General features: G+C 49.6%; 1 protein-coding gene and 1 long non-coding RNA gene across 6 annotated transcripts; one reads left to right on the top strand and one right to left on the bottom strand.

Moving 5' to 3' along the window:
* Nucleotides 1-79,453: 79,453 nt before the first annotated feature.
* LOC147345015 (uncharacterized) lies at nt 79,454-91,954 on the bottom strand. 4 transcript variants are annotated; one of them, XR_015154466.1, is made up of 4 exons: nt 91,655-91,954; nt 90,749-90,820; nt 90,216-90,306; nt 79,454-79,656 (listed from the first exon to the last, which is right to left on the bottom strand). It is a non-coding gene; the product is annotated as an uncharacterized LOC147345015 (long non-coding RNA). The 4 variants fall into 4 exon arrangements; XR_015154468.1 differs by having other exon boundaries at nt 91,271-91,910; XR_015154465.1 differs by lacking the exon at nt 79,454-79,656 and adding an exon at nt 83,839-85,525 and having other exon boundaries at nt 91,655-91,921.
* Nucleotides 91,955-92,003: 49 nt separating this feature from the next.
* CASTOR2 (cytosolic arginine sensor for mTORC1 subunit 2) lies at nt 92,004-143,056 on the top strand. 2 transcript variants are annotated; one of them, XM_086374648.1, is made up of 10 exons: nt 92,218-92,429; nt 92,714-92,791; nt 130,774-130,844; nt 134,901-135,094; nt 136,062-136,194; nt 136,725-136,848; nt 137,560-137,670; nt 138,122-138,204; nt 140,775-140,869; nt 140,949-143,056. In XM_086374648.1, the coding sequence occupies exons 2-10, from the start codon at nt 92,781-92,783 to the stop codon at nt 141,012-141,014; spliced, it is 888 nt and encodes a 295-aa protein (XP_086230774.1). In that variant the 5' UTR covers nt 92,218-92,429; nt 92,714-92,780; the 3' UTR covers nt 141,015-143,056. The 2 variants fall into 2 exon arrangements, with proteins under 2 accessions (XP_086230773.1, XP_086230774.1); XM_086374647.1 differs by lacking the exon at nt 92,714-92,791 and having other exon boundaries at nt 92,004-92,429.
* The last annotated feature ends 213 nt before the right edge of the window (nt 143,057-143,269 follow it).

Raw genomic sequence — 143,269 nt, 5'->3', positions numbered from 1 at the left:
AAAAAAATCCTGGGCCTCCCTGGTGGCTCCGTAGTAAAGAATCTGTCTACCAACGCAGGAGACACAAGTTTGATCCCTGATCAGGGAGGATCCCACATGCCGTGGGGCAACTAAAACCGTGGGCCACAAATATTGAGCCTGTGCTCTAGAGCCCGGGAGCTGCAACTGCAGAGCCTACGCGCTGCAACTACTGAAGCCCGTGTGCCCTGAAGCCTATGATCTGAAACGAGAGAAGCCACTGTAGTGAGAAGCCGGCGCACCGCAACTAGGGAGTAGCCCCCACTCAGCGAACTAGAGAAAAGCCCGAGCAACCGCAAAGACCCAGCACAGCCCCAAATAAATAGTCATTAAAAAAAAGAAGAAACAACCACCTCTTTGTCAACTGGTTCCAGGACACTCAGTAATGCCAAACGAAAAGGAGCTAAATTGATCTGATCTACACAGTGAAAAGCGGTGAGAAGGAAAAGGGACTGGGGTAGGGGCGGGGATACAAACACCAGGGCTGAGGAGAGAGCTTGGATCTGGCAGGTGCAGGTGCTGGAACCACCGTGGAAAATGAAAACAGGGGCAGGAATGGGAATTGAGAGTGTGTGACTAAAGATTGTATAAATTGGGACCATGCTGACTACCACCTAAGCAGCTGGATTCTACAAAGTCTGTAGCTCCTACCCAGTCACATGAACCCCTGCTGCCGCCTCCACCGGATGGTTGTTAGTGTCATCGACAGAGTCTCACACTGCAGCGAGTGGGCTCCAGCCCAACTGTAACCAAGCCTCAGCGGCTTCACCTCTGAGGGCGGCCAGGTCAGGATGGTGTGTCCCCATGACAGTTTAATGGCAGGGTTCACAACTTCCCTGACAACTTGTACATATCTACTGCAGCACAGGAAGCGCCGGGAAGACAAAACCGCCCGCTCCATCCATCTCTCCCAAAAGGAGCCTACGGACAGCTTGTTGGTTGTTGTTCTGTCGCTAAGTCAGATCTGATAGTGAAGGATAGGGAAGCCCGGCGTGCTGCAGTTCATGAGGTCGCAAAAAGTCGGACAGGGACTCCTTACTACTACTACTACTACTACTAAGTCACTTCAGTCGAGTCCGACTCTGTGCGACCCCAGAGACGGCAGCCCACCAGGCTCTGCCATCCCTGGGATTCTCCAGGCAAGAACACTGGAGTGGGTTGCCATTTCCTTCTCCAGTGCATGAAAGTGAAAAGTAAAAGTGAAGTCACTCAGTTGTGTCTGACTCTTCGCGACCCCATAGACTGAAGCCTACAGGCTCCTCCATCCCTGGGATTTTCCAGGCAAGAGTACTGGAGTGGGTTTCCTTAGGATTGTCAAATAAAAATGAATCCAGGGACTTCCCAGGTGGTCCAGTGGCTAAGACTCCACACTCCCAACTCAAGGGGCCTGGGTTCAATCCCTGGTCAGGGAATTAGATCCCACATGCCACCACCAAGACTCGGTGCAGCCAAATAAATAAATAAATATTAAAAAACAAACAAACAAATCCAGACCTTGTAAGCAAAGACTTATTCAAAAGGATTATTGGAGGGTGGGGTGCACAGTATTGCTTTAGAAGGAGAGGAATCTGTTACAAAAGGGAGAAAATTCTGACCATAAGGTCTTCCAGCATCTCTAGAGTTAGGCAAAAAGAATTTTCCTTTTACAGGAAAACTTAAGCAGGTGAAGCTTCAGACGGAGGGCAAAGAAGCAAATTATCCCCAAATCGCAACCAAGTAGGACCTCTGGGGAACTTTACATCATCCAGATCGGCCTTCAGGATTTGTGAGAAGAAGGACTCCCCGTAAAACCCTGAGGCCTTACTGTCCAGGTGAATTGTTTTTCTTCCCAAGTAAAGGAAAAACACTGGTTAGCTTAACAATTGGCATTAGCAAGAATGCACTGCATAAATCAATTACAGTCAATAATTTACTTTTGGTGGGAATGGATGTTAGGAACATAAAGCTTGGGAAAAACAGGGGTAGAGGGAGAACAGTGTCATTTATTGCTCAGAGGCCCTGGACAAGCCTCCACCCTGAGCCCTTAGGTTTTCTCACCAGTAAAACAGAAGTGCTTTTTTTTTTAAGTTATGCAATATACTTTTTAATTTAATTTATTGGCTGTTTGGGATTTCCCTGGTGGCTCAGATGGTAAAGCGTCTGTCTACAGTGCGGGAGACCCGGGTTTGATCCCTGGGTCGGGAAGATCCCCTGGAGAAGAAAATGGCAATCCACTCCAGTACTATTGCCTGGAAAATCCCATGGACAGAGGAGCCTGGTAGGCTATAGTCCATGGGGTCACAAAGAGTCGGACACAACTGAGCGACTTCACTTCACTTCACTGGGATCTTCGTTGTTGCTCTGGATCTTTGTTATTTTATTTATTGGCTGTTCTTCTAATTGGGGAGAGCGGAAGCTACTCTCTAGTTGCGTGTGTGGGCTTCTCATTGCTGTGGCTTCTCTGGTGCACACGCTCTAGGCACTAAGGCTTCAATAGTTGTGGCTCATGGGCTCAGGAGTTGTGATTCCCAGCTCTAGAGCACAGGCTCAGTAGCTGTGGGACACAGGCTTAGCTGCTCTGAGGCATGTAGGATCTTCCTGGATCAGAGATCAAACCTGTGTCTTCTGCATTGGCAGGCAGATTCTGTACCACTGAGTCACTAGGGAAGCCCCAAAACATAAGTATTATAGGGATTAGCACAAGGAATAATGAGGCCTTGATCCTTGTAATCTTCTACCATGAGCTTTAATGCCCGGAAGCTTCAATGCTTCTTTACATATAGGCTATCGATTCATTTTGGGAAGAGGTTTTGGGGGATCTATTTGAATCTTGATGGAAGCTGCATTATGAATTTCGCCAACATCTGTCAGAGATTTTGCCCATATAGAAGGCAGTAGCTGATTCAATAGGAATAGATGATCATTGTTTGCAGAATCAGCCCTAGCACAGTAGAGAGGGAGCAAATAAAAGATGTCGAAAGGTCATTAAACTAACCTGGTTGATTGCTTTGATGACTACTGTCAAATATTAAAATGATTTCCCCCTTTTGGAAGAAAGAAATTCTGACATAATATTTCTTTAAGAAGCCTCAGTCTAATAAGTGGATGGGGCAGCAGAATTAAGGAGAAAGGAATGTGCAACTCTCAGGGGGCCTAAATGGAAGGGAATAGGTTCAGAGAAAGAAACCCCTGGAGGTTCAGTAGAGATTCCCACTATCTGAACTGTTTTAACGCCCCAACACATGGGCTATTTTATTTTTTTAATATTTATTTATTTGGCTGTGCCAGGTCTTAGCTGAGGCACACTGGATCTTTAGCTGTGGTATGCAAATTCCTAGTTGCAGCATATGGGATCTAGTTCCCTGAACCTCAAAATATTTAGAAAACTGGGATCGCATTTCTCAGAGGCTTTTTTCTCTAAAGGAATAATTCTCAAACAGCCTAAACAGCTCAAATTGCTCAAATAGCCTGCAGCTCAAATAGCCTGAAGGCCTAATACCGGCCAGTTCTGAGGGAAAGGTCTGGCCCCAGAGTAGTCAGGCCCTAAGCTGCTCAACAGAGTTCCAATAGAATAGCCCCTATTCCAAATGAATTGGGCCAAGTTGAACCTGCACAGTTCCAATGAAACAGCCCCTGTTCCCAAGAAAGTGAAAGTGAAAAAGTGAAGTCGCTCAGTCGTGTCCGACTCTTTGCGACCCCATGGACTGCAGCCTACCAGGCTTCTCCATCCATGGGATTCTCCCGGCAAGAGTACTGGAGTGGGTTACCATTTCCTTCTCCAGGGGATCTTCCTGACCCAGGGATCGAACCCTGGTCACCCGCATTGGAGGCAGACGCTTTAACCTCTGAGCCACCAGGGAAGCCCCAGGGAATGGGCCAAAGGTTAGCCAGATCCACTTGGGACAGTCTGATTTCAAAATTAGGCCAAAACTTACATTCAAGAACAAGGCTATTTTGTTAAAGCTATTTTAAGAAACAGCTCCCCAATAAAACCTGGAGAGCTTCAAATTGCAAGGAGCATAGGGCTTCCCTGGTGTCTAGTGGTTGAGACTCTATGCTTCCAACATAGGCGGTACAGGTTTCATCCCCAGTTGGAGAACCAAGAACCCATATGCCGTGCAGCATGGCCAAAAAATATTTTTTTTCCTTTAATTAAAAAAAAAAAAATGCAAGGAGGGCAGAAGCTCAGACCCAAGAGAAAATCTTACCCTCAAATTCCAGGCAGTGAGAAAAGCAGTGAGCACCATCAGGCTCAATATGCGTCCTGCACCCGCTTGCTCCCTGGCCTCAGAGTTCTCAGGGGTCTTGTCTAGATACCTGTACGGGTCACCAAAATGTTGACCTTAAGCAGACTGCCAGCAACGGGAGGAAAAAAGAAAAAAGGCTTTATTTGGGACCAAGAAAAAGCTGTAATTCAGGCTCCACAACCATGGTGAGTCTCGTGCAAGTTCCCAGCAAAAAAACAGGAGAACTCTTTCACAGACAGGAAAGGGAAGTTGAGAGGGGACTACAGCAAGCATATGGCCATTTGTTGGCTGAGCTGTGACTGTCTTTCCATCAGCTGCACTCTTGCAAGCAAGAAAAGGGAGTCTTTCTCCTTCCTGTTGGGCTCTGCTATTGTCACAGGGTGTGAGAGCTCCCCTTCCGGTCCCCTGTCTCTATCTAATTAAGGTTTCTGTTCATTTCTTGGTTTCCCAGATGGCTCAGCAGGTAAAGAATCCGCCTGCAATGCAGGAGTCACAGGAGACTCAGATTTAGTCCCCGTGTCAGGAAGATCCCCTGGAGAGGAAATAGCAACCGACTTCAGTATTCTTGCCTGGAAAATACCATGAGTAGAGGAGCCTGGCGGGCTACAGTCCATACAGTTGCAAAGAGGCAGACACAGCTGAGCATACAGAGCAGAGCTGGCAGTTTAGATGGTAAAGAATCTGCCTGCGATGCAGGAGACCCGGATTTGACCCCTGTGTCAGGAAGATTCCCTGGAGAAGGGAACGGCTACCCACTTTTATACTTCTTGCCTTCTGCGTTTTGTTCTCTCCTTTTCATGACTCCTCAGAGAACCCTTAATAGCTCCCTCCAACCCATGGATGAGCCACTGGGCCATTATTGCAAAAGTCTTTCATGGAGAAAGACCTATTCTTGCTGTCAAAGTTTCCCCAAAGCACAATCACAAGGTAATGGTGTAAAGTTGGTAAGCTTGGGTACCGCCCTAGCGGCCCAGCAGCTAAGACACCACGCTCCCAGTGCAGGGGGCCCAAATGCGATCCCTAGTCAGGGAGCTAGATCCCACATACCACAACTCAGAGCTCACACGCCACAACTAAAGACTCTGCGTACCACAACCAGCATCAAAGATCTCACATGCCACAACCAAGATCTAGGGCAGCCAAATAAATAAGTATATTTTTTTAAATTTCACAGATGATAAATTTCATGTTTTAGTTGTAAATTTTATGTTTTTAGCTCTGTTTCTTCATTTTTTTTAATTACTGGTATTTCATCCCTGAAGAACAGCATGACGATACCAGAAAGCCAGAGACCCCAAAACTAGTTTAATGGTCATTCAAGACAGTCATGATGCTGCCTCGCAAAAGGAATGTCACTGCTATCTAGGGGCTCAGTGCCTCTTCTGGGCCCTGGGGTGCAGATCATTTCACCCTTGCCCCCAGTGTTCAAGTACTTTGGCCCACATGCCAGGACCCTACCAACCCACACAACATCCTTGTGCAAATTAGCTCAGCGCACTCCCTCTTCATAGAACCAGCACTCTCTACACATTGCCGGCTGGTAGAAGGAACATTTATGCAAAGAAAAAGCTATCTTCCTCTGGATAGAAGCAGGCCTGTGTCACAGTGCATGACGTGGCCAGCAAAATGTACACCAGAATTCACAAACCCCTCTACCTTCTGCCTCTGTTCAGTGCACAAACCTCATAACCACATTTGGCAGGCCTGTCCATGACTTCCTCCAACAGTTCGGTTCAGTTCAGTCACTCAGTTGTGTCTGACTCTGTGACCCCATGGACTGCAGCAAGCCAGGCCACCCTGTGCATCACCAACTCCCAGAGCTTACTCAAACTCATGTCCATTGAGTCGGTGATGCCATCCAACCATCTCATCCTCTGTTGTCCTCTTCTCCTCCTGACTTCAATCTTTCCCAGCTTCAGGGTCTTTTCCAATGAATCAGTTCTTCACATCACGTGGCCCAAAGTATTGGAGCTTCAGCTTCAGCATAGTCCTTCCAATGAATATTCAGGACTGACTTCCTTTGGGATGGACTGGTTGGATCTCCTTGCAGTCCAAGGGACTCTCAAGAGTCTTCTCCAACACCACAGTTCAAAAGCATCAACCAGCAGCCCCAGAGTCTGACTTGCCTCCATAGGACCTCTCCACCTAACAAGTTAATTGCTCATTTGGCCTTTCTGGGGTCTCTGCTGCCCCTCAGCTGGTCCTTACTCTATTTCTGGCATTTCCTCCTGCTAAATCCACTGACTCAAACTGCCAGGACCCCTGGGAGGTCCACACTGCTAATGCCACCACCATCATCACCATCCAAAATTCTTCCCCAGCTCATAGTGCATGAAAGAATTCACCCATGTGTTTACAGCCAAGTCTCATGTACAGAAGTTCAAATGCATTTCCTTTCAGATCCCTGGTTGGCTCTTCAGATCCACGCCTTCTTTGTCTTCAGAGCTTTTTTCCCTTGGGGAATACTTGGGAAGGGGTGGAATGACTGCCCTCTTAACAAGTGACCCTTCATCCACATGATCAGCCAGCTTTATTGGAAAATGCCTCATTCCCTGGGTCTTGTATATTACTTCTTATATTGTATAAAGTGTTCAGAGCAACAAAAATTGAGACCCAAATAGAGGAGAGTCATTTTAGCGGGAGTTATTGAACTGCTATGAAGTATCTATTCTGGCTGACCCCACCAGGGTCAGTCTCTTCCATCCATTTCTTATCTCAGTGGAAACATCATTTTCATGGAACGAAATAAACCCTCTCCCATTTCTTCTAAGAAAGGAAAGAGAGAAAGAAAATAAATAACTGCTGACATCCAACCTGTTAATGACTTTGTGGCTCCCCACGAAAGCTTCTTACAGAATTTTGCTTTTCCTCTCTGGCTCTTCAAGATTAAACTAAAATTAGTCTGATATGAAAGGCTGCAGCCTTGTCATTGCTTATGAAAAGGAAGCTATCTCCCTGCTCCAGTGCTCCTGGCCCTGTTCTTGCAGGAATAGGATCAATGTCACCGCCAAGGCTGGCATGTCATCGGTGTTGGCAGGTACCACCGTGAGTGCGGCAGAGAGGCGGGTGTCCCACTGACAGCATCAGCTGTTGTTTCGCGTGTTCCCAGTCGGGATGTCACATACAACAGAAGGAGACGGCAGGGAAGAGCCCCAACAAGCAACGGGTGTCACACAGAGAATTCTCTCAAGCCATCCCCCTGGCCTCTCCCTCCTGTTCACAACAGAGATGCCCAGACCCCCTTCCTTAGGTCCCCTGGCACACAAAAATGAACATCTAAATCTGCCTCGGACTCACATCATTCATTCATTAATTCGTTCACTATTTATTGAGCCCTTCTCTTATGGGCTGAATTTTGTCTCCCGCCAAATTCATACACTGGCGTCCTAACTCTCTTATGATTTAGAATGTGACTGTATTTGAAGATATAGGTCATTAAAGAGTGAGTAAGTTAAAAGGAGGCTCTTGGGATGTGCAACAAACCGCAAAGGTTTACCCTATAGTGCCGGGGTCCAGCCCCCGTGGATCCAGGGAGTTCGAAGCGGGGACGCGTCGGCGAGGATCAGGAAACAATTGCTTAATTAAACGTTAATTAAGGATATAAAGAGTAATAGAATAAGGATAGCTCAGTGAGGAAATTCAGTGGAGAAAAGAGGCTGAATAATTCAGCCTGAAGGTGAGAGAAAGAACGACATGGGGAGACCAAGTTTCGGTGAACAAGGCCCGCACTTTATTTTCCAAAGTAGTTTTTATACCTTAAGTTATGCATAGAGGATAATGGGGGAAGGGGTAGAGTCATGCAGCAAGCCAGGCTTTCTTCCTGCAAACTTATCATATGCAAAAGCTTAGGTGATTTGCGTCATCTTCTGGCCCGGAGGCCTGTTAACATTTTAAGACCCTTTCTTCAGAAAACTTATTTTTCTCTAAAGGTGATAAGTCAAGCTCCACCCTCGAAAAGCATTAGATAAAGTTGCATTCCTACAGAGCAAAGGTGTGGTGGGCTATAACAAGAAAAAGAATTAACTCAAGGGTCCCAGGTTACAAACATTAAAGCTACTACTTACACCAATTATATTAATCAATACACTGCCAGGGACACAGCAGGTAAGGGATATGGAAACTTAGCAGCAAACATTGGCCCTAAAAGTGAAAATCCTTCACCAATACAATTTCTAATCAATCTTTTAACTGCTCAAAGGAATCTGTGTTTAGACAGTTTAGAACATCTCATGCCTCTCACAGTTGGGAGGCTCTGAGCAATCACATGTGGCTGGAAAAACCTATTCAGGCAGGCTAGAGGATTTCCAAAGGAGTTTGTAGGTTGAAACACTGTCACACCCAGGAATTATTAACTGGAGCTCTAAGCTAACTCTTTTTTCAGAGAGAGGTAGTGGGGGACAGCCCCCCGTAAAGTCAGAGGTGTAGGTGAAAGCACAAAGCAGAAAGTAGGCAGACTCTGGTTTTGGGGGTAGATTGCTTGAGAATTTCCAGGGAGACTCCTGAGGCTTGATCCCGCCTTTGCGTATGCCAAGCCTCCTTCCTCATGACCTTTGCCAGGGGCGGAGCTCGCTCCCCGCACTATAGCATAGTAAAATGTGAACTACAGTCAACGTCTTGTAATAACCTATGATGGAAAATAGTTTCAAAAATAATACATGTGTATAACTGAATCACCTTACTGTACACCTGAAACATTATAAGCCAACTATACTTCAATAAAACATACATATTTTTAAAAAGGAGGTTCTTGGGGTTGCTCCTAATCCAGTGTTAATTCTCACCTTGTTCAGCCTTCTGTTGTCTGTTACCCTACTAGGCAGTAATCTCCACAATGCAGGTACTTGGGCCGTCTGGTCCATCACTATATTCCTAGCACTTCAAACAGTGCTCGGCCCACAGGAGGCACCCAACAAATCTCTGCAGAATGGCTGAATCATATCTGCAAACTGACCATAATAAGGTGCTTAGAAAACTTAGAGATGATGGTGCTGATAATGATGATGATGTTGGTGGTGGTGGTTGTGGTGATGGCGTTGATGTTGGTGGTGGTGGTGGTGGTGGTGATGGTGGTGATGACAGTGATGGTGGTCGTGGTGATGGTTTTGATGTTGGTGGTGGTGGTGATGGTGTTGATGATGGTGATGGTGGTGGTGGTGATGGTGTTGATGACAGTGATGGTGGTGGTGGTGATGGTGTTGATGATGGTAATGGTGGTTGTGGTGATAGTGTTGATGATGGTGATGGTGGTGGTGGTGATGGTGGTGATGATGGTGATGGTGGCGATGATGGTGATGGTGGTGGTGGTGATGGTGTTGATGACGGTGATGGTGGTGGTGGTGATAATGTTGATGTGGTGATGGTGGTCATGGTGATGGTGTTGATGACGGTGATGGTGGTGGTGGTGATGGTGTTGATGATGGTGATGGTGGTGGTGGTGATGGTGGTGATAATGTTGATGACAGTGATGGTGGTGGTGGTGATGGTGGTGATGACGGTGGTGGTGGTGGTGGTGATAATGTTGATGATGGTGATGGTGGTCGTGGTGATGGTGTTGATGACGGTGATGGTGGTGGTGGTGATGGTGTTGATGACAATGATGGTGGTCGTGGTGATGGTGTTGATGACAATGATGGTGGTCGTGGTGATGGTGTTGATGACAATGATGGTGGTCGTGGTGATGGTGTTGATGACAATGATGGTGGTCGTGGTGATGGTGTTGATGACGGTGATGGTGGTGGTGGTGATGGTGTTGATGATGGTGATGGTGGCCCTGGTGATAGTGTTGATGATGGTGGTGGTGGTGGTGGTGATGGTGTTGATGACGGTGATGGTGGTCGTGGTGATGGTGTTGATGATGGTGATGGTGGTGGTGGTGATGGTGTTGATGATGGTGATGGTGGTGGTGGTGATGGTGTTGATGACGGTGATGGTGGTGGTGGTGATGGTGTTGATGATGGTGATGGTGGTCGTGGTGATGGTGTTGATGATGGTGGTGATAATTATGGTGTTGATGACAGTGATGGTGACGGTGATGATGATCAAAATTCAATGAAAATTAAAGAAACTGACCATCCCCAAATGACAGTGCTTTCCCTGCAGGTGGGTAAGGAGGAGATCTTTAAATCCCTCTCCTTGAACTAGCCCAAATGAGGCTCAAAGGAATCATTCCAAAGTCTTCCAGTTTTAGGACTTAAGAACAACATCTGGGGATGAATTGAATCCTGGGAGGTAAAACCAACAGAGAATACTGGGCTTGGCTAAATCTTAGGGTGATAAATCATGAAGCTGGAACCATGTGGGGACACCCTAGCCAATCCTTTCTCCCCCAGAATTGGGCCTCCACCAGCCACTACTTCTGGTCCAGGGGCCACTTTCACCCTCCTTCTGCTAAGTGTCCTGGCACAAGCACTGAAGTCCTCTCAAGCACCAGCCATACACACACTGGGTCATGTTTCTTTCTTGTTTTGACCACAAGGACCCTTAGGGCCAATTAGCAGCGCCCACCCCTTGGCTCCAGCCTTAGTAAAACTATCCAACTTTTTAGCCTATATTCCTACATATTATGATTTCATTCTGGCCTGTCTTCCTCTCCTACTTTTATTCTCCCCTTATCCTGATTCATTCTTCTCTGTATTTTCTATTTTAATGTGTCGTTTTTGTTTTCTAAACTGCCTCAGGTATCTTCAGAATCGTTGCATTCTCACGCAGTTGCCTTTGACTCTTTGTGACCTTATGGAGACTGAACCTGGGTCTTCAGCATTGCAGGCAGATTCTTTACCATCTGAGTCACCAAGGACGCCCCATACATTGCCAGCCAAAGCCTCAAAGTTGGCACAGCAGGCTCTGGACAGGGATGGGGGCTACTGAGAAAGAGCCAGAACCCCGGCTCTCTGCACTTCCTGAGTGGGAGCCAGGAGATCATATTCCACTTATCTCAGACACACAAAAGCCCCTAAATCCCTGAGAAAAGGTCAATTGCCTCCCAAGTGTCTGATTTCAAGGACCAAGCTCTGTATTTCCCACAGAGCCTGCTTCCCTTCCATTTAAACTCGTGGAGCCCCTTAGGGATTGGTTGCAAGTAATAGAACCTGCCTGGAGAGAGTCAAGGGAGACATACTGAGTTTGCAGGTGCCCCCAGCCCCTGCCCTCCCAGAAGGCCCACCCCTCCTCCATCTCCCATGCACATACGCCTGTGCATGTGTATGCACACACATAGACACATACACACATGGCCACACACGCCATGCCCCCCACACGCATGCATACACACACCATCCACATACATTTTCCCCTTCAACTCTCCCAGGAGCTGACGCATCAGTCCACAAAGACCCTGGGAAGTCCAAGATACTAATTGGTCTGCCCAGATTCACATGAGGAGCTCAGGCCAAATGGAAACCCGATAGAACTCTGGAAGACATGCACAGAAAATACAAGTAGATAAGTACATTTACCAGTACCAGAAACAACTCTCACTGGCACATGGAATCTTTAGCTGGAAATAGATCAGAAAATAAATGGCACTGGTGGGAGAGGGCTCCAGATAGGCTCAGATTCCTTCTGGCTGGTGTGCAGAAGTAAGTAGCCAATAGAAAAGTGGGGTTCATTTCCTCCAGCATGGACTGTGATTCTGGATCAGGAAGGCACAGGGCGTGAATCCAAGGGAGGAGGGCTTCTGCTGTTTTCCAGACCAACTGGCTTCCTTTACAGATGAGGAAACTGAGGCTCAGAGGCCCATCGTCTGCTATATGCAGTTTGGCAGGTTATTGTCTCCTAGAAGTCCAGCCCGCCCGGAGCCTGCCCCACACTCAGAATGCCATACCTCTGCCAACTCCCACAAGCTTCTTTCAGTCTGAGGGACCCTAGGTTCCCTCCTTACCCTCCCCCTGCTTCCAAGTATGTCCGAGCACAAAGCCAGACATAGGGCAGAGGAGCAGGGAAGAGGCGTAACTCAAGAGAGAAGGGTCCTGACCTGGGCAATTTACACCCACCTCTGGGGCTTGGTGTCTCATCTGTAAAATGGGAGGATAATAAGTTCCCTCCCAGCTTGGCTGCTCCCTGATCTGATACCACGCCAGAGAGCCAGTAGAAGTGGCATGTTAACGAACTTTGCCCTTTGCTTGCCCTTACAGGCCCCCCTTTCCAGGATGGGCTTCTCCCTTCTGCTACCGCCCCAAAAGAAAAGCTCACAGTTCTCGTACTAGCCCAGCTTCTTGGGTCATGGAGAAAGGATCATTAGGAAGAATAACTTACAATGAATGACCAAAAAAGAATAAAATAAAAAACAGATCCTGGAGGACTTCCTTAGTGGTACAGTGGATAAGAATCCACCTGCCAATGTAGGGGACACAGGTTCGATCCCTGGTCCGGGAGGATTCCACATGCCGTAAAGCAACTAAGCCTGTGCACCACAGCTACTGAAGCATTTGCAGCCTAGAGCCCTCACTCCACAAGAGAAGTCACTGCAATGAGAAGCCACGCAGCACAATGAAGAGTACCCCCTGCTGTAACTAGAGAAAGCCCACGAGCAACAGTGAAGACTTAGCACAAAACAAAAACAATAACAACAACAAAACAGATCCTGAAGAGGGCAGTGCCAAACCCAACAGACTAGCAGGAAAGCTGAGCCCAAGCCTAAAATGGGGTCATCCAAGCCCCAGCTCAGTACCCTCCCGGGGCATGCCAAGGTGTTAGCTGCCTCTTGGGCCTGTCATCTCAAGGCCGGGATGACCCCACACACAGCTTGTCCTGCCTGGGTCTCAGAGTCCTGGGACCGTGTCTCTGGCACACACGCGTGGTCCTGAACGAAGATGAGATGTCTCGGGTGGGAGACACCCGCTGTGCACAGAATCTTTGCCAAGCTCCGGTGCCATTCCTGCCCCGGCAGCCACCCTCCCGCGGGGCCCCATCCACTGTGTCTCTGCTCACGTCACTGCCCTCCTCTCGCCTCCTCACCAGGGCTGCCCTCTTGCTAGCCTGAGATTCTTGACAAGCAGACCTTCTCCAGGCTAACACGTGTGCCACCTGGAAGGAGGGGTGATGAGAGGCCCCACCTCGCCCACAGCTTTCCAGGGAAAGAGCAGAATCACAGAGCCCTTCGCAACCCGGGGCCCTGGTCACCTCTTCAGGGCATCTCCCCATGTTCCCTCTGGTGATCAACGCCCCCACTGTCCTGAATCACTGCCCCCATCACCAGGCCTTTGCCCAGGAGAGGAATGCCCTCCCCTTGCATCTAGAAAGCACCCTCCATCCCCACTACAAATCATCTGCTCTTTCTCCTCAGCCCCCAGAGCACTCAGCATGCACTGTCTCAGCAGATTGTTGGCAACCCCTGGCTTCTCTGGGTCCCTGCAGGACTATAAGACCCTCTTCTGGGCTAAGTAAGACCCCCTGCCCCAGGCTCCACAGCAGTCTGGGATGCTGTCCATGCCAGACCTGTCCTCGTCACTTCACTTCTCAGTTCCGCCCACAGCCCCCAACTCTGAGACCCCTGAGGACGGGGACCCTCTACTCCATGCCCAGCTCAGAGCCTGACCACACGCTCCCAATAGATCACATTCATTATTTCGATTAGGGTCATTGTTGTCTCATCTCAAGAAAAGGAGAACTCAGCATTTCCTCCAGCAGAACAAAGAGAAGGTGATAGTCATTCAGTCATGTCCGACTCTTTGAGACCCCATGGACAGTCACCCACTAGGCTCCTCTGGCCATGGAATTCTCCAGGCAAGAATGAGTTCTGCTCATTTTTTTTCCTGTCCATCTCGAGGCTGAGGGAAAGCAAAGCATTCCCCAGGGATAAAAAAAAGGGAGGTTCTAACCTCAGAAAGAAAGTCATCCAAGTCAAATGTTGCATAGTAGAGAGAATGGCGACTGACGTTATCACCCAAACAGGGACAGAGCTGGAAGGGAAGGGATCACTGTGAATGACCAGCCTCGCAGGGACAGCAGCTGTGCCCAGGGACTGCCCTGAGCACACCTGCCCATGTGCGCCAACCTCAAAACCAGCTGAGGGGGCCGGTCCCCGCTGTGGACGAGCAGGTCACCCAGAGCTGACCTGGCCACCAGGGCCATTGTCTCTGTGGAAAGGACACGGATTGGAGGCCCAGCCCTGTTTTCCCAGCATCTCCACACTACAGCTCAAAAGGGACAGGTCCCACCCTCAGAGCTGTTTTCTAGAGAGAAAAGAGGCTGTCCTGGGGCATTGAGGTTTCCCAGTGGGAGGCAAAGGATGTCGGAGGCCAGCTGTCTCCCCCAGACGACGCTCAGAAGTCCTGCAGGGGTGAGCCCACCTGGTTCTCTACAGGCAGGGATCTCAGCCCCGGAAACCTGCCAGTGGGGAGCCCCAGTGTCCTCAGGCTGGAATGGTGGCCCTGCAGGGTCCCACCAGGAACATCTGTTCACGCACGGTGTGAGGCCTATGACCACGAGACCCTTGTCAGCATCAACAGTGTAGAAGGCACGTGCCTTCACCATCTGAAATACACTGGGCCATTTATCTGTCTACAGGTTTCACCGCACCTCTCTTCTCAGCCACAAACTCCCTGGAGCTGATCCTGTATCTTGTTTACCGCTGGGTTCCTAAGGTCTAGGTCCATGCCTGGCACACAGTAGGCCCTCAGTGAACAAGGGCCGAATACACAGACAGACACAGTGCCGCCGGGCTGTTCTGTCCAGCATAGCAGGGCAGGCAGATAGGGAGTCTTTCTAGCAGAGAAAGGAACCTCCCTGTCTGCCCTTTAAGCTGATCTTTTGGGGGTGGGGGAGGACACACAAGGGGAAATGGGAAGGGCCTGGATCTCCGACATCCTTCCCACTGGCTCCTTGAGACCTGGAATCCCGACCTGGGAGCTGAGCCTTCTTGATGATGGCAGGCATGGGGAGGGCTCTGGAGGGCCCACGCCAGCCCCATCCAAGAGGATATAGATCCAGAAACCACTGACCCTCCCTCTGCCCCCTGCACAGCAACGCCCCATAGAGTTGGTCACTTATCCTTTCAAATGTGAATGCACCAGAAAGACCTGTGCTCGCCAAGACTCCCTTTCCCAGCCAAGGCCGGACGTGTCCTGTCACTCTGGTCCCCTCTGCCTTAGGACCCCAAATGCTCACTGTTCCCCCAACCACCACGACCTGAGCCTTGACATGTGCCCGCCCCAGGCTCTGGAGTCTGCACGTGCCACCCTCCTTAATCCTCTTCACATTTTGGGCAATGAGCCAAGAGACGCAGTGCCAGCTGCCCAGATTACCAGCCAAAATGGGGCCAAGCAGGAAGCACCGACCCGACAGCGGCTGCCTTGCTCAGAGTCCCTGGTGGCAGCAGGGGGTGGTCCGCAAGGCCTGGTTGCCCAGCTAAACGGAGAGCAGAGCCCTCATTCTCACCCCACCATCGAGGCGCCAAAGAGTCCGGATTGGGGGTCTCTCCCGGCCGCAGACAGGCCTGAGCCCAGGGAGCTGCAAACGTCTTCCACGAGTCAACAGAGACACCTGGTGGCTGTCACAGGCTCTCCCACTCAGGCCACCAGTGCCTAGACTCCCAGGTCCGCCACCCGGCCCAGCTACCCTGGCCAGTGCACCCAGCTGATGGGCCCAGCTTCCCCCTGAGGCCAGTGGTCCTCCCAGAGGACTCCAGGGGTCCTGCCATGCAGGGGGATCCCTGCTCTGGTTCCCTGCCCCTGTGTACTCCTGGAGTCCTCCAGCTGAAAGGGTGATCCTGCCCCCGGGAGGAACTATCACTAGTCAAATAAGATATGACGTGTACTTAGTCGCTCAGTCGTGTCCAGCTCTTTGCGACCCCATGGACTATAGCCAGCCAGTCTCCTCCGTCCAGGGGATTCTCCAGGCAAGAATACTGGAGGGGGTTGCCATGCCCTCCTCCAGGGGATCTTCCCAACCCAGGGATTGAACCCAGGTCTCCCGTATTGCAGGTGGATTCTTTACCATCTGAGCCACCAGGGTCAAGTAAGATAAATAAACGTCTAACTACCAGGGGAAGGATGAGGGCAAGGGATAGTTAGGGAGTTTGGGGTGGACATGTACACACTGCTATTGATACACTTTAAATGGCTAATCAGCAAGGTCCTCCTGTAGAGCACAGGGAACTCTGCTCAATCTTACGTGGCAGCCTGGGTGGGAGGGGAGCTGGAGGAGGATGGACACATGTACATGTATGACTAAGCCCCTTTCCTGTCCACCCGAAACCATCACAACCTGTTACCTGTTAACCTTGTTAACAAAATAAAAAGTTTTATAAAATCACCTCTTCTTAGCAGAATTTCCTCCGTAAGGACCCCTCAGAAGCCCAGCTCAAGGCCCAGGAGGCCTCACATACCCCTCTGTCCAGCTTTCCACCACCTGCTCTGCAAGCTACAGCTGGAGGGCCACCACCTCCGAAGCCTTCCAAGGTCCACCCCCCAAGAAATCCGTCTCCCCACAGGGACCACATCTTCCAACTGAATCTAAGGGCTACATGTCCCTAAGGCACGTGGTTCTTCAGCTTTGACTGGACTGGAACTTTCTCAGTTTTCTCTCAGCATCATCCAAAATTGTACTTTTTTTTTTTCAGTGAATGGTTTTAACTCATGGATGTGAATGGTAGGTTCTGCACAGGCAGTTTTATATAGATACAGGGGATTTTTAAAATTGCGGTAAAATATACATAAAATTTACCATCTTAACCATTCCTTAGTGTTGTTGTTCCAGAGAAAGCGATGGCACCCCACTCCAGTACTCTTGCCTGAAAAATCCCATGGTGGAGGAGCCTGGTAGGCTGTAGTCCATGGGGTCACGAAGAGTCGGACACGACTGAGCGACTTCACTTTCACTTTCATGCATTGGAGAAGGAAATGGCAACCCACTCCAGTGTTCTTGCCTGGAGAATCCCAGGGACAGGGGAGTCTGGTGGGCTGCCATCTATGGGGTCACACAGAGTCGGACACGACTGACGTGACTTAGCAGCAGCAGCTATGTTATTGTTCAGTCACTAAGTCGTGTCTGACTCTTTGCAACCCCAGGGACTGCAGCACACCAGGCTTCCCTATCCTTCACCATCTCCAGGAGTTTGCTCAAACTCATGTCCACTGAGTCAGCGATGCCATCCAACCATCTCATTCCCTGCCACCTTCTCCTCCTGCCCTCAATCTTTCCCAACATCAGGGTCTTTTCCAATGAGTTGGTGGCTTAAATCAACACAAAACTGTTCTCAGTTCTGGAGGCCAGAAATCCGAAAATGAAGATCTCAACAGGGTTGCTTCCCTCTGGAGGTTCTAGAAGAAAGCCCACTTCCTAGGCTTTGTCAGCTTCTTGAGGCCACCTGCATTCCTGGGCTCCTGGCCCCCTCTTCCATCTTCAAAATCAGCAGCAAAGCATCTTCAAATCTCTCTTTCTCTCTCTGACCCTGGTCCTATCATCACACCTCTTTGTCTCCTATTTTGCTGCCTCCTTTCCTTTATAAGAACCCTATGACCATATCAAGCCCATGTGTATAATTCAAGGTCATCTATCCATCTCGAGGTCCTTTATAATCACATCTGCAAAGCCCCTTGTGCCACACAAGCTACAGGTTCTAGGGATCAGGACAAGGACATCTCTGAGGCCATCATTCCTCCTCCTCCACTAGGCAGTGGGGCAGAGTTAGACACCTCCTTTTTCAGAGGAGAAGGAAACTCTTCGGAACGGCCTTCTGTGCCCCCGTGATGCCATGGTGGGGGCCTCCTGTTTGTTGTTCATTCTGCCGTTTTTTAAGTTTCTGATCCTAGCTGCAGAGCCACCTCTCATCCTCCCAGTGACTCTGGGAGGTAAGCTGTACAATGGTCAGCACCCCCAGCTTTCAGGTGGGTGCACGGGAGGCCCGCAGCTCACATCAAGGGTGCCCTTAGCCCTGTGCCTGGCGGATGGCAAGACCTCAGCAGATGGCAGTGGCGATGGCGATGTGGCGGCAAGGTTGGTCACCTGCTGTAGGGGCACCCCACCTTCCATACATGGGCCCCACAGACAGCAATGGGATGTAATCATGTTATCCACCATCCCTGCTCCGACCACGCTCCCACCCCCACCCCAGCCCACCTCTGAGCCTCCAGCCTCTCGATCTCCCAGACCAGAGGTTCTCCAGTGTGCTCCCCAGCCCAGCAGCACCAGCTGCAGCTGTAAACGTACTAGAAATGCAATTCATTCCTGGCACCCGACCCTAGACCTGCTGAATCAGAAACTCTGGGATGGGACCAGCATTCCTGGTTTTAATGAACTCTCTGGGTGAATCTGATGAGGCTCAGATGTTAGGCTTCCTCTCTGAGCCCTCCTCTCACCCTCCCAACCCAGAGCTTAGCTGGGCTCCTTCAGGGCCAACCTTGTATTTCTATACGTGTGTGTGGGCTAAGCCATTTCAGTCGTGTCTGACTCTTTGCGACCCAATAGACTGTAGCTCACCAGGCTCCTCTGTCCATGGGTTTCTCCCAGCAAGAATACTGGAGTGGGTTGCCAAGCCTCCTCCAGGGGATCGTCCCAATCCAGGGATCAAACCCGAGTCTCTTAAATCTCCGGCATTAGCAGGCGGATTCTTTACCACTAGTGCCACCTGGAAAGCCCTGAACAGGCCAGAATAAAGCCCAACTCTGATGGCCATGAAGAAGAGGGACACAGAGCGTAGTAGGTAAAAATCTATAGGATTTGGTAATGGCATGGAGGGAGGCCCCTGTGTTGCTCTGCTTGATCACAATCAGGATTCTGCCTCTGCCCAGCAGGAAGCCGTCACCACTCACCCCACCCTGAGGACTCGGTGCAGGCCTCGTGCGGAGCAGGTGGGGTCTTCCCAGGGCCACGCTGGCCCCGGAGCAGGACCTGGCCGCCAGCCTGGCTGTGCATACATCCTAGACCCCACTCTGGTATATTTCTATGTGTGTGTGTGTGTGCGTGTGTGTGTGCAAGTTTCTCTACCCTCCCCGCCCCAAACTCTAAATTCCTCGGGCAGGGGCTGAGTCTTAGCAGAAAATCCAAGACACAGAGAGAAAGCAGATGTTAGTCATCCAGATGTTAAGTGCAGGCAACTCAATCCATGTGACTCGGATGGCACTGAATCACGAATGACAGGACTCCAGCATCAGCTCCAGGGAGGGGAGCCTTGACCTCGGGCGCAGCCATTCTGACACCTTCCTCTGTGGCTTTGGCGGACACAGCACAGCTGCTGGATGGAAAGAGAGGCTGGCTGCATGCGTCCTCAGCGCTTGGATCTTTGAGACCATTGGGCACCATCCAATGCAGGAGCCCTGGTGCTGCCTGGGTGTGAGCTGCCCGGACAACGAGCGAGTGGAGTTTCTGCACTGGTTTTCAGACAGTGCTCCACACGGTCCGAGAGTGCCCGCAGAGAAGCCTTGGGCCACAGCGTGCAATGCAAGGAGGGGGCTGCAGATGGGGGAGGGGGCTCCACAGCCCCACCCCACCCTGGCCCTGCTTCCTCCAGAGCATCTCCAGGTGTCCTGGGAGCCTAAGAAATAAAGGAGTGCCCTAGGGGCTTCCCTGTGGTCCAGTGGTTAAGACTTGGCCTTCCCGTGCAGGGGGTTCAGGTTTGATCCCTGGTTGGGAAGCTAAGATCCCACGTGCCTTGCAGCCAAAAAGCCAAAACAAAAAAACAGAAGCAATGTTGTGACAGAGTCAATAAAAGACTTTAAAAAGGGTCCACATCCAAAAAAAAATCTTTTAAAAAAGGAAATGCTCCATCGGGAGGGGACAACAACCGTAGAACAGCCTCTTTTGTCTCCAACCGTCACTCTGGCCACACTCCAAGGAATAATCTCCTGTTCCTGCCCTTCAAGGACTTCCTGGGGGATCGCAGAGTGTTCCAGGCACTTTCGGTTCCTAGAAACCCAGTTCAGTCCAAAGGTCAGTCTGCAGTTAGCGTCTGTTTTTTGTTTCCTCACATGCAGAATGGGCTTCCTCCCAACGGTCTTGAAGTGAGGAGAGAGGGTGGTCTCCTGGGCCCTGGGACTCTGGCCCCTCTGCTGTGTTGGGGGCAGGGAGGAGAGACAGTGAGAGGAAGAAAGTGCGTTGTCATGGAAACGGGCTGCCTGATTGGTGGGGCCTTCTCGTCTCTGCTCTTGGGTCCACCCTGGGGGGCGGGGGGGTGGGGGGGTGGTCCTTGCACAGATGAAGGGGGCGTCAGTCAGGATAAGGAGTGACAACAGCTGCAGGAGGCCAGTCCCACCAGGTAAAGCTGCACCCGGCAAGAAGCACCTCCCTTCACATCACAGGCCTGGGACCATCCTTCTCTGATGAGCTGCTGTCCTGTCTGGATGTTGCTCCAGCAGAAGAGAGGGGACCAGTGCAGGCACCCTAGTCTTCGCTGTCTTGGCCCAGAAGTGGCCGTCACTCAACCAGAACTAGTCAACACCCCAACTAACCTTGCAGGGAACCAGCTTGGAGACTGTTGAATAAACACTAACTGCATTTGCCCTGTGAAATGAAAATATCTCTTGCCATATTAATAAACAAGAAATGTCACCGCCATCAGCGCTTCCAGGCCTCCAAACGTGAACGAAGGCTCCCAAAACTGCGATCCAGGGGATGCTGCCACCCACCACGGTGACTGCTGAGGAGATGGGAGAGCGCAAGAAGCAAAGCGAACAAGAAAACACAATTGGCCCCAGTGAGCCGAGGTGAACAGGAAAGGAATGAATTCAGTGAGCCCTCGCTTGCATCTTCCCATACACAGAATGCCAAATTCCTTGATGTGTGTTAGTGTGTGAGTCGCTCAATCCTATCAGACTCTTTGTGACCCCATGGATTGGGGCCCGCCAGGCTCCTCTGTCCATGGAATTCTCCAGGCAAGAATACTGGAGTGGGTTGCCATGCCCTCCTCCAGGGGATCTTCCCGACCCAGGGATGGAACCCAGGTCTCCAGGCAGGTAGATTCTTTACCGACTGAGCCACTGGGGAAGCCCTCCCCCAAGAAGCTGCAGAAACCCTGTGGTCTTTTCCCAAAGCTGCAGAGACCTGGCGGGTGGGACATGGGGCTAGAGGAGAAAGGAGAGGGAGTGTCTCCAGTGAGGTTGGAATTCTCCAGACCGCAAACTGACCACAGTCATGCTGAGCTCTCCCAACAAGCCTGCAGGCCCCTTGCACGCCAGTCTGATGGCAAGACCCCAGCACAAATGCTGACTTAATGCCCTAGCAAGGGCAGGGGCAGGGTGTAAACCGGAAAAACTCCCAACTTCCTCCAGAGGTTCCTTCTTGCTCTCTCACTTGCTTTGGGGGCAGAGGAAGGAAATGCTATGGGGAGATGCTAGAAGAAAACCATTTATTTCGAATTCGCCTCCATCCTTGCCATTACCAGATGCCTGAGACTGGGGGGTGGGGGGTGGGGGCGGGCAGGGAGAGCAAATACTGTTTGGCTCCAAGGGGCAGAGTGGTCCCAGGGTTTACAGCTCTCTGTGCCAAGCGGGCTATCAACAGCTTCTTGCCCCCAGTCAAAGCCTTCCATATAAGATCTCATCAGAATGAAAATGTTCTGAAATTCGATAATGGTGATGGTTTCACAGCCTTATGAATATACGAAAAACCACTGAGTTGTACACTTTTGAATGTTAACAGTACGTGACTTCTATCTCAATTTTTTAAGGGGGAAGAGGGGAGATATCATCACAAGAAAGGAGTCCAGGGCTGAAAAGGTCATAAAACCAGTGGGCTGGCTGAAGTCCACGTGTTTGCCGCCTGCGCAGCCTGTACTGGGGGTCAGTGTCCCAAGCTGCTGGGGTTCTCTGGGTTTTTAATGGGGGAACACTGCCACCTAGTGTTCATCTAGTGGAATAAACAGCAAGAAAAAAAAAAGATAAGGCCCACGATGGAGAAGCCACATGGGGAGGAAGGCGGGCTGGAGGGGGTCCAAGAGACACCCTTTGCTTAGCTGTTGCTGTTTGGTCGCTAAGTTGCGTCGACTCTGCAACCCCATGGACTGTAGCCCGCCAGACTCCTCTGTCCATGGGGTATCTCAGGCAAGAATACTAGAGTGGGTTACCATTTCCTTCTCCACGGAATCTTCCCCATCCAGCGATCGAACCCGGGTCTCCTGCATTGCAGGCAGATTCTTCACCACTGAGCTACCAGGGAAGCTCTGGAGAGGGGCCAAGACACCCCTTGCTACTTAGGGACATTCGCACTCCCCTCTCTGCCCCCAGCCCCCACCAGAATTACATACCAGTATTGGAAAAGACCCTGATGCTGGGAAAGACTGAAGGCAGGAGAAGGGGACGACAGAGGATGAGATGGTTGAATGACATCACCGACTCGATGGACATGAGTTTGAGCAAGCTCCAGGAGTTGGTGAAGGACAGGGAAGCCTGGCGTGCTGCAGTCCATGGGTTCGCAAAGAGTCAGACACGAGTGACTGAACTGAACTGAACTGAGGGTGCAATTGCTCAAAAAGAGCCAGTGCCCCATTCATGTGTTAATAAAGCTTGATAAGCAAAATTTGAACCTACTCCCTTGTTATTACACTAACAAAATAGGGGTTGCTGAAGGCCCAGAGGGCCCCTGGACCAACTGTGAGCCCAGGGGTCACTCACTGGCCCTCCATCTACCTCTATAGTTGAACCATTGGGAATTATACACAGTGCCTGGCCAGCTGGGCGCACCAAGATGAAGAGGACAGGCCAAGTGAGGGGCTGGCACCCTAGTGCTTCTGCCCCATCTCGGGCACCCACCAGAGCAGCTTTGGTGGGATCCCAGGCCCAGGGCCCATGCGTGTGTGCTAAGTCACTTCACTTGGTGACTTAGTAATGCCTGACTCTTTGCAACCCCAAGGACCGTAGCCCACCAGCCTCCTCTGTCCATGGGGATTCTCCAGGCAAGAGCACTGGAGTGGGTAGCCAGGCCCTCCTCCAGGGGACCTTCCTGACCCAGGGATCGAGCCCACATCTCATCACGTCTCCTGCATTGCCCGCAGGTTCTTTACCACTAGCACCACCGGGAAGCCCAGCCATCTGTCCATGAGAGGATCCAGAAACGGAGACAATATCTTAGCTCTCTCGGGCTTTTATCTGCAACTGGTGCCTCTTTTTTTTTTTTTCAAAGACAAGGAGCAGAAGACACAATATCACTCATGAATTACTCCTGCCAGAATGCAATAACCTATTTGGAAAACATCAGACTGCTCCAAATTAAGGGATATTCTACAAAACAACGCGTTTGTGTGTCTCAAAAATATCAAGATAAAGAAAGCCAAAGACTGTGACTGTTCCAGATGAAAGAAAAGTAAAGAGAGAGGACAGCTAAATGCAGTGCATGGTCTTGGGTTGGACACTACCTGCAGTGGAGGAAAAAAGACTGCCAGTCTTTTTTGGAACAATTGGTAAAATTTTATATATTTGTATGGACTTCCCTGGTGGTTCAGACAGTAAAGGATCCATCTGCAATGCGGGACACATGGGTTCAATCCCTGGGTTGGAGGAGGGCATGGCAGCCCACTCCAGTATTCTTGCCTGGAAAATTCCCATGGGCAGAGGAGCTTGGCGGGCTATAGTCCGTGGGATTGCAAAGAGTCAGACACGACTGAGCATCTATATTAGATAATAGGATTGTATCAGAGTTGAATTGGATAACAGCACTTTGGTAGGGAATGTCTGAAATACTTAGAATAGGGGTAAAAGGTATTATGTCTACAACTGACTCTCAGTTGGTTAAGGGGGAAAACTGTATGTACACATTGAAGGCAAAGTGTGGTAGAATGTTAATAGTTGGCTTTTATACTATGGTTGCAACTCTTGGTCTTTGTACAATTGTGCATCATGCTACTATTGTTACACTATTATTTATACAATTGCTGCAACAATAAATTGGAAATTATTTCAACCGTTTTCAGACAGCAAGAGCTAACAGGACCACTGGTTTCCACCCTCAGGGTTGGGTGCCTCCCAGGGGCTTACAAGTCTGATCCAGTGTGGAGGGGCTGGGCTGGCAAAGCTGGGGTGCAGGGAAAACCCCAGACTTCATCTCAGCTCACCCTTCTCTCTGCTCATCACTGTCCTGTCTCCTCTCTCAAGGGTTGGGGGTTTGGAGGGGGTAGGGGGGCAGCCTCCTCCTGTCCTTCCCTGATTCACTGGCAGGTCCAGGGTAGGGGCCAGCAGCGGAGTCAGGGACAGTCCCAGATCAGGATCAGGTGTGACTCTGATTGCATCTCTGTCCCCCCAGTGCCTCCAAGTCACCGGAGGACCATGAGTGAGCTCTGGTTAGCTTAGTGATAAGATGCAGCAGTTATGACAACATGGTGTCCGGGGATGAGGAGCATGGGGATGGGATGGGGGTGGCTGGGCAGGCAGGACCTCGGAGGAGCCAGTGGCCAGGAGCTAATGTGGACAGCAAGGTGAACTGGAGAAGAGCACTCTGGTCGCCTCGGCAGGGCGTGCTGGCTCAGAAAATAATATTGATTAAGCAACTCCCCACTCCTTCCCCAGGCCGTCTCCTCAGTATCTGCATGCTGTAGTCGCCCAAACTCTCCTTTGCTTTCAAGACCCCAAAATCTATGGTCCCTGATACCCGTCTAACACACTGATGTTTGCATGCAAAGAAGCTATGCACAGCATTTCTGCTTGGCTTCCACTGTACACCTTAACTCATGGACCATATGGAAGACAAGACTGAAAAAATAATAATAAAAGGATAATTTTAAATTTTAAATTAAAATGATTTATTAATTTTTCCTTTTCCCAGAGACAAACAGAGGCTGATTCAAAACCTCAGTGCAGGGCCACCCTGGGTGCTGCCTGAGGGGAACAGCGTGGGCTGGGGCCTGGGGGCCACTTCAGGAGGGCTCTCATGTCTGACTCTTGTCCACCCCCAGCTGGGCTTCCTTAGTTCAGAACACCAGCCTAGGGGCTTTGGCGCCCTGTTGTGATGGGTAGGGAGGCTGCCAGATGGAGGCCAGGGGCCCGGAGCAGCATACAAGCCTGTGTCAGTTTTCCCTTCTCTGCAGCATGTATTGTTTGCGGCCACTAACCCTGGATCTGTGCTGTCTCTGACCAGTAGAGCTCTTCCCAGGCACTGGGACTTGGGTAGGGGGGCACCAGGGACTCTGACGGGCCTCTCCAGACAGGAAGGACAAGGCCCTACCTCCCTCTCATCATAACAGCTCCAAGGCCAACCTACAAAGAAATGTTTGACTCAGATTGCCCCCATAGACCTGTATTTCAGTGCTCAGAGATTCCAGAGACAAATGGACAGACAGACATAGGCACACGCACACAACTCCTACACAGCAAACATCTGTCCTAGGCAGGAGGTTCGATTTACTCCCATCTTACAGATGAGACAAGTGGGGGCACAGAGGGGTTGGATAACCAGCCTGAAGTCACACAGGTAGAAGTAGAAGGGCCAGCTCAACAAGCCTGCTTATCAGCTCCCAACTGATTCCCCTCCTTCGGCAGGTAGGATAGCACTGACCCCTGCCACCTGCTCCCTTACTTGGTCAAAGATCCAGGCAATCCTACTTTCCCGGGGTGGAGGCAACAGCATGGGATGGTCCCCAAAGATCTCAAAGGTATTGCTTTCGAGAGTAGTACAGAATTTTTTAATTGGAGTATATTTGCTTTACAATGTTGAGTTGGCTTCTGCTGTACAACAAAGTGAACCAGTTATGTGTGTGTGTGTGTGTGTGTGTGTGTGAGAAAGTGAAAGTCGCTCAGTCGTGTCCAACTCTCTATGACCACATGGACTATACAGTCCATGGAATTGAATTCTCCAGGCCAGATTCTGGAGTGGATAGCCTTTCCCTTCTCCAGGGGATCTTCCCAACCCAGGGATCGAACCCAGGTCTCTTGCATCACAGGCCTATTCCTTACCAGCTGAGCCACCAGGGAAGCCCAGTAATACTAGAATGGATAGCCTATCCCTTCTCCAGGGACTCTTCCTGACCCAAGAATTAAACTGGAGTCTCCTGCATTGCAAACGGATTCTTTACCAGCTGAGCTACCAGAGAAGCCATATATATATATATATATATATATATATTTATCCCCTCCTTCTGGGGTCTCCCTCCCACCTTCTCCATCCCACCCCTCTAGGTCATCACGGAGCACTGAGCTGAGCTCCCTACGATACACAGCCCAGTGGTGGGGGATGAATTGGGAGATCGGGATTGACATATCACACTACCATATGTAAAACAGTTGTCTGGGGAGGCCTTACAAATAGCTGAGAAAAGAGGAGAAGCAAAAGGCAAAGGAGAAAAGGAAAGATATACCCATCTGAATGCAGAGTTCCAAAGAATAGCAAGGGGAGATAAGAAAGCCTTCCTCAGTGATCAATACAAAGAAATAGAGGAAAACAATAGAATAGGAAAGACTAGAGATTTCTTCAAGAAAATTAGAGATACCAAGGGAACATTTCATACAAAGATGGGCACAATAAAGGACAGAAATGGTATGGACCTAACAGAAGCAGAAGATATTAAGAGGTGGCAAGAATACACAGAAGAATTATACAAAAAATATCTTCGTGACCCAGATAACCACGATGGTGTGATCCCTCACTTAGAGCCAGACATCCTGGAGTCTGAAGTCAAGTGAGCCTTAGGAAGCATCACTACAAACAAAACTAGTGGAGGTGATGGAATTCCAGTGGAGCTATTTCAAATCCTAAAAGATGATGCAGTGAGAGTGCTGCACTCAATATGCCAGCAAAGTTGGAAAACTCAGCAGTGGCCACAGGGCTGGAAAAGGTCAGTTTTCATTCCAAACCCAAAGAAAGGCAATGCCAAAGAATGCTCAAACTACCACACAATTGCACTCATCTCACACACCAGCAAAGTAATGCTCCAAATTCTCCAAGCCAGGCTTCAACCGTACGTGAACCGTGAACTTCCAGATGATCAAGCTGGTTTTAGAAAAGGCAGAGGAACCAGAGATCAAATTGCCAACATCCATTGGATCATTGAAAAAGCAAGAGAGTTCCAGAAAATGTCTACTTCTGCTTTATTGACTATGCCAAAGCCTTTGACTTTACTAGACCCCCTGACCTGCCTCCTGAGAAATCTGTATGCAGGTCAAGAAGCATCAGTTAGAACTGGCCATGGAACAACAGACTGGTTCCAAATCGGGAAAAGAGTACATCAAGGCTGTATATTGTCACCCTGCTTATTTAACTTATATGCAGAGTACATCATGAGAAACGCTGGGCTGGATGAAGCACAAGCTGGAAACAAGGTTGCCAGGAGAAATATCAATAACCTCAGATATGCAGATGACACCACCCTTATGGCAGAAGGTGAAGAAGAACTAAAGAGCCTCTTGATGAAAGTGAAAGAGAGTGAAAAAGTTGGCTTAAAATTCAACATTCAGAAAACGAAAATCATGGCATCCAGTCCCATCACTTCATGGCAAATAGATGGGGAAACAGTGGAAATAGTGTCAGACTTTATTTTTCTGGGCTCCAAAATCACTGCAGATGGTGACTGCAGCCACAAAATTAAAAGATGCTTACTCCTTGGAAGGAAAGCTCTGACCAACCTAGACAGCATATTAAAAAGCAGAGACATTACTTTGCCAACAAAGGTCAAACCTATAGTTTTTCCAGTAGTCATGTATGAATGTGAGTTGGACTATAAAGAAAGCTGAGGGCCGAAGAACTGATGCTTTTGAACTGTGGTGTTGGGGAAGACTCTTGAGAGTCCCTTGGACTGCAAGGAGATCCAACCAGTCAATCTTAAAGGAAATCAGTTCTGAATATTCACTGGAAGGACTGATGCTAAAGCTGAAACTCCAGTACTTTGGCCACCTCATGCGAAGAGTTGACTCACTGGAAAAGACTCTGATGTTGGGAGGGATTGGGGGCAGGAGGAGAAGGGGACGACAGAGGATGAGATGGTTGGATGGCATCACCGATTGGATAGATGTGAGATTGAGTAAGCTCCAGGAGTTGGTGATGGACAGGGAAGCCTGGCGTGCTGCAGTCCATGGGGTTGCAAAGAGTCAGACACAATTGAGCAGCTGAACTGAACTGATGTGTAAAACTAGTGGGACTCTCACAAGGTATTTTATGGCCAGATGAGACTGTACCACCTTACCTGGACACAGTGTTTAAACCTGAAACTTAAGCCTTGATTTCTGGAGTTCAGCAGGAAAACATCTCCCAGTCCAGCCCAGAACTCAATCCAAACCCAGAAGTCATCGCTGCCCACAAAAGAGATCACAACAGCACAGCCAGCACCAGCCAAGGCCCACTCCCTGCCCAACCCAGCCTAAAACCGGATCAGGAGGCCAGCTCATCCACAGATGCACAGGACCAGTCCACCCGGTCCTGCCAGACCAGAGCCATCATCCAGCCTCACCCACATGAAGCTCAGAGCTTAGCCTGGCCCGTCACCCAGCCCAGCCCAACAGCTAAAGACGTTTGGTGCAGAGCCTTCCAGAGCCCAGCCCGGTGCTTAGCACAGTCCAAGGAAGGGTTCAGCCAAGAATCAGAGCCCAAGGCCAGGCCACCAGACATAGAACCTGAGCTCAGTGCTTGATCCTAGCCCCAGAAGACAGCACGCTCACCCCAGCCAGAGGCCACCACCTCCTCCCAGGACCCCAGGCAGCTCAAAGCCTCACCAAGGCCCCTGCCATGCAGCCCAGGCCAGAGGCTCCCACCCGGGCAACCTAACAAAATCCCCCAGCAGAACCCAGCTCCCCTCCAACCAGCCAGGCCGGCTGACAGAGCACAGGAAGCTTCCTCGGGAGAAAGGGGGAGGCCTGGGCTCTGGAGGGAGAACTAGCTGAGCAAAGCTCCCCCAAGCTTCTGCCATGGCCCCCAGGAGGCTGCACTGGGTTGACTCCACACTCCCACCAAAGAAGAGAGGGTGTCCCCACTTCCTCCCCAAGTTTGCACAGGTTCCCAGGAAGCTACCAAGAATGTCAGAGACATCCGAAAGACCAGATCTTAGACTCTGGACATCGAGGTTTTCTGAGTAAGGACTGAGTGTCCAGCAATTTCTCTGCATGGGGAACAACCGGTGGGGCTGCGAGTGGGAGCGGTGTCCAGCATCTCAGAAACGTAACAAGATCCTGTCTCTAGACACTTTGCTCATCCCTGCTGTAACTAATGCTCAGTTCAGTTTAATCACTCAATCGTGTCCAACTCTTAGCGACCCCATGAATCGCAGCACGCCAGGCCTCCCTGTCCATCACCAACTCCCAGAGTTCACTCAGACTCATGTCCATCAAGTCAGTGATGCCATCCAGCCATCTCATCCTCTGGCGTCCCCTTCTCCTCCTGCTGCCAATCCCTCCCAGCATCACAGTCTTTTCCAATGAGTCAACTCTTCCCATGACGTGGCCAAAGTACTGGAGTTTCAGCTTTAGCATCCTTCCTTCCAAAGAAATCCCAGGGCTGATCTCCTTCAGAATGGACTGGTTGGATCTCCTTGCAGTCCAAGGGACTCTCAAGAGTCTTCTCCAACACCACAGTTCAAAAGCATCAGTTTTTCAGCGCTCAGCCTTCTTCACAGTCCAACTCTCACATCCATACATGACCACAGGAAAAACCATAGCCTTGACTAGACGAAACTTTGTTGGCAAAGTAATGTCTCTGCTTTTCAATATGCTGTCTAGGTTGGACATAACTTTCCTTCCAAGGAGTAAGCGTCTTTTAATTTTGTGGCTGCAGTCACCATCTGCAGTGATTTTGGAGCCCAAAAAATAAAGTCTGACACTGTTTCCACTGTTTCCCCATCTATTTCCCATGAAGTGATGGGACTGGATGCCATGATCTTCGTTTTCTGAATGTTGAGCTTTAAGCCAACTTTTTCACTTTCCACTTTCACTTTCATCAAGAGGCTTTTCAGTTCCTCTTCACTTTCTGCCATAAGGGTGGTGTCATCTGCATATCTGAGGTTATTGATATTTCTCCCGGCAATCTTGATTCCAGCTTGTGCTTCTTCCAGCCCAGCGTTTCTCATGATGTACTCTGCATATAAGTTAAATAAGCGGGGTGACAATATACAGCCTTGACGAACTCCTTTTCCTATTTGAAACCAGTCTGTTGTTTCATATCCAGTTCTGACTGTTGCTTCCTGACCTGCATACAGATTTCTCAAGAGGCAGATCAGGTAGTCTGGTATTCCCATCTCTTGAAGAATTTTCCACGGTTTATTGTGATCCACACAGTCAAAGGCTTTGGCATAGTCAATAAAGCAGAAATAGATGTTTTTCTGGAACTCTCTTGCTTTTTCCATGATCCAGCGGATGTTGGCAATTTGATCTCTGGTTCCTCTGCCTTTTCTAAAACCAGCTTGAACATCAGGAAGTTCACAGTTCACATATTGCTGAAGCCCAGCTTGGAGAATTTTGAGCATTACTTTACTAGTGTGTGAGATGAGTGCAATTGTGTGGTCATTTGAGCATTCTTTGGCATTGACTTTCTTTGGGTTTGGAACGAAAACTGACCTTTTCCAGTCCTGTGGCCACTGCTGAGTTTTCCAACTTTGCTGGCATATTGAGTGCAGCACTCTCACTGCATCATCTTTCAGGATTTGAAATAGCTCCACTGGAATTCCATCACCTCCACTAGCTTTGTTCATAATGATGCTTTCTAAGGCCCACTGGACTTCACATTCAAGGATGTCTGGCTCTAGGTCAGTGATCACACCATCGTGATTATCTGGGTCGTGAAGATCTTTTTTGTACAGTTCTTCTGTGTATTCTTGCCATCTCTTCTTAATATCTTCTGCTTCTGTTAGGTCCATACCATTTCTGTCCTTTATCAAGCCCATCTTTGCATTAAATGTTCCCTTGGTATCTTTGATTTTCTTGAAGAGATCCCTAGTCTTTCCCATTCTGTTGTTTTCCTCTATTTCTTTGCATTGATCACTGAAGAAGGCTTTCTTATCTCTCCTTGCTATTCTTTGGAACTCTGCATTCAGATGTTTATATCTTTCCTTTTCTCCTTTGCTTTTTGCTTCTCTTCTTTTCACAGCTATGTGTAAGGCCTCCCCAGACAGCCATTTTGCTTTTTTGCATTTTTTTTCCATGGGGATGGTCTTGATCCCTGTCTCCTGTACAGTGTCAAGAACCTCCTTCCATAGTTCATCAGGCACTCTCTCTATCAGATCTAGGCCCTTAAATCTATTTCTCACTTCCACTGTATAATCATAAGGGATTTGATTTAGGTCATACCTGAATGGTCTAGTGGTTTTCCGTACTTTCTTCAATTTAAGTCTGAATTTGGCAATAAGGAATTCATGGTCTGAGCCACAGTCAACTCCTGGTCTTGTTTTTGCTGACGGTATAGAGCTTCTCCATCTTTGGCTGCAAAGAATATAATCAATCTGATTTCGGTGTTGACCATCTGAGATCCCAATTCCAGAACAACACAGAGTGGTCGAAAGCCCAACCAAGTGGCTTCAAGAAACATCACCAGGGCTTCCCTGGTGGCGCAGTATAAAGAATCTGCCTTCCAATGCAGGAGACACGGGCTCGAATCCTGGTCTGGGAAGATCCCACATGCCTCGGAGCAAAAAGAGAAGCCACCTCCATGAGAAGCCTGCGCAACGCAAGGAAGAGTAGCTCCGGCTCACCACAACTAGGGAAAAGCCCTCACAGAAACGAAGACCCAGCACAGCCAAAAATAAATAAATAGAATTATCAGCATGAAAGAAACGCCACCAGGGACCACGATATTGAGGTCCTCTTCCTGAGTCTGGGGAGTTGGCTCCTGAGTCCTGGTTAACAGGACTGCCTCTGGAGCCAGATTGCCGCAATGTGAATCCTATGTGACCTTAGATCAGCGTCCCAACCTCTGTGGGCTCTCATTCTCTACGCTGTCAGATGGGAGGAAACAGCACCTCTCTCCAAAGGAGACATCCTTCCGCCTGTAGGGACAGAAGCAATGGAGGCAGCAGGACCACTGCTTGGAGCCCAGTTGGTGGAACAGAAACACTGGGGTTAGAAAAGCTCTGGGTCCCCTGGGCTGGAGGACACCCAGGCTGGAGGCTGGGCAGCATTACAGTGTTAGCATTATGGACTGAACTGCGTCACCCCCCAAAACTCTTATGTTGAAGTCTTGACCCCCAGGACTCCAGAATGTGAATGTATTTGGAGCTAAATTCTCTAAAGAGATAAAATGAGGTTATCAACATGGGCCTAGGTCACTATGACTGGTGCCCTTAGAAGAAAGGAAATTTGGACATAGAGACACACAGCAGGATGGACGTGTGAAGCCACAGGGCCATACGCAAGCCAGAGAGGGAGAGTCCAAAAGAAAGCAAGCCTGGAACTTCCTTGGTGATCCAGTGGTTGGGCATCTACCTTCCAGCGCAGGGGACATGGGTTCAATCCCTGGTCCAGAAACTAAGATCCCACACGCCCAGGGGCAACTGAGCCCATGCAGCACAACTACTGAGCCCACGGGCTCTAAAACCCATGCTCCGCAACAAGTGAAAGCCACCGCAACGAGAAGCCCGTTGACTGCAACGAGGCAGGAGCCTCCGCTCGCCACCACTACAGAAAGCCGCCGCGCAGCAATGAAGGCCCAGCTGATGCAGCCAAAAATAAATAAAGAAAAAAGAAAAAAAGAAACCAACCCTGCCCACAGCTTGATGTCAGACTTCCAGCCTCCAGAACTGGAAGACAATAAAAATCCCGTGGTTTAAGTCCCCCAGTCTGCAGTATTTTGTGAAGGCAGGCCTAGCAGACTAAACCAGCGAGGATGGCTCAGGGTCAAAGATGATTGATTATACTCCTCGTGTCCCCGGAGAGGCCCGTAGGCTGGCATAGTCTGAGGAACAAGGCACATATTTTAACAGGCTTGTCTGGAACGACGATGTCCCTAAACAAATATGCCTCCCACATGTCAGGATTGTCATGGGGGCCAAGAGCAATGGAGAAACAAGGAGAAGGCTGGTATTTTGGGGGGGTGTGTGCTTGATACAGTTTAATTTGCACTCAGCATCCACTTGAATTCCTCTTATATTTGTACATTCCCCAATGCAAAGGTATTTTTTGTTACAGAGTGTAAATATGTACCTAATAGCTTTCCAAAGTGCTAATAAGCTCTTCAATGCTATAAATTATGTGGTCCTTTTCTCATTATTTGTGAGGTCTGTTTTAGCATACATATATTCTACTAACTCCTGGTGGTTCAGATGGTAAAGAATCCAATGCAGGAGATCCAAGGGTTCAATCCTTAGGTCAGGAAGATCCCCTGGAGAAGGGAATGACTACTCATTCCAGTATTCTTGCCTGCAAAATCCCATGGACAGAGGAGCCTGGTAAGCAACAGTCCATGGAGTCGCAAAGAGTCTAACATGGCTGAAACTAACACTTTGACTTTTTTTTTAGTTTAACTATTAGTCTAATATGTTTAGCAGCTTCCAGTGCTCTTCTTTTCTTACACGGAAGGAAAATGAAAAGAAAGTCAGCACTGCTAAGAGAGCTCTCCAAAACGAAGCTAGGAAGCAACTGAGGAAGTTTGACATATAAATGTCTCAGCCTGGATGGATTATGACCTTCTGATCACTTATTATCCTAAGGAGGCCTCCAGAAGATCTTCCCAGAATTCAAGATTCTTATGAGATCCTTATCCTACTCATGATAGCCTATCTATTTATCAGACCCTAGTCCTAAAATAATCCTTGACTCTTTAAGGACAAATATTTCTTGCCTTGTGTCAGAAAGTGAAAGTCACTCAGTCATGACTGACTCTTGGTGACCCCATGGACTATATAGTCCATGGAATTTTCCAGGCCAGAATACTGGTGTGGGTAGCCTTTCTTCAGGGGATCTTCCCAAACCAGGGATTGAACCCAGGTTTCCCACATTGCAGGCAGATTCTTTACCAGCTGAGCCACAAGGGAAGCCCAACTTGTGTCAGAGTCAATCATAATTCCCACTGGGCAACCTAACAATCTGTTGACTTCTTATCTATAAGCCCTTGACTCTTTCTCTTCTCTGGAACACTCTGTTTCACCAGAAGCTGGGTCTTTTGAATTGCTTTTCTTAAGACCCCAAATAGAGAGTTTTCCGGTGGTGCAGTGGATAAGAATCCACCTGCCAATACAGGGGACACAGGTTCAGTCCCTGCTCTGGGAAGGTCCCACATGCCACGGACCAACTAAGCCCGGGTACCGCAACTACTGATGCCCCTGAGCCCTAGAGTCTGCGCTCCACAAGGAGAGAAGCCACGGCAATGAGAAGCCCACACACCACCACAAAGACCAAGCACAACCAAAAGTTCAAAAATAAACAAGTAAATGACTTTTAAGAGACTCCAAACAAAGTTCTTTGTTCCTTACAGGCTCACGATTGCTTATTGCTCATAAAATACTATGTCATAGTCTAGACTTTTTGTTCACGGCATTAGTCAGCTTTTGCTAAATGGTGCTACGGTAGCAAACGGGCCCCACATCTCAGCGGCTTACAATTGCAAAGGTCAGCTGTGACGGTTCCTGGGGTATTGCTCCATGAATCTTCTCAGTCCAGGACCCAGAATGAAGAAGCTTCCCCCATCGGGGACATGCTAGGCTCATAGCAGCAGGAAAAGAGCAAGAAGATATCAGGGACTCATAACGCCTTGTAAAGCTTCTGCTCACGTGCCATTGGCCAAAGCAAGTCACGTGACCAGACCCATTTTTGCTGGACACGGGATGTGTATTCCTCTGGCAAGACGGCTGACAAGCCACATGGCACTGGACAAGATGCATAGTTCTCCTACAGAAAGAGGGAACGCTTTGCTGGGAACAAAAATAAAATCTACCACGTTCCTCCAGGTGAACTGTAAAACATCTTTTTGACAAAAATCCACTAAAAATGCCCTAAGGACTTCTAATTTACATGATATTGGGAATGTAATGTACAGCTTGGTGGCTCTAGATAATAACACTGTATTGTCTATTTGAAAGTTGTTAAGAGAGTAGATCTCAGAAGTTTTCATCACAAGAAAAAATGTAACTGTGTGTTGTTGATGGCTGTTAATTAGAACTTACCGTGGTGATTATTTTGCAATATATATAAATATGGACCCGTGATGTTGTATACCTAAAATAATATCATGTTGTCAGGTATGTCAATTATTTGTTATTGTTCAGTCACCAAGTCGTGTCTGACTCTTTGTGACCCCGTGGACAGCAGCGTGCCAGGCCTCCCTGTCCCCCACCATCTCTTGGAGTTTGCCCAAGTTCATGTCCATTGAATTGGTGATGCCATCCAACCATCTCAGCCTTTGTCACCCCTGTTCCATATTTATATATGGAACCATTGTGTTGTATACCTAAAGCTAACATAATGTTGTCATGTATGTCTGTTATCTCTGTATTTTAAAAATGTATTTCAGTTCAGTTCAGTCGCTCAGTCATGTCCGACTCTTTGTGACCCCATGAATCGCAGCACGCCAGGCCTCCCTGTCCATCACCAACTCCCAGAGTTCACTCAGACTCACGTCCATCGAGTCAGTGATGCCATCCAGCCATCTCATCCTCTGTCGTCCCCTTCTCCTCCTGCCCCCAATCCCTCCCAACATCAGTCACTTTTCCAGTGAGTCAGCTCTTCGCATGAGGTGGCCAAAGTACTGGAGTTTCAGCTTTAGCATCAGTCCTTCCAAAGAACACCCAGGACTAATCTCCTTTAGAATGGACTGGTTGGATCTCCTTGCAGTCCAAGGAACTCTCAGGAGTCTTCTCCAACACCACAGTTCAAAAGCATCAATTCTTCAGTGCTCAGCTTTCTTCACAGTCCAACTCTCACATCCATACATGACCACTGGAAAAACCATAGCCTTGACTAGACGGACCTTTGTTGGCAAAGTAATGTCTCTGCTTTTGAATATTAATTTACATGACATTAAATATTTATACTAACTTGGAAACAATATGTTTCTTACAGTCTTTAATCTCATAACCAGAAACATGGCATTTCCCCCATGCATTCACAACCTGTGGTTTTTTCATAAATATCCTGCCTCTCTAACATTCCGTGTGTATATGTGTGTGTGAGAGAGAGAGAGAGTACCATGAATACTGTCATTTTCCCATGTAGATTAAAGAGCTAAACATTAAAATATCATATAATAGAGCTTAAAAAATAAAACTGCCTAATTATCACTTCTTTGATGGCATTATTACTTTCCAAGCTTTGAGGCAACAGAAGAAACCATAAATGAAAAGAACATCGGTTTAAAACACATAAAAGTCCTGAAAGTAGTACAATTAAAATTAAAAAGGAACTACTGGAGTACATAATTGCTTGAAATACGATCAACAAAATGTTAATTTCCAAGTCTTGGGTGTGTGTTTGTCGGTGGGCAGTGTACCAGCGAGAGGAATGTTCTTCAAAAGAGGAAACTCAATTCACAGAAAAGGAAATGCCTATGTTTAAATGGTTCAACCTCAAGGCAATCAAAGAAATGCAAATTAAACCACCATGATAAATCATGTATACATCGCAAGTGAAGGACAGGGAAACGCTGAAGGGCAGGTGCGCTGCCGTCCACGGGGTCACAAAGAGTCGGACACGACTCAGAGACTGAACAACAAATACATTGTAGGTGAACTTAGAACTCTTCACTGTATTATCCAGTGTTAGTGAGGATGCAATTTTAAAAAAAGCATGTTGCTGGAACAATGGACAGGAGAAATGCTCGAAACCCCTTTGCAAAATGCTTTGACAACGCACACATAGAACCTCAAAAACGCTCATACCCTTTGATCCAACAATCACACTGTCAGGAACTTGACCTTAGGAAATTATTCAAAAGAAGAGAAAGGGCTATTTTAAAGCATTCACTGCGGCTTTATTTGTAAAATCTGGGAAAAGCAACATAGTATTGTGGACAGAGTAAAGCATTTGGTTTCCAAAAACTGGACTCAAATTCTCTTTGTCCTCCTGCCTTAGTTTGGTACCTGTGGCTCCTTGAATCGAACTGGAAGGACTGAAGGCAATGTATGTGCCTCACTGTTTGGTAACTGAATATAAAAGGCAGTTTTATTATCTTTATCCTCAGAATAAAGACTTGGAAACAGCCCACCCTGGCAACCACGGGAATGTTAAGCGCACTAGGGTACATCCACCCTGTGAAGAATGGTGCAGCCATTAGAGACTGTAATTATGGAGATAATGGAGCAAACTGAAATTTTGCTGATTTTTTCAAGCAGAAAACAAAATGATGTTACAATAATATAAAAACTGTGCCTGTGAACAAGAACAAGGCAGAAAGATGGGAGGGTGGGCAGGACGGGTGGCGAGGAAGGTTTTTGAATTAGAGTGGTATATTATAGGCAGTCTCTTTTTCTATTTCTCTTATAATCATTGTGATTTGTTTGTGCAGAGAATACAGGCTAGGCATGGGGAGAACTGTCATTGAATTCTATCACATGTCTCCTCTCTTCTTCTGAAATAACCGTGTGGTTTGTTACCTTTCCTGTGGATGTGAGGGATTGTGGGAATATCTTTCTTCCCGTTACCCCAACCTCGGTCCCCTGGGTGAACATCTTCTAGATCATAGCGTATTCCATTTCATCAAATCAGAATACTTTTCCTGAGTAGCTACTTTATACCAAGTTCTACAACTAAGAAAGAGGGTAATGCGGCATGTGCCTTGGTAGGGGGTCAAATCTACACCGTTGCCAGGATCAGAGAACAGCCCTTGGGGTAAAGAGGGGAGCTGGGTCTTCATAGAAGGCAAGCAAATGGGAGGTCATGTGAGTGGACACTTAGCCGTGGGCATCAGAGTCCAGCGTGGGTTTGTTGTTGTTGTTGTTTTTGTTTTAGTTGCTCAGTCGTGTCCAGCTCTTTTGTGACCCCGTGGACTGTAGCCTGCCAGGCTCCTCTGTCCATGGGATGTCCCAGGCAAGAATACTGGAGTGGGGAGCCATTTCCTTCTTCAGGGGATCCTTCCAACCCAAGGATCTAATCCGTGTCTCCTGCATTGACAGGTGGATTCTTTACCACTGAGCCACCAGGGAAGCCCAGCATGGGTGGGCACTCGATACATATTTGTTGAGTTGAATTGAACTAAACTCTGGAATGGGGGCGGCTCATTCCCATCTCCACCCTCTCCCATTCCAGCCTCAGGTCAAGAATAAGTCCCAGGCCTCCTAGAGAGCCCTTCACCTTTCACTGAAATAAAATCTTCGAGCAATTTCAAATACTTCAAGTCACGTCATATCACAAGGCAAAGTCAGGGAGCAGCCAACTGGGAAGATGGACCACTGTGATCCCTCTCAAACCTGGTGGCCGCGAGCCTCATTCTTCGATTGCCAGTGCTTTACACGAGAGCCAAGTTCCTGACTTCCCTCCTCAAAAATGTGCCCCCGTGCGTTTACATCCAGGGGTAGACCTCTGGGAGTCATTGACGTGTAAGTCTGTGTCTTACTTATAATGCTTTATTCATTCGGGTATGCGTTTTTCAAAGCATTAGAATTCTGGGGCATGTTGCGGGTATGCAGAGTTGCGAGAGAAGATGTGAAATCGGGAAGACCGTTCAGAAGACTCGGTGTATACGGAGGTATGGAATATGGTGTCTTTGATTCCGTCTTGGGTACATGAGACACTTGGGGTCAAAAGGGCACCTGGAACTGAAGTCCGTCCGCCCATTTCCACATTAAGGGAGAGGCATCGGTTGGAAGAGTAAAATAAGATTCCATAGAACTGGGCCGTCCTTTGCTCTCTCCTGGGGTTTGAAATGATTCCACAGGGTGGAAACTCTTTTCTCTGTAAGACTGAAGCGGGGAGTCAGAAAGATACCCAGGAATGGAAATCAGAGAGAAACTGGCTTGTCAGGGCAGGTTTCAGCTAGCTACTGCTACATAACAAACCACCCCAAACTTAGTGGCTCAAGACAACATCTTTTTCCTAATGAGCCTGCAATTTGGGCAGAGCTTCGCAGGGTACCTCATCTCTGTATAAAGAGCTCGGTATAAAGAGCTGAGACCAGTACTGTTCAGATCTGGTTCCAGTCTCTTCCTGATTACCCAGTCAGTCTCTCTTCTGGTCTGCTTGGGTTCTGGAAGATACTTCCCTAATTTTAGAATAAATACCAGTTTTTCTGAGGGCAAAAGGGCTTTGCATTGTCCAGATTCAAAAACAAAACCTCTCACATAATGTTTCAATGTAAATGCTGTTCATGTATAATGCCAAACGAATAGCACTCCTGGAGCTGTGCAACAGGGATGTTCATAAGAGTCCCTAGAGATGGTTGGACCTCACATGTGGCTTGATCACCCCTCTGGACAAATAGCAGAAGCCGGTATGGTCAAGGGAAACAGATGCGGATTCCAGTGTCCCCAGTGATCTCGGGCATCACTGAGATCCCCTAGCTGGGATTCAGGATCCATCTGTGAAAACAGGAACTGCAAGGGATGGCCCATCAGTCCCATCCAGCCCCGATGCTCATAATCCTGGTGCCTGTTTTGAGAGCGTGTCCTGGTAACAGCACCGTGCACCCTTATCTCAGGAAAGTTCCCATTAAGATTACTAGTTAGAAAACCCATAGGCCTTCTCATGGACAGTTTATGCTGAAAGTTGCCTCTGCAGTGGGAGGCTGAGGCTCCCCTTCTACCCCCATTTTTTCCAATACCTCTGGGCTCGTTTGGCCTGGGGCCAACCATAACGGAATAGGGACATTTAACATCAACCTCCCCAGGCTCATTTCTCACTCCACACTTAGAGTTAGCCTTAAGGTTAGGGCTAACCCACTCTAGTACTTTTGCCTGGAAAATTTCATGGATGGAGGAACCTCGTAGGCTACAGTCCATGGGGTCACAAAGAGTCAGACACGACTGAGCGATTTCACTTTAAGGTTAGGGCTAGGGTTAGGGTTAAGGTTACTTTTAGGATTGAAGTTAGAGTTAAGTTTAGGGTTGAGGATAGGCCTAGGCTAGGGGTAGACTCGGAGAAGGCGATGACACCCCACTCCAGTGCTCTTGCCTGGAAAATCCCATGGATGGAGGAGCCTGGTAGGCTGCAGTCCATGGGGTCGCTAAGAGTCGGACACGACTGAGTGACTTCACTTTCACTTTTCACTTTCGTGCATTGGAGAAGGAAATGGCAACCCACTCCAGTGTTCTTGCCTGGAGAATTCCAGGGATGGGGGAGCCTGGTGGGCTGCCGTCTACAGGATTGCAAAGAATCAGACACCACTGAAGTGACTTAGCAGCAGCAGCAGCAGTTCTAGGTTTAGGATTACATACGGGTTTAATCTTAGGGTTATGCTGAGGCTCCATGACCTTGCCTTTACTTCTGCCTCTCTCACTTCTTTCCGAGTCTCCTTTGCATGTCTCTTCTTCTTCCTTGTCTTCTTTTTTTTTTTTTTTTTGGCTGCACCACACAGCATGCAGGATCTTAGCTCCCCAAACAGGGACCAAACCTGTGCCTTCTTCAGTGGAAGCATGGAGTCTTAAAACTAGACCACTAGGAAAGTCCCTTCTTCCCAGTCTTTAAATACTGGTGCTCCTGGAGCCTCTGTCCATGTTGGTGGCTTTTTTTAAGCCCTTAGACTGCATGTGCATTTACACAAATTTGAAATAGTGGCTATCATTCAATTGCCTTCACTTCCTTCCATCTTCCAGAAAAGTATCTTAGGCTACACTATGACACTCTTCGTGGGTCTTTTTTCTCTTTAAAAATTATTTATTTACAGCTAAATACAGCCAGGAAATTAAAAGATGCTTGCTCCTTGGAATAAAAGCTATGACAAACCTAGGCAGTGTATTTAAAAGCAGAGACAGCACTTTGCCAACAAAGGTCCGTCTAGTCAAAGCTATGTTTTTCCCAGGAGTCATGTTCAGATGTACAAGTTGGACCATAAAGAAGGCTGAGTGCTGAAGAATTATGCTTTCAAATTGTGGTGTTGGAGAAGACTTTGGAGAGTCCCTTGGCCTGCAAGGAGATCCAACCAGTCAACCCTAAAGGAAATCAAGCCTGAATATTCATTGGAAGGACTGATGCTGAAGCTGAAGCTCCAGCAAATTTGGCCACCTGATGTGAAGAGCAGACTCAGTGGAAAAGACCCTGATGCTGGGAAAGTGAAGGACAGGGGAGCCTGGCTACAGTCCATGGGGTCACAAAGTTGTCTGTATCACTTACCCAGAAGCAACCATTGATCTGATTTCTACCAGTATCTGTTGGCCTCACCTGTTCTAGAAATTTCATATAAATCAAACTATACATTGTATACTCTTTGGTATAAGGTTGTCTTCAAACAGCAACTGTTTTTCAGATGTACTCATATTGTTGTGTTATACTGACTTTTTCAGTACAAGACATATTTTGATATCTTAGCATGAAGCACTTTATCACTATCTGGCTAAGGCTTGTCACGGTAAATGTACAGATCTAGCCTGCCTACGCTGTTCGCTCTGACCTCAGTTCCCAGGCAAAGTGCTCTGCTGAACAATCTCAAGTCTTAGATGATGTCTGCCTTAAATTTCCTTTGACTGAATACAAGCGGGACTCATCATTTATTCCGACCGTGGTTTGTGAGAAGAGACCAGATGTCAGCTCCTTCTGCATCAGCCTGTCCAATTTACACCAAGAGAAATTGGAATGGAGTGTGACCGGGAATGTGAGAGCGTCCCAGGTGCTGCTGATGGTAAAGAACCCAACTGCTAATGCAGGAGACTTAAGAGACATGGGTTCGATCCCTGGATTGGAAAGATCTCCTGGAGGAGGAAATGGCAACCCACTCCAGTGTTCTTGCCTGGGGAATCCCATGGACAGAGGAACCTGGTGGGCTACAGTCCACGGGGTCACACAGAGTCGGACATGACCTAAGTGAGTTAGCACGCGTGCATGTGACAGGGAAGTGGGGGGAACTATTTGGCAGGAAATGGTGGGGTACAGTTTCTTTCTGGAAGCAGAGACTCTGATCAGAGGTGGCTTGGCATGGTGGCAAGACTGGCCAATATGGAGCTAGGAAAAAAAGGTTTTAGACCCAGCCTAGTCACTTGGCTTCACAATTTTAGGCTAATCTATTAACCTCATCTCATCCGTAAAATACGGAGAACACACTCGCCATAGTAATAACTGGGGTTTGGATACTGCCACAGAGAGCAAATGAGACTCTGGAAAACTGTAGGTACCCAGTAAAAGTTAAATGAATATAATCAGAGGGACTTCCCCTGCAGGCCAGTGGTTAAGACTCCACCTTCCACTGCAGGGGATGAGGGTTCAATCCCTGGTCGGGGAACTAGACAAGCTGCAGGGTGCAGTTAAAAAAAATTTTTTTAATTAAATAACCATTCAAAATGTTTTTTAAAATATACATACATAGTTTGAGATCAAATAGTTTGTAAACTTAAAAACAACAACAACAAAATGAACGTAATCAGAAGTATGCTGTCAGCTGTGAAACACTTGAAGGCTCTGCCCGCACCCGCAGGGACCAGACAGGTTGCACTGTCACTCCCCAGGAATCCTGCAAGTCGGCCCAGCGGAATGATTCACCCATGGACCTTCCTTGTCTGCACTGTCAGCCCAAGAATGCTTCCCAAACCCAGCCCTACGGTAGACCCACCCACTAGAATCTCCAGGCCCCACAGCCGACTGTTTTTAAGCATCTCAAGTGATTCCAGTGTCCCATCTTAGGACAGCACCATGGAGCCACTGCTCCACTGGGGAGGATGGGTTTTAGGGAGTCAGCAGGAGAGCCGCTCCCCAGAGACAGGTGCCCCGGGTCTGCTCATTGATCAGGGCAGCTCATTCCCTTCCACAGGTGGGCTGACTCCTGGAGGCCAGGGAGGTGCGGCTGGAGAGGGTCCCACCATTGCCAACAGGAACTGCTGTGACAGAGACATCACTGCTCCCCAAAACAGCCACGGGTGCCCCTGTGTGGCCAAGCCTTACTTCCAAACAGGGTCATTGTTACTGTTTAGTCATTAAGTCACGTCCGAATCTTTGTGACCCCAGGGACTGTAGCCCGCCAGGCTCCTCTGTCCATGGGATTTCCCAAGCAAGAATACTGCAGCAGTGTGCCATTTCCTTCATGGGATCTTCCCGACCCAGAGATCGAACCCACATATCCTGCATTGGCAGGCAGATTCTTCACCACTGAGCCACCAGGAAGTTCTCCAAATGGGTTGTACTGTGCTTAGTCGCTCAGTCATGTCCTACTCTTTGCAACCCCAACAGGATCCTCTGTTCATAGGGATTCTCCAGGCAAGAATACTGGAGTGGGTTGCCACGCCTTCCTCCTGGGGATCTTCCCAACCCAGGATTGAACCCAGGTCTCCTGCATTGCAGGTAGATTCTTTACCATCTGAGCCACCAAGGAAGCCCAAGAATTCTGGAGTGGGTAGCCTATCCTTTCTCCAGGGGAACTTCCTGATCCAGGAAATCAAACTGGGGTCTCCTGCATTGCAGGTGGATTATTTACCGCTGAGCCACCAAGGAAGCTCTCCAAATGAGATGGAAGCATGTCAATAGTTTCGACCAATGGGCTGTGGGTAAAAATGACATGTGTCACTTCCAAGTCAAGGCATCCAAAGCGAACATGCCTCATCCAGCCCTCCCTTCTCCTGCCACAGAGAGCTCAGGGATGACACGATCTCAAAGACTTCTCTTTAGAGCCTGGGTCCCTGAGTGCCTAATGGAGCACAGGCTCCTGTCAGCTCTCACTAGAGATGTAACAGGAGTGAGCAATAAACCTCTGTTGTCCAAGCCATGGAGTTCAAGATTCTCTCATGGCAGCAGTTAACAATAATCATCCTGACCAATGCAACTCCCTGTAGTGGCAAGCCGCACCCCCTATTCATGGGGAGATGTGCCAAGACCCCCCGTGGACCCTAAAACTGCAGGTAATTACATACCCTATGTATGTTTCTCCTACACGTGCATACCTATGATAACGTTTAGTTTATAAACGACACACAGTCAGAGAATATCCAAATCGTCAGCACCACTACTCTTGCTCTTTGGGACCATCATTAAGTAAAATAAGGGTCACTTGACCGCAAGCAGATGATCAGACAGCTGCTAAGTGACTAACGGGCAGGATACCCTGGACAAAAGGATGATTCACGTCCCAGGCAGGACGGAGCAGATGGCGCGAGATTTCCTCACGCTGCTCAGAATGGCATGCAAGGAAAAACTTATGAATTGTTTATTTCTGGAATTTTCCATTTAATATTTTCATGTTGCGGTTGGCTGCCGGTAACTGAAACCATGGACAACAAAACCATAGATGAGGAGGGGAAGACTGCACTTCCAAATATCTCTCAGAAACTGAAATGCTCTGCCTCAGAAAAAGTAAAAATAGAATTACCATGCAATCCAACACTTCCACTCCTGAGTCTTTATCCAAAGAGAATGACAACACTAATTCAAAAAGATACCTGCACCCTGATGTGTTCATAGAAGCATTATTTACAGTAGCCAAGATATGGAAACTATGTAAGTGTTCATTGACAAATGAATGGCTAAAGAAGATGTGTACATATACACAATGGAATACTACTCAGCCAGAAAAAAAGGATAAAATTCTGCCATTTGTAACAATGTAGATGGACCTGGAAGGTGTTATGCTAAGTGAAATAAGTCAGACAGAGAAAGACAAACATTGTATGTTATTACTTGTATGTGGAATCTAAAAATAAAACAATCTTCTGTATATAACAAAGCAGAAACAGACTCACCTATGTAGAGAGCAAACTAGTGATTACCAGTGGATAGAGGGAAGAGGGGAGGGGCAAGATAAGAGTAGGGGATTAAGCAATACAATCCACTATGTATAAAATATATAAGCTACAAGGATATCGCATACAGCAAAAGGAACATAGCCAATACTTTATAATAATTTTAAATGGAGTGTAATCTATAAAAATATTGAATCACTATGCTATACATCTGAAATTAATACGATGCTGTAAGACAACTACACTTCAATTTTAAAAACACAGCCAAAAAGAGAGAAAGAAGTTGAAATGCTCTGAATGTTTGCAGAAGAAACTGAGGGTATTCAGCAGCCTCGACAACCACGAGCAAGAATTCCCAAGTAAATAACCAAGCCTATCTTCTAAAAGCTTTGGAACAGCTCTGGAAAAAGTCCATCTGAATGCCCAATGTCAGCAATTTTTTAGTACACCTCCTAGCCTAGGACCACCCCTCCCCAAGATGTGAACCACAGCCCCAAACCAAGCAACTGGATACCCATTCAGTCCCCATAACTGCATCTAATAAACATTTTATGGACCTGTTCAATTGCAGAGCAATGCAGGCAATTAACTTCCATCGTGGTTTTACTGTGGAAAGATGTTGCAAGCCTGGGCCATGAGAGTGGAGCCATGCGTCAGTTCAGGAAGCACGGCTGCCAAAGCCCGGTGGGGTCCATCGTCAGAGCAGGTGCAGAGCTCAGATGGGCTGCTCGTGGCTAATGGGCCACTCCCGATATTGCCCCCAGTCAGCTGGCACTGAGCCTGAAGCTTCATTCTCCCAGTAAAGCTCCTGGAAAGGGCTGGACCGAACCAGCTCTCCCCATAATACGGGGTGATGTTGAATTCACCCCAGAGGGCTGCTTGGGTCATAAAAATCTGCTTTGTCAGTCTTGCTGGCTTAATCCTGTGCCTATTACAGGCTCACTTCCTATGAGTACTGATGCAGTGTCAGAGCAGACATCTGTGGGGAACCATCTATTTAAAGAATGGTGGAGAGAAAGAGAAAAACAGGACCGGGGCCATTGAGAGGCCGGGAAGAGGGGTAAGAAGAGGGCAGACTGACTGATGCCCCCTCCCAGTCCAGAGGAATTTGCATACAGCACTGTTTCCCTGGCAACAGCCTCCAATTGGTCCCCATCTGTCCACCAACTGACTTGGGTCCTGAGCAGTCTGTTCTCAGTGCCCCCAGCTGGGCAGAAACAGGCAGAAGAGGCTGGGAGATCCAGCTCAGGCTCCCCCTGGCCCCGTGAGTCCCCAGGACCAGATTTGATCTTTGGTTCTAAACCCTGAAAATGATGAGGCTCTATCCACCCCACAGTTCACAACAAAATGGTACTTTTCAGAATGACATGAACTTACAACCATGCAAGACTTAAAAGAGCTTTTCTTCTGATTTTCTGTGTGCCTGGTTCTGTGCTTTCCCACCCCACAGAGGAAGATTGGCCTAGGTGAGCTTCAGGGTGGACAATCCACTCACAAGAGACATACTGCCTCTCAAAGGTAGACAAGAACTTGGTCATGAGGATAGAATGAGAAACAGCCATTTCTTCACTGCTCCCGAGTCCACCTGACGCGAAGAGCCAACTGGTTGGAAAAGACCCTGATGCTGGGAAAGATTGAAGGCAGGAGGAGAAGGGGGCGACAGAGGATGAAATGGTTGGATGGCACCACTGACTCAATGGACATGAGTTTGAGCAAACTCTGGGAGATGATGAAGGACAGGGAAGATGCGTGCTTCAGTCCAAGCGGTCGCAGTCAGACATGACTGAGCAACTGAACAACAATCCAAGTTGGGCCTCACCGTGTTTCTTCATTCGGGGTGTGAAGTTCCCACGGTCTCTGATCCACTCAGACTCAAACGTGCACAGTGAGCTCGACGACCAGAAGTCCCTGGAGAAGGAGAGCGGGGGGCAAACACCGATGATCCAGATGCCTCCGTTAGTAAGCGTTAGCAATTATGAGAGTTTCGGGTGCCTAGTCACTAATCCACCCACCTGGGAGACAACCACCAAGAATATCCCCCCCATTCCTTGCATATTATGGAGTAGAGGGCTTCACGTGAGCTTCAAACGCGAGCAAGTGAACCCCAAGGGCCTGGTGCTCTAGAGCCCGGGAATCACAACTACTGGTGCCTGTGTGCCCTAGAGCCTGTGTTTCTTAACAAGAGAAGCCACCACAGTGAGAAGCCCAAGCACCGCAACCAGAGAGTAGCTCCCACTTGCTGCAACTAGGGAAAGCTTTCACAGCAACAAAGACCAGCACAGCCATAAATAAATAAACAAAATTACGTATAAGAACCATCAGAGTAGTTGTTGTCCTTGAGTCGCTCAGTTGTGTCCAATTCTTTGCAATCTCATGGCTAGAGAAGTAGGGGGAAGCTATTCCTGGGTGGTGACCATATGCCAAGAGAGAGGGGAGTTTCTAGAAGCACCGAATGGCCCTTGGGATGAAATGCTGCTGAAAGGTCTTAGACAGGAAAGCCTCAGGAGGTTCAGCAAAAAGGAGGGCTTTCCTGACATCCCTGGGAATGCTCTCAGGGCAGGGAGGGAGCAAATGTCAGACTGCAGTGGGCTGAGGAGGAGCCTGGAGGCATGTTCCGGGGCATGGGGGAGGGAGGGCTGCACAGGGACAACTCTCCCAAGTTCATGGTCAGGGCAGAAAGAAAAAGAGGGTAGCTCTAGGGAGACCTGGGAGAGAGGGAGATTTTATTCTTTAATACGAGATGCACTTTAAACTGTTTAAATGATGAAGAGAAAGGAGAATTGAGTATGAGAAGCTAACATAACAGTAGAGAAACTACATAGACTTCTAAAACCCACTCCAAGAAAATCTTGAAATATTCAGGAATCCACTCGATTATTTATCAGACTTTACTTTTCATAAATGTTGCCTTTGCCAAGGTACAGAGCAGGTCCTGGGGGCCGAGAAATATTGTTTGTGTGTCTTGTAAGGGCTTTCTGGCTTCCCACAGAGCAAGCCATTCCTCCCTGAGATTCTAGACGGGCGTACAAATACTCAATAGTATCAGCACAGAGGGTGTGTTCTATCAGGAGGCTGAGTAAACAGCTGCTAGGAATGCAGTGTTAGAGATGGAGGAGCAGCTTCCTGCTCTCCTCCAGCCAGAAAACTCTCAGGGCACCTGGAGCCCAGCTCTCAGCTCCCTTTTAATTATGTTTAAACAGCTTCATTGAGTATAATTTGTTGTTGTTCAGCCGCTCAGTCATGTTGGACTCTTTGCAACCCCATGGACTGCAGCACACCAGGCCTCCCTGTCCTTCACTATCTCCCCAGGCTTGCTCAAACTCATGTCCACTGAATTAGTGATGCCATCCAACCATCTCAGCCTCAGCCGCCTCCTTCTCCTCTTGCCCTCAATCTTTCCCAGCATCAGGGTCTTTTCCAATGAGTAGGGTCTATTCCAGTGAGTCAGCTCTTTGCATTAGGTGGCCAAAGTACTGGAGCTTCAGCTTCAGCTTCAGCATCAGTCCTTCCAATGAATATTCAGGGTTGATTTCCTTTAGGACTGGCTGGTTTGATTTTGCAGTCCAGGGGAGTCTCAAGAATCTTCTCCTGCACCACAATTTAATATACCATAAACTGCATGTACTTAAGGTATAGTACTTAGCTCATTTTTGACACAGGTACCCTTGAAACCATCCTCACAATCAAGATGGTGCATTTATCCATTGTCCCCAAAGGCTTCCTCAAATCCTTTGCAACCCTTCCTCTTGTCCCTCCCTGCCCTCCATCCCTGTCCCCTGACAAACACTGCTCTGCTTTCTGACACTGTAGATGAATTTACAATTTCTACAGTTTTATATAAAAGGACCTTTACTGTATTACTCTCCTCTGTGCAGCTTCTTTCACTCAGCATCATCATTTTAAGATTCATCCATGTTACTGCCCATATCACTGTGAAGTCACTCTGTCTTTGCAACCCCATGGACTGTAGCCCACCAGGCTCCTCCATCCATGGAATTTTCTAGGCAAGAGTACTGGAGTGGGTTGCCATTTCCTTCTCCAGGGCATCTTCCCGACCCGGGGATCGAACCCAGGTCTCCCACATTGTGGGCAGACACTTTACCATCTGAGCCACCAAGGAATCACTAGTTCGTTCCTTTTGGCCACTCCATATATCGATTCTGTAGCTGCTGGATATTCAGTAGCTGCTCAGTTGCTTCTGTGTGTGTGCTCAGTTGCTCAGTCGTATCTGACTCTTTGCGACCCCATGGACTGTAGCCCTCCAGGCTCCTCTGTCCATGGGATTTCCCAGGCAAGAATACTAGAAGAAATGAAGTGAAGAAGTGAAGTGAAGTCGCTCAGTCGTGTCCGACTCTTTGCAACCCCATGGACTGTAGCCTACAAGGCTCCTCTGTCCATGGAATTTTCCAGGCAAGAGTACTGGAGTGGGTTGCCATTTCCTTCTCCAGGGGATCTTCCCGACCCAGAGATTGAACCCACATCTCCTACACTGGCAGGCGGATTCTTTAGCACTGCACCAACTGGGAAGCCCTTGGGTGGTCTCTAGTTGCGAGCTATTACAAATAAAGCTGCTGTAAACACCTGCATATAGGTCTTCATGTGGACACGCGTTTCTCTTTCTCTTGGGTTCTCTTTCTCTTGGGTTTAATGCCTAGGAGTGAGATGGCTGGCTTCAGTGGCAGGGGTGTGTTTATATTTTGGACACTGCTACCCTGACTGCCAGAGTAGTTATACCTGTTCACATTCCCACCTGCAATTCTGGTTTCTCCATATCTTGACAACAGGCTTTTTATCCGTTATCTGTGGCAGCAAGATGCTTATCTATCTCTAAGAGAAATCTAGAAATACCATAGTGGTTTTTCACACGTGCTAAGGGTGAAGCCCCAGGGTAGAAAGGTTCTAGAAAGGTGTTTAGGATTTGGAGGATGGGGTTGGGGATGGCTATGTCACTAGGCTTTTAAAACCAGCACGACCCACCCCTCCTATCACGCACGCACGATCCAGCACAGCTGAGCCTCAGATACATAAGACAGTTCAGCCGAGACCCTCCCTTATCACTCCTTCTGCTTCAGCTCAGCCCATGTCCTCCCACAGTGAGGCTGACCTTTGTCCACAACCCTACTGTGCCCCGGCTGGGACTCTTTGAACTTGATCTCTGTAGGCTCCCAGTACTCCCAGGACTCCCCCTCTCCGCCCCTCTGATTTCGTTCTCACTGGGATCCTCACTGACCTGTGCTACCCAGAGAGGACAAGCTCTACTCCGGCCTTTCAGCACCCCAAGTGGACACTGGTCCTTGGTCAGTGCCAGCAGCTCCTGGGCTGCCTGCCCTGTGCCCCAAGGCAAAGCGGGGTAACAGAAGCCCACCTCCACCCAGCTCTGAGATGGGCCTAGAAAAAAAGCTCCTTTTCAAGCAGAGTGAACCCCTTGCCTCTTGAATAGTGAAAAGATTTGGGAAGTACATGCCCACCTAGGAGGTAGCAGCAGATTTGATCAACCTTCTCAACAGTGGGGAGACACGGTCAAGAGCAGCAGGGCTCCTCCAGGATCCGCAGCCTGGATCAAACCAAATCCTCTATTTAGTACAAAGTGAAGCCACTTAACCTCTATGTGCCTTAATTTTCTTATCTGTAAAAAGGGGGAAACAGTAGAATTTATTAATACCTGCCAAACTTGCCTCAGTGATCAAATGAGACATTTCTATAATGCATTGTACTTCAATCGAGACTTAATTAAATTTAATTAAATGGTCTATTTTAATAACAATGCCAGTTTCTCAGTTGTGTCCTACTCTGCAACTCTTTGGACTGTAGCTCGCCAGGCTCATCTGTCTGTGGAATTTTTCAGGGAAGAATACTAGAGTGGGTTGCCATTTCCTCCTCCAGGGGATCTTCCCAACCCAGAGACTGAACCTGCTTCTCCTGTGTCTCCTGCATTGCAGGCAGATTCTTTATTGCTGAGCCATCGAGGAAGCCCAACAATGCAAGTTACATAGTAGCAAGAGCTCAGCAAAAGTGAGTCATTATGAGGCAGAGACCTTGCTCAGCATTTCCACATTTCACTTCATTTAATCCTCATAATAATCCTATGAGAGGGTCACCATTATTATCTCCACTTGACAGAGAGAAAGCTGAAGCACAGGAAAGACATGTGCTTTGCCCAAAGTCACACAGCTAGCAGACAGAGGTGCAGGCTCTCAACCAGCTAACCTGACTTCAGACTACACATCTAACCCCTTGGTCATTCCATCTATCACCAAGCACCGGTCAAGATGAGAGATCCCTGAGCTGGTCCCTCGTCACACATGCAGAAGGCTGACACCTCTCCTCCAGGAGCCGTGATCCCCTGGACCGACAGATCTCATCAATTTACCAAGCATCAGAGCCTCTCAGAAACCACACGATTTAAAGGTTTTGAGGAAGGAGACATTTAGCTGGGTCTTCAAGGATGAGTCAGAGTTTTCTAATTAGACAAAGTAAGAAAATATTTCAAGCCTATTGAGTGCCATTTGCAAAAGTTTGGAGATGTGGAATCCATGAGAAAGAGTTGGCTGGGAAGTGCAGGAATCCCTTAAGCTTAAACAACAGGGACATAATTTAAGAAGTCTAGAGGTGGACTTCCCTACTGGCCCAGTGGTTAAGAATCACCTGCCAATGCAGGGGACGCAGGTTCGATCCCTGGGCCAGGAAGAGTCCACATGCCACAAGGCAAGTAAGACCATGTGCCACCACTACTGAGCCCGTGCTCTAGAGCCCAAGAGTTTTGCAGCTACTGAAGCCTGTGGGCCTAGAGCTCAGGTTCTGCAACAAGAGAAGCCACCACACTCCAACCAGAGAGTAGCCCCTGCTTGCCGCAAATAAAGAAAGCCTGAGCATAGCAACGAAGACCCAGCACAGCCAAAAATAAAATCAAGTTTTAAAAAAAGTCTAGAGGTGATTGCAAACTAGGAGGAGCCAATTGGGTAATGTTATCAATGATGCCCCAAGATCTTTCTGTCTGCTGTTTCGGCTTTGGATTTTTTGTCTTTCAACTCTCGGGCCTCATGATTCCAAGATGGCTGCCACAGCGCCAAACATCATGTCCTCATACAACTGTGTTAAAAGTAGGAAGCAGGAGGCTGCCAGAGCCTAACAGAGATCTATCTCCTTACATGACTTTCTTCTTTTATTAGGAAAGAAAATCTTTTTCCAGAAGCCCCAGCCAACTTTCCCTGACATTGGCCAGCACTGTATTAAAGTCCAACCTTAGACCAATCACTGGCAAAGAGAAATGAGATTGTCATGGCTGAATCAGGCTAACTACAAAATCTTAGGGCTGGAGGGGCCTCTCAAGTTGCTTGAGCACGCTGTGGCTCCTTGATTCTGGGGTTACCTGAGTAATAGGATGGTCAACCGAGCCGGGCAGAAGCGATGAACATTCAAACCACAGCCCTGAGCGGCCATGTAAACAGTCTGACTGCCCTGGGGCCACCGGGCCGCAAGGAAACCCACACTAACCCTGCGATGCGTCTACATGAAAAGGCAGCCCCAGACAGTCCCCAGCTACCCTATTCACCTCCTTCCTGCCTCTTCCACCCTTCCAACCCCTCCTGCCTGAAATAGCGTGAGAGATTTACCCTGCCCTGAACAGCCCAGCCAAGCATTTCCAGAATTCCTGACCCACACAAGTCATGACAGGCACGACGTTTGGGATGATCCATTTTATTCCACTCTGCTTTGGGGTGGTCGGTTTAAGCACCAATAGATGGCAGAACAAACCTCAAGGTCATACAAGTGCCAAGCTGTGATTTGAACCTGATGCCACACTGCCTCTCAGATTCACAAGGGGGAGAGGAGAAATCTCTCTTTGAAATGCCAAAAAGAATTTTTAAATCATCACAGATTGTCAGGTCATATGCCTCAGAGAGGGGAAAAAAAAAAAAAAGCCCCGTTAGGGAAAGAGAGGACGAGAGGGGGAAAAGTCAGCAGGAAGACAAAGAAGGTGGACAGAGGGTGTGCAGCGTGCTGTGGAAGACAGGTTACGCTGGGAAGGGCCGTGTAGCTTTGGAATAAAAAGTAGGTTAATAAAGCTGATAAATGCGAGCTAGGTCTGCATGTATTACCCCGTGAAGGATGCCTGCTTTAATGAGGAGCGAGGCAGGGAGAAGCCCCGTCGTCAGGCCCCCAGCTCTGGGCCAGAGTCCACGCTGCCGGAGGGAACCGCAGCAGGGTCATGGTCTTTGACCCGTGTGTTAATAATCTCTGTTTTCTGCTGCGAAGGTGGCGCATGCTGCCAGGTCAATGCGGGGGGCGGGGCGGGGCGTAGGTGGCAGGCCTCATTGGGAGGAGGGGGACAGGGCCAGGCTCACAGCCTGTGCTATGACAGAAGGCACATTGATCACTCTCCAATGACAAAGAGAAGTCCCCTGGGGCCTGATCTGCTGAAGGCTGAGGAGTGTCTGAGCTCTGCATGAAGCCAGCCCCATAAAGGGCAAGGGAGGGAGAGGGGAAGCTGAGCGGAGTGGGGAGGCGGGGAGCTTAGCACGCCAAAGCTGCCCCTCAAATCACCTCTAGCCTCGGGTGTTTCTCCCTTTTTAATTTGGGTCTCAGTCGGCTTTTCTCTTAAGGGCCAGGGGCCAGCCAGCTGGAATAATGTTGTCTGCAAGCCCAAGCAGGCTTAGTCAACTCTGACCAACTAAGTGACTATGGAATCCAGCCCAAACCTCAAGCCTTGGTCAAGCCTCAGTGCAGGGTGGGAGGAGGGCTCTTTCTGGTTGGTTTAGTGTCTGTATCAGTTTCTTGTTGCTGCTGTAACAAATCAGCACAACCTTCATGACCGAGTCCCTCTGAAGCCACCTCTCAACCGTTGTGTCAGAGTCTGGGCACAGACCTGGCATCTGAGTAGCTTCGTGAGCCCCCGTGAATCTGTCAGTCAAACACTGAGATAATCAGGCCTCAGTCCAAAGGCTGGACAGGTCAGGCAGAGTCTGCTGTGGCCCAGGACTCACCTCCCAAGCCAACTTGAGGACTGACTTGGGACAGCACCAACTAGATTCTAGCACAAGGACATCAGTGAATCGCAAACAGCATTCTCACCACCCTTTTGCCTCGAATAATTAAAAAGTCAACAATGGATAATTCATTGCACTTTATTAAAAGTTAGGTTGGGAACTTGGGGGTTTCTGTTTAGAGTCTAATTTAGACATGAAATGTTGCATGGTCTTTCATGCATGTACACTCAGTCATGTCCAATTCTTTGCAACACCAGGGACTGTCACCTGCCAGGCTCCTCTGTCCATGGGATTTCCCAAGCAAGCATACTGGAGTGGGTTGCCATTTCCTTCTCCAGTGTGGTCTTGGGCAAGTCCTTTTACTTCTCTTGCCTCTGTTTGCTCACCTCTAAAATGGGGACAATGTTGCTCGCCTCCCCCAATGTGGGCGACGATTAAATGAAACAATGAATGTGACAGACACACTCAAGACCCACCCCTTATGCAGTTGTTAACCCCCAAGAAGGGCAGTGACAAAGTCCCCAAGGCCCCGCGCAGCCTCGGTGGGGGCACCTTCCTGCCACCCCATCCCCCCACCTCCCTCCTACTTCTCTTTGTTTCAGCCTCATCAGACTTCTTTAGATGCTCTGAAGTCACCCAGTTCCTTTCTGCCTCAGAGCCTTTACACGACTTCTTCATATCGTCCAGGTCTCTGCTCTCACGTTCACCCACCAGCAGAACCTTCCCTGATTGCCACCATGGTCATCCTCCTGGCTAGGATCTGGGAGCCTGATCTAGTCTCAAGATGTCACCCTCATGTAACTAACCACGAAGAATTTCTGTGTACAACTTCATGCGGAAATCATCAGAGCCAAGGTCAAAGGGAGAGGTGAGGGAGGCTGGTACATACACAGAAGAGTTCGGCAAACTGTTCCTGCCAAAGGCAGACTAACAAATATTTAGGGCTTTCTGGCCATATGGTCCCTGTCACAACTACTCACCTCTGTTACCCAAGTGCAAAGACAGCCACAGGCAACACACAAGCAAATGAGCATGGCTGTGTCCCAGCAGAATCTCATTTACCAAAACAGACAGTGGGCTGGTCGTGGCCCATGGGCCACTGTTTTGCCAATCCTGATCTAGGAATCTAGCCGAGCAATTGCTGTTGCTGCTGCTGCTAAGTTGCTTCAGTCGTGTACGACTCTGTGCGACCCCATAGACAGCAGCCCACCAGGCTTCCCCGTCCCTGGGATTCTCCAGGCAAGAACACTGGAGTGGGTTGCCATTTCCTTTTCCAAGGCATGAAAGTGAAAAGTGAAAGTGAAGTCGCTCAGTCGTGTCCGAATCTTAGCGACCCCATGGACTGCAGCCCACCAGGCTCCTCCGTCCATGGGATTTTCCAGGCAAGAGTACTGGAGTGGGGTGCCATTGCCTTCTCCAAGTCGAGCAATTAGATCACCCCCAAGTACAGGATTCCCAAGATCCAGGCATGTGAAGAAACAACGGAAAAAGAGATAAGAAGAGAAGGGACAGAGGGAGTCAGAAAAGCTCTACGAAGACTTAAATGTGTTTTAAGGGACTTCTCTAGGGGTCCAGTGGCTAAGACTCCACATTCCCAATGCAGGGGGGCCTGGGGCTCGATCCCTGGTCAGGAAAGTAGATTCCACATGCTGCAAGTAAAGATCCTGCATGCTACAGCTAAGACAGAATCTCCTGGGTGCCACAGCTAGGATCAGGCCCAGCCAGATAAACAAATACGTTTACAGTAAATTTATTTTTAAAAAATATATATATAGTGAATCTCAGAGACAGTGGGGGAGACAAGAATAAGGCTATCAGAGGAAACAGAAAATTTTAGCCTAAAATTCATAAAGAATCTCAAGGATTCCAAATAGACAAAATGATCATGAAAAAAGAAGAACAAAGTTCGAGGTCTCAGACTTCCTGATTTCAAACTTACTGTAAATCTATAGTAATAAAAACAGTGGGAAAAAACTGGCATAAGGACAGACATATAGACAAATATGAAAGAATAGAAATATGAAATATGAAAGAATAGAAAGGCCAGAAATAAAACCTCACATAAGTGGTCAAACGGTTTTGATGAGGGTGCCAAGACCATTCAATGGGGGAAGAACAGGCTTTTCAACAAATGGTTCTAGGAAACTGGAGATCCACATGCAAAAGAATGAAGTTGGACCCACACCTCAGAACGTATATAAACATTAACTCAAGATGGATCAGAGACCTAAATGTAAGACCAAAAACTATAAAACTCTCAGAAAAAACATACAAGAAAAGCTTTGTAACATTGGGTTTGGCAATGATTTCTTGGACATGACATCCAAAGAACAGTCAACAAAAGGAAAAACAGACATGCTGGGCTACATCCACATTTAAAACTTCTGTGCATCAAAGGGCATGATAAACAGAGCAAAAAGGCAACTAACGGAATGGGAGGAGATATTTTCAAATCATATATCTGATAACAGAATACATAAATAATTTATACAACAACAAAAATGGATTTAAAAGGGATGAAGGACATGAATAGATATTTCTCCAAAGAAGATATACAAATGGCCAACAAGTGCATGGAAAGATGCTCAACATCACTCATCCTTCAGTTCAGATCAGTCGCTCAGTCGTGTCCGACTCTTTGCGACTCCATGAATCACAGCACGCCAGGCCTCCCTGTCCATCACCATTTCCCGGAGTGCACTCAGACTCACGTCCATCGAGTCAGTGATGCCATCCAGCCATCCCATCCTCTGGCGTCCCCTTCTCCTCCTGCCCCCAATCCCTCCCAGCATCAGAGTCTTTTCCAGTGAGTCAACTCTTCGCATGAGGTGGCCAAAGTACTGGAGTTTCAGCTTTAGCATCATTCCTTCCAAAGAAATCCCAGGGCTGATCTCCTTCAGAATGGACTGGGTGGATCTCCTTGCAGTCCAAGGGACTCTCAAGAGTCTTCTGCAACACCACAGTTCAAAAGCATCAATTCTTTGGTGCTCAGCTCTCTTCACAGTCCAACTCTCACATCCATACATGACCACTGGAAAAACCATAGCCTTGACTAGACGGACCTTTGTTGGCAAAGTAATGTCTCTGCTTTTCAATATGCTATCTAGGTTGGTCATAACTTTTCTTCCAAGGAGTAAGCGTCTTTTAATTTCATGGCTGAAATCACCATCTGCAGTGATTTTGGAGCCCAGAAAAATAGTCTGACACTGTTTCCACTAGTGATGGGACCAGATGCCATGATCTTCATTTTCTGAATGTTGAGCTTTAAGCCAACTTTTTCACTCTCCTCTTTCACCTTCATCAAGAGGCTTTTTAGTTCCTCTTCACTTTCTGCCACAAGGGTGGTGTCATCTGCATATCTGAGGTTATTGATATTTCTCCCCGCAATCTTGATTCCAGCTTGTGCTTCTTCCAGCCCAGCGTTTCTCATGATGTACTCTGCATATAAGTTAAATAAGCAGGGTGACAATATACAGCCTTGACGTACTCCTTTTCCTATTTGGAACCAGTCTGTTGTTCCATGTCCAGTTCTAACTGTTGCTTCCTGACCTACATATAAATTTCTCAAGAGAAGCGAATGTAAATCAAAACTACAATGAGATACCACCTCACACACATAGAGTGATTATGGTCAAAACAAAAACCAGAAAATAACTAGTGTTGACAAGTAGGTGAGAATTCAGAACCCCACGCACCATTGTCAGGAATGTAAAATGGGGCCATCAACTACGGTAAAGAGTATGGCAGTTCCTCAAAAACTTAGAATTAGAATTAGCGTATGTCCCGGCAATTCCACCTCTGGATATATACAGAAAACAGTCAAAAGCAGGGTCCTAAAGAGATAGTTTCACAAGCATATTCATAGTATCAATTGATAATAGCCAAGAAGTGAAAACAGTGGAACTTTCCATTGACAGATGATGGATCAACAATCGCAGTATATGCATACAATGGAATATCATTCAGCCTTCAAGAGGAAGGAAACTCTACAGTACAGGTGAGCCTGGAGGACATCATGCCAAGTGAAACAAGCCAGTCACAGAAGGACCGTGTGATTCCGCTTACATGAGGAACCTAAAGTAGTCAAATTCACAGACAGGGCTTCCCTGATGGCTCAGTGGTTAAGAATGTAGAAGACATGGGTTCGATCCCTCGTCTGGGAAGATCCCACATGTGGCAGGGCTACTAAGCCCGTGTGCCGCAACTATGGAGCCTGTGCTCCAGAGCCTGGCAGCCACAACTACAGAACCCACACGCTGCAGCTACTAAAGCCCTCACACCCTAGAGCCTGTGCTTTGCAACAAGAGAAGCCACCTGGATGAGAAGCCTGAGCACTGCAGCTAGAGAGTAACCCCTCCTCTCCACAACTAAAGCAAAGCCCATGCAGCAACTAAGACCCAGCACACCAAAAACAAGCAAGTAAAAAATTTTTTAATTCATAGAGACAGAAAGTTGATTTTGGTGGTTACGGGGGTAATGGGCAGGTAAGTTGTTAGTTAATGGGTATAGAGTATCTGTTCTGCAAGATGGAAAGACTTCTGGAGACTGGTTACACAACCAGTGAAAGTGAAGTGAAGCCGCTCAGTCGTGTCCGACTCTTAGCGACCCCATTGACTGCAGCCCACCAGGCTCCTCCGTCCATGGGATTTTCCAGGCAAGTGTACTGGAGTGGGGTGCCATTGCCTTCTCCAACACAACCAAGTAATACACAAAACATGAGTGATCTATACACATAAAATTGATAAACGTGGTAAATTTAACTTCATGTGTGAAGTGAAGTGAAGTGATAGCCGCTCAGTCTTGTCCGACTCTTTGCGATCCCATGGACTATACAGTCCATGGGATTCTCTAGGCCAGACTGCTGGAGTGGGTAGCCTTTCCTTTCTCCAGGGGATCTTCCCAACCCAGGGATCGAACCCAGGTCTCCCTCATTGCAGGCAGATTCTTTACCAACTGAGCCACATTTACCATAATTAATTTTTTTTTAATAACAAGTTTTTAAAAGTAAAGGGATGAAGAAAGTTATAGCATGCTAACATTAAGGAAAACAAAGTGGAGTGCTTCTATTAACTTCTTACCAAACAGATTTCAGAACAAGGAAAATCATCAGGGATAATGAGGAATATTATATAATGATAAAAAGGTCAGTTCTCCAAGAAAACATAATAGTCATTAATGTGTTTGAAAGTGAAAGAGGAGAGTGAAAAAGTTGGCTTAAAACTCAACATTCAGAAAACGAAGATCATGGCATCTGGTCCCATCACTTCATGACAAATAGATGGGGAAACAATGGAAATAGTGAGAGACTTTATTTTGGGGGCTCCAAAATCACTGCAGATGGGGACTGCAGCCATGTTGTTTCATGTCCACTTCTAACTGTTGCTTCCTGATCTGCATACAGCTTTCTTGAGAGGCAGGTCAGGTGGTCTGGTATTGTGAGCCATAAACACACAAATTTAAAAGATAGAAATCATACAAATTATGCCATGAGACATAAATGGAATTAAACTAAAAAATCAGCTATTGAAAAATAGTTAGCGGGACTTCTCTGGCAGTCCAGTGGTTAAGACTTCACCTTCCAATGTAGGGAGTGTGGGTTCGATTCCCCAGCCAGGGAGCTAAATCCGACATGCCCCATGATCAAAATTCCAAAACATAAAACAGAAGTAGTATTGTAACAAACTCAATAAAGACTTTAAAAATGGTCTGCATCAAAAACGTATACATATTTTTAAAAGCCTATTATTTTAAAAAGAAAATAAAAATAGAAACTTCCAAGTTGTGTGCTTAACACTTGGAGATTAAATGACATACTTCTAAGTAACATATGGGTCAAAGAAGTCTCAAAAAAATTTTTTTAATATTTTGAACCAAATGAAAATGAAAATGTAACTATCTGCCACACAGGAGAGGCCAGGTGGAGCAGCCAACAGCCAGGGAGCAAAAACCGGCAGCCACGTGAGTGCGCCGTCTCGGATGGCCAGCCCCGTAGTGCCTTCCGATGACTGCATTCCCAGCCAGCAGCAACCTCAACCAAGTGGAAGACCCCAAACAAGAGCTGCCCAGCCCAGCCCTTTCTCTATTTCTGATCTACCAAATAGTGACCAAAAGAAAATAGTTACTTTAAGCTGCTCCATTTAGGGGTAATTTGCCATGCAACTGTAATAACCAGGACGAGGAGAGAAGAGGAAAGTACAGTGGATGGGAAGGTGTGTCAAGGGAGGGAGTGCTGGCTACAAAAGTTTGGAGGACGTTGAAGAAGGAGGAGATGGGGGTGAAGATAAAGAAGACGAAGATGGTGGGGAATGAGAAAACAGAGAAGATGAATACAACACTGATGCAATCCAACTTTCCTTTTCCGATTAGCCTTTCTGATTTTCTCAGGACCTTGGCAGGGAGGGAATGGTCTGCTCTTTTCGCTTATGTTACATCCCCTGGTGTTCCTGAGGTCTCTCTTGGCCTCTTACACCTGATACACAGTTTTTTTGTTCCAACTCCCTCTTTATTCCTTCCTTTCTCAACAAAACCCTTACAGAAAGCATACACCACTGTGCTTGATGAGAAAAATGACAATGTGCACTCCTGTGAGCCCGGAGGCTGCCGGGCACCCGCGGGGAGGCAGGCAGAGCCCTGGTGTTCTTTTTTCTTTCCCTGCAACCATATCTATGTGAATATGAACATTCAATACCAGCCCTTAGATCTCTACTCTTTCTTTGTAAAACTAGAAAAGCAGGATTATAGAAAATCAGCAGAAGGTGGTTCTAGATGTTTGGGAGGGTGAAGCGGGCATGTTGACAAAACAGCTTCTTCCTGGGTTATGCTTAATGGATGTTCTCGCCATTGAAACTTTTGCTTCAAAAATAAAATCGTCTCCTAATGATGACTGGAGCCCTGCCACTTGATGGAGGAGATTCAGCAGAATGTAAGGGATCTTATTTGGAAATGACATTCCGTATTGTAATTTTTGTTCGGGTTTTATTTTTAAATTTTCTTAATATGACATGTCTATGGTGTGCTTTAAAATATTCCAACCGAGAAAAAGAGAGGATGGGGAGAAGGGATGAGGCCAGGTTGGCAATATGGTGATCATTACTTAAACTAGGTGATGGGTCCACAGGGATTCATTGTACTGCTTGCTCTACTTTGGAAAATGCTTCACATTTTTCCATGATAAAAAGTTTGTTGTTTTTCTTTTTGTTTCACTGGAAGGGAAAAAAACATGTTCTGTTTTAAATGTTAAAATGTGCACATTGCTTTGTGACAATAAAGCCAATGAGTACACAAAGATTTCCATGCCTCTCTCTCAGAACATATTATACTTTAGACTTCCCTTTCTGGTTCACTTAATAAATATATTGTCAAACTTAATGTCTCTAAAGCAAGCATAATTTTTGCCTGGGCACACTGCAGGGCCATATGGACTGATCCAATTCACCCTCTCAGTGGGTGTAATTCATCAACAGTTACGTCATCGATACAACCCTAGGGGACACTACATTGTTCAACATTTAGTCCTTGATTTTTATATCGAAGTTTCATCTCAAATTGGTTGTTTTTCAAAAGAGAGGATGGGGAGAAGGGGTGAGGCCAGGTTGGCAAAATGGTGATCATTACTTAAGCTAGGTGATGGGTCTGTTATATCCACTATATATACATTATAGCCATTATGTCCACTGAGATGCTAAGACCTGGATCCAGTAGATGGACCTAAGGTGCTCTATTGACCAGGGATAATCAGGCTGTTTGTTGGCAGGTCTTCCTCTGTAAACGGTATCCAAGGAGACAGAGACTCAAAAACACCATGAGCCAGTGTTGTTGGAAAAATGTTGGGAAGAAAGTACTTTTTCCCCCTTTGCTTAGGTGCCAGCTCTCAAGCACAAAATAAAGCCAAACGGAAGTCATTCCTGTGAGCTGGTTGAGGTGGCGGCCCTGCACAGGCGACCATGCCTACGTGAATCATTTCAAGAAAGATGCTACCAAGGGCATAAGCTTTGCGAGCTATACAGCCAAGTAGCTGAAGTTCAATGCCACGATGCTCTTAGAGATACGCTTTAACATAAGTTGGTTGAAGCCTGCTATGAGCTTAGTTGTATCTCCCCAAGGTTCATGTTGACGTCCTGACCCCCAGTACTTCAGACAATGACTGTATCTGGAGACAGTATCTTTAAGGTACTATGAACCCTCAGGGTGGGTCTTAGTCCAATATGATTGGTGTCCTTAGAAGAAGAGCACAAGGATAAGACAGCCACAAACCGAAGAAAGGGGCCTTCAGAGAAACCAGCTCTGCCCACGCCTTGACCTTGGATTTCCAGCCTCCAGAACTATCAGAAAATACATTTTTGTTGTTAAGTTTCCCAATCTGTAATTTTGTTATGGCAGCTCAAACACACTAATACAAAGGCAAGCCTTTTGATGTATGTTGTTGTTGTTTAAGTTGCTAAGTCATGTCCAACTCTTTGCAACCCCATGAACTTGTTCCTCTGTCCATGTGATTTTCCAGGTAAGAATACTGGAGCAGGTTGCCATTTCCTTCTCTAGGGCATCTCCCCAACCCAGGGATCAAACCTGCGTCTCCCATGTCTCATGCATTAGCCAGAGGATTGTTTACCACCAAGCCACCAGGGAAGCCCAATAATAAGAACAAATTATACCAAATGCTTTTACATTTCCAACAATCTTTGCTCTAGTAATCTGTTGGTATAATAAATTATGTTAATGAACTTCCTTTTTATCAGCATCTTCAATTATTTACTTTTTGAAAGGGACATTTTTTGTGGTTGTTTATTTTTATTGGAGGATCACTGCTTTACAAGGTTGCATTGGTTTCTGCTCTACAACAATGTGAATCAGCTATAAGTATACTTACATCCCCTCCTTCCTGAGCCTCCCTCCCACTCCCCATCCCACCCCTCCAGGCTATGACAGAGCACTGACCTGAGTTCCCTGTGCTAAACAGCTGTTTCCCATTAGCTATCTGATTAACTTCTTGAACCACATTTGCATTCCTGCAATAAATCCTACTTGCCATAATGAATTATTTCTGATAGATTAATAAATTCTATTTGCTACTCTTTAGAAAATTTGCATCTCTATGTATATGTGGAATTGGTATGTATTTTTCTTTTTTTATAGTATAAAATTTTGCTATTTAGTCACTATGACTTCAAATAATAAATTCAGGAGCTGTTCATCATTTTCTTTGTCTTGGAATAACTTAAGTAACAGAAATTATGTGTTATTTAAATCTTTACTGTCTGAGCCACCAGGGAAGCCCATTTAAAATTTTGAATAAAGCTTACTCATGAAGCCAATGATAATAATAATAAACAGGACTAGTCCATCAAGAGACAAAACAATATACTAAAATCTATTTAAACAATAGGATGGAATTTCTCTACATGGATCAGGAATTTTTGAAATATTGGACATTTTTTTAAATAAAAGAATGGGAATCATTTAATCCAATAAAGGATTTAAAAAAAAGACAGCAAGTACACTCTTGCTTTAGCACTTGAGGGCGCTCTGGAGTTGTCTACATCCCTTGTCATTGCCTGAACTGCTTATTTATTTATTTAACTTCTGTCACCATGACAGCAAGGCCCTCTCCTGTCTTGTCTACTGTTGAAATCTCAGCACCTAAACAGCAGCAAGTTGGCTCTCAATAAATATCTGTGTGATGAATGAACCAGGCCAGTGTTCCTACCAAAAGCTGTGCTGTCCCATTCAGCTCGTGCAGCTAGTCACGTGAAGCTATTTACATTTAAATTAATTTGAATTTAATTTTTTAAAAATGTTTTTTCACAGGCCACATTTCAAGAGGGCCTGCCAGCATATTGGACTGCTCAGACATAGACCATTTCCACAACTACAGAAAGTTCTACTGGGAGGCACTGCTCCCAGGGGTGCAAAGGTGGGGATCATGGCCGTAGCATCTCTCAGAGTCAGGTGGGAGGCAGAGAGATGGAGAAGGTCATTATCAACACCAGGAATGATCGTGGCCACTGTCCACGGAGCACTTGCTCTCTGCCAGGGACTTTGTTAGATGCATTAGAAACTATTTTTTAATTGAAGTACAGTTGATTTACAATGGGGTGTTAGTTTCTGCTTACAGCCAAGTTAATTAGCCACACAAAAACATATATCCCCTCTTCCTTGGATTTCCTTCTCATTTAGGTCACCACAGAGCACTGAGCAAAGTTTCCTGTGCTATACACTCGGCTCTCATTAGTTAGCTACTTTATACATGCAGTGTATGTATGCCGGGCTTCCCAGGCAGCACAGTGGTAAAGAACCCACCTGCCAAGGCAGGAGATGCAGGTGCAGCTCAATGCTTCAGGAAGATCCCCTGAAGCAGGAAATGGAAACCTGCTCCAGTATTCTTGCCTGAAACATTCCATGGACAGAGGGCTACAGTCCCTGGGGTTGCAAAGAGTCGGACACGACTGAGCATCTGAGCACACGTGCACGTATGTACGTCAATGCCCTTCTTCCAATGCATCCCACCCTCGGCTCTGAAACATATTCACTATCACTTCCAACAACTCTGCAGGGCAGGTGACATCACTCCTATTAATGACAAGGAAACTGAGTCTTCTAGTAAGGGACCCAGGGAGATAGTCCCCGGTTCAGGGGCTGGCAGGAGTTGGGAAGGGGTATCAGTCTAAGCAGCTAGGCTTCAGGAAGGAGCTCCAGGGGGCGCTAGAGCATGGGAGGGGAGAGTAAGGCAGGAGCTGTACCTGCCACCTGCCACTAGGGGGACTTAACAAGAGAAGGCAGCTCTCCTAAGGGGCCCACAGGGCTCTCAGAGGGCTCACCCGCCCACTGAGTGCCAGGCTTGAGACCATGAGACAATGTCAGCCCCAGCCACCGCAGGAGCTGAGGCACTATCCATGCTCTGCCCTGGCCAGGACTATGCCCAGAGCCTCCACCCCCATGGGTGGCAATAATAGAATGGCCAGAGTGACAGGGCTCCCTTGAGACCCCAGGGCAGCAATGCCTGGCCCATTCCTGGCCTGCTGCCATGCTTCACGGTTGGCTTGTAAAGTGCCTGGGGCAGGCAGCCTCCTGGAAGCAGAGTGGGGAGCAAGCCTAGATTCCATGGGCCTCAGTGTCTCCTCAGTGGAAGGCCTCCATCCGAGCATAGGGTCACCCTGCTCTAAACAGGAAGTGCTTGACCTCGGGGGTATGCTCTGAATGGTCACTCAAAGTAACCAGGGGTCTGCAGGGGCAAAGAATGAAACCACCAGCAAAGGACACATCGTCAGCCTTCCACAGCATTAGCAATCCATTACGGGGCCTCCAAGACAGAGAGAGAGCTGACTCCTGCTACCTCCCTCTTCCGGAGGGATGGGTGGTAGGGTCAGGCACCATGCTGCTCTCTGAGCAGCCCCCCCACCTTGGACTGACCTCTTCTCCTGGGCTCTGGGAAGCCAGGCAGAAAGGCAGACGCCCTTTATGTGCCAGACAAGACCGTTGTCAAGGGACTGCAAATCTGCTTGAGGTGTTACATGTCTGTTTTTAGAACAAGAATGTCACATCAGCAGGAACCAGTGGCCAGAGATGGGGGGGCGGGGGCAAAGCAAAAGAGATTACCTTCTGTCTCAGAGCTTTGGGTCTGCTGCCCACGTATCTAGGGCACATTTGCACAGCACAGAGAACTATTCGCCCTCCTCAGCCTTATCAGGTTGCTCTGTGCCCAGCAGTGCCGGGCACGGTCCATGTGTTAAGTTGCAGTGCTGACAGCAAGGGGACAGGCGAGTGGCATTGCCCTGGCTTTGCAGATGGTGGAACAGGAGCTCCAGCTTCGGGGTTAGGATAAGAGGGTACCCCAGGCCCCCCATTCTAGGGCCAGGATCCAGCATCTGCAACTCTTGGCTAAGGCTTTCTCCAGCATCTGAGTTTGCTCTGCCCAACCAGGACAGGAGCAAGTGTTGGGGAATGAAATGTCCCTCGGGCTGCCCTTCACCAACGACCGATGGGGGTTTGTGCCTATACCCCGGGACAACCTCACCCAGCAGGTGAGAAAACTCCGAGTTCCTGCATCTGTGCTGTCTCCTGGAGTTCCATGCCAGATTCGGCTCAGCTGCTCATCTCTGTCGAGACTAGCTTGCTAGAGTCCTTGCATTGGCTACCTTCCTTTTTCTATCCAGACACAACCCTACCTAGGTTTCTGGGACGACTTGAATCCCTGTCTAAAAGCCTGCTTCTGAAGGAACTCAAACTAAGCAGATAAGGAGGAGAAAGCTGAGAACCAGGAGGACAATTGTGACCACCTCATTGTAAAGCCTGGGTGGAGGTGGTCCAGGGACAGGACAGCCAGGCTGAAGGTGACGTCTAGGCTGGCCGCTGGGATGTGTGGTCCAGCAGCAGAGTCTCCAGGGAGAGAAGCTACCCAAATGGATGCTGGCACAGGATTCTATTCCAAGTAGCCTATTCAGATTAGAGCAGGACCTGAAGGTGTGTCACCAAGGTCTAACCCTGGGAAAGGGATCTGGCCAGGTCTGACCAGCTGGACCAGGGCTCGGGGTCAAGGTCTAACTGCAGTGTGCATCCCAGCAGAAGCAGAAGCCCAGAAGGATAATTTGACACACCCAGTGGGTCAGAGAAGAGGCTAGAGCTGGAAGGAGATAGGATTCCTGGGGCCCACAGGACACCTGACCCATTGAAGATCCAATCCCTGGGAGCCCGTCTAAAATGGCTCATGAAGAGCAGGTGAATTCTGTGCAGGAGGGTTCCACCTGGACAAGGATAAGCAAGATAAGGATTTGCACCCAAACCTCCATGTCTTCCCCTTGGCAGCTGGGCCCTGGGCTCCCCTCACCACCGCCAGCCTACTCCCATGCAGCCCATCACCATCCAGCTTGTGTTCTAAGTATCTAGTCCTTCATCCTCTCCCTCCATCCCCACTGCCAGCTGCTGGTCCCAGCTACCACCCATCTCTCACCCAGGCTGCAGGAGCCTCTAGACTGATCTCCCCACTCCTGCTCTTGCCCTTCGTCTGTCCTCTGCTCTACAAGGCAACCAGAAAGATGGGCCAGCGGATCAAGTCTTTTCCTGGCTTAAAGGCTTTCGGGGGCTTCCAATGGCCAACCTTCTCTTGCTCTTCATCTCATGAACTTTCTCATCTTGGGACCTTTACAAATCCTGCTCCCTCTGCCTGGAGGAATCTCCCCTATATCACTATTCTCTGATCCCACATGACATTCTTCCACCCCCATTGGATCTCAACTCAAACACCACATTCAGAGGGTGACCTTCGATAGATACCCATCCAGATGACCACTCTGTTACCAGCAGTGTCCTGACCCCCATGACAGCACCAAGAGTCAAAGGGGGAACAAGTATACAAAGGAGCAGTTAAGAGAACTGGAGGACAGATGGAGGGACTACAACATATATTTAATAGAAGTTCCAGAAAAAGAGGAAACTATGGAGAAGCAATATGTAATAAGGCAATCAGTGAGGATTTGCAAGAGTTAAAGATCAATATGAAACTGCAAATCAAAAATACAGCCCAAGAGGGGACTTCCCTGGCAGTTCAGTGGTTAAGACTCTGTGGTTCCAATGCGGGGGGCACAGGTTCAATCCCTAGTTGGGAAACTAAGATCCCACATGCTGCATGGTATGGTCAAAAAGTAAAAAAAAAATTTAAATACACCCCAAGAATATACAGCATAAATTAAGTCCATGTATAGCTCTATTATAATTAAACCACATAAAATCAAGGATAAAGAGGAAATCCTTTAAATTAAAAATTAAGAATAACCACCAAAGAGAAATAAAATCTCAATCATCCAAACCAGCAAAGTTTTTTTCATATGCTTTTCCATTAGCAAATCAGTAAATTCTTAAACTTCAAAATACATGTGTATGTATGTATGTTGTGTATACATACATAGCCCACCGGAGACAAAAAGGGAAAGAAAGATAAAGTAAGCAAAAAACGTATAATGGGGTGGTATAATAAGTCCAAATATATTCTTAATCACAGTATATGTCATCTGGACAACACAAATAAGAAGTTGAATCATATATAGGAGAGAGAGATTATCAGTTTAGTTCAGTTCAGTCACTCAGTCGTGTCCGACTCTTAGCAACCCCGTGAATCGAAGCACGCCAGGCCTCCCTGTCCATCACCAACTCCCAGAGTTCACTCAGACTCACGTCCATCGAGTCAGTGATGCCATCCAGCCATCTCATCCTCTGTCCTCCCCTTCTCCTCCTGCCCCCAATCCCTCCCAGCATCACAGTCTTTTCCAATGAGTCAACTCTTCGCATGACGTGGCCAAAGTACTGGAGTTTCAGCTTTAGCATCATTCCTTCCAAAGAAATCCCAGGGCTGATCTCCTTCAGAATGGACTGGTTGGATCTCCTTGCAGTCCAAGGAACTCTCAAGAGTCTTCTCCAACACCACAGTTCAAAAGCATCAACTCTTCGGCACTCAGCCTTCTTCACAGTCCAACTCTCACATCCATACATGACCACAGGAAAAACCATAGCCTTGACTAGACGAAACTTTGTTGGCAAAGTAATGTCTCTGCTTTTGAATATGCTATCTAGGTTGGTCATAACTTTCCTTCCAAGTAGTAAGCATCTTTTAATTTCATGGCTGCAGTCACCATCTGCAGTGATTTTGGAGCCCAAAAAAATAAAGTCTGACACTGTTTCTACTGTTTCCCCATCTATTTCCCATGAAATGATGGGACCGGATGCCATGATCTTTGTTTTCTGAATGTTGAGCTTTAAGCCAACTTTTTCACTCTCCTCTTTCACTTTCATCAAGAGGCTTTTTAGTTCCTCTTCACTTTCTGCCATAAAGGTGGTGTCATCTGCATATCTGAGGTTATTGATATTTCTCCCGGCAATCTTGATTCCAGCTTGTGCTTCTTCCAGTCCAGCGTTTCTCATGATGTACTCTGCATATAAGTTAAATAAACAGGGTGACAATATACAGCCTTGACGAACTCCTTTTCCTATTTGGAACCAGTCTGTTGTTCCATGTCCAGTTCTAACTGTTGCTTCCTGACCTGCATACAGATTTCTCAAGAGGCAGATCAGGTGGTCTGATATTCCCATCTCTTTCAGAATTTTCCACGGTTTACTGTAATCCACACAGTCAAAGGCTTTGGCATAGTCAATAAAGCAGAAATAGATGTTTTTCTGGAACTCTCTTGCTTTTTCCATGATCCAGTGGATGTTGGCAATTTGATCTCTGGTTCCTCTGCCTTTTCTAAAACCAGCTTGAACATCAGGAAGTTCACGGTTCACATATTGCTGAAGCCTGGCTTGGAGAATTTTGAGCATTACTTTACTAGCGTGTGAGATGAGTGCAATTGTGTGGTAGTTTGAGCATTCTTTGGCATTGCCTTTCTTTGGGATTGGAATGAAAACTGACCTTTTCCAGTCCTGTGGCCACTGCTGAGTTTTCCAGATTTGCTGGCATATTGAGTGCAGTACTTTCACAGCATCATCTTTCAGGATTTAAAATAGCTCCACTGGAATTCCAACACCTCCACTAGCTTTGTTCGTAGTGATGCTTTCTAAGGCCCACTTGACTTCACATTCCAGGATGTCTGGCTCTAGGTCAGTGATCACACCATCGTGATTATCTGGGTCGTGAAGATCTTTTTTGTATAGTTCTTCTGTGTATTCTTGCCACCTTTTCTTAATATCTTCTGCTTCTGTTAGGTCCATACCATTTCTGTCCTTTATCGAGCCCATCTTTGCATGAAATGTTCCCTTGGTATCTCTAATTTTCTTGAAGAGATCTCTAGGCTTTCCCATTCTGTTGTTTTCCTCTATTTCTTTGCATTGATTGCTAAGGAAGGCTTTCTTATCTCTTCTTGCTATTCTTTAGAACTCTGCATTCAGATGCTTATATCTTTCCTTTTCTCCTTTGCTTTTCACTTCTCTTCTTTTCACAGCTATTTGTAAGGCCTCCCCAGACAGCCATTTTGCTTTTTTGCATTTCTTTTGCATGGGGATGGTCTTGATCCCTGTCTCCTGTACAGTGTCAAGAACCTCCTTCCATAGTTCATCAGGCACTCTCTCTATCAGATCTAGGCCCTTAAATCTATTTCTCTCTTCCACTGTATAATCATAAGGGATTTGATTTAGGTCATACCTGAATGGTCTAGTGGTTTTCCCTACTTTCTTCAATATAAGTCTGAATTTGACAATAAGGAGTTCATGATCTGAGCCACAGTCAGCTCCTGGTTTTGAGAGAGATTATACCACCCAACAAATTGAAAATTTAAGAAATTGAGAATACACATAACTTTTAAATTTTTAAAATATTTTCTGGGCAATGGAGTCTTAACCACTAGACCTCTACAGAATTCCCAGAAAGGAATTTAAAAAAAAAAAACTTGTGGCATAAATTGCCCTTGCTCCCCACTTTCCACTCTTGTGTTCCTAACTGGTCACCCAGTAACCTTTGCAGCCAGATATAAAACATGGAAGCGGGCACAAGTGTCAGGTCATGTCTATAAAATGAAGGAGTGTGCTCTCCCTCCCCCCTTTTCTTTTCCAGCTGGCTGAGATGCAGGCAGGAAGGCAGGTCATGTTGAAGATGGTAGAGCAACAAGATAGAAAGAGCCTGGGCAACTGATGAACTCCATAAAAGTTGGGACTTTATGTGAGGTGCTGTGTTAGCTTGCTCAGGCTGCCATACTAACATATTACAGTCTGATGACTTAACAACAGAAATTTAGGAAGTCCAAGACCAAGGTGTTGGTAGGGTTGGTTTCTTCGGAGGCTTCTCTCCTTGGCTTATACATGACCCTCTTCTCTCCATATCCTCACATAATCTTTTCTCCAGGCACACTTATGCCTGGTGTCTCCGTATGTGTACAGATTTCCTCTTCTGTTTTGTTTTTATTTTTGGCTGTACCATGCAGTGTGGTATCTTAGTTCCCTGACCAGGGATCCAAACCCCCTGCATTGCAATCCTTAGTTTTAACCACTGGACCAGCAGAGAAGTCCTCCTCTTCTTATAAGGACACCAGTTAGATTGAATTTGGGCCCATCCATCATAAAGGCGCCTCATTTTAGTTTAATTACCTCTTTAAAGGTGGGAAATTACCACCTTAATTACCTCTCTAAACACAGTCACATTCAAAGGGTGCAACATGTGAATTTGCAGGGAGCTAGACGGTGGGATTGATTGAGGGCAGGAGGAAAAGGAGATGACAGAGGATGAGATGGTTGGATGGCATCACCAACTCAATGGACATGAGTCTGAGCAAACTCCGGGAGATGGTGAAGGACAGGGAAGCCTGGCGTGCTGCCTGCCATTCATGGGATCGCAAAGAGTCAAACTCAACTGAGGAACTCAACAACAAGACGGTGGGGTACACAATTGAGAACATAACTGGTAATAATGCATAATTTTTTAAAGTCATTAAAATTGTTTAAATTTCATTTATTTTAAATTCATTTTCATTGGAGGATATTTGCTTTATAATGTTGTGTTAGTTTCTACTGTACAGCAAAGGCAATCAGCTTTATGTATACATATATCCCCTCTTTTTGGGATTTAGGTTACCGCAGGGCATTGAGTAGGGTTCCCTGAGCGATAGGTTCTCATTAGCCATCTATTCTATACATAGTAGAGCATATGTGTCAATCCCAATCTCCCAATTCATCCCACCCGCTCCTCCTCCTTCCCCGAGTCCACACATTTGTTCTCGACATCTGTGTCTTTATTTAAGTCATTAATAATTTCAGGTTTCTGTTGTAGCAGTCAAATGTATATCCTATTCAAATACAAAATCAGAAGCTGGTTCTTTGCAGGGGAGGTGGGGAGTGATCAAATAAAGACGCTACTAGTTAGCCTGTGCAAGAAGACAGAGGACAAAGAGGTGTGAAGAGGAGGAAAAGGGTACAAATAATCAAAATAAGTAATGAAAAGGAAGATATTCATTCCAAGAGTAACTACATTAGTAAACATGTTTAATTCATCCAGAAGTTGACCTCCACCATCCCAAGCTTGAGCAAGCTTAGAGGCAAATTTTCTGAAAATTCTGAGGACCAGAAAATATATACTTCTTACAAAAATGTTTCAAAGGACAGGAAAAGAATGAAAGCTACTGATTTCATTTTATGAAGCCAGTATAACCTTAATGGCAAAACCAGACAAGGATAATTTTTTTAAAAGGCAATTATAGATCCATTATACACTTATGAACATGTATTTTGAAATCTTAAATAAAAATCAGCAAATTAAATTCAGCAGCTAATTTAATTTCAGTGAAATTAAATATATATATAAAATGGTTGCTGGCCAGGTGGGATTTATCTCATGAATAATAAGTAAATCTATTAATGTAATACACCACATTATAGGATTAAAAGGAAAGGAGAGCATATGATCATCTCAATACCTGCAGGAAAAGCATTTGACAAAATTCTGTACTCACTTATACCATTAAAAAGATTTTCAAAAGCAATCTCGAAATAGAATATAATGTCACTGATGGGATAAAGAGTAATTGTTCAAAACTCACTGCATATTTAAGGATAAAACTTTAAAGGCAACTCAATTAGACTCAAAGCAATAAAGGGGCTTCCCAAGTGGCACCAGTGATAAAGAATCTGCCTGCCAATGAAGGAGACGAAAGAGACATGGGTCAGGAAGATTCCCTGAAGGAGGGCATGGCAACCCACTCCAGTATTCTTGCCTGGAGAATCCCATGGACAGAGGAGCCTGGCGGGCTACAGTCCATTGGGTCACAGAGTTGACCATTACTGAAGCAGCTGAGCACGTATGCGGAGCAATAAAGGAAGTCCTCGGTCATTGCTTCCCTTTAGCATTACACTAAAGTACCCGGACAATTAAATAAGGCCAAGTAAAAGATATAAAAAGACATTAAGTATAAAGGGAAAGTATATCTAGAGAAAGTATAATTATCTACAGAGAAAATCCAAAAGAATCTATACACAAACATGTAATCAGCAAGATTGCTATACGTGAGACTGACATGTAAAAATCAATACCATTCCTATGTATCACAAATAACTAGAATATATTATTTTTAATTTCACTTACCAACCATAGCAAAAAAATAAAAAGCAATTAAAACTGTAAGGTGCCTAAAATAAATGCAGCAGAAAGTTGTGCGAGAACTATATGGTCCAAATTACAAAACATTATTGAAAGACTGAAAAGAATATCTGAGTAAGTAAAGAAATATATACCACATTCATGGACAGAAAAATTCAGTATCATAAAGATGCCGATTCTACCTAAATTTATGTATTAAACAGAATTTCAAAAATATCCAAAACTGTCTTTGGGAACTTGACAAGATGCTTCCGAAATCTATAGAGAAGAGCTAAGGGCCAAGAATAGCCCCAGACAGATTTATTAGATAGCAAGATTGATGACATAATTAAGATAGTGTCATAGACGCAAGGATAGACAACTATACCAATAAAATAGGGAGCCCATAAGTCTATATAAATCAGTGGGGAAAGGGTGGATTCTTAATAAATGGTGTAGGGTTATGCATAAAAAAATAAAATTAGAGCTCTGCTGCTGCTGCTGCTAAGTCACTTCAGTCGTGTCCGACTCCATGCGACCCCATAGACGGCAACCCATCAGGCTTCCCCATCCCTGGTATTCTCCAGGCAAGAATACTGGAGTGGGTTGCCATTTCCTTCTCCAATGCATGAAAGTGAAAAGGGAAAGTGAAGTCGCTCAGTCGTGTCTGACTCCTAGCGACCCCATGGACTGCAGCCTACCAGGCTCCGCTGTCCATGGGATTTTCCAGGCAAGAGTACTGGAGTGGGGTGCCATTGCCTTCTCTGAATTAGAGCTCTACAACACACAAAAACATCAATTCCAACTAAAGACATACATGTGAAAAGCAAAACTTTTTAAAGTTTACAGGAAAATATCTCTTATGACTTTGAGGTAAAAAAAATTTCTTAGAAAAGACACAAAAAGGATGAACAAAAAAAAAAAGACTAATAAATTTACAGATTTTAATCAACAAAAGATACTATCAAATTGTTTTTTTAAAAATTCCACAGACTGAGAAGATATCTACTACCCAGTAAGGGACCACAATCGGGAAGAGGTTGAGGGGGAAAAACAAAGAAACTATTTCAAGAAGAAAAAGATGTATAACACAGTAGGGAAAAACAAAAGTCAACGAAGAGGCAATTCACATAAGAAAAAAAACCAAATTGACCAAAAAACATATAAACCAACCTCCCTAGTGATCAGGGAAAATGCATAATAAGACAACAATTAGGTATCATTTTACATTTATCAGCTAAGCAGAAGTTAAAGCCTGATAATACAATTTCTGATGAAGATGTAGAGGAATGAAATTCTCATACACTGTTGGTACAGTCAGTTGGTACAAGCCCTTGGAGAGCAATGTGAAGATGCTCATAGTCTTTGCTGCTGCTGCTGCTGCTAAGTCGCTTCAGTCGTGTCCGACTCTGTGCGACCCCATAGAAGGCAGCCCACCAGGCTCCCCCATCCCTGGAATTCTCCAGGCAAGAACACTGGAGTGGGTTGCCATTTCCTTCTCCAATGCATGAAAGTGAAAAGTCAAAGTGAAACGTCACTCAGTCGTGTCCGACTCCCAGCGACCCCATGGACTGCAGCCCACCAGGCTCCTCTGTCCATGGGATTTTCCAGGCAAGAGTAGTGGAGTGGGGTGCCATCATAGTCTTTATCCCTATTCAATTTACTCTTTTCAGTAAATATTCAAGAGAGAAATCTCTGCACCTGTGCTCCAGAATACATTTATAGGAGTCTAATTATTGTTACATCGCTTAAAACAGAGGGAAGAAAAAACAGACACAAAGAAATGTCCATCAGAAGAAGACAAAGAGACAACTTAAGATACATGCCTAATAGAGTATCATGTAGCAGTTAAAATGAATGAACAAGAGCTACATGTATCCTTATTACATACATAGTGTCAACTTGTATAAAGCATTTGAGGGCAAGCCAAAAAAGCAAGCTGCAGAAGGATACATGCAGTATGATACTACTTACATAAAGGGCTTTTGGGTTCAATACTTCAGTCTAGTTTATCTGCATACAGTAAATTTTACTCTTCTTGGTGTACAGTTCTGCGAGTTATGGTAAATGCATACGGTGGAGTGGTCACTGTCACAATCATACTGTAGAACAGCTCTGTCACCTTCCAAAATTCCTTGGTGATACTTGGTAGGCACCAAATCCTTTACCCTACTCCCAACATTTGTAATCATACAGTATGAAGCACTTTGACTTTGGTTTCATCCACTTAGCATAATGTGTGTGAGGTTCATTGATGTTACTGAGTGCTTCCACAGTTTGTTATTGCTGAATCGTATTCCACTGTATGGATGTACCAGTTTATTCATCCATTCCCCAATTACAGTGCATCTGGGTTGTTTCCAAGAAAGGGAAATTATGAATAAATCTGCTGTGAACATGGGAGAGCTGGTTTTTGTGGGAACACATGTTTTTCTTTCTCCTGGGTAGACAACTCAGAATGGGATTGCTGGATCACATGATGAACGCTGCTGCTGCTAAGTCGCCTCAGTCGTGTCCGACTCTGTGCGACCCCATAGACGGCAGCCCACCAGGCTCCCCCGTCCCTGGGATTCTCCAGGCAAGAACACTGGAGTGGGTTGCCATTTCCTTCTCCAAGGCATGAAAAGTGAAAAGTGAAAGTGAAGTCGCTCAGTCGTGTCCGACTCTTAGCGACCCCATGGACTGCAGCCTACCAGGCTCCTCCATCCATGGGATTTTCCAGGCAAGAATACTGGAGTGGGGTGCCATCGCCTTCTCCAATGATGAGTGCATGTTTACTGTTATAAGAAACTGCCAAACCATTTTCCAAATATTCTGTACAATTTTGCATGCGTTCTAGTTGCTCTGCATCTTCACCAGCACTTGGTCTTGTCAAGATTGTTTGTTAAATCATTGTAACAGATGTCTAGTGGTATCTCATTTTGCTTTTTTTTTTTTTTTATCATTTATTTGGCTGTCCTGGGTCTTAGTTGTGGCACACGGGATCTTCACCGAGTCATGCAGGATCTTTCATGGTGTTGCACAGATTCTCCAGTTGTGCTGCATGGCCTTCAGTAGTTGCGGTGTAGAGGCTTAGCTCTGAGGCATGTGGGACCTTAGTTGCCTAGCCAGGGATCAAACCTGTATCGCCTGCACTGCAAGACAGATTCTTTTTTTTTTTTCCACCTGACAGGAGAGGCATTTGTTCAGTACATCATCACAAACCAGAATAATACAATAGCAGTTCCAATAAAAGGTTTCACATATTTATTTCTGAGCCAAATGGACCGCTAGTCAGGAAACACCATGAGCCAAACATTCCATTTCTCCCATGAGCTATTCAGACAGTAGTGATGCTCTCAGCACTGTGATTCGGTTAAGATGCAAGTGACCTTGACGGAGCATAAATGTGCCACTTCACATGTGAGGCTCCCTATAGACCCAGCTTGATACTTCTCCAATGTCTGCCTTCTCTTAGAGCTGTACCTGATTTTATTATCAGTTTTCATTCGAGTCCATTGGGGAATGGGGTGATTCTGCCTTTGTTTCTTGGCCAGGAATCACTTGATACTGACAGTCTCGTGAGAGGACTTGCCGAGGAGCAAATTCAACCCCACATAGGATGGCGGAGAAGAGAAAAGGCAGCTTCTTAACCACTGGACCACCAGGGAAGTCCCTCTCATTTTGGTTTTCATTTTGCATTTCTCTAGTAGCTCATGATGCTCAATATCCTTTCAGTGCTCATTTGCCATCCACGTATCTTCTTGTCTGCAGGGCTGATTCAATTTTTTGGACCATTTTTAATTGGGTCCTTTGTTTGCTTATTATGAAGTTTTCAGGATGCTTTATATTCTGGATACAAGTTCTTTATCACATGTGTTTTATAAATATTTTCCCGCAGGCTGTAGCTTGTCTTTTCATTTTCATAAGAATGTCTTTTCAAAATCAGATGTTTTTAATTTCGATGAAATCTAATTTACCGTATTTTTCTTTTATAGCTCATGGATAAAGAAGCTATAACTAAGGAAAATTTTGCCTAACCTGAAGTCCCAATGATTTTCTCCTATGTTTCCTTCTGGGGAGTATTTTCAGTTTTGCTTTTAGGTCTCTGATCCATTTTGAGTTGATTTCTGTATAAGTTGTGAGGTATGGGTAATCAGGGCTTTTTTTTTGCTTGCTTTCTCTCATATGGCTGTCTAGTTGTTCCAGCACCATTTGTTGAAATTATTATTCTCTCTCCATTGAATTGCCATTGCAGCTTTGTTAAAAATCAACTGGCCATATATGCATGAGTCTGTTTCCAGTCTGGAATGTTTCAAAAACACGAAAAACAGGATTCAATTTTTTTTTTTTCCTCAAAATATTTCAGCCATTCTAGTGGATGTGTAGTTGTCACTGGTAAGGTTCCCCGGGAAACAGAGAGGAGTTTAGCACCCAGGATGTTTATTAAGAAGTGCTCTTGAGATCAACACTTGTGGTCAGGAAGGAAGCAGGTGCAAGCAGAGGGAGAAAGTGAGCCTCCACTGAATCCAGTTCGGTTCAGTTCAGTTCAGTTGCTCAGTCGTGTCCGACCCTTTGCGACCCCACGGACTGTAGCCCGCCAGGCTCCTCTGTCCATGGGATTCTCCAGGCAAGAATACTGGAGTGGGTTGCCATTTCCTTCTCCAGGGGATCTTCTCAACCTAGGGATCAAACCCAGGTCTCCCGCACTGCAGGCAGACGCTTTAACCTCTGAGCTACCAGGGAAGCCCAATCTGATTCCACTGAATCCAGAGGGTGCATCAAAGCTGGAACGACCCAAGTTGGCCAGAAGGACTGCTGGGGCCGCAAATCTGTGGGAGGTGGTCTGAGAGATGCACTTTTGCATTCTATCACAGTAGGGGTATGCTTGGTTTGCTTTTGTTGTTGCTGTTTTGTCGGGGGCGGGGGGGATTGTTTCACCGTGCTACGTGGCTTATAGAATCTTAGTACCCTGACCAGGGATTGAACCCACACCCCTGGCAGTGAAAGCACAGTATCCTAACCACTGGAATGCCAGCTTGGGATTTTTATTTGCATCTCCTAGCTACAAATGAGGTTGAGTGCCTTTCATATGTTTATTAGCCATCTGAACATACATCTTTTTTGAGGGTCGTCTGTAAAGAGGGTGATAAAGTGGCTTAGGGCCTTAGGGAGACACAAGGGGCCCCTGTGAAGCACCAGCCTCTGCACATAACACAGAGAAGCAGTCCCCAGGGAAGTGGAGAGGCAGACAGATGTGGGTCCAAATCTCAGTCTCCCATTTCCCAGCTGTACTGCCTGAGGAGAGTGATTCAACTTCTCTGAGCCTCATAAAATAACTGAGATTGTGATTAGGAGTGGAGGATAAGAAGGAAGTGAAGGAGATGTCTTGGTTTTAATCTAAACTCTGGCCCTCCAGGATTTAAGGACTACCAGTTCCCTGATAGCTCAGTTGGTAAAGAATCCATCTGCAATGCAGGAGACCCAGGTTTGATCCCTGGGTTGGGAAGATCCCCTGGACAAGGGAAAGGCTACCCATGCCAGTATTCTGGCCTGGATAATTCCATGGACTGTATAGTCCATGGGGTCGCAAAGAGCTGGACACGACTGAGCGACTTTCACTTTCAGTCAATTCCAGAGGGCCAGTTGCCCCCATGGGTCAGTCTTTGAGAGGACCCAAGAGTTTCCGAGGAAGAGGCTCAACCTGAGGAAAGGGAAATGTAATTCCCGAGTGGGTAGAGCCAGATCAGTCCTTCAGGTTGGTGCTGGGCTCAGCCCCATGGCTCCAGGTCTGAGTCCCAGGGAAGGAGAATACTGGAAGGAGAAACCCTGTGTCTGTTGTCTACAGCAGTGCAACAAACCATGTCAGACTTGGTGGCTTCAAACAACACTTATTCTACTTATGAATCCATAGTCTGGGCAAGGCTCAGTGGCAACAGCTCATCTCTGCTCCAGGTGGCATGGGCTAGGATGGCTGACTAAGGCTGGACCATCCACTTTTTTAAGATAGCACCACTCACCTGGCTGGAAGGTGGATACGATTTGGGCTTCCTCACAGCATAGTGGCTAGGTCCCATGAGCAAGCATCCCAAGCAAGCTAGCTGAAGCTACATCATTCTTTATGACCCTCTGTGTTTTCAGCCATAGTCACAAATCCATCCTGATCCAAGAAGAAGGGGTGTCAGAGTCCCATTGTACGAAGACCATGTGAAGATGGGGAGTCATCGTTGGTACCATTTTGGGGGGAATACAGTCTGCACAGTACTAAGAGATAACAGCATATTTTGTAGCTGTGTGACCATGAAACGGCAAGCCTGGAAGGGATAGGAAAGTCATTTTAGGGTGATGGGGGCAGCTTAGAGGGGTGTTCCAAGCCAGCCTTCATCCCAGAGAGGTCTTCAGCTTTCCGAGGAGTGAGGACCACAGCAATGGGAGAGGACAGCAGAAACCTTGAAAGCAACCATCCCAGATTGAAAATCAATCACAGGAGGAGGAAAATGGCAATAAAATGTAGCAGAAAAATGTTTGTGAGCACCAGTGAGACACCCACTGGGGCTCCTGGAAATAAATAGCAGAAACTTTGAAAGGCAGAGAAGTCCCATTAGGAGAGGAAGGAAATAAGTCGAAGGAATACTTTTTAAAAAAGATTTATTTATTTATTTGGCTGCACTGGGTCTTAGTTGAGGGAGGAGAAGACGTCGATAGGAGTCATTCTGGGGTCAGGATCCAAGGCGACAAGAGCCAGTCAGGAATCTGCCTGAGATGAAGCCAACAGTGCAAGTCCTGGCTGGTCCCTCCAGGCCAGAGCAGGAACAGAGGACAAACGCCAGAATCCTGCCATAAGGGGATGTGGGGTTGGGCCAGGGAAGGTCACTGAGGCAGTGGGGGAAGGAAGGGTAAGCCAGTGATCTGTACTGACCTGTGAGCAAATTAGAAAACACACCCCTTTCTCAAGATGCTTTACTTCCATCCTTGGAAAAGTATCATAATATACTGATATTGTGTGTGTGTGTGTGTGTGTGTGTGTACACGCACATGCAACACACACATGCTCAGTTGGGTCCAATTCTCTGCAACCCCACGGACTGTAGCCTGACAGTTTCCTCTGTCCATGGGACTTTTCAGGCAAGAACACTGGAGTGCATTGCCACGCCCTCATCCAGGGGATCTTCCCTGCATCTCCTATATTGGCAGACAGATTTGCTACCACTGAGACACCCAGGAAGCCCATACTGATATTGTTAGAGAAAGCAACTTTATTGCTTTCAGGGGAGAGTATTATAATCAACACAAATCTAATGAGGCCCCTTCAATTTACCCAGAGCTTGCACCATCACATATGTCAGAATACTCTTGTCCAATAGGGGGTGTGAGCCAGGGGAGGGGAGGTCGAGAAGCTCCCAGGTCCAAATGGGAGGTTGAAGGAGGCTTGGGCAAGGTCCAGATTGGGCTCCGATGCTGCCCATGGCTGGATTTTTACAGCCATTCGTCCATCATCTACTATCTGAGTGGGCTAGCTCCATCCATCATCTACTGTCTGAGTGGGCTAGCTCCATTGAAATGGTCAGGATGAGATGGGCAGAGAAGCAGGAGGTGAAGACCTTGAAGGCTGATTTACTGGGTGCTGACGGTAACTCCAGGGCAGAGCCATGGATGTGAATGTCCCCCATGACCAGGAGCAAGAACGACTTCCTCTGAGGTCTCAGAGCTCAGTCTCACTACCCTGTGACAATTGCTATGTATTGAGGATCTATCTAGTGACAGGCACTGCCCCCTTAGCCACATCATCCCTAATCCTTTCCACAACCCTGCCACGCCAGTGTCCTCACCCATCCTAAGTTTACAGAAGACGAAACCGAGGCTTCAAGAGAGTAAGTGACTTGCTTGGGGATGCAGAGGAAGGAAGCCAGCAGACTGGGATTTACTCTGGGCTGCCTGGGACTCCGTGCCAGCTCCCGCCAGGAGACAGGGAGTTCCAGGCTGACAACACCCTGGGTGTACTTGGCCTCTCGAGCCGGGGTCCAGCTTTCTGTCTCCTCGGGCCTGACCCACTCACTCTGTGCGGGAGTTGAACAGTAAATTACAGGGCTTCATTATCTCATTTGAGGGTGGAATAAAACACTTTGGAAAGGCTGATGCATTAAGTGCAATCAAGTTCTGAAAGGTTCTTCATCGCTGGAAGGAATGGCCTCTGATAAATTACTCTCTTCACTGAGACGAGACTAATATCTCATGAGCAATCCCAGCAGTGTCCACTGCAGATGTTTCTGCATCTTCACAAAGGATGTTAGAAATCAGATTCCCTCCCAAGAGAGCAAATTGCCTTTGCGATGTGCAAAAAGACGCCCCAGGTACAGCTCCCTCTCCTGTCACCTGCTAGAAGGAATTCTGGAACTGCTCTGGATCAGAGGTCACCCAGGACCCCCAGGCCACCCCCACTGGTCAGTCACCACATGTGCATCCTGAGTCATTCCACAAGCCTTGAAGGAACACCACCCCGCAGAAGCCCACACATCATCCCAGAGTTCCTTAGTTCCACAGGACTCAGCTATGGCTCTCCCATCCCAATGACTTAATGACCAACAGCTCACCACCTTCCTGGGAAGCAGCCATCCAGACACTTGCATTTTAGGGATCGTAAAACTGATGCACAGTCTACCCCAAGTCACACCTTCAGAATCTCAGGCCCTGATGCTTTTCAAATCAGTTCCCAGGATATCAAAGAGCTGCAGTAAGGCCAGCCTTAAGCACAGCTGAAACAACCACATCAGCAAGTCACATCCCTCAGGCTCTCCATTGGTCAGGCCTGTACTTGGCACCTACACATACCATCCCACCTCCTTAAAACAACCCAGGTTACAGTTGAGGAAAATGAGGCACCAGGGTGTGAATGGTAGGGGTTTGGAGGCCCCTCAGCCTCTATCTTCCACCATGTCAATCTCTGGGTTCTTAGAGGCTATGCAGTCTCGTCCTCAGTCACAGGTTACATGAAAGAAAGAGAGAGAAGAAAGAAGGTAGGAAGGAAAGAAAGGAGGAGGGAAGGAAGAAAGAAAAGGAGGGGGGGGGGATTGCTGAAAGAGCACAGGCTGAGAAGGAGAAGGAGAGGAGGCAGGAAGAGGGTATGGAAGGAAATAATACAAGACAGCGCGTGAGAGAAAGACTCCTTGCCTCTTGCCCTGCCCACGGATGTCACAGTAAAGAGGATGGGGCTTCTCCTGTCACCTCGGAGCCCAAGGTTCACTCACCGACTCAAACAATCGGCATTCCTTAAGCAGCACGATGCGCTCAGCCCTGGTGCAGGCCCATGGGAGACCCAAGAAAAGCTGTGTCCACAGTCGGCTCCTCCTGACCTTCCCCTAGCCTCAGTCTCCCCATCTGCAAAACGAGCATGTGAATCCCTACCTGTTCTGGGAATCAGCTTCAGCGAGCACACACACGCACCGAGGGGAAGCCCTAGACACGTCCATTTCCCTCCTTTCCTCCATCACTGAGGGGAGCCACAGCCAGGAGGGAGTAGATTGGAAACTACAGAGGGGAGCTGCCCTTGGCTGCACTCTGAGGCCAGAGTGCCAATATGCCCATCCACACACTCATTCATTCATTCAACAAATATTTGATGAATGAGTATCTACCAAGTGCCAGGAGCAGTGCTGGATGTTTTCCCAAAGGCATTCTTTCCTTTCATCCCTGCATGAGCATGCTCTGTGAGAAAGGCACCATCGTGCCCATTTTATAGATGAGGAAACCAAAGCAGAGAAAGATGCAATCTGCACAGCACAGAATGTGATAGAGGCCAAACTCAGACCAGGCCTGGTTCTCAAGGATGCAGTGATGGTTGGCTGGCTGGTTTCCCACACCCCACACTCTCTCCCTCTGTGGGGCCAAGTGATGCCTGGCGTCTGTGTCTAAGTGTGGATTTGCAGCAGAGAGGCCGGCACCTGGTCTCTGGGGGATCCTGGCAAGGCTGGGCAGGCCTGGGAGCATGAAGGAAGAAGAGCCTGTGCCTGAGATGAGGATAATGGCTGATGGGGACTAAGCTGTGACAGTTCACATATGAACTCAGTCCACCGCACTCGGGACCAATAATCCTTTCTCTTCCCTGGTGGCTCAGCCGGTAAAGAATCCACCTCAGTGTGAGACCTGGGTTTAATCCCTGGGTTGGGAAGATCCCCTGGAGGAGGTCGTGACAACCTACTCCAGTATTCTTGCCTGGAGAATCTCCATGGACAGAGAAGCCTGGTGGGCTACAGTCCATGGGATCGCAAAGAGTCAGACATAACTGAGCAGCTAAGCACACAATCCTTTTCCGTGGGGGTGAAGGCAAGCATGTGGGAAGGGACTCTTCAGCAAAGAATCAGAGAAGTCTCTTCTTCCTGCAGCTCTGTGGTGAAGTGTGGAAAAAGGAGGTGGTGGAGGCCTGGGCTCCCTCGGAAAGATATCCATTTCATCAGGCTCCTCCCCTGCTCAAGAACCTTCAATGACTCCCCATGGTCCTTGGTATTGTTTGTCAAACCCAGGGAAGGAGATTCAAGGTCAGCTCACCTGGGGACTAGGGAAGGATCCAGAAAGAACCAAAGCCCCAGAAAAAGATGCCCTCTTAGTTCTCCTGGCCCTCCCCTCTCTCTCTTCTTTTTCTACTTCTATGCCATCTGAGCAGCTCGTGCTGGTAAAGACCATGCTAGGCCTTAGCCAGGCAGAGTGAGAATTCCTGCCTGTCCTGGGGCATTGTTTTCTTGGGGCCAGAGAAACCCCAGACTTAAGAAAAAAGGGGTTGCTGGCATCTATATTCCCACACCACATCCCACCACAGCAGGGAGACTGGGACCAGGAAAGCTGACAAAGGACAGGGGCCCAGGCTTCCTAGGCAGGGCAAGGCCTGGGCCTGGGTATCTTTACCAAGTGCCCCAGTGATTCTGACACCAACCACAGTTTGAGAGCCACTACTCAAGGGCAGGGCTAGATAAAAATATAATGCAAGCCATATGTGACTTTTAAAAAGTGAAGAAGAAACAGATGGAATTTTAATATATATTCTATTTAACCCAACATCCCAAATATTATCATTTCAATGTGTAATCAATATAAGAAATTATTAAGGAGATTTATTTTTTCTATACCAAGTCTTTGAAAGCTAGGGTACATTTGACATTTATGGCACATCTCCATCCAGCTGCTAAATTCTCATCCACGATACTCAAGCTGTATTTGGATTTCACAGATGTCCATAACCAAGCTGTTTCAAAGCAGTATCACCAATTCATCCTTGCTTACTCAAGTCCTGGTTTTCCGTTTTTCTTTTGGCCATGCTGCATGACATGTGGGATCTTAGTTCTCGGACCAAGAATTGAACCTGTACCCTCTGCAGTGGAAGCTCGGAGTCTTAACCACTGGACTGCCAGGGAAGTCCACAAATCCTGGTTTTAAAACTCAGAGTTCCACAACCTGAAAGCCCAGTTTCAGGAAAACCAGAACAGCTGGGCAGCCTCTTCCAAACATACATGAATGTTTTCCAATAACTAAATCATTTTTAAATTTTAAATTAATTAAAATGAAGTAGAATTAAAGCTTCCATGTCTCATGGCACTAGCTCCAGTTTCAAGTATTCAATAGCCATGTACGGCCAATGTCTACCATACTGGAGAGGATGGGTCTATGAGACAGAAAGCCTCTTTCCCTTCCCATAAGACCAACTATGGAGGATCAGAGCTCGGTTTTCTTAGGAGAGCCATGGTCCCTAAAAGACTTACAGGTGGGAGGCCCACATCATAGAACATCTATTAGGCAACACAAGGAGGATACGATGGACATTAGGAAGCCATTGGAACAATCTAGGACATGGGAACATGATGGTCAAGGTGAAGAGACAGCTGGATCACAGAGGTGTGCAGTAAATAAAATCAAGACCTGTTTTAGATGGTGGGGGCGGGGGGGGGGGGGGGGGCGCCATGGGGAAGCAAGAGGGACCAATCCAGGATAATTCCCTGGTCAGCTCCTCCCCCATCCACCATCACCACCAGCAACCAGACTGATTCTAGAATATTCCAATAATCTACTGCTATTAAATATAGTGGTTTAGAACAACTATAATTATCTAATTATTGCCTTTTGTGGTCCGAGACGGGAATCAGGCTCAGCTAAGTGGTTCTTGCTCAGCGTCTCTCATTTGTCTCCAGTGAAGCCTTCCTCTCCAGGTCTGGGGGCTGTCAGATCTGCCCTGAGGTTTCTGTCTCCCACTGGGGCTGTTGGCTGGAACACTGTGTTGTGCTTGGTCGCTCAGCTGTGTCTGACTCTTTGCAACTCTGTGGACGGTAGCCCACCACGCTCCTCTGTCCGTGGGATTTTTCACGTGAGAACACTGAAGTGGGTTGCCATCCCCTCCTCCAGGAGATCTTCCAACACGGGGGTCAAACCCGTGTCTCCTGCGTCTCCTGCATTGCCGGTGGATTCTTTACTCGCTGAGCCATTGGGGAAGTTGGAACACTGCTATGGGCCGAAGCGTGTCCACCATGCCTCACAATTCATATGTGGAAGTCAACCCCAACTACTTTAGAACATGACTGTATTCGGAGAAAGGGTCTTTAAAGAGGTAATTAAGTTAAAACAAGGTCATTAGGGTGGGCTCTAGTCAATATCATCAGTGTCCTCATAAGAGCAGGAGATTGGAAGGAAAACCACACGAGGACACTGGGGAGAAGGTGGCCATCTACAAACCAAGGAGAAAAGCTTCAGAAGAAACGTACCCTGGGTCTTGAGCTTCCAGAACCCAGAATTGTGAAACAACACACTTCTGTTGTTTAAGGCCCCCAGTCTGCATTCTGCAGACCTAACAAACCAGTACAAATTTCCACCTGCGATCCGCCCACGGAGCCTGTGCGTCTTCACAGCATGGCATATGGCTTCAGAGAGGAGTGTCCCAAGGGGACCAGGTGCACACAGGATGACCAGGTATGACCCAGTTTTAGAAGCCACAGATTCAAGACAAGGGAACACTGACCCACTGCCTAATGAGACGATGATCAATGTCATGTTGCCAGGAGAGCATGCAGAATAAAAGATCTTGTGACCATCTTGGAAAACACAACCTGCCAGATCAGGCTGGTAACCCCAGGGATTGGCAACAATGTCATCAGCCGAGACAGAGATTACAGGAGGAAGAGGAGAAGGTCTGGGATGGGTTAGATCAGCGGTCCCCAACCTTTTTGGCACCAGGGACTGGTTTCATGGAAGACAATTTTTCCATGGACTAGGGTGCGGTGGCGGGGTTGGTGGTTTTGGGATGATTCAAGCACATTATACTTACTTTGCACTTTATTTCTATTATTTATTACATCAGCTCTACCTCAGATCGTAAGACATTAGACCCAGAGGTTGGAGGTACCTGGGTTAGAGGATGAGGGAAGGCGTGAAGAGGGTGAGCTGCCCAAGCCTGTGACCATTTAGGTGCACGTAACCAACCACCAGGCTTCCCTGGTGGCATGGTGGTAAAGAACCCGCTTGCCAGTGCAGGAGACACAAGAAACTTAGGGTCAATCTCTGGCTTGGGAGGATCCCCTGGAGAAGGAAATGGCAACCCATTCCAGTATTCTTGCCTGGGAAATCCCATGGACAGAGGAGCCTAGTGGGCTACAGACCAGGGGGTCACAAGAGTCAGACATGTCTGAGCACTCATACACACACATCCCCAACCATCAGAAAGTTAGATATGTGAATGGGGGCTTCAGGAACATGTTCTGGGTTAGAACTGTCAATTTAGGGGCTCTCAACATATCAGACTTAAATTGAAGAAAGTAGGGAAAACCACTAGACCATTCAGGTATGATCTAAATCAAATCCCTTATGATTATACAGTGGAAGTGAGAAATACATTTAAGGGCCTAGGTCTGATAAGATAGAGTGCATGATGAACTATGGAATGAGATTCGTGACATTGTACAGGAGACAGGGATCAAGACCATCTCCATGGAAAAGAAATGCAAAAAAGCAAAATGGCTGTCTGGGGAGGCCTTACAAATAGCTGTGAAAAGAAGAGAAGCGAAAAGCAAAGGAGAAAAGGAAAGATATAAACATCTGAATGCAGAGTTCTAAAGAATAGCAAGGAGAGATAAGAAAGCCTTCCTCAGCGATCAATGCAAAGAAATAGGGGAAACAACAGAATGGGAAAGACTAGAGATCTCTTCAAGAAAATTAGAGATACCAAGGGAACATTTCATGCAAAGATGGGCTCGATAAAGGACAGAAATGGTATGGACATAACAGAAGCAGAAGATATTAAGAAGAGGTGGCAAGAATACACAGAAGAACTGTACAAAAAAGATCTTCACAACCCAGATAATCACGATGGTGTGATCACTGACCTAGAGCCAGACATCCTGGAATGTGAAGTCAAGTGGGCCTTAGAAAGCATCACTACGAACAAAGCTAGTGGAGGTGTTGGAATTCCAGTGGAGCCATTTCAAATCCTGAAAGATGATGCTGTGAAAGTACTGCACTCAATATGCCAGCAAATCTGGAAAACTCAGCAGTGGCCACAGGACTGGAAAAGGTCAGTTTTCATTCCAATCCCAAAGAAAGGCAATGCCAAAGAATGCTCAAACTACCACACAATTGCACTCATCTCACACGCTAGTAAAGTAATGCTCAAAATTCTCCAAGCCAGGCTTCAGCAATATGTGAACCGTGAACTTCCTGATGTTCAAGCTGGTTTTAGAAAAGGCAGAGGAACCAGAGACCAAATTGCCAACATCCGCTGGATCATGGAAAAAGCAAGAGAGTTCCAGAAAAACATCTATTTCTGCTTTATTGACTATGCCAAAGCCTTTGACTGTGTGGATCACAATAAACTGTGGAAAATTCTGAAAGAGATGGGAATACCAGACCACATGATCTGCCTCTTGAGAAATCTGTATGCAGGTCAGGAAGTAACATTTAGAACTGGACATGGAACAACAGACTGGTTTCAAATAGGAAAAGGAGTACGTCAAGGCTGTATATTGTCACCTTGCTTATTTAACTTATATGCAGAGTACATCATGAGAAACGCTGGACTGGAAGAAGCACAAGCTGGAATCAGGATTGCCGGGAGAAATATCAATAACCTCAGATATGCAGATGACACCACCCTTATGGCAGAAAGTGAAAAGGAACTAAAAAGTCTCTTGATAAAATTGAAAGTGGAGAGTGAAAAAGTTGGCTTAAAGCTCAACATTCAGAAAACAAAGATTATGGCATCCGGTCCCATCACTTCATGGGAAATAGATGGGGAAACAGTAGAAACAGTGGCAGACTTTATTTTGGCGGCTCCAAAATCACTGCAGATGGTGACTGCAGCCATGAAATTAAAAGACGCTTACTCCTTGGAAGGAAAGTTATGAACAACCTAGATAGCATATTCAAAAGCAGAGACATTACTTTGCCAACAAAGGTTCGTCTAGTCAAGGCTATGGTTTTTCCTGTGGTCATGTATGGATGTGAAAGTTGGACGGTGAAGAAGGCTGAGCACCGAAGAACTGATGCTTTTGAACTGTGGTGTTGGAGAAGACTCTTGACAGTCCCTTGGGCTGCAAGGAGATCCAACCAGTCCATTCTGAAGGAGATCAGCCCTGGGATTTCTTTGGAAGGAATGATGCTAAAGCTGAAACTCCAATACTTTGGCCACCTCATGCGAAGAGTTGACTCATTGGAAAAGACTGTGATGCTGGGAGGGACTGGGGGCAGGAGGAGAAGGGGAGGACAGAGGATGAGATGGCTGGATGGCATCACCAACTCAATGGACGTGAGTTTAAGTGAACTCTGGGAGTTGGTGATGGACAGGGAGGCCTGGCGTGCCTCCCTGGGGTCGCAGAGTCGGACACGACTGAGTGACTGAACTGAACTGAACTGAACATATCAGACGTCAGAGGCTGAGTCCACCCACAGAGTGAAAGAAGATAAGGGGTGAGGGAAAATATCAGCTATTTATTTCTGCACAATAAACCATTCCAAATATTAGTGGCTAAAAATAACTACAGTGGACCCTTGAACAAGGTGGGGATTAGGAATGCTGATCCTCCATCAGTTGAAAATCTGCTTATAATTTTTTTTAATATTTATTTTTATTTATTTGACTGCATCAGGTCTAGTGGCACAATGAAGTATCTTTCCTTGAGGCTCCTGGGCTCAGTAGACGCAGTGCGCAGGCTTAGTCGCTCCACAGCATGTGGGATCTTACTAACAGTTCCCCAACCAGGGATTGAACCCACATCTCCTGCAAGGCAGATTCTTAGGGAACTTTCTACTTATAAATGACCCACCATATATGTGGTTCCTCAGTATCCATGGCTCCATATCCACAGATTCAAACCACCATGGATCGTAAGGCACTGCATTATTCACTACTGAAAAAAACAATGTATAAATGGACCTGAGCAGTTTAAACCCAGCTGTTCAAGGGTCAGCTGTATTTATTACTGCTCCATAGATTGGTTGGGTAGTTCCTCTTATGGCTTCACCTGGCTCACTCATGTGGCTGCATGTGTCTGGATAGTGAGCTAGAAGGTCCCAGATCAGCTCACTCACGTGTCTGGTTGATGCCAGCTGTCAGCAGAGGATGGGGCTCAGCGGCGACAGCTGGAACACCTGGCCTCTCTTTCCATGTGAACTTGCACTTAGGCTTCTTCACAGCGTCATGGACTCAGGGGAGCAACCCAGCGGGCAAGCGTCAATGCACAGGAGTTACCAAGTGCGTGTACTACCAAGCTAAGACCTTATTGGCCAAAGAAAGTCACAAGGCCAAAATCAATGTGGCATACCTTACCACGAGACAAGATGTCACTGGCAGCCAGCGCTGTAAAAACACACTACAGGAAGGAACACCAGGTGGGCCTCCACATATTTTAGGATTGGGCGGGAAAGAAACCAAAGAGGGAAAAACCAGGAGAACCAAGAAAGAACCAGAAGGGTGCAAAGCTAAAGGAGCAAGAGAGAAGTGAATTCCACAAGCATGTGCAGAGCCAAGACAGGAATGACCTTGAGAGTGAATGTCTCACCCTAGCCCCAGCCTGAAACCATCCTCTCGATGTGACAACCTAGAGGTGTGCTGCTGCTGCTAAGTCGCTTCAGTCGTGTCCAACTCTGTGCGACCCCATAGACGGCAGCCCATCAGGCTCCCCCGTCCCTAGGATTCTCCAGGCAAGAACACTGGAGTGGGTTACCATTTGGTCAGTTTCCTCAAATTCCCAACAATCATTTCAGGTGTCAGTGTCCCAAAACTTAAGCACCAAATACAGCTCAGTGAAAGCAATTCTGTAAATCCAACCAGTATGCTCTAAATTTTCAAACTTCACTACAGCCTGGCTTAATTCACTAGAAAGCCCAGGGTTTTCAAATGGTTTTTGACCCAAGTCACAGAGAAATACCTTTGCATCAAGATCCAGTGCATGTATGCTCACAGATGCACATCTAGGCCAGCGTGCACACATGTACACATGTGGCCAAGATGACAGTTTCCTGAAACATAGAAAAGATCACAGTAATAGACCACCTGTTCTATGTGCAAAGTTTTGTCTCATTTTCTATTCAATTTTCTTTTCGAATACTAGTCATGCCCTGCTAAATTGATTTCACCACCCACTCATGGATCATAAATTACAGATTAAAAAACACTGACCAAGGCCATCCAGAGCAGAAGTCTGAAAACTGACCAAATCCTGCCTTTGTTTGGTTTCACCTCTTGGGTTGCTTTCATTTGTTTTAAGAATTTTAGGCCTTCAGTCAAGCCTCCCTTCCGCTGTACCATTTCCCAACTGTCTGATAGCCAACTGCTTTACTCACCTTCACACTTGCCTGGCCCCTGAATGCATTTCTGTTTGGGCCTTCTAAGTCTCTCCGTGCTAAAGGAAGAGATGTATACATTTATACCTCCCATGAATATTGAATACATGTCTCTCACCTGCCAGCCACATTTCAGGCACTGGGAATACAGCAAGAGGACAAAACCCACTGCCTTCACAGAGCTGAGATTCTAGAAGAGGGAGACAGACAACCAAAACAAAAAAGAATATTCTTCATTAGATGCAGATAAATTCTTGAGTGAAAGTAAAGTGGGAATGGGGTCAAGATGCTTTAAGAGCCACCAGATTGCAGGCTTCGAGCCCCTTTGTGGAAACAAGGTAGCCCATCTGTCCCCCCACCTCAGAGAGGTGGGTTGAGGAATGGAGGTAGGGGATGGTCAGAATCTTCCCCAAAAAGAAAGTTCCCAGACAGCCCCAGCAGGTAAACCTAATCCATCATGCCCCCAAAATACTCTGCCCAAGAGCAAAGCACCAGTAACTTTAACCTAGAAAATTTCAAAATTCCAATAAGCCATTAAGGGGGAGCCGTGGCAGGACATTAGTCGCGGACATGCCGGCCCTGGGGTGGGAAGCCCTTGGGGGTGTATTTCAGACTTTTCCCTCATTCGCAGCCCCCTCACCCTCTGTCCCGCAGGATAAACGGCCACCTCATTAGTTCTGCACACATGACCCTCTCGACCTGGCTCCTGGTGACTGCGCCTGCCTTATCTCTGGCCTCTTCTCCCTCACATTTTCCGCTCCAGCAAAGCCAAACACGGATCCGTGGGGGCTTTCACGCTTCTGTGCCTCTGGACACGCTGTTCCTTCTGCCTGGAAGGCCGCCGGCCGCCTCCATCCCCGCATGCCCCTGCCCCTCCTCAGCGAGCTCCAGTTCATCCTTCAGAACCCAGCCTGGATGTCCCCTCCTCCAGGAAACTCCCCTGAAGCCCCATCTCCGTCCCGAGCACACACCGCCCCCCGCCCCGCTTTATTTATTTTGCTTTGCTTCTCTGCACTGTAATTACCGGTTTCTCCAAATTTCTCCCCTCCCAAACTCGGGCCTCCTCAAGAGCGGGAGTTCTGTGGGCCACTCGCTTTGCACCCAAAAGCGACAAGTCCCGAGCTCGGAGGGACAGAGCTTCCACTCCAGCCCAAGCCGGCTCCAAAGGCCCCCGTTTCTGCCCTCCGCCTCCCCGTGAGCCCGCGGGGATCCGCGCTCCAGCATTTTCCACCCGCCCCTCAGGCCACCCCCAGCCCCGCCGCCTTCCCCAGCACCGGGCCGGCCCCTAGCACTGCCGCCCGCCCCCTTGACATCACCAGCCGCCGGCGCCCGGGCCACGGGACTACAAGTCCCGACACGCCCCGCGGCGGGCGCGCATGCCCAGCGGGCCGGCGTTTGAGTGGCAAGTTGTTTGTTACAGCGAACACCAGCTGCTCTCCGCGCCGGGCGCCGCGCGCCGCTGCTCCGCCAGCGCTGCCGCCCTCGCCCGCCGCCTGCCCGCCGCCCGCGGCCCCCCTCGCGGCTCGGCGGGCCTCCCACTTTGTCCGCCCCAGCCCGCCCGGCGCCGAGCTCCGGGTTCCCCCGGCCGGCTGCCCGCGGCGCTCCGGTGCCGGCTGGGCGCGCGCAGGGGGGCGGGGGCCGCGGCTCGCCCCCCGCGGATGAGCCGCCGCGGAGCGCGGGCGGACGATGGAACTCCACATCCTGGAGCACCGGCTGCAAGTTGCCAGCGTCGCCAAGGAGAGTATCCCGCTCTTTACCTACGGCCTGATCAAACTTGCCTTCCTGTCCTCTAAGACCAGGTGAGCGCGCGGGGACGCGGCGCCGGCCGGGGAGAGACAAAGAGGCGCACCCGGGCGGCTGTCCTCGCCGCCGCGGCTCGGAAAACAACTTCGAGCCCCGGGGAGCGCCCCCGCCCCGCCCCCGCCGCATCGCTTGTCTTGTGTTTGACAAAGCCACCCGATCTGCCCTCCAACTGGGTCCTTCCACCCCGAGCCACCCACCCCAGCCCCCAACGCACACACACAAGAGGCACCCCTGCCGCTGTCTCCCCCCATCTCAGCCCCCTTCCCATCCTCTCCCCTAGATCCAGAGGGCCAAGCAGGCAGCTGTGACGAATCCGTTAATGAATGAATGAACGAACGAATGAATGAATGAAAAACAGGTGTGGACTCGCGGCGATGTTAAAAAAAAAAAACTAAGCCCCCCCCCCCGCCCCATCCCCCAATCCCTCCGTTGGGCCGGCCCCCGTCGTCAGGGCGGGGGAAGGGATTCTGCTGAGCGCGGCTACCCAGAGCAGAAAAATCATAAAATCATTAGTGGGTGTTTATCTCAAGGTGCCTGCGACGATTGCGGACGGCGCCGGAGGCTGGGGGAGGGGAGGAGAGGGGAGGGGGCCTGCGGGTGAGGGTCGCTGTGGTTCTTTCTCTTGGGGTCCGGGAAGGTGGGGGACGGCGGCGGGCGGGGGGGCTGTTTTGCCGAACCGTGGAAGGGGGAGGAGCGGGCGTGTTTACGGCTCTGCCTTGAGGCTGGGCTTGGATGCTGCAGGGGGAAAAATAGTTGAAGGCCTTGGGAGGTTGAAAAAAAAAAAAACCCAAGTTGGATTTTTCCCACTGCCGGTCAGGGTCTGACTTTGTGAGCCCCGGTCGGGCTTGGATTAGGATGATGTTTTTTTAAGGAGCCGGAGTGTGAGTGCTAGCTAGCCGCTGTAACTTAAATCCCTTGTTTGTCCACCATTGTGACTGTTTAAAGGGATGAAGTTGTTGCTGGCTAGGCTTTTCGGGGGTTGAGACGGAGGTAGTTCTTCTCTGCAAAATGAATGAATAAATTACAGATCAAGGTTAACTTAAAATGACGGGAGCCCCTAGGCTACCCCCTTGGACGCAAGCTCAGGGGGAGCTCCCGGGATGTGGGGGGAAAATTCAATCCGAGCCTCTTATCTGCCTGTTAAAGTTCTTGCCTGGAAATCTCACTTTGATGTGTGTGTGTGAGCCGGCAGCTCAGTCCCGCCATTGTTTGCGAGATGGAGCAGAGAGCCAGTGGCATCTTGTTTACTTTCTTCTCTGGCTGCCCGGCTGCCTGGTGGGGTATGGAGGGTTGAATGCTCACCTTCCCTGGGCCCTGGCTCCTTTGATTGCAAAGGTAATTATTAAACAGGTCATTTGAAAACAAAAGCCACCAGCTCAGATTCTGAACCTCTCCTCCCACCTTCTGGCCCCCCACCCCAGCCTCCTCCCACTCTTGATACCCACCCCTCCTGCACCTACCTGCCCTCTGCTCCCCACCCCCAGCCTGTCTTGAAATTCCAAGGCTGGAGGTAAGAGAGAGAGGCCTTGTTTTTCCAACCCTTGGCGGTCAGCCCCAGGCAGCCCCCCTGGCTGATTTCTCGGCTACCATTCAAAAGACCAGGATGATGACTCAGGCTGCTGCTGTGCGGGGGCCTGGGTGCTGGCAGGAGGGGGCATTTGGGGGCTTCTTAGAAAGGCAGCCAAGGGCCACTCCCTCTGTCCCCATTCCATTTGTGGGGGACTGGCCCCCACCCCAGGGTCCAGTTTGGAGGTCTCATAGATAGGCCTGTCCTGGGGGTGAGCCCCTGCTGACCTGTCTGGACCAGAGAAACCCCACCGATCAGTAGGTCGTGCTTCTCCCTCTCCTGCAAGAAGCCCAGGTGATCAGTCCAGTCTCAAGATGACTCAGAGGTCAAAGGTCATCTCCCTGTCTCCAGGATCTGGCTCTAGAAGGTGCTGAGCACATTTGTCCAATGGCCAGAGGCCTGCCTCCCAGGCAGGGCCAGGTTGCTGACTTCAGGTTGTGACGAGCCCCTTCATTGCCCCTGTGACCGTGGCAAGGTCCATCTCCTTCTCTGATTCTCACTTTGTCCATCTGTAATGAAGATAGCACGGCCCGGCCCCATAGGTTTCACAGAGCTGCTGTGGGTGTAGCGTGGAATGATTGTGGAAACTGGCTTTTCTGCACGTAGAAGGGGGAGCAGGGTGTGGATGTGTTATTGGAGCAATTTTCAACAGTCAGTCATCCAGGTAGAACTTTTGGTCCTTTTTTGATTCATCCATCAGTATCTGCCCCCAAGTGGTGGCCCAGAGCCTTGTCATATTTGTCACTGTGTTGCCTGTTAACAAGTTTTCGGTCACTCCCTGAAGGGGCAAACCCTTGGCGTGGCATTTGAGACCCTTTGGGATCTGAATCCAGAATTCTCATCTTGAGTTAGACATTTTCTGGCACAACTGTGTGACCCACAATTTACTTCCACTCACACCTCCCTGCTTTAGTTCCCTCTTTTTCTGTCTCTCTTTCTCTGCCTGAAACCCCCTCCTCCCACCAGTAAATTCCTGTTGAACCCTCAAGATCTAGTGTTATCACCCAAAACTTTCCTGAACCCCGCTTCCCTCCACCCCCAGCAGACTTAGTCACTTCCTCCCGCTCACGTCTACCTGGGTGGAGGCTTGGGAGGGATGTGGCATCAATAGATGCCCACTCCCTGTGGGGGTGCAGCTGGGTTCAAGAGATGCTGAGATCCCTGCCTCTTCCTCTTCAAAGCCCCAAGCCTGGTGAGAGAGAAAGAAGAGGCCATCACAGCAGAGAGGGGAGTGTCTAGGGCCTAGCAGCTGGATCTGGGGGATGACCTGAGAGAGCCTGGAGGACTTCCTGAAGGAGGTGGCACTGCATCTTAGGGCATTAAAGTGGGAATTAGCCAGATCCTGGTTCAGGATCCTGCATATACCACAGTACAGCTCTTCGAATTGGGGCTTCCCAGGTGGCTCAGGGGTAAAGAATCCGCCTCCCAGTGCAGGGTGGTTTCAATCCTTGGTTTGGAAAGATCCCCTGGAGGAGGAAATGGCAACCCCCTCCAGTATTTTTGCCCAGATAGTCCCAGGGAGAGAGGAGCCTGGCGGGCTGCAGTCCATGGTATCGCAAAGAGTCAGACACAACTGAGCGACTGAGCACACGACTCTCTGAATTAGGTTTTACACCTGCTTTGCAAGGAAGGAGTCTGAGGCTCAGATGTTAAGTGACTCATTCAAGGTTACACTGTCAGTGTAGAGCCTGAATTTGAATCAGCATCTTTCTGGCTCAAGTTCAGAAATCTGCTATTACAGGTTCAGTGACACCTATATTCAACAGTTTTATCCAGCCCATATATTTGCAGCATACTGTCCTAAAGCTTTAGGAACATGCCTTCCACCCTGCCTAATCTTCCGCTAGGAATGCTTGTCCCTCATCACCCCCCATCCAGATGTTCTAATTCCTCACTGTAACCATGACCTCTCAAGTTTTGTCCATAGGAGCATATCGTTTGCTTGTCTTACTCTCCCACCACCTAGTTTATAAACCTTACTTTCAGGAAGTTTTTTGTGCATCCTTTTATCTTTTTCTTCTCTCCCACCTCCCTGCCAGTACCAGAGAAACCAGAACTACGCTTGCCAGTGTAGGAGATGTGAGAGACGTGGGTTTGATCCCTAGGTTGGGAAGATCCCCTCAAGGAGGGCACAGCAACCCACTCCAGTATCCTTACCTGGAGAATCCCCATGAACAGAGGAGCCTGATGGGCTACAGTTCATGGGGTCGCAAAGAGTCGGACACAACTAAAGCGACTTAGCACTGTTTGTACCGTGTGTTCCTAAGCGGTGAAGACACCGGGTTTGGAGAAGTAAAGCAGCCTGCTCAAGGTCACAGAAGAAACAGAATTGGGATTTGAACCAGGTCCTTTCTCCGCTGTGCTTAGCACTCTGCTTTGTAGGCACTTAGTAACTGCTTACTTGATGGATGTCCGGCTCGTGCAGAGTGACCCAGATTCCAGCTGGAGTCTTTTCTGAGAGCCTTAAGGGCTGGAAGAGGCTCGGCAGACTGAATCACACCTGGAGAAACAAGGCCCAGTGCCCCTGCCCTGACTGACAGGGCAGCATCTGAGTGTGGCTGGAAAAGGGGGCAGAAGGCAGGCTGAGTACATTTATTCTAGGCCCACGGCTGGAGGGGGAGACCTGAGGTGAGCCAAATCATGGCTGACCAGAGAGCTTTCCTTCAGCCTTGTGATAGCCTGAGGTTCTGTAGCCTGGCTGAGGGCCCACTGGAAAGCCCACCACACCATTCCAGTCTCATCTCATATGGCTCCCAGCCACACAGATTATTTGCATGGATACACACACCCTGTGGTGTCTCTAGCCTCAGGCCTTTCTTTCTCAGCCTGGAATGCTGCTCTTTGCCCTACCCGCTTTGTCCCCTTACTTGTTCTTTTAGACCCCGTATTAGCCTCACCTCCGCTAGGAAGTCTTCCTTGACGCACAGCTGAGCTCAAATCCTTCCTCTGGTATGGTGGGCTTAATCCCAAGAAGATATAATGTGACCAACCATGGAATATAGTTGGGATCCTTTGGGCTGCAAATAAGCTGGCGCAAACAATAAGAAGTATGAACTTTGTGCCATGAAGTCATGAATTGCGCTGTTTGAGGGCTAGTAACTTAAAGGCTTGATGTCATCAAGGGCCCAGTCTTTCTCTTTGGCTCTGTGGAATGGCTGGGGCACCTCCAGGCAATATGGGCAGTCATGGGAAGGAGTGGTGAGGATCCTGGGGACAGAAAAGGCTGTTGCCTTGAGAAGTCTATGAGAAAACCTTTCTGGGATCACATTCCCCTCATACACAGACTTCCTCATCTCATTGGTCAGAACCAGGCACGTAAGTATATCTCCACCAATCACAGGCACAGGAAATGAGACCATCACAAGCCAATCAGGATGCACCACTGCAGCTGGGGACACCTGGCTAGAGTCTTGGGGCCATCTGGAGATGGAGCTCCTCGGGGACCCCCATTTGCTCTCTGCAACCACAGAAGGCAAAACTGGCAATAATCAATAAGTGTATGATGAAAACAACGACAACAATAATAGCCGATGCTTATAAAGCACTTAGTACACTTCAGGCACTATATCTGTTAGTTCATTTAATTCTCACACAACCCTCAAAAGTTGAAGCAGGATTGTCCCCACTTTTCAGATGAGGAGACTGAGAACCTTGAGTGCCCAGGGACACACCCAAGTGGTAGAACTGGGATTTGAACCCAGAAAATCTTGGATGGCATCACCAACCTGACTCATATGAGTTTGAGCAAACTCCAGGAGACGGTGAAGGACGGAGGCTTGGTGAGCTGCAGTCCAAAGGGTCACAAAGAGTCAGGCATGACTGAGCGACTGAACAACAATCTGGTTGTGGAACCTATCCTGAGACTTCTCAGCCAGGTCTAAATTCACACTGGTTTGGACATACCCCCTCCTGGGGGCCGCTGAGCAGAGGTGTCACTGAGAGGCCATGACAATGAAGCTGGGGCAGGGGCAAGATCATTATCCTGAAATGCAAGTTGGGGGTGGGGGCACAGGAAGCTGCAGCATCCTCTTTTTGCCCATGAGATGCTCGTATCTAGAAAGTCCATCTCTTTTGATTGGCAAGAAAAAGCACCTAAGTGATACGCAGTAAGCCCGTGCTCACAGAAACCCACACTGCCCGCCTGGGCCGGATCTGCTGTCTGTTAAGTCTCAGGTTTGGTTTGGCCCGCAATCATTCATCCACGGTGCTGCCTCTGGGAAATCTTGCCAGTGAGCCATCGTGAGCACTGAAGACTTAAGAGGCATTTACAGGAGAAAAGCTCAAAATTGCAAACAGTCCACTGTTTCCGAGGGTGTTGGGCTGAGGCCACTGTTTGATCACTTTAGGGAAAGACAGATGAGCAGGGGAGTGAGGGCCTGGGGCCTGGCGCCTCAGGTGGAATCTCAGCACCCCTGCATCCTGGCGGTGTGACCTGGGGCGCGATGTTTGACCTCTCTGTGCGCGCCGTTTCTAAATCAGAATAGTGTTCATGCCCCCCGCCTAGGTTGTTGTGGGGACTTAGGCAAACCGTGACAAGCACTTCACATAGAGCCTGGGGTCCACTGCGGACCCCAGTGTTAACTGAGAAAATGCTCTTTAAGCTAGCCGTTGAGAGTCTGTGGAGGCAGAGTTTGAAAAGCCCAGGGTTAGGGGACTTGTTAAGGCTCCTTAACGCACACACAAAGCTATGTGTGTGCATTAAGGAGCCTTCAGCTATGACAAACCTGGACAGTGTATTAAAAAGCAAAGACGTGACCTTGCTGACAAAGGTCCGTCTAGTCAAAGCTATGGTCTTTTCCACTAGTCACGTACAGATGTGAGAGTTGAACCAGAAAGAAGGCAGAGCGCCGAAGAATTGATGCTTTCAAACTGTGGTGTTGGAGACGACTCTTGAGAGTCCCTTGGACTGCACGGAGATCCAACCAGTCCATCCTAAAGGAAATCAGTCCTGAATATTCATTGGAAGGACTGATGCTGCAGCTGAAGCTCCAATACTTTGGCCACCTGATGCAAAGAACTGACTCGTTAGAAAAGACCCTGGTGCTGGGAAAGATTCAAGGCAGGAGGAGAAGAGGCTGACAGAGGATAAGATGGCTGGATGGCATCACTGATTCAATGGACATGAACTTGGGCAAACTCCGGGATATAGTGAGGGACAGGGAAGCCTGGCATGCTGCAGTCCATGGGGTCACAAAGAGTTGGACACGACTTAGCGACAAAACAATGCACATACAGTCACACTCTGCTATAGGAGGTGGAGAGTCTGTCACTGCCCTCCAGGAACCTCGCTGAGGACACCAGGCGTTCAGGGTCTCTGAGTGTGACAGCCAAAATGCTGTAGCATCACAGTTGTCGTTCAGTTGCTAACTCGTGTCTGATTCTTTGCGACCCCGTGGACTGTAGCCCACCAGGCTCCTCTGTCCATGGGATTCTCCAGGCAAGAATACTGGAGTGGGTTGCCATTTCTTTCCCCAGGGGAATCTTCCTGTGTCTCCTGCATTGGCAGGCGGATTCTTTACCACCGAGCCACCTGGGAAGCCTGTAGCATCCCAAGCTACAAGCAGTTAAAGCTTCCTAGAAGAGATGGACGTGTGAGCTGAGTCTGAATGGAATGGGGAGATGTCAGGAGGTGGAGGTGCTGGGACGAAGGAAAACAGGCTGGGCCGTGAGCAGGAGTGGGTGGACACAGATGGAGAGAGTGGGGGAGCACAGAGCCAATCCTCACGCCTGTCTGGAGTATCCATGGCCTGTCGCTGCCCCAGAGAAAGACACAGGCTCAGCACCAGCTCCAAAGCCCAAGGTATGGGAAGTACAAAGTTATCCTTGGCCTGCCCTACATCCACCTGCTTAGTGAGGTCCACACCTCTTCCTGCTCATATCCCCCCTAAATTATCCAAACCACTTTCCCACCAGTCCCATCTGCCCCCAGGGCAGTGCAGATGGTTGGCACAGCCAGAGCCCTCTGGGCAGGAAGAACCAAAGCCTGGAGGCTGGAAAGAGAAAGGTGGGTGCAGGCCAGGACTTGTGGCCGTGTGACCACAGCTTGAGACTGGTGTAAATTGATCTGTTTTGCTCATGCAGAAACCCTGCAGTGTGCACTTGCTGTGCGCAGGGCCCTGTGGGAGGCACAAAAGGAACTCCGGTCCAGTGGAAAGAAAAGGTGTGTTCTCTGCCAAAGACAGAGGGTGACAGGCCCAAAGACCCAGAAGGAGGTGATGGCTGCTATTGCGGGGGCTGAGTGGAGCCCTGTGACCCCACCAGAGGCTGGTGCTGGGGTGGATGTCATGATTCACTGTGAATCCCTGATTTTATCTGTGCCTTGCTCAAAACAGTCCCTTCTCACCTTGTCCCCAGATCCTGGTTCATGCTCCTTATCTGGCATTGCAAATATTCTTTGATCTGACTTCTTATGTCCTCTCTGGCTTTGCTCCCTGTCTCCACCTCATATGCCCTAGTTTTAGAGTAACTGTGGTAGTTTTTAAATATCCCAGATTCTTTGACAATGTTCCCTTGAAAAGCTAGCTAAAGCTCCCTTACCTGTACGTGTAGGGTCTGGATTAGTGACTTTCTTCTAATGAGCAGAAGGGCCAGAAGTGATCCTGTGATGCTTCTGAGGCATCAAAATGGTAGCTTCTGCCTGGCATGGCTTTGCTCTGCCTCTGCCTTCCACTTGCACTGTGGGAATCCAGCTGCCATGTTGTCAGGACGCTCAAGCATCCCTGCAGAGAGGCCCATAGTGGAGTGGTGCTGAGACCTCCCAGCAGCTGCCAGCCTGGGAGTCACTTTGACCTTAAATCCTCCTGCCCCCAGGCAGGCCTTCTGGTGACCACAGCCCCAGCCTGCACGTGGGCTGTGACCTCATAAGAGACCCTCAGCCAGAAGTACCTATTTGAGCCAGACACACCTGCCTAGCCCGTAGAAACTGTGAAAGCTACACCAGTTTGTTGTCTCAAGTGACTAGGTTTTCAGGCAATTTGTCATGCAGTGGGTAACTGATAGAGTGACTATGTAATTTATCATCTAAACGGGGACACTTCTGAGAATAACAAGGAGCACTAAAAATAATTACCCCAGACAACAGGGCAAACCAGAATGTGTGATCACCCTAGCTGGCTTTCATCTGGCCAGACAGCTCTCAAAGCCGCCTGGGGCTGGGTGAGTGACTTTCTAGAATCACCTGTGCCTCAGGCCATGGGGGGAGGGCTTATCTCCCCCTGTGCTGGCCCCAGGTGCGGTCCAGGCCTCAGGACCAGAGCTTCAGCGCACTGACTCATCTTCTGTTGCAAAGCCCTGAGCTTGCACGTGTTGGCAAAGGATTTTCTTGTAACAGACCTCTGATCTGAGGAACTAGCCCTGAATGAACCAGCCTCGTCCCACCTGCGCTGGTTGTCCAAGACCCGGTGCTGCTTCTTAACCACCATGAACATCTCCCCCAGCTGCCAGTCCCCCAAAACCTTATTCCTTGCCTTAAAGGTAACATCCTCTTTGTGACCCCATGGACTGTAGCCTGCCCTGCACAATTCCATGGAATTTTCCAGGCAAGAATACTGGAGTGGGTTGCCATTTCCTACTCCAGGGGATCTTCCCAACCCAGGGATTGAACCTGTGTCTCTTACATCCCCTGCATTGCAGGCGGATTCTTCACCACTGAGCCACCAGGGAAGCCAGCACACATATAGTGGACTTATAGTCCTTTCCTTATAATGGACACACTCACACCTCTAAGGCCTGGCCTTAAAAGCTTGGGGTTTTCTTGCCCACCCATATTCATGGCAGCATTATTCATAATAGCCAAAAGGTGGGAGCCACCTAAGTGCTCATCAACAGATGCACGGATAAGCAAAATGTGGTCTCTACAGATAATAAAATATCACCCAGACTTAAAAAGGAATCGTGACACATGCTACAACATGGATGAGCCTTAAGGACATTGTGCCAAGTGAAATAAGGCATTCTCCGAAAGACAAATACCGTGTGATTCTACTTGCATGAAGTACCCAGAGAAGTCAAATTCATAGAGACAGAAAGTCGAGTGGTGGTTGCCAGAGGCTGGTGAGGGCGGGTGAGTGGGGAGTTGTTATTCAGTGGGTATAGAGTTTCAGTTTTGCAGGATGAAGAGTTCTGGAGATCGGTTACACAACAATATGAACGCACTTAACTACTGAAAAGTCAGCTTTAAAATGATCAAGGTGATAAATTTGATAGGATGTATGTTTTACGAAAATTTGGGCACTGGGTGGGAGAGATAGCGAGGTGAGTGTGCAGAATCAAAGGGCAGTGTGGTGGGTGAGCAGATGGCGGTGTGCCAGGGCAGCGTGGGCGGCAGAGTCAGACCGAGGGGAAGTGCTGGCACCCAGCGAGACAGCTGCTTAGAGCACGTCATGCATGAACTCACTTAATCCTCACAACAACCCTTAGCACGTAGGTACAGTTACTGGCCCCATTTTACAGATGGGGAAATTGAGGCACGGAGGGTTCATGCCTTGCCCAAGATCACAAAAGCAACTAGTGAAGAGCAGTTTGTTTTTTTTTAAATAGCTTTATTGAGATAAAATTCACATAAAATACCATACAACTCACCCTCTTTAAGTTTACAACACAGTAGCTTCTTGGGTGGGCTTTCCTGATGGTCCATTGGTAAAGACTCTGCCTGCCAGTGTAGAAGGGTCAATCCCTGGGTCAGGAAGATCCCCCCTGGAGAAGGAAGTGGCAGCCCACTCCAGTTTTCCTGCCTGGGAAATCCCATGGACAGAGGAGCCTGGCAGGCTCCAGTCCACAGGTTCGCAAAAGAGTCGGAGGTGACTTAGCGACTAAACAGCAACACGACAAGCGGCTCGTGTATTCAGAGTTGTTCAACTGTTGCCACCGTCTTAATCCCAGAACTCGTCCATTGTCGCCCCAAAAGAAACCGTACCCCTTAAGCAGACATCCCCAGGCCCTGGCAGGACTAATCCACTTCCTGTGTCTAGGGATTTGTCTTCTCTGGACGTTTCATACCAATGGGATCATCATACGGTATGTGGTTCTTTGTATCTGGCTTCTTTCACTGAGTATCAGTCGTATTTTTAAGGTTCATCTGTGTTGTAGCCTGTATGTCAATTCACCGTTCCTTTTTACTGCAGAACAATATTCCATCGTATGGATGGACCACATCTTGTTCATTCATCCATTGATGTATATTTGGATGGTTTCCCCATTTTTGTTATTATGAAGATTGCCGCGGTGAACGTCTGTGTGTAGATGTTGGTGTGAATATGTGTCTGCATCTCTCTTGGGTAGATCCTTAGAGTGGGAATGGCGCGTCAAGCAGTAACTCTTGTGTTTAACATTTTCAAGACCCGCCAGGCTGTTTTTCAGGGTGGCTGCACTGTTTAAAATACCTGAAAAGTAGGGCTTTGAACCCAGGGCCTCTGGCTGCAGAGCCCATGTTTGTAAACCACCATATTAGTTTTGCCTGGGTAGGAGCCTGGAGTCCCCTTCCGGTCAGATGACCCCAGCCTGGACTCAGGTTCTCTGTGCACGAACAGGATTATGGGACAAGAATAACCCAGATAAAGCACCTGGCCACAGCAGGCTCCGCCCATGGTCCTCCTGGGACGAAGCTCACCAGAAGTTGGTGTCACCTAAGTGGGCGCATCTCTAAGGATGTGTCATATGGAGGTTCCCGTGGCTCTTGGGCTCTTTGGAGACCACTGCCAGATACCTTCCATGTCTCACCTGTCTGGAATGGGTGGTTGCTGAAGTGGTGGGCTCCAAGAGGCTCGGGGGGCGCTGGGGTGGCCATACCTAGGGGCCCTGGGGAAGGGTCAGGGGAAGGCAGGCTCCCCAGCCGACCCAGCCTAGGCTGTGGCCATTTGACCTAAGCTGAAGCTGCCGGGAGCTGAACAGTCCCGGGAGGTGGGGAGGGAGAGGCGATCCGGTCAGGCTTCTCCTCCTGCACCGGCCGGGACCCTGGACAGGAACAAGGTGCATTCTCTGAAGGTAGGGTTCATTTCCCTCCAAGGCGGACCTCCTGGGCGCTCCCCTGGACTTTCCTCCCCACCCTCAGTGCCAGCCTCTCCCCACCTCACGATGCATTCCCTTTCTTGGGCAGAAAAGGCAGGGGGTGGAAAGGTGTTCTCCAAGTTCAGTCTTTTTCCTTCGGAGTTCAAAGGAGTTCAGAAGTCACTGAGGCGGTGACTGATAGAGTGGATTTAGAACAAGCAAAGCTTAGCCTCAGAGATCTTTCTTGAGCGCCTACTACGTGCCAGGCCGTGGTAGGGTTTCCATCCTTTTCCCTCCCCAGCCCACAGGGGAGACGGCAGCCATTACTCACCCCCAGTCGCGCGGCGGACACCTAGCAGACGGGGCTTCAGGCCTGTGCTAAGGCCCATTTCTCAGGGCATGCGCATACGTGGAAGAGTTCAGAAAACGTGTATTTAATTCAAAGTCCACCTCTTACCAGGGCTTCCCTGGTGGCTCAGTGGTAAAGAATCTACCTGCCGATGCAGGAGGCGTGGGTTTGATCCCTGGGTTGGGAAAATCCCCTGGAGTAAGAAATGGCAACCCACTCCAATTTTCTCGCCTGGGAAATCCCATGGACAGAGGAGCCTTGTGGGCTACGGCCCATGGGCTTGCAAAGAGCCAGGCACGACTTAGAGACTAAACAACCACCACCACCGCCACTCGCCAGCTCTGTGACCTTGGGCAGATTCTTGAGAGCCTCAAAGGAGGCTCAGTTTCTGCATCTTTACAATGGTCATCAGTATATGGGGCCCTTTGCGTTGCACTGAGGATTAAGTAGGGAACTTTATATCAAGGGCTTAGGCATCCTACCCACAGTGAGCTGGTTATTCGTATGAATTCACGGGATATTATTTTGAGGACCGAAGTGCCCTTCACTGGGCTGCATGCCTCAGGGGTGGCCTTGGTTCCCACAGCGCTGATGGTCTGTTCAGCTTTGGAATCATTGGAAGGGCTGAGCTGGTGGGTGCAGGATGGAATGTCTAATTCTGATTTTTTTTTTTTGACGAGGGACTTTTTGCTCGCAGCAGAGTAGGAGTCTGCAGGCATACAGACCTGAGAACCTTTGGGGTTAGGCAGGGGGCCCTCTGTAAGAGCAGCTTGTCAGAACCAAGAGTACTGAGGTCCGCTCCCAGCCAGGTCCTGGGACCTGTTTGCTGCACCCGGAGCTGCCTGACTGATGCTTAGACTCCCTGCCCATCCTTGGCCTGTCCCAAGTGGTCCTCCTCATCTGCCCAGACCTTCTCCTACCCTCCTCTGCATCCCCATGTCCATCTGTCTCTATCGAGCCCTTGTGCAGGCCCTTTCTCTAACCATTCCGCCTCCCTTGCCTCCCTCACCAGACCCCTTGACCCTCATCGTCCCCTCCAGGCTCTTTCCCAACAGGAGGGCAGCTTTGATTTGCACAGAAATCTAATCCCATCTTGGGACTGTGAGATGCGCTGGGATGAAGTCCAGGTCCTGAGCAGAGGCCCTGCCCCGCCTTCTCTGCTTTGCTGCTTCGTTCCTGCTCCCCGCTCCCCTCCGATGCCCGGATCCTCCTCTGTCCCCAGGACAACCTCTACTTTGCCCACACTGTGCTTTCTGTGGGAGGGTTTATACGTAGCCTTAGGACGGAGGACAGAGCTGTCACCCCCGCTTTGCAGAATGAGCCGTAGGAGTGGGAAGGAACACGTGGTGTCTCTCTGTTTCGGCAAGGGTTAGGATTGGGAGCCTGCAGGTGGACGTCTGGGGCAGGGAGGGTTCAGAAGGGTCTCCTTGGACTCCACCCACTTCACTGCCTCCCCATGAGACTAGGGAGGGGCTCTCAGAGATGGAATCCATTTCTCCCCTTCCCCGGGCTTGACCCCAGGGAGGTGCAGTGCTGGCCTGGGGATCACCCTACGATGAACCACCTGGTGGAACTCATTTGCACCCACTCGGGCTGGAGCCCCCTGAACTGAGAGTCCTTGTGGGATGGTTGGTCCACATTGTCTCCTGGAGCCAGGTCTCTAAGGACCCCAGCAGGTAGCCCAGGTGGATGGAGTACATGCTTGGAGCAATGAAACCGCATTTTTTTTTCTCTCTCTTTTTAATTTTATTTATGTATTGGCCAAACCACGTTGCATGTGGGATCTTAGTTCTCCGAGCAGGGATGCACCCTTCCTGCATTGGAAGCTCCGAGTCCTAACCACTGGACCACCAGGGAAGTCCCCACATTTCTTTTTTTATCTGCTCTTTTCTAAGTGCTCTTCAGAGTAGGCCTACTCAGAGTGATGGCCCCTCAGCTTCCCTCCAGCCCTTTTCCTCCCTCTGCTTCTCAGTCCAAATCAGCCTGGTTTTAACTGCCTTGAGTTGTCAACTTCCACTGAAAAAAACGCAGAAAGCGATCACACCCTGTCCGAGGGCCGTTCAAGGATTAAATGAGATCCAGCAGGTCAGGTCAGAGAAGGCACTGGCACCCCACTCCAGTCCTCTTGCCTGGAGAATACCATGGATGGAGGAGCCTGGAAGGCTGCAGTCCATGGGGTCGCTGAGGGTCAGACACGACTGAGCGACTTCACTTTCACTTTCATGCATTGGAGAAGGAAATGGCAACCCACTCCAGTGTTCTTGCCTGGAGAATCCCAGGGACAGGGGAGCCTGGTGGGCTGCTGTCTATGGGGTCGCACAGAGTTGGACACAACTGAAGTGACTTAGCAGCAGTAGCAGCAGGTCAGGTGCTTAGGTGGGTGCCCAGCCCTGCGTCTGAGTGCAAGGAGGGTTGCGGGACTGGAGACACTGGCGATCATAAGACCCCTCAGTGCCCACCTGTACTGCCGGCCTCATTTGGACACCAGCTGTGATGCTAAAATGCCCCATGAAAAACCAAACCATTGCAAGATTGCCCTGGGTTAATGCCCCGAGGAGCGGTTGTTCTCAAAAGCCTGGACCTCTGCATCCTCCCCAAGAATGAAGGTTCTTGCATCATCACCCCTGTCTTGACCCGGTGCACACACCTCTGTCCTGTGAGGTCAGGTTTCCTCTGCAGCCTTGTCCCTTCTCCTTCCAAGGGCAGGAACAGGCCCCGAGGGAGCAGCTAGGCGAGTGTGAGGTCCCGGGAAGCTTGTGCCTCCAGTCTCCCAGGGCTTATCTGTCATCTGTCACCCCAAGGGGAATCAGGCCCATGGGAGGGTGGCCGCGGAAGGCAGAGGCCGAGAGTAGAGAGACAGTTCATTCTTGCTGTCTGGGGTTTCCTGACACCTGGCCTGGATTCTTGGCCCTCGGGGGTTCATTCATCTCCACTAGTTCTTTTTTTTTTTTCTTTTTAAAATATTTATTATTTGGCTGCACTGAGTCTTAGTTGCGGCACATGGGATCTTTAGCTGCGGCGTGGGAACTCTTAGATGCAGCCTGTGGGATCTAGTTCCCTGACCTGGGATGGAACCTGGGCCCCTCTGCATTGGGAGCACAGAGTCTTAGCCACTGGACCACCAGGGAAGTCCCCCGTGATACCCATTCTGTGCCACATGCTGGCCCTTTGAGGACTTGAACCCCGACCCTGGACTCACTACGCACAGCGCGGTGGGGGAGACAGCTCTCTCCAGGCTCTTGACGATGCTAGTCTAGTGAGAGGAAAAGTCCTCCAGGCTCGGGAGTTCGAGGTGCAGGGAAGAAATACAGTGGAGTCCAAAGGGGTCAGAGCGGGCTTCCAGGAGAAGGGGCATTTGAGCCAGGCTTGAAACACCAAGGTAGGGAAGGGACTTCCAAGAAGGAGGAACAGCATGTGCAGGAAGCCCAGAGGCCTGGCTGGTGTGGCCCACAGTGAGCTGGAGCAACCCGGGGGCTGGAGAGGGTGGCCCTGTTACAAGGGGAGGGCAGGCTCCGTCCAGCCTCCTCCATCAGGATCTGGTCACTGGGCCAAAGAAGGCTGGAGGAGGAAATGGCAACCCACTCCAGTATTCTTGCCATGAACAGAGGCGCCTGGCAAGTTGTAGTCCATGGGGTTGCAGAGTCAGACACAACTGAGCTCACATGCATGCAGGCTAATGAAGTGCCACTCCTGCATGTATACTGGGAAGGTTGGAAGCAGGGTCTCACATTCACAGCGTTACTCACAATAGCGAAAACATGGAAGCAACCCAGTACCCATTGACTGATGAATGGATAAGCGAGATGTGCGGTATGCCACTCTCCGTCACCTCCCCGTGTCCCCAGATGGTCTGGAGATGCTCAGTACCCCCCTGTCCCTCCCCTCCCAACCCCGCACTTACAGAATGTGGTTTGGGCCACTCTAACTGGCCTAGTGCTCTGGTCTCTAAGAGGGGGTTTGGAAGGTGAGCAGAAGATCTCAGGAAGGTTTGGGTTGCTGTTTGTCCTCACATGGAGGCTGGAGACCCTGAGATACCTCCCCCATCCTTTGTTTGCCCACCCGCAAAGGGCTCAGGCTTACTACTGGAGGGTGATGACCCAGCAGCTTCCAGCAACTTCTGCAGGGAGCCCTGCATGGAAAGAAGGCAGAGCCCCAGGGTCTGCTTTAAGATGACATGTCACCTGGCCCCTTAGGTGGCTCAGGGTCAGCACCCGTACCAAGTAGAGGGTTGCAGGTGGGCAGGAGATTCTCATCGGTCCTCCTGACATCAAGCTGTATCTGGGTCGTGCCCCAGCCCTGGGCAGGAAGGTCACCACACAGGTCAACAGCAGGCCTGGGCTTTGACCCCCAGCACAATCTGTTTTCTGACACCACGCCCTTGGCCACTGTGCCCTCCTTCCCACACCTTCTCAGGGTCCCCCTCTGGCACCCCACTCTTACCTGGCTCCCCTGCCTGGACAGTCCAGCCCAGCGCCGCTGCCTCCTTGCCTTTTTTTTTTTTTTTTTAATTTTTGGATAGATAAATTCATAATTTATTAGAATTCCAAAGGTACACAAAAGTACCCAGTAAAAGCTCCCTCCCACCCTTATTCTTCAGCTACCCAGTTCCCACCCCCACAAGGAGATTGGTGGATCTTGGTGATATTTTCTATGTCTGTCTGTGTGTATATATACGTGTATGTATATATATGCAAATACGCATATGCAATATTTTCCCTCTTTTTTTTTTAAATATAAGTTGGTATTTCCCTCTTTTTTTTTTTTTAAACATAAGTTGGTATTAAACCATGCTCACTGTTCCTGTTCTGCATTGTGGATTTTTCAGCTGAAATTCGTCTTAGCAATAATTTGCATCCCTCCTTTTAACCACTGGGGCTTCCCTGGTAGTTCCTCTGGTAAAGAATCTGCCTACAGTGCAGGAGATTCAATTCCTGGGTCAGGAAGATCCCCTGGAGAAGCAATAGGCCATCCACTCCAGTATTCTTGGGCTTCCCTGGTGGCTCAGACAGTATTAAGAATCCACCTGCAATGTGGGACACCTGGGTTCGATCCCTGGGTTGGGAAGATCTCCTCTAGAAGGGAACGGCTACCCACTCCAGTATTCTGGCCTGGAGAATTCCATGGACAGAGGAGCCTGGTGGGCTACAGTCCATGGGGTCACAAAGGGTCAGACATGACTGAGCAACCTTCACACTTTTAACCATCGCATAGTTTCCTGAGGACCAGGTGGCCATCATATCTTTAAACTGGCTCTCACTGGTGGACATTTATTCCCAATCTTTTTTGTAATTATTTATAATTAATGCTGTAACTCATAACTCGGGGCACAGGCCTTAATTTTGCACGTGTGGAAATATGCTTGCAGGCAGATGCATAGAAGCAGAGTCCGGGGTCAGAGCACACGTGTTGGAAAAGTCTTTGGGTGGTGCTTGCCCAAAGCAGCTCATCCATCCATCTGGGTGTCCCCAGCCTGCTTCCCACCGCCTCACCACCCAGTGTGCATCAGCCTGGCGGGTGAAGGACCCTCGTGTGTCCCCTTCCATCCTGGGGGTGTGTGATTATGCAGGTACATACAGGCCCTGGGGCATTTGCTTGTCTTCTTGTTTAGGGTCCTTCATCAGCATTTTATCTTTTCGCCCAGCCAGTGCACAGGCCCCCAGTGGGCTGAGACAGGTCTTAAGCCTTTCACCTCCAGAGCACCCCCAGCCTGTTATTGGGCCATCAGAGTTAAAGCCCTGCTTTTGTTTGCTCTCATAGCAGTGTATCTGCCCATCTGTGTGGCCAGCTCCCGCTCTGGCCCCTCCACGTGCAGGTGAAGGCACCCATCTGCCAGGCCCAGGTAGCCAGACCCACTCTCGGCCATCCCCAGCCCTCGAAGCTGAGTCCCCACCTCCAGGGGCTGCCCCCTCCCAGATTCCCGAGCTCTCTCACCTCCACCAGTGTTGAATGTCAGAAACTGTCCTGGGTCCCAGCACACCAGGCTTTCCCACCTTCCTGCCAGGTTTAGCTGATGGGGAGGCTCCAGGCTCTGGGAGCAGCTGAGTCTGAGTAGTGCCCTCCCCAGGGCTTCATAGCTGTCCCAGCAGTAAAATGCTGCACACCCCAGAAAGGCACTTTCTCTCCCCAGGGTGGTAGGGAGGCAGCCACTGACCCCTGTTGCCCCCAGAGGGTTCTGAGGAGCCTCCTTACTGTTACCAAAGACACCTTCCCCTGAGAACCCCCACTCCTGTGTGAGTAGAGGATGCTGGTACCACAGAGGCCCGGGTGTACCCCCTTACCAGTCACAGGCAACATATTATTAGCTCACGGCCCTTGGTGGGGTGTTGACCTTCCAAGCCTCAGTTTCTTCATCCGCAAAACGGGGTGATGACGCTGATTTGGCCAGTTTGTCCGGAATGCACTTTTAGGTTACGCTCCAGTTGTGTGTGTATATGCTCAGTCACGTCCAACTCTGCAACTCCATGGACTGCAGCCTGCCAGGGTCCTCTGTCCTTGGAATTTTCTAGGCAAAAATACTGGAGTGGGTTGCCGTTTCCTCCTCCAGGGGATCTTCCTGACCCAGGGATCGAACCCACATCTCTTGTGTCTCCTCCATTGGCAGGTGGATGCTCTAAAGACTTTCTCTCTCGTCTTCTAACACCGCAGTCTCCCTTACTTTTCTCTGTCTCCGTGACTTTGGCAAATTGGACATGGCCCCAGGGATATTGGCCCCAGTCAAGTGAGAATTTTAATAAAAGTGAAGTGTTTGGCCCAGAGTCCATGGAGGGCCCTAGAGGCCTGCCCTCCTCACTGTGGGGCAGGACTCCTGGATGGTCATTAAGCTGCTCCGGGGAGCTCAGAGAGGTAATGACAGGTACAAACCCAGAAAACAAAGCACTGCATCCTCCAGGAGAGGCTGGGGAGTGAGGAGCCGGCAGTGGCTGCCTGTGTTGATTTTCAGCCCCAGCCCTGACTCCGGGAAGCTGGTGTCACCATCAGCCAGGAGTGCAAGACCGCGTGACAGCCCAGGCTTCCTGTGCGGGCATGTCTTGGCCATAACTGGGCCCCCAGGCCAGGTGCCCGAGCACTTTGGAAGGACCACCCAGTCCAGTTAGTAAACAGAGCCCTGCTTGTTAACGGGAGGGTTTAGAGAGAGGCAAAGACGTCTTAAGAAAGCCAAGTGTCAGATTTCCCTGGTGGTCCCGTGATTAAGAATCTGCACTTCCACTGCAGGTATACGGGTTCGATCCCTGGTCTGGGAAAATTAAATACGCCACAGGGCAGCTGAGCCTGTGCGCTCTAGAGCCAGTGCTCCACACAAAAGAAGCCACTGCAATGAAAATCACTCCCACCGCAATGAAGAATAGCCCCCACTCGCCGCAACTAGGGAGAAACCCTGTGCAAAGCAATGAAAACTCAGCTCAGCCAAAAATAAAAAATTTTAAAAAAGAGCCAAGTGTCAATGCTAAACATTTTCTCCCCTAAGCTAAGTGAATGCTGAGGGGGCTTTTCCTGGGAAAAGATAGTGGTAAACTCAAGACCCCACCTCATGCCAGTCTCTAGTCCTTCACTCTTAAGGACCTCTGTGAGGTTCCGGACATTATGGAGCCAGAGATGAAATCCGAGCCCGGGATGGTCCCAGTGCTGGTGGCTTAGGGGGCTTAATTGCAACTCCTAAATCCCATATGAGAACTTTGCAGGGAGGTAGGGGGCTGGGAGGGGAAAAAATGGGGTATCTGTAGGTCAGACATGTTTTCTTTGGCCCACCTTGGTGTATTTTTTTTTTTTTTAAGTATACTAACATTTAAGTATCGAGAGATCACCAAAATCTGGATTTCCAGCTTTTCTGGAAAAATTGGAAGATCTTGCAACCCAGGGCCCGCAGTTTATCGAAGCTGAGTGTCAGCTGCCCCTGTTTTGGTGGGAAGGGAGCAACCCCCACCTCCCCACCTGGGAGCCCCAGTCCCTTTCATACCCTGGTACCTCCCACCCTACCCACCCCCACACACACAGCCCTCCACTGAGACCAGGTACCAGGCCCATTTGTTGTCATGCTATTACTGGCCTGTTTCTTGGGTACAGAAAAATATGTTTGTACTGTTCTTTCCTAAAAGTGCTAGGGACAAAAAGAGTGAGGGAGCCACGTGCTTCTTGGTGCGAGTGAAGAACGTTCTCGGGTATGGAGCGTGCAAAGCATGTCTGAGTCCTGGTTCTCTTCACCCCGAGTATCTTGCGGACCTCTGAGCTGTAACCCAGCGTTCAAGGCATTTCCCGGCTCTTCCTTCACTGAGGTCCTCCGCCCATCCTCTCGCTCCACCCCCTCCTGTGTCTTGTCCCTGGGACCCCTGCAGAAACACAAACCTGTCTGTGTCTGACTCCCTGTCTTGGCAGGGGCTCGGCTGGTACCACTCACTTAATAAAGACAGTAGCAACGTCGTCTTGGGGCTCCTGACCGTCCTCCCTGGCTCCCAGCTGGAGGGACACGGGGCCTGGGGTCTTATATGGCTAGGCTCATAGACTTCGGGGTCTATGCATCCCCCTGCATTCCCCAGGGTCCCCCACCCCCCTGGTGGTCCACAGTGAATGGAGCATGACTCCAGCTCCCCCATCTAAGAGAAGATGGGACTCGAGCAGGTACAGAGAGGCAGGTGCAAAGATGGAACAGCGAGACTGCCAGCAAGATGCGGGAACCGCTCTCTGTATAAATAAGACATACACCCTCAAACATTTCAAAGCCTTCTTTTTTATTTTTTTAATAGACCTCAGGTGCACAGAGTGTGATTACTCACCATCCTTGTCCTGTGACTTACTTATTGATACTAGCTTCCACGTTTCACCTGTTGATTGTTTGAATAAGAATATCCCCCGCACTGCGACCGTGACATCGATGGTAACTGCAGTCCATCCACGCTTATCTTTCCCTTGACTTTTACAAACAGTTTTGTCCTGGATATATAGCTGGCAAGGGTATTGGGCTGTGTGTTATCTTCTGGGGCTTGCTTTTTTCCCACTCAGCGATGTATTACATCATGTGGATGATACTGGACATTTCCACGGCTACAGATGGTTGGACCACAACCCTGTAGGGTATTTCTCTTCTGAGAGTCAGGGGGTCTTTCTTCTGGGGCCCCCCCGTGTCTGCTGCTTGTCCTGCATGGATCTCTTCTTCCCTGAGCCCTTCCCGGGCTCCCTGTCCAAAAGAAGTACACACAGCTGCTCCCTTTTAAAATCCTTGTTTCACCGCCTTTCCCACAATCAAACGTGCTTGTTTTTCCCTAGCTGCACATCAGTGGGGTCCTTCCTCATCTCAGCAGGTGTGACTGCCCTGCCGCAGGACCCACCCCGCGGAGAGGCCAGGGCTCAGGTGCCCCTGGGTGGGCTGAGGTCTGCGGAGGAGTTCTTCGGGCAAACTCGAGCTGCTTTTGTGGAATTATGGGAACTTGGGGCAGAGGAAGCCAGCCAGGAAATCTTTTTTTAATAAGGATGTTTATAGCAGCTTCCTTCATAATAACCCAAAGCTGAAAACAAGCAAATGTCATCAACAAGAGAAAGAATAGATGAAAATATAATACAATATAAATAAATATAAACATATATACTCAGTAATCAAAGCTGCCACAAATGATAAAAAACAGATGAATCTCAAAAACAATACACTGAACCAAAGAAGCCAGACACAAAATAGTACACACCATACAATTTCACGGCTGTGAAGCGCATGAACCACTAAATAGTCTATGATGGTAGAAACTGGAGCACGGGTTGCCTCTGGGTGGTCGTAGGGACCCACAGGCAAGGGACAGAAGGCTTTCTGCAGTGAAGAGGATGTTCAGTATCTTTTTTTTTTTTTTAATTGGGGTATAGTTGATTTATAGCGTTGTTAGTTTCAGGTATATAGCAAAGTGAATCAGTTATACATATATCCACTTTTTTTTTAGATGTTTTCCCCATATATGCCGTTACATAGTATTAATTAGAGTTTCTTATGCTATACAGCAGGTTCCTATTAATTATCCATTCTATATATAGTAGTGTGTATATGTCAGGGCTTCCCTGGTGGCTCAGATGGTAAAAAACCTGCCTGCAATGCAAGAGACCTGGGTTTGATCCCTGGGTTGGGAAGATCCCCTGGAGAAGGAAGTGGAAAGAAGGAAAATTCTCCAGTTTCTTGCCTGGAGAATTCCATGGACAGGGGAGCTTGTCAGGCTGTATGTAGTTCATGAAGTCACAAAGAGTTGGACATGACTAAGCGACTAACACTTAACACTGACTTAACTGAGTGTGTATATGTCAGTCCCAATCTCCCAATTTTTCTCCCTCCCAAAATGTTCAGTATCTTGATTGGGGTGTTGGTCAAAAGGGAGTATACATTTGTGAAAATTCATCTAACCATACACCTAAAGTCTGCACATATCATTTTGGTAAATTATGCCACAGTTCAGAAAAAGGATGTATACATATATAAAACCTGTAAAAAATTATGATCAAAACCCAAGTTGATGTCATTAAAAGCATTTCTCAGGTACTTCCCTGGTAGTCCAGTGGTTAAGAATCCACCTTGCAATGCAGGAGACCCGGGCTCAATCCCAAGGAACTAAGATCCCGCAAGCTGCTGAGCAGCTCAGACGGGGAGCCACAACTGCTGAGCCCCCGCACTGCAACGAAAGACCCTCCATGATGCAACAAAGAGCCCAAGTGCCACAGCTAAGACCCAACACAGCCAAATAATTTTTTTTTTTTTTAAGCATTTCTTGCCTAAATCAATGAGGGCTGTTCAGTAGCTGCTGCTCAGCCCTGGCACAGCAAGAGGGGTGTCACCATGGAACATTGTAGAATCCTTTCTCTTCATCCATCTTCAGGTCACCTCCTCACCACCTCTGCCCCTTCACACCCTTGTTTGGAGGACCCTTGAGGTCTACTCTGGCACATGAGCCTCATAGCCACCTCCAAGCAAACCACTGAGCATGTCTGCTCAGTTCGGATGCAAAGAAGACTCAGGTTAAACAGGAAGAAAGGCATGAACTTGACCCATTAGCCTTTATTCCCCACTCCCCACCCTGCCCCAGGACTTCCCTTCTACTTTAGTGAAGTAGCAGCCCAGGTGGGACATGCACAGATTTTATAAATGAGGTTCCGTGAATTCCTACAAGGTGACCACACCTGGAGACCTAGCTCCCAGGCAGAAACCCCTAGAGAACGTTCCCGGGCTCCCGGAAGTCTTCCCACTACCCACTTCTGGTCACCACTCCCCTCTCCTGCCCACTCGCATCCGACTTCTGTCGCCTCTGCGTGATTCTGCCCATTTCTGAGGCGTTGTTGGTGCCCAGGCTGGGACTGTCCCAGGCAAACCAAGAAGCCGTCCCCGTCCGTCACCTCCCTGCTGGCATTGCAGTGAGTGGGTATTGTCGGGACCAGCTTAAACCCGCAGCCCTGGGCGCTGACATTCTGGGGAGCAGTGGCACCTCTGATTTAGGGGGCAGTGTCCTCCACGTCTCACAGGCGTGCTCAGCCTTGTCTCGGGGAGGCCAGGAGTGCCACCCCCACAGCTTCCTAGAGGGGTCTGCAGAGCAGAGGCTCAGTAAGTGGACAGCGCCTGCAGGTGGTCATCCGCCCAGGGTGGTCCCCCCCAGAACGTGGTGGCGGATGTGCTGTGCTCAAGCCCCTGGCTAGGCAGCTTGCCGGCAGCCTCTCCTGGCCAAGAAGGTTCAGGCATCTGGCAAGGGACGCTGGCCTCCTGCCTCTCTGGCTTTCCGATCAGCTGTACATCCTCCACAGGCTCCCTCAGTTTAGGGCTCACCAGGTGAGTTCAGTGTTCAGCCAAGGTTGAGAACCCATGCTTTAAGCCAGTGGTCCCCAACCTGCTTGGCACCAGGGACCAGTTTCGTGGAAGAGAGTTTTTCCACAGACCGGGGCTGGGTGGGGGTGTGTATGCTAAGTCCCTTCGGTTGTGTCCAACTCTTTGCAACCCCATGGACTGTAACCCTCCAGGCTCCTCTGGCCATGGGGGTTCTCCAGGCAAGCATACTGGAGTGGGTGGCCATGCCCTCCTCCAGGGGATCTTCTCAGCCCGGGGATCGAACCCATGTCTCTTACATTTCCTACATGGCAGGCGGGTTCTTCACCACTAGTGCTGCCGGGAACAGGTAGGGGTGGGTGGTGGTCTCGGGATGATTCAAGTCCATGACATTTATCGTGTACCTTATTTCTCTTATGATTACATCAGCTCCACCTCAGGTCATCAAGCTTTAGATCCCGGAGGTTGGGGACCCCTGCTTTAAGCAAACAGCTGAGGTTTATGTAACATCTTTGCCCGTAAGCCCTGTTCCCACTGTGAGAAGAGGTGGTAGTCCTCCTGGGCTCCTTTCCTGCCGTATTCCCAGCTGAAATAAATCTCCCTGGGTCCCTGGAGGGCAGAATTAAGACTATTTGGGTGTCAGTTACTAAGGAGGCCCCACGGATAGAGCTTTCTAGAAATAAGCTCTCCCGGCCGCACAAAGGAGTGAGCTCCCCCTCCCCAGGGGTAAGCAAGCAACAGCGGGGTCTCCGGGATTCCGTTACCCGGAGGCAGCACAGTGGCCCCCCGCCTGATTCTCTGCTTCCCCGTGCTCTGCCTTCGTGTCTAGGTGATTCCAGGAAGATCCCCCCTTTCTCCCGCGTGTTGTGGTTTTAATGGGAATCTGTGGTAAGCGATTCTACCAAATTAAACCAACCCTTGCAAATCTCTTCCCTCTGCTAATTTTATCGGGTTCATAAATCTAAAGTCTCAGGGTGGGTCTGCTGAACAAGTTTACCTGGAAGTGGCCCTCCCCCTCCTGGCTTAAGGTCCGCGAGGCTCTGACTGGCTGGGGCTCCTTGCCCAGGATGCCCCAGAGAGGCCCCCGTGAGGGCCTCACTCTGCTGGGCTAGGAATCCAAGAGTAAACAGATCGAGTGTCAGCCGACTGCCCATAACAGGCGGCCACAGCCATTGAAAGGAGAATGTTCTCTGAGATGACTCAGCCTTCAGCCCCAGGCTCGGTGCAGTCCCCTGTCCTTGACTCTGTCCTGGTGGTCAGCTGTTGGCCACGCCCAGGGGGGAGCAGCAGGGGTGTTTGATTGCTTGGTTTTGGCCATGCCTCGCAGCTTGTAGGATCTTACTTCCCTGACCAGGGATTGAACTCTGTCCCTCGGCAATGAAAGCCCAGAGTCCTAACCACTGCACCACCAGGGAACGTCCAGCAGTGGGTTTTTAGAGTCAAGCGAATGGTACTCGATTCTGTTTTGTCCCATTGGGATGAGGGCACAGGAGGTGGCCTCGGTTGCCTGCTGGGTTGCCTGCTGGGTTGCTGTCCTCTGTTTCCTTATCTGTGAAATGGGCACCAGCACTTCCTCTCTAAGCAGTTGGATGTAAAAAATGAGTCTGAGACGAGTCCAGCCGGCATCAGAGAAGTGAGTGTCTGACGCTTGGGGAGAAAGCCTGGGTCGCAGTGACCAGGAGCCTGCGAGGGAGAGAATTGCAGGGAGGGGGTAATGTGAGAAGAGCACTGGGGAGGCTTGGAAGAGAGGACACTGCAGGAAGCGAAAGGAGGGTCGACGTTGGAAGACCCTGTGCTCAATACCCGGGTCTAGGCTGAGGCCCCCTGGGCAACCATGTAGGGTCTTGCCAGAAGGCCCAAGGACAGGAGGGCGTGAGGGAGGAAGCCATCATCTTTGGCTGGTAGAGGTCACAGGTGAGCAGGATCCACTGGAGGGCTGAGGCCGGCCAGCGGCAGGGGCTGGAGGGCTGGCGGTAGTGGAGGGAAGAAGGTTGATGGGCACAAGGGAGCCTTTTTTTAGGATGGGGGAAACTTGAGCTTGTTTGTCACTAAGACTAGGAGGAAGCCAAGTATGAGACAAGATTCCTGAGAGAGAGGCGCTGGTGGGAACAGGGACTTAAAAGGTTGCCCCGTGGCACCATTTTTCCAAGGTCAGAGAGGGGATGAGATGAATGGAAAGGCAGAGGGGTTTTGGAAGGAGGCCCTCACCTCCTTAGAAACTTGGAGGTGGACACTGGGGTGCAGAGCGTGGGCACAGGAAGGCACGGGAGAGAGAGGGTTGAGCTGTTCCCCTGAGTGGTGGAGGGGTGAGAGCCAGGACCCGGGGGATCTCTGAGCTGGAGGTCACTGCCGAGGAAGATGGTGCTGATCGGGGACCATCTAAGGATCGGCCAAGCAGGCCACCCAGGACACCCTGTCCCCAAGGCAGCAACAGGCGGTACAGAATTGAAGTGGCCGCAGGAGATGAGAGAGGCACAGAGTGACCTGGGAGTGGGGGCATCACGGAGTTGCCAGGCAACAGGCTGGCAACTCCATCCAGGCGGTACCTCAGTATGGTTCCAAAGTCTTGTAATGGCAAACCGTCTAGGGACCATTGGTTTCCCATGAAGGTGTCAGGGGCTTGGTGGGGCAGGGCAGGGGGAGAAGGACCACCAGTTGCTATAGGGTCGAGTCTTTTGATTACTGTTTTCAGTCAGCTGACCAAACGCTGTCTGCATCCTTGGAGGGTGTGTGTCTGCATGTGTTCTCAGCTGCAGCATGAGGAACGGGGGTGGGGGTTGTTGAACAAGCTTCCCGTTAAGTCAGGAGAAAGCCAGGGAGTCACTATCAGAGAGGACACAGGTTCAGGGGCTTCCCAAAGGGGAAATCGGGAGGAGGGAGAGATGCATTAGGAGTTTGAGATTAACATATACACACTGCTATGTATAAAATAGATAGTCAGCAAGGAACTGCTGTACTGCAGAGTGCTGTGTGTGTGCTCAGCCGTGTCCAGGTCTTTGCAGCCCCATGAACTGTAGCCCGCCAGGCTCCTCTGTCCATGCGATTTCCCAGTCAAGGATACTGGAGTGGGTGGCCATTTCCTTCTCCAGGGGATCTTCCTGACCCAGGAATGGAAATCACTGTCTCCTACATCTCTGGCATTGGCAGGCAGATTCTTTACCACTGAGCCACCTGGGAAGCCCGTAGCACAGAGAACAATATTCAATATGTTGTAATAATCTATAAGGGAAAATAATGTAAAAAAGAACATATATATATATATGTATAATTGAATCACTTTGTTATACACCTGAAACGAACACAACATTGTAAATCAACTATACTCCAATATAAAATTTAAAAATTTTTTTATTTTTTAAATTAAAAAAAAAAGGTCTTTGGGGCTGGTGCAGTGACTGAGACCCAGAGCATTAGCCTGTTACCTACAGCACAGTCAGACTGTTAGAGGCTGGGCTATGGGGGCCAAGTTGGGATCCGATATACATGTCTTGAACTCAAGTGAGCCCCAAATCACTGGCCAGCCAGAGCCAAAGTGAATGACCCCTATGGTGGTGAGCTGTAACCCTGGGACCAGACCTGTTCATTCATCCTAGGACGCTTGCCTGGTTCTGGCTCCTGGACCAGAAACTTCTCCAGCCGCCACCTCTGGGTGGCTCTTCAGTTGCATTTCCTCCACCTTTTTGCAGCCTACCCTGGCCTCTCATCTGTGGCCAGGTCGCTTCTGCCAGGACCCAATCCCAGTTGCCTGCAGCCTTTCATCGTAAGGTTCATAATCCTCACCCATCATGTGTCACTTGCTCAGCCCACCTGTATTTGCTTAATTGACTAGTTAATATTAATAGTGTAATCAGCACGTGCACAGCCAGGGCAAAAGTCGGCGGGAAACAGTCCCTTCCATCTGGGACTTTCCTCGTGGCTCAGTGGTAAAGAACCCGCCTGCCACTGCGGGAGACACGGGTTCGATCCCTGGGTCAGGAAGATCCCCCGTGCTTCAGAACAACTAAGCCTGCATACCACACTTGTTGAGCCTGTGCCCCAGAGCTCGGGAGCCACAGTTGCTGAGCCCATGAGCCGCAACGACTGAGGCCCGTGTGCCCTAGAGCCCATGCTGTGCAACAAGAGAAGCCACCTCCGTGAGGAGCCTGTGTGCCCCAACGAGGGAAGGCCCACAAGCAGCAACAGAGACCCAGTGCAGCCAAGCAAATAAATTATTTTTTTTAAATCACCCTTCATCTAACCAGACCCCCCAACCAGAAGTGAAATGAAAGTGAAAGCCACTCAGTCGTATCCGACTCTTTGTGACCCCATGGACTATACAGTCCATGAAATTCTCCAGGCCAGAATACTGGAGTGGGCAGCCTTTCCCTTCTCCAGGGGATCTTCCCAACCCAGGAATCAAATCAAGGTCTCCTGCATTGCAGACGGATTCTTTACCAACTGAGGTATCAGGGAATCCCCCCAACCCCAAGTAACATGTTCTTTATTCCCTGGCTTCCTTTACATGGAGTTATATTGCATCTCCGTGGAGTCTTAAACGTGTTGGGTTTTGTTGTTGTTTTTTCATTGTAGCTGCTTTTCACTCTGTAAAGAGAATACCGTGCTACATATAACAGTTGGGCATTTATTTTTCCATCTACGATTATATTGCTGAGACGCATTCATAGTTTTGCAAGTCCCTGCAGAGTGTTCGTTTTGGCTGCTGGGTAGTATTCTGTCATCACTCTCCTCTCCTGGTGATGGGCATCTGGGTTGCAGCCAGGAGTTTGTTACCAAGGACGGGCTGTTATCAATTCTCTCGTCCCTGTCTCTGGTTACCCATGTTTAAGAGGGTGGATGACTCCCAGGGGAAGAGCTGAGTCATAGGGAATATGCCACAGGCCACACTTGTCCCCTGGCTGCCCGCCCCCGCCTCGATCCTAGAGACCGCACAGCACAGTGGTCCCAAGACCACAACTGCCTTAACTTCACGGAACATCAGTTTTCCCACCTGTGAAATGGGAATCATTAATGACACTATGCATACATTCAGTTAGCAGATGACACGCAGACCCTGCGTGGAGTCCTGTGGCATGGGGAACTTGGATGAGAAAAACTCAGTCATTTCCCGAGGAGCAGGTATCTGACCAGCAGAGATAGACCGTGAAGGAAGTCATCTCGGCACCGCGATGGATACAATCATCGCTGGGAGTTGATGGGCAGGTGGGGTGACAGGACCCTGGGGGATGGCGGGGGCGGGGTGCAGTGGCCTGCCTGGGGTACCTGGGTTGGGTTCGTTAGCCGCTGCATGAGACTTGACTGTCCTGCTTGTGAGGGTTGGGGTGGAGGCCATGAGAAGTGGGGAGACCAGAAGTTAGGCAGAGACCCAGAGCCCACTGCAAGGCTGAGCACTACCCGGATGGGAACACTGCCTTGGACCTCCACTCAAGTCTCCAGGCCAGCTCACAACATCAAGAGACTGTGCATGCTTGTGCGGGGTCTTGAGCACTTCCCATGTGTGTTCCGTAACCTCCTTAAATCCTGAACGATCCTGCAGGAGAGGTATCTTCAAACCTCTTTCACAGATAAGGAACTTGGGAAGATTCGATGACCAGTCAGTTGTTCCAGCCTCATCTTGGAGCGGTGGCAAAAGCCAGGATGTCCACTTGGGTTTTTTTCCATCTCAGTCCCTCCCAAGGCAGAAAGGGAACCACTAGTCAGTGCCTCGTGTGTGCCCTGCACTTGGAAATTGCTTGCAAAACAAGAAGCCAGCCTTCCGCAAACACGGTTCCTGCCCTTGGGCATGACCCTTCTGACACTGCCCGGTACCCCAGGCCACAGGGATGGCCATCAGAGGAGCCATGTGGAAGCTCCCTGTGGCTTGTCCTTGAGCCCTTGGGGCAGGGATAGGGAGCTGCAGGTCTCCATGGAGGAAAGGACCAAAGATGTGGGTCCGGGCGGGATTCAGAGGTGTGTACATTCTGCCAGTTCAGGGCAGCCCCATCCGCCAGCTGACCTCTCCCCTGGTGCTTCTGCTGAGAACGTGCCGTGGATGATGGTTTCCTGCCTTGGCCTCAGTCTTTCTCACCAATCTCACCAGCCCCCAGTTGTTGAATATAACTTCCTGGCTTCTAAACGGAGCCACGCCCACCAACGCCAGCCAGGTCCGAGCCCCCAGCTCTCACCAGCCAGCCCCCTTGAAGACCACAGGTACCTCCTCACTGGCCTGTCAGCCCCACCTGGTCCTTAGAGGGGCCCCAGGCATCCTCGGCCCTCCCGCATTCTCTCCCACATCTTAGCCTGCCACTCCCCTTCCCCCACCAACAGCCACTCCTGGGCAGGAACCCACCTCGGGGCTTTGGGACAGCCACGTGTTCACCCTTCCAGTTTCTACAGAACTCATGGGGGACCCTCCCTGCTCACTCTCTTTTTTTTTAAAGATTTATTTTTTTGGCTGCATCAGGTCTTTGTTTGCAGCAGTGGGATCTTTCATCGCGGTGGGCAAACTTCTCTCTAGGTGTGACACTGTGGCTTAGCTGCCCAGTGGCATGTGGGATTGGGAGTTCCCCAACCAGGGATCGAACCCGAGTCCCCTTCGTTGGAAGGTGGATTCTTAACCACTCGACCACCGGGGAAGTCCCCTCTTTTTTTTTAATGGTGAACAAATGTACTTAACAGAAAGTATTATCATTTTAATTTTTTGTAATATTTCTTATTAAATACATTTGTCCACCATTTAAAAAAGAGAGCAAGAGAAGGTCCCCGTGAGTCCTGTAGAAGCTTTTCAGTGTATCGCGTATCTCAGTGGCATTAAATCCTTACATTGCATTGTTCCACAGCCTTCACCACCATCCACCTCCAGAACTTTGTATCGTCTCAAAAGTGAAATTCTGCACCCATTTAATGATTGCTCCCCATTCCATTACCCCTGCCCCAGCCCCTGGCAACCACTCCCCACTCTGCTTTAAACTGCAAATTCCCTTTTTTTATTGGCTCTGAGGCACACACCACCGTCTGACTCACCATTTATCCAGCCCCCATGGAAATTCTAATTGTCCAATTATTTAAGGTGTGTCTCCAGCTCACGAAGCAGTGCCTTTATGCATTAAAGGCACTTAACCGTTTGTTTGTCAAAAGACTGAGTGATCTAGCCACTGCATTCGGCTCTCAGGGGCTTTATCCAGACCTTACCGATACCCTCTGCCCTACCCAGCCCCTTTCTGCAGTCCTGTCTCTGCGTATCACCCTAGAATTTGTGAGCACTGATACCCACGCTGTCTGATTCTCCTGGCCACCCCGGACTGAAGCAGATTTTTTTTCAATCTTAACAGAAAAAGGACATTCTTTAGGATTGCCCTTCAAACCACAGCACTGACACCGTGCTTGAAACGGCAGCTTCTTTGTTAACTAAAACAACTAATTTAGTTTTTTCTAACTAAAATTTCAATTGGCAGCTTCTAGTTGTTAATAACAGTAGAAATGAATTGTAAATAACACAAAAGACCTATCAAAGCCCCAGAAGCAGAAGAAAAAGTCACAGTTGGGTAACAGAAGAAAGTCTGACCCACACTCTCCGCCTGGATGTCCTTAGGGAAGAAGAGCCCGGGAAGGCGGGAGACCAGCACAGTGAGCACCCCAAAAGCGCGTCTGTCCCTCGCTGGAGTTCAAGTTCGAGGCATCTGTGTTCCACTGCAGGAATGCATCAGCGGGGCTGGCGGAGGCAGTGGGATGCCCCCAGAAGTGGGTCAGAGCCTGGCCCCTCCGTCTGCTCGTTGTGATGTGCTACAGAGGAAGATGTAGTTGAACCTCCCTCATTCCATCCTGAACGGGCTACCCCTGGTGGGAAACAGGCATGGGTGTCCAGGTGCTGAAATTCAAAATGAGCGTTCAGAGGCCCTACTTGAGCAAAGGAATTACGGGTACCTGGGACATGCTGGAAGCCTGTTCTCAGTCCGGTTTGCAGGGCCTGTCTGGTGCTCATGTCGTAGCCCAGCTGTTGTTCAATCACCAAGTCATGTCCAACTCTTTGCGACCCCATGGGCTGAAGCACACCAGGCCTCCCTGTTCCTCACTGTCTCCCAGAGTTCGCCCAAGTTCATGTCCATCGAATCAGTGATGCCATCCAACCATCTCATCCTCTGTCGTCCCCTTGTCCTCCTGCCTTCAATCTTTCCCAGCATCAGGGTCTTTTCTAGTGAGTCAGCTGTTCACATCAGGTGGACAAAGTACTGGAGCTTCATCTTTAGCACAGAGGAGGGAATGGCAAACCACTCCAGTATTCTTCCCGTGAGAACCCCATGAACTGTATAAAAAGACAAAAAGCCCAGCTGACCAAGCTCTAATTGCAAAGGGCTAGATTTATTCTGTGGCCTGGCGACCTCAGCAAGGTCTGGCTGGGAGGAGCACGTGGTGACCCTGCAGAAAACAGGCCCCAGTCCCGGGAGGGTCTGGCCCACGAAGCTGGCTCCCGCCTCCCAGAGACCAAGACTTCTGCACAGGATTCCATGGAAAGGCGACTTCTGCTGAGCCCTGACTATGTCAGGGGGTCTTTGTGATGTCTGGGAAACGAGGAGGGGAGGGCAGGACCACCACCCAGCCCTCAGGTGAATGGGGAAGGCAAGAAGGATGCTGATAGGAGCTCCCAACCAATGGTGATGTGTGAGGCCACTTCCCTGGCTCCCCTGATCTGGACAGTCCATGTGCTCAGACATGCTGAATGTCTGAAGACTCATGAAGTCCCAGCATGGCGTACCAGGGAGTGGGTTTGGCTCCAGCAGATCCACTGGGAATTGCAGGCTGAGTTGGTTTCTTCCATCATAGACCATCATCCCTTTGCTGGCTACCTGATGGGTGCCAGACTACTGGAAGGTGAACGGAGACTTTTCAGCCAAAGCTTGTGGCTTGGGGTCAGCGTGTAAGGACTAAGTGTCTCAAGGAATCCAGAGACTCGGCACTCCCCAGAACCTTGGAGGTGGCTTAATCCATCCTCCCCATCAATGTAGCATCATCTCTGAAGCCCACCAGCTTGGGGCCCAGCCCCTCAGAAAGGTAACATCTCAGTACTTCCTGGTCTCTGTAGCCCATTTGGCTTTGCTCGTGCTCAATTGCTCAGTCATGTCCGACTCTTTGTGACCCAACAGACCATAGTCCACCAGGCTCCTCTATCCGTGGGGATTTCCCAGGCAAGAATACTGGAGTGGGTTGCCGTTTCCTCCTCCAGGGGGATCTTCTGAACCTAGAGATCAAACCCTCATCCCTCCTGCATTGCAGGCGCATTCTTTACCACTGAGCCACGGGAGAAGCCCTCATTTGGCTTTAGAGCCCTTCTAACTGGCAACACAAGCTGGCCTCCCCGTGGTCCCCCACCACATCACAGCTGCCTCTGTCCTCCGAGAAGGGAAAATGGCCAACGTATAGGTGCTTTCCATGGTCGTGCTGGGTGTACACTCCTTTATTCTTAAGCAGCAACCCTCGGAAGTGGACTCTGTCATCATCCTCAGTGTACACGTGACGAAACTGAGGCACAGAGAGGTTAAGTGACTTGCCAGAGGTCACACAGCCACAGACAGCAGCACGGTTCCCTTCCCTGGTCCACAGCAGCCACAGAGATTTAAAGATGGCAGCTGGACTCTTGCTCCAGGCGGGAAGAGGGTGCAGTCTAAAGCCCCCTCATTTCTCCTGGGCGTGCTCTACCAGGCCTGTGAGTCTCTGAAAAGACATAGACTATCGAGCACCCGTGCTTCGTTCACAGAGCCCAAGGATGTCTTGGCATCTCCTGGACAGGGGACTTGCGTTACGATTCTTGGAGTGTGTCCTGAACCACGGTGAACCAGGAGTGTCCCTAGGGCTGTTGCTCCCAATCTCCCTCCTACGTTGCCCAGGACTCTACCTGACCGCTCCTGCCGATCGACCATCACACAGGTGCACAGGCCATACACTGCCCAGCCCTGAGGGTGCTCTTCACACGGACTGTGCAATGAATGAGCCCTCCCCCAGAGGTGTGATGTTACCACCTGCCCAGCTGCCTGGGCCACAGATCTGTCTTGGGTTCTGATCAGAGCTGGATGGGATTTTTACCTGCCCTTGAAAAGCTTTTCCCAGACAGATTTGATGGTTCTGGGATCGTCTCTCCATGCCTTGTCGCCAGGCCCTTTGAGATCCACGTTGCTATGGATCTGGCAGGGTTCCACGGGGCCTGTGCCCTTCTTGCCCAAGCTAGAGCTTCAGAAAACCTAGTCCCCCTTGAACGTGTCCTTCACTGGACATGTACAGAGGAATGAGGCAGCCCAGGGTTCACCACCCGCCGGCGCCGGACTGGGACTGGAACTCGGACCTCTTGACTCCAGGACCTTGGTCCTCTTCCCGCTCTCCCAGGCGGCTCTCTCTAACCCTGTTATTTCATCCTGTTCCTTAGCACCATGAGGGCATCTAGAGGGCAAATGCTTCCCCTCCTCCTCGGATTTCCTAACAGCACTCAGCAGCAGCCTGGGTAATTGCTGGGTCTTGTTCCTCTCTCCGGCTCCTTAGACAAAGCACAGAGACGCCACAAACTCCGAGGCCCGGCGTCTGGGGAATGGGTTTAGCCACAGCACGTTAGAGAGCGTGGAGCTGGGACTGGAGACTTGACTTGACTGGAGACTTACCCCAGCGGCGGGGTAAGTCAAAGCAGTGCCACACAGGACAGGCAGGGGTTGCTCTGATCGGGGCTTCTCTGGCTCTGGGGGTAGGTATGTGGCCATAGTTCACTCTTGCTCATCAGGGTTTGAGTATCGACACTCTGTCCAGGCCATGTCAGGTACAAGATATATGTGCAGAGAACCCATCCTCCTTCCCTTTGAGAGCTTATATGGTCCACTGTGGGAAACAAGTGTTACCTGGACTAGATTGTGGAAAGCATTCAGGACCATCAAGTGCAGTTGTACAGGTTGTGCACTGCCCAACTCTTACAGGCATCCTTCACAGACACTCTGAGATGAACTGTCCCCTAAAGGTGTGATGCACCACCAAGCCTAGCTGTCCACGGTGGCTTTAACATCTGGGAAGGACCCCTCCTATGGTGGGAAGTGAGACAGAGGAGGTGGCCAGTGCCAGTTAGAAAAGATTTCACCCCAAACAAGATGCTTAAACTGAGTCTTGAAGGATGAGCAGCACGTGTCCAGCCAAAGAACAGGGAAGGGGTGCCGGGCTGTGGAAAGAATATTTGTCAGCCTTTGGATGCGTGAGATGAGACAGGCAAGAGTTCTGGAGAGGTTGCTAGGCACGCATTCATGTGGAGGAGAGTGATGGAGAGAGGCAAAATCAGAGCGACTGTCGGGGTGGGGTGGAGATGGGGTGAGCTCCGAGACCTGTAGGACGTGGTGGTGGGGGAGAATATGAGAATAGGTCCTCCTGAGTTTGATGACCAGAGGAGTAGCTGCAGGTCCCTCTGGCCAACTCGCCCTCCCAGAGGCCTGCCCATGCCAAGGTGCACATTCCAAGATGGATGTCTACCAGCTGGCCCTCAGCCGCGGGTCACATCAACAGCATAGTCATACCTCCATTTATACAGAGGCCGATGTTGCCTTCTGCCGGTGTTTACGCCCTCAGGGTCATTTATACCGTCTATTTCTGGAGCATCCCTCACCGCCAAGAGGGCACCAAGAGCAAGCACCACATCTGTTTGCCTTCCCAGGGCTCTCGGATGGCTGAGTTGCCCCCACCCAGCCAGGGTGTTCGTGCTTGTGGCATTCTGGTGATGGCTGGGGAGAGGGGCTTCCTGAGGCTCTTAGCACACGGGGGTCCCCAGGAAGGAACTAGGCCAGACCAGCGATTGCCACTCACCAAGGTGATAATGTGCTGCTGTCCCCCAGCAATTACAGATTTCGCTTGTCCAGACAATAGTTGCAAATTGGATGTGGGACAGGCAGGGGCAAGAGATGTAATTTGAAAACCAAAGACCTGGAGGGAAATTGAACAGTGTGTGCTGCTGGTTGAGCCGAATGTCAAGGAGCGGGGAGGGTGCCACCTCATTTATGACTCTGGCACCAGCGCTTTTCTTAAGTCTGGGTTCATGGCAGTATAATCTAGATATACAGTAAAAGTTACCCTTTCTAGGGCATAGTTCTTTCCGTTTTGAAAAACATATACAATCTCGTCGCCACCACAACGATCAAGAAACCAAACACCAGACTTCCCTGGTGGTCCAGTGGTTAAGAATCCACCAGGGGTCATGAGTTCAATCCCTGGTCCAGAAAGATTTCACACGCCTCAGAGCAACTCAGTCCACAGGCCACAGCTACTGAAGCCTGTGTGCCTAGACCCCATGCGCCACAGCAAGAGAAGCCCGCGCACCGCAGCTAGAGAGTAGCCCCTGCTTGCCACAACTAGAGAAAGCCTGTACCCAGCAAAGAAGACCCAGCACAGCCATAAATAAATACATTTTTTAAAAAGAAACCAAACACCTCCTTCACCCCAAAAAGTTCCTGGTGACTTTTAGACATCAACCCCAACCCAGCCCCAGGCAACCAGGGATCTGTCTGTTCTCCATCCTTACAGTTTTGCCTCTTCCAGAATGTCACACACAAGTCAGAGAAGCAGAAACATTGTATGACATCCCTTATATGTGGAGTCTAAAGGACATTATACAAAACAGGAGGAGACTCACAGACTTAGAAAACACATTTATGGTTGCTGGGAGTGGGGGGAGCAGTGGGGATAGTTAGGGACTTTGGGAAGGTACACACTGGTGTATTTAAAATGTATAACCACTAGGTCCTACTGTAGAGCCCAGGGAACTCTGCTTAGTGTTATGTGGCAGCCTGGGTGGGAGGGGAGTTTGGGGGAGAATGGATGCGTGTATACGTATGGCTGAGCCCCTCTGCTGTCCACCTGAGACTATCGAAACGTTGTTAATCAGCTATATTCCAATACAAGATTAAAAGTTTCATTTAAAAAGAAAGGTAAATCAGAATCTCACATAAATGGAATCGTGGAGTACGTTAACTTGTTGAGGGTGGCTTTCCCTTGGCCCTTTGCTCTTGCGCTTCATCCACTTTATTGCAGGAGTCACTCATTCATGCCTCCTCGTTGCTGACTCGTGTTCGCTGGCGTGGATGTGCTACAGTTTCCCCACTTCTCCAGCTGCAAGGAGGGTGTTTGGAATGCTTGCAGTTCGGGGTGGTTACAGATAAAGGCCGTAAACATTTTGCATACAGGTGTTTGTATGGCCGTGTTTCCATTTCTCTTGAGTCCATACCCAGGGGTAGGATTGCCTGTGGTCATGTCTGTTTCACTCCGTAAGAAACTGACAAGCCGTTTTCTCTAACAGCTGTACCATTTTGCATTCTTACCAGTTCCGGTGGATCGCACACCTTGTGAAAAACTTAAAGAAAAAAGGGGAGGGAGGTGGGAGGGGGCATTCAGGATTGGGGGGACACGTGTGTCCCCGTGGCTGATTCATGTCGATGTATGGCAAAAGCCACGGCAGTATCGTAATTATCCTCCAGTTAAATTAATTTTTTAAAAAGGGAGAAAGGGTGCTGAGGGGGTTCTGGTGACAAGGCTTCAGTGCTGGAGGGCGGCTGCCAGGAGAGGGGAAACCAGGAAGAGAGAGGTTTGTGTAACCTTCCGGCCACCGCCATCCCATGACACTTCAGGATTCCTTTCCCGTTTTAATCTTCGTAGAAGTGCCGTTCGGACCCTTGCCAGGTTACTCATTGGGCCTCTTTGTGTCATGACTTCCCATGATGGATGGGTTTTACACGCTGGGCGTGGAGCCCAAGCTGAGCCTCACTCTTGAGATTGGTGACACCGGAAAAGTAAATGACCGTGGGCAGTTTCCCACACACCACTGCCTGAGCGTGCCGGCTCTCCCTGTCGCTGTGCCTGGGGTGTTCTGGGGGCCACTAGCTGGATGGGGAGCAGGGAGACAGGCAGTGAGAAGAGGTAACTCTCCCCCTCACCCAGTGACAGCCTCAAAGCCCAGCCCAAGGGCAGCCTGGACACAGAGCCCAGCCGGTCTGCCAGGTGCCCAGAGCGCGCTCAGGGCTGAGACCAGCGGGGACAAGATACAGAAGGACAGGGTGATTGCCAGACCCTCCCTGGCCTTGGGAAATTGATGGTCCCACTTGAGGTAGAGGATGAGTAACTTACACCCCAGGCTAAGCAGTGTTACCAGAGGCGGTTCAGGGATCCATGCCCCAAAATGGCACACACGGCCACACCCCTCTCTTGTACAAGGAAGAAGGGTGCCCTAAAGGCGGGGCTCTCGGTGGGGTAATGCGAATTAGCCCCTGAATGACAGTGGGGGCTCTTGACTTGGTGAGGAGAGGGGCTGGGACCATGGGCAGGCCACACAGCACAGCGACAGAGGCCTAGAGGTCAGAATGTAGGGCTTTGGGTAGGCTGGAAAACACGGTTCATCTGCATGGTTCCTGCCAGAGCTGCCCTTGGGCCTAGAGGTGACCCTGGAGGCTGGCCAGCTCGGGGGTCCCCACAGACTGGGTGTGGCGGAGGAAACGATCGTCATCTGTAGGCCTCTCTGAGACCCCATGAGTCAGAGCTGGGGCACTGGCGGGAGAAAGAATCAGTACCCCCCACCCAGCTCCAGCGGCCTGGGTCAGACTGCTGGGTACACGGGGTCACGAGTGGGCGGCTGCCGCAGGGTCTGCTGGGACTTAACAATATGCTGTGTCTGTCTGTCCGTCCACCCAGGTGCAAGTTCTTCAGTCTGACTGAGACCCCGGAGGATTACACCATCATTGTGGATGAGGAGGGCTTTCTTGGTATGTGCTTCTCTCCCCGGGGGCTTGGCTGGGCCATGGCCTGTGGTCAGTGCTGGCCGCTCCCCCGCCTGTTTCTGCCTCCCCCTGCTGGTGGGTTACAAAGTCGGTAGAGCTTCCCTCTCTCCCCACGTGTTCTGATCGCTCGAGAAAGGACCCACAGCTGAGAGGGGGCAGTGCTTACCCCCCTGGGACTAAGGCCACCAGGGAGGCAGGGGGCTTGCTCTCTGGGGCTCCTCCCACAAGGAAGGTGCTTTCAAACGTCCTCAGTCCTTGTTCCCATGGCAACAAGCCAAGGTCACCATCCTTCTGTGATTTTCCATTATCTTTCTTCCTTGGTGACTCGGACGGTAAAGGATCCACCTGCAGTGCAGGAGACCTGGATTTGATCCCTGGGCCGGGAAGATCTCCTGGAGAAGGAAATGGCTACCCACTCCAGTATTCTTGCCTGGACATTTCCACGGAAAGAGGAGCCTGGCAGGCTACAGCCCATGGGAGTGGCAAAGAGTCGGAGACGACTGAGCGAATAACACTTTCTTCCATCTTTTATACAATTTATACAATACCTCAGGGTATCACCAAAGTTCCTACCCTATCTTTCTTCCATCTGGGCTCCAGCATGGACTTTGAGGTGGTTCCTAGGTCTTTGTTTTAAATTCTTTTGAGTTGAATGCTCAGACCCATGACTGTCCCTTTGTCCCACAAGTGACTCCTTTACAGTGAAATCACATGTTAAACTCTTGGTATTGATACATTTTCCCCAACTCCTGTCCCCAGACCAGCACCACTGCCACCACCTGTGTTGAAACAGAAAGACTCTGGCGCTTGGTGAGCCCTCAAACACCAGGCCCTTAGCTAAGCATTCGATGGGGTTTATCTCACATAATCCTCCAAGCGTCTTCTGGAGCCCATCCTAATTTCAGCAGCCCACGTTTGAAAGCTTAAGAAATTGAGACGTGGTAATTTTGTCCAGAGTCATGCAGCCAGGATGAAACCCTGCCCACCTGACCCCAGGTCTCTTGACCCTGATGCTGGCAGGGTGGCAAAGACCTGACCTGACTGTGCGGAGGACATGGCCACGTAGCGCAGGGACCCGCAAGCCCTGCTGTCAGTAGCAGGGGGCTCCCAACAACAGAGCTGCCCACCTGGTGTCTGGGAGGTGACAGGTGTCCTCAGCAATCCACCAGGGACCGTCCTCAGCTCTAAGAGGCTATTTTTAGGGCCTTGAGTGATGGGTAGTGACAGAAATAATAATGCCTTTCAGTCTTGAGATGGTCCACCTTTCCTCTAGGGAAGGGCAGGCCTGAGGCTGGGGCAGCCAAAGCTCCACCTGTCAGGTGAAGGCCCCACAGGGCCAGTGGGACCACGCTGTCAGAACTGGGGCCCTGGAACCCCAGCTGCCTGAACCCCCCTGCTTGACAGTCCTGAAGCTCAGCCCTGCGAGAGGGGTTTTCTCAACACCCTGCTGCAGGCTGGTGGCAAGGCGAAACTGGAAGGCATACCACGAGGCCAGAATGAGGTCCCCCCCGCCTTTACACCGTGATCTCTTACCCATCAGCCTCCCTCTCTGGGCCTCAGTTTCGTAGTCTGTGAAATGGGAGAGGGGCTGACTTCTGAGCCGGGTCTCTAAGCAAATGGACAGCATTCTGCCCTGAGAATCCAGAGGCAGACCAGGTAAGGGGGTGGCACTGGCTCCCCTGGGGCCCTTTGCCCCATCCTGGGAAGTCGAGTATAGGAGCTCATGAAATGATGTCAGAGGTGACCCTGCGCCCCGGGTCTGGTGGTGAGACGGAGCCTGACCACAGAGACCGAGCTAGGGGGACGGGGCGGGGAACAGCGAAGGCAGAGGAGTGAGAAGAGGGACCTGGGCCGAGTAGAGAGAGCTGGGGACAGCCGCCCTCTCCCTTCCCAGCCCTTCACTTGGAGCCTCCGTGTGCCCCTGCACTGAGAATGGCAGAAAGCAAAGGCCACCGAGGCCGCTGCCCCGGGGGAGCTGACGGGCTAACGGGGCCAGTTGCTGACTCCAACCAGCTGCTCTCCCCATACGACTGTGGAGACTTAAATGAACCAAAATTAAATAAAATGCTCGATTGTATTTTTTTCTGTCGCACTAACCACATCTCACGTGCCCCGTAGCCATGTGAGGTGAGTGGCCTTGGACAGCATAGGTGTAGACTATCTCCCTGAACCCAGAACGCCCTCTGGGGCAGCGCTGGTTCCCAGGTCACGAGGACTTCAGCTGTTGCTCCAGAGGACGTGAGAGCCGCCGGGTGGCTCTGAGTCACGAGGAGCTTGGAATAGGCAGACAGAGGGCAGGTTCGTGACAGCCAACGTGGTTGTGATGCGTGAGCTGACCCTTACAGGAAGGACCCCTCCAGAGTTTTCCCAAGAAGGCTTTTGGGATTCAGTCCTCGTAAAAAGAGACTTTTTAAAACTTTTCCTGTTAAATCTATTTATTAATTAATTTGTTTATCAGTATGTTTATAAAATGGCTTTAGCTGACGGGACCATCGGGGCACCCCAGCCCTCAGTGGCTCCTAGGGCTTTGCTCAAGATGGCATGGTTAGGGGGATTCCCTGGTGGCCTGGTGGTTAGGATTCGGTGTTTTCACTGCAGAGACCCAGGTTCAGGCCCTCGTCGGGGGACCATGCTACTTGTCACGTGGCAAGGCTAAAAACACCAAAAGAAAAAAATAGATGGCAGGGTGGCATCTCACAATACTGTCCCTGGGAAGTCCCCTGTGGCCAGTTCCAGGCCCCGTAGGATTTCAGAATTGAGCTGGGACTCTTGGCTCTGGTGGGGCTGTGATTCCTCTGGCGGTCCTGGAGCTGAGAAGTCTCTTCCAACACCCCGGGTAACAGGTGGAAGCCCGAAATCAGAACCTTTTTTTTAAAGCCTTTCCTCCCGCTCCACCTCCCAAGCCCCTTCCCTTCTCTGGGAGGCAGCCTGCGTCTCCAGCCAGCCTAGTGGAGGACTGGCCCTTCTCAGGCAGCAGGGCCAATGGGCTCCCTAGGCTGTGGTTGCCATGACGACCGGAGCTGGGCAGGTAGGAGCTTGGGTGAGGCCGCCAGAGCCGTCCTGCACAGCCTCCCTCGGGCATCATCATGATCCTGAGAGCCCCCTTAACTCCCCAGGCTCCAGGCCTCTGTTCTTAGCCCCTGCGCCAATTGGGGACCTGGCCCTTCTTCCCATGCAGTGCCGGCACAGAGCATGAGAATCTGTGTATAAGGCAGACCTGGGTTTGAACTCTGGCTCTGTTATTCCTTAAGTGATCTTGGTTAAGTCACCAGTCCCTCAGAGCTCTGGTTTGTCACATGAATGGGGTGAAATAACAGTCTTGGTCCAGGGTCAGTTTGAACAGACAGCCGTGATGCACAGAGAGTTCCATGGCTGCCTGTCCGTGCAGCTGCACACACGTGTGCCATGTCCCATGCATAGCCTCCCCGGGTGCTCTCTCTGCAGGACGGGCGGGGTAGGTTGGTCTTCACAAGCTAGTCAAGGAGACTCCAGGATCACTGGCCCCCTGACCCTACCCCACCGTGTCCCTGGTGGGGCCCCCCTGCAGGATCCCCAGGCTCTCAGGAGGGACCTGGGTGACGGGTCTAATGGAAGCAGGGAGAGAAATCTTGGGCCCTCGATCCTGTCTTCTCCTGGGCTCCCTCCCCTCCACCCCCAGCCCCCCCCCCCAGAGATTCCTGGGAACCCAGTTTGAAAACCATAGGACCCATTCCACCTGGATAAGGTGATAGCAGGACCTGGCACCTGGAAGGGTCATGAGAACCAGAAACAACAGATTCGCTGCCAAGTACTCATCACTTCACAGCTGGGGACTGAGGCCCCACGCAGATAAACCCCAGGGCCCCCACCCTACTGAGCTGCCCAGCATATCCAGACTCCTCTGAAGGTCTTCCCTGCTCAGTCCTCCCAGGAGGGACAGAGGAGGCCAGTCTCTCGTCCTCTTCTGACAGATGAGGGTGCTGGGGTCCAGAAGGCGGGCTGGCCAGGGTCGCACAGCTGGGGCCCATCAGTCACAGGCCGGGCCTCCGTGTCCCCCTCCAGAACTGCCCTCTTCGGAACACCTGAGCGTGGCTGACGCCACCTGGCTGGCCCTCAATGTGGTGTCTGGCGGCGGCAGCTTCTCCAGCTCCCAGCCCATTGGCGTGACCAAGATCGCCAAGTCGGTCATCGCCCCACTGGCCGATCAGAACATCTCGGTGTTCATGCTTTCCACCTACCAGACGGACTTCATCCTGGTAAGCTGTGATGCAGGCACCCCCACCAATGTGAACCGCAAAGTCTTTGCCCCCACCCCCATTTCATGGTCTGCTCAGAGAAAGGTCAAGGGGACCTTGGGGTCATCAGTCCAGTGTCACATGGCCCGGGCTAGGCTCTGGCTCCATCCACTACCTGCCCTTTGAGTGGACCCTGTTTGGTTTGAACTGGATACCAGATGTGTCTGTGGGACACCCTCACAGCTAGATTTCTGGCTCCCCAATCCCACAGCACTTCCTCCAGGGGAGCAGGCGTTTTTGATCAGAGTTGTTGAGTTGCTAAATCATGTGTGACACTTTGCAACCCCAGGCTTCCTTGTCCTTCATTATTTCCCGGAGTTTACTCAAACTCATGTCCACTGAGTCGGTGATGCCATCCAACCATCTCATCCTCTGCTGCCCCCTTACTCCTCCTGCCCTCAATCTTGCCCAGCATCAGGGTCTTTTCCAGTGAGTCGGCTCTTCACATGAGGTGGCCAGAGTATTGGAGCTTCAGCTTCAGCATCAGGCCTTCCCATGAACATTCATGGTTGATTTCCTTTAGGGTGAACTGGTTTGATCTCGCTGTCCAGTCACAGAGCTGACAGTAATTCCTGGCCACTGTGTTATTTGTGCTCTTCTCCCGTGGGGGCGTGGCCACCCTGGAGGGCATGGCCGGCGGGGGCAGGTTCGGCACCGCATTCTAAAGGGAGTGGGGTGTGGACCCACACGTCCCGGCCCTCGGTGGAGCATCTTCTCCCCTCTGGTCCTCCCTCTGTCCCTGGAGAGTCACGTGCCCCTGGTCCCAGGTCCCTGGTCCCACATGCCCCTGTCTCAACCAGGACAGTGGGAGGCCGGGAGGGGGACACTGGTTCTGGGCACAGAATTTCAGAGTAAAGGGGCCGGTGCCCCCAGCCCCACTCCATCCGGGGATCATGGTACACTCACTTCATGGACTCCTCGTCCCCAGGTGCGTGAGCGGGACCTGCCCTTCGTCACCCACACCTTGTCATCAGAGTTCACCATCCTGCGGGTCGTCAATGGCGAGACAGTGGCGGCTGAGAACCTCGGCATCACCAACGGCTTTGTGAAGCCCAAGATGGGTGAGTTGAGGGCAGGGAGAGTTGTGCAGAGAAACTTCAGGAAATGACCAGGTCCTGCCCCAGGGCACCCCCATTCTCAGAGCCTCGGCTGAGGGCCTGGCATCACACGGATCAACAGTCCTCAGACCCAGGGTCTCCAAAGAGCGATGAATGTGGACACAGCCAGAAATGGCCAGGGGCCACGGTTGACCCAGCCCAGGGTGTCAGTGTGGGCCTCTCAGAGGCAGTGACTCTCAGGCTGAAACACTTACAGCGCAAGTAGGAGCTAATAAGATAGGTGGTGAAGTTTGGGAAGGGCTTTCCAGGCAGATGCATGGCACGTGCAAAGGCCCAGGGGTCTGGCGGGGTGAGCCCAGAGAATTAGAGCTGCAAGGGCTGCTGGGAGCTGCAGAAGTGACTGGGGCCGGATCTCAGAGCCTGCCATCGGGCCTCCCAGAGCAGCTGCTGGCTGACCGCCCCCGCCACCCCCAGGCCCCTTGCCGCCTCCTCTCCTCCTGCCCTCAGCACCCCCTGTATTTGTGCTCCCACAGTCCAGAGGCCCGTCATCCACCCACTGTCCAGCCCAAGCAACAGGTTCTGTGTCACCAGCCTGGACCCCGACACGCTGCCCACCGTTGCCACACTCCTCATGGACGTCATGTTTTACTCCAACGGGTAGGGCCCCCTCGGGGGTGAGGGGCTGCAGGGTGGGCCAAGGAGACACGAATCTGCCTACAAGCCCCAGTCTGAGGGGAGGCACAGGCCTGCCCTGGGAGCTAGCCTGAGAAGAGAGACATGACTCTACCCCAAATCCCATTTCTTAAAGGGGAGAATTGATTCATTGCAAACCCCAAAACTTGTTGAAACCCCAGGCCCACATGTAGATGTTATGAACACTCCAGGGTCCCCTGAGCTCCTGGACAAGCCCAGTCATTTGAAAAGCCAGGAACTCAGGTTTTTTTCATTTGGTGGATGACAACTTTGCATTTTTCCTCAGGGCAGATTTTAAGTTTTGGCCAACACCAAGTTGGGTGGGATCAGGGGCCAGCAAGCTGGCAGTGACCACAGACTGTCCCCTGAGATGTTGGCAGAGAAATCCTGCCAGGAATGGGTAAGTATAGCCCATGCAGAGGGCCAGCTGGGTCTTCAACACTGTGAAGTGCGGTGCTCACCCCCGTGAATGCCGTGGAGTCACCTACGTCTCAGGTGTGGAGACCAATGAGGGGGCAGTGGCTCAGAGTCCCCCAGCAAGGCGGGGTCAGAGCCAGGATTTGGTCGTGCCTCCCCGGACACCCCACAGCTGACAGGCAGGGCAGGTGGGCCAGGTGAGGGGCAGGGTGCAGTGGGTCCCTCACTCCACCCCTCACCATCTCCCCCGGCCCCCAGAGTGAAGGACCCCCTGGCGTCCAGCGATGACTGCGACCACATCCGCTTCTTCTCCTTCTCCCTCATCGAGGGCTACATCTCCCTGGTGATGGACGTGCAGACCCAGCAGAGGTGAGCCAGGCCCCGGGTGGAGGCTGACAATGGGCCCGTCACCCACTTGGTCCTAACAAGTCCCCGCCCCAGCCCTTCATTGCAGGTGAGCAACCCCAGCTTACAGATGACAGGCCTCTCAGAGACGAAGGCCCCGAGTCACCCAGCACTGTCCAGTGCTCTTCGTTCCCCCACCCCATCCTCCAGTCTGGAGCTGAGGAGGGGTACCCTGACCAGCCGGAGCAAAGGGGGCAGTTGTTCCCAAAGCCCAATCCCAGCTTTGCCTACCTGCCCCCCACCCCACCCCTGGAGGAGGGAATGTGCGGAGCGTGTGGACTGAGGGCTTGGAGGGTCCTGGGGGCCCCTGAGTTCCAGTCCAGCATAAGTGCCCCAGCGACAGGGAGCATTCCAGGGAGAGCTGGCGGGGGGAGCACTCAGCATCTGGGGTTGACGTCTCTCGCTCCCTCTTAAGGTTTCCTAGTAATCTGTTGTTCACGAGCGCATCTGGGGAGCTCTGGAAGATGGTGCGGATTGGAGGACAGCCCCTGGGATTTGGTGAGCGCCTGGGGTTCGACACTGCTTTATGTGTAGTAGTGGGTATCTGTTCATCCCACACTCCTTCTAGTTTATCCCCCCCTGACCCCCTTTCCCCTTTGGCAACCATGTTTGTTTGCTGTGTCTGTGAGCCTATTTCTGTTTTGTGAGTGAGTTCAGTTTTTTGCAGGGCGGGGCCTGGGCTGGGTCTTTGTTGCTGTGTATGGGCTTTCTCTAGCTGCATTGAGTCGGGGTTACTGTCTAGTTTTGGGGCTCAGGCTTCCCACCGTGGCGGTTTCTCTCATTGCAGAGCGTGGGCTCTGGGCGCTGGGGCTTCAGTAGTACAGCTCGTGGGCTCAGGAGTTGTGGCGCACAGGCTTACTTGCCCGTTGGTACGTGGGATCTTCCCAGAGCAGGGATCAAACCCGTGTCCCCTGCATTGGTAGGTGGATCCTTAACCGCTGGACCACAGGGAAGTCTGTGCATTAGTTCACTTGTATCATGTTTTACATTTGACATATAAGCGCTATCATATGGTACTTGTCTCTCCTGATCTTCTTCTTAGTCTGATCATCTCTAGGTCCGCCCACGTTGCTGCTGCAAATGGCATCATTTCATTTTTTTTGTGAGACTGAGCAGTATTCCGTCGCATATTCCGATGTATTCCGTAGTATCCCAATGTACCACATCTTCATCCATTCATCTGTCAGTGGACACTTCGGTTGTTTCTATGTCCTGGCTGCTCTGAACATGGGGATGCGTGTTTCTTTTCAAATTAGAGTTTTGTCCACATATATGTCCCAGAGTGGGATTGCTGGATCACATGATAATTCTGCTTTTAGTTTTCTGCGGAACCTCCATATCTGTTTTCCACAGTGACTGCACCAACCTACATTCTCACCATCAGTTATAGGAAGGTTCCCTTTTTCCCCCACCTTCCCCAGAATTTGTTATTTGTAGACTTTTAAATGATGCCCATTCTGACTGGGGTGAGAGGTGGTACGTCATTGTCACGTTATATACATTTCTCTAATAATTAGCCATGCGTATCAGCTTCTCCTTTTATTCCCAGATTTGGTTTAGAGTTTACCAAAGCATACCAGTATAATAACATTACAGAAAAAAGAAAGGATGAAGGGAGAATTCAGGTGGGCTAGTGAGTGAAACTCGAATCATCTTAGCATCTGTAGACGCTGTGTTCCGCTTTGAGTGGCCTCATGGGCAGGCACTAGGGGTCCTGGCATTTGGCATATAAGAAGCAGCAATGGGACCTACCTTCCTGGAATGTGGAGGGTTTTAACGCTAGGCTAGTAGCTATAAATAGCCGTGCAAGGCTTCCCTACTGGCTCAGTAGTATAGAATCCACCTGCCAGTGCAGGAGACACAGGTTCGATCCCTGATCTGGTAGGATCCCACATGCCGCGGAGCAACTAAGCCCACGCCCTGCAACTATGGAGCCTGCTCTCTAGAGCGTGGGGGTGTCAACTGCTGAAGCCCACGCGCCCTAGAGCCCATGCTCTGCAACAAGAGAAGCCACAGCAATGAGAAGCCCACGCACCACAACGGGAGGGTAGCCCCCATTTGCTGCACCTAGAGCAGAGCCCATGCGGCCATGAAGACCCAGCACGGCCAAAAGTAAATTAATTAAAAATAGCCCCGCGAGAAAAACAACTTTTTGAGAATCGGAAAGATTCTAGATTGGCAGATGTCATATGCTTTTGACCATGGTTTGCAGGAATGTGTTTCCCATCACAGCCCAGCACGCACACACCCTAACAACTCTACGCTTTCACAGAACTGCGCTCACAGCCGTGCTGTCCGAGCTCCTTGCCCTTCCCTTTGCTGTTGTCTTTTGTTGCTGTTGTTAGTTTTATTTACTTATTTTTGGCTGCCCTGGGTCAGTGTTGCTGCCCGAGCGCTTTCTCTAGCTGCAGCGAGTAGGGGCTACTTTCTCGTCGCAGTGTACAGGCTTCCTGATGCGGTAGCTTCCCTGGCTGCGGAGCACAGGCTCAAGGCCAGCGAGTAGGGGCTACTCTCTCGTCGCAGCGTACAGGCATCGCGTTGCGGTGGCTTCCCTGGCTGCAGAGCATAGGCTCAAGGCCTTCACTCATTGCAGTACGAGGGCTTCATTGCCCTGCAACATGGGGAGTCTTCTCAGACCAGGGGTCAAGCCTGGGTCCCCTTCGTTGGCAGGCGGATTCTTAACCACCGGACCACCAGGGAAGTCCCCTGTTGTCGCTTAATAAAGCGCTAGTCGCCAGCCTTCTAAATTCATGTCCCAAACGGTCACCAGCCACTGTTTGAAAGGCACCATTCTAGACCCTCATCTCCCTCCCGCCTTATTTTATAGAAATAAAAACGAATGTGTCTGTAGTTTAAGAATCTTAGGACACAACCAGTCTCCACCACGTAGCAGGACAGTCAGTCATCTGGAGTGCAGGCATGGGGCCTGTACGACCACCTCCAGCCAGGAGCCCCGGGAGACCAGGCAGAAAAGCAGGAGCTCAAGAGACCTGTCGGGGAACGGCCGAGGCTGCACTGGGTGACGCGGCAGGGGGAGGGCTGAGCCTGGTCCCCGCCTCTGTCCCCAGATGAGTGCGGCATCGTGGCCCAGATCTCCGAGCCCTTGGCTGCCGCAGACATCCCCGCCTACTACATCAGCACCTTCAAGTTCGACCACGCACTGGTGAGTGTCGGGCCCCCACCCCGGGGCAGGGGAGGCCCCGTCCGGCGGCTCCCAGATGTTTACTTCCCACCCCTCGCAGGTACCGGAAGAAAACATCAACGGCGTCATCAGCGCCCTGAAAGTCAGCCAAGCAGAGAAGCACTAGAAGGGCCTCTTCCGCTCCTCCCCATCCACCCCGCCCAGGCCTGGGCCCAGCCCCACCCTGAAGACTCTTCTTGCAGTATTTCTCAACAGACTGGAAAACCGGCCCCGGGGCCCCCAGAGGTGGAGTCTCTAGGAGACGCCCCCGATGACTGACCCCGCCAGGCCTGGGACCCAAGCCAAGGCCTCCCCATGCCCTCCTCCTGGCTTCCTGGAGCCCCCAGACCCTCCAGAGAGCACCCCCCCTTCTCCTCCCCCACCCTCACCCCAGAAAATGATGTCCAGGGCTGAGGGAGCTTGTCCGCTGACCCACCTTCTTGTCCAGCCTCACCCACGGCCGAGGGCAAACGCCGAAGGAAGTTGGTGCCTCCTACGGGACACTGGGGTACCGATTGTCACGTCATCTTGGGGGGCTTGCTGAGCAGGGCCGAGTTCATGGAGCCGGGGAAGGCCCTTGTGAGGGCGGGGGCTCTGGACCCTGTGGTCGCTGGTCTCTGGTCCCATCGGCTCTGGGCTGGTCCCTGCAGAGTGGAGGCCAGTGGGCAGCCCTCTAGTCCTGTGCTGGTGAGGCTCTAAGGGAACACGGGTGGGGCCCTGAGCTGGGCGGAGGACCCCGGCCACCCAGAACCTTCCTTGGCTGCCAACCATAGGGCCTGTACCCCGACTCCCAGCAAGACTGCCAAGGGGGCCCTGTCCAGACCCTCCCCACCACAACCGCTCATCCTAGGGGTTGAGGGGGTGGTTCCCAGGAGACCCACCAGCCTAGGGCAACAGCTCCTGTCCCCTCTGCTTTCCCTGGACTCTCCTGGGGCCGGCAGAGCCTCGGTTTTCCCCAAGTAGGGGCGTCCCCAGCATTCTGAGCTGGGGTTTTCTTAGGTCACCCCCACCTCCCCAGCAATCAACGAGACCAGCAGAGGGCTCCCCCGTCATCCTGCCCTCCTCTCTCCCTGCCCCGCTTGTGGGGGAACGTGGAAGGCCCCTGCCCCCAACTCGCCCGCCCGCCCGCCCGCCCCTCTGTCCAGGGACTGTGGCGTTCATGAGTACTTGACCTGGGAGGCAGCTTATCTGAGCCTTAATAGAGAAAACCGTTCCTTGTTGTAGTCTCCTATTTAATGTATTTGTTACCCAGGCTGCGGCTGGCAGTAGTTTCAGGGGACAGGGCCTGCTGATGCTGTCGGGACCCAAAGTGTGACATCGCTTGGTGTGACATCCTGTGGCTCCAGGGACAAGCCTGAGAACTGGAGCTGCCACCAGGGGCCTTGGCTTTCCCTTCAGAGCAGGAAGCTGGGAGCAGAGGTCAGTTATGATCCAGGGGTCCCCAGGGGCACCCCACACAGAGCTGCCAAGGCAGAATGGTTCTAAGCCTCAGAGGAAGGTTTCGACGGGCTGCGGGGAGATGGACAGCCAGGTGGCAGAGCAGCCCCCGCCCCGGAGAGCAGGGCGACCCCCTGCCTCCTCCAGCTGATGGTGTTGTCCGTGTCGTCCCTGAGAAGCTGGGAGGAGAAGGGCCATTCTCTTGACCGGGTGAGGCCCCACCCTTCCCCTCTCCAGGCCACGTGGGACCCTCTGAGCCCGGGAAACCCACCCGGTGTTGGAGGTGTGTCTCTGAATCCTTACAGATGTTCAGAGCCCAAGCACTGATTCGGAACCCTTTTTTTTTTTGGAAGTCATTTTGCACAAAACTCCAGAACAACCAAAACATGTCAATTGTTTGCTGGTTCCAAAACCGGGGTGACCATGTGGGCAGGGCAGCCTCTCAAGTCCCGAGCATCCTCTGTGCCTAGAAGGCCTTGATTTTTCTGTGGCGTGCCCTCCAGACCCCTTCCTGTCGGCCCCCTCCCCGTGTCGCTCCCCCACCTCTCCTCCCCGCCGAGCAAGTGTGTCGGCCCCGTGACCCCAAGAAACGTGTGATTTCCCCCAGACCCCCTAGGACGTATATTGTACACACATATAAATACCTGTGTTTTATGTTGATATAGATATATACTGTAAATAGCATATATACTTGAGCAATATATATGTTAATATATACCGTGTGAGCGTGCACACGCGTGTGTGCTGTATGTGTGGGCGTGAGGGCCTCCGCCCCGCTGTGTCTGCCGTGCACACAGGCACGTTTTGAGCCACCGTGTAATTTTAATTCAAGTATATAGGCAATACGATGATCAGAGGAGCCGGCTGGCTGCCTCGGCCCTGACTTGAGAGAAGAATTAGACCAGCATCCGAGAGCAGAGCCCCAGAGTGGGGGTTGAGGGTCCC

Source organism: Bos grunniens, chromosome 25 (assembly GCF_055505025.1).
Source record: "Bos grunniens cultivar Pamir isolate PY7600 chromosome 25, Bosgru_T2T1.0, whole genome shotgun sequence".
NCBI lineage: Eukaryota > Metazoa > Chordata > Mammalia > Artiodactyla > Bovidae > Bos > Bos grunniens.
The sequence above is the reverse complement of the archived record's forward strand: the minus strand, read 5'-3'. Positions and strand labels throughout refer to the sequence as shown.

Excerpts from the sequence above, each read along its gene's own strand:
- CASTOR2 (XM_086374647.1), top strand. The coding sequence starts at position 92,317 with ATGGAACTCCACATCCTGGAGCACCGGCTGCAAGTTGCCAGCGTCGCC. Across the intron at positions 92,430-130,773 it reads TTCCTGTCCTCTAAGACCAG|GTGCAAGTTCTTCAGTCTGA; the intron begins GTGAGCGCGCGG and ends CCGTCCACCCAG. Across the intron at positions 140,870-140,948 it reads TCAAGTTCGACCACGCACTG|GTACCGGAAGAAAACATCAA; the intron begins GTGAGTGTCGGG and ends CACCCCTCGCAG.